General features: G+C 29.4%; 3 protein-coding genes across 5 annotated transcripts; 1 reads left to right on the top strand and 2 right to left on the bottom strand.

Moving 5' to 3' along the window:
• The first annotated feature begins 6,902 nt into the window (after positions 1-6,902).
• On the top strand, positions 6,903-48,860 carry LOC112694533 (ryanodine receptor). Its single transcript, XM_025570036.1, has 98 exons — positions 6,903-6,988; positions 9,311-9,415; positions 9,485-9,583; positions 9,648-9,728; positions 10,251-10,439; positions 10,597-10,796; positions 11,403-11,585; positions 11,672-11,843; positions 12,323-12,492; positions 12,589-12,713; positions 12,805-13,005; positions 13,112-13,281; positions 13,370-13,560; positions 13,647-13,787; positions 13,906-14,003; positions 14,057-14,252; positions 14,968-15,178; positions 15,253-15,461; positions 15,531-15,771; positions 16,041-16,114; positions 16,179-16,258; positions 16,340-16,430; positions 16,491-16,611; positions 16,694-16,992; positions 17,055-17,276; positions 17,506-17,639; positions 17,711-17,866; positions 17,938-18,055; positions 18,129-18,276; positions 18,346-18,647; positions 18,703-18,877; positions 18,941-19,087; positions 19,163-19,374; positions 19,457-19,654; positions 19,713-19,850; positions 19,923-20,075; positions 20,139-20,254; positions 20,311-20,474; positions 20,536-20,634; positions 20,704-20,853; positions 21,460-21,577; positions 21,720-21,810; positions 22,901-23,083; positions 23,712-23,889; positions 23,977-24,191; positions 24,529-24,683; positions 24,739-24,863; positions 24,929-25,126; positions 25,492-25,770; positions 25,835-26,055; positions 26,122-26,212; positions 26,306-26,446; positions 26,525-26,700; positions 26,786-26,954; positions 27,136-27,270; positions 27,332-27,482; positions 27,542-27,665; positions 27,741-27,948; positions 28,010-28,128; positions 28,190-28,300; positions 28,368-28,470; positions 28,568-28,703; positions 28,773-28,854; positions 28,934-29,097; positions 29,183-29,372; positions 30,055-30,170; positions 30,264-30,421; positions 30,486-30,793; positions 30,902-31,061; positions 31,131-31,343; positions 33,719-33,831; positions 35,258-35,351; positions 35,449-35,618; positions 36,384-36,471; positions 36,544-36,723; positions 36,824-36,900; positions 36,967-37,121; positions 37,189-37,277; positions 37,805-38,120; positions 38,502-38,572; positions 38,657-38,722; positions 38,947-39,026; positions 39,110-39,271; positions 39,374-39,530; positions 39,604-39,809; positions 39,873-40,076; positions 41,029-41,187; positions 41,265-41,426; positions 42,110-42,239; positions 42,722-42,841; positions 42,920-43,293; positions 43,383-43,541; positions 43,764-43,824; positions 43,904-44,050; positions 44,139-44,270; positions 45,123-45,279; positions 46,553-46,718; positions 48,600-48,860. The coding sequence occupies exons 1-98, from the start codon at positions 6,935-6,937 to the stop codon at positions 48,760-48,762; spliced, it is 15,309 nt and encodes a 5,102-aa protein (XP_025425821.1). The 5' UTR covers positions 6,903-6,934; the 3' UTR covers positions 48,763-48,860.
• A 3,321-nt stretch (positions 48,861-52,181) lies between these two features.
• On the bottom strand, positions 52,182-60,999 carry LOC112694514 (E3 ubiquitin-protein ligase CBL-B). Its single transcript, XM_025570008.1, has 6 exons — positions 59,839-60,999; positions 54,401-54,547; positions 54,173-54,304; positions 53,657-53,794; positions 52,762-52,981; positions 52,182-52,653 (listed from the first exon to the last, which is right to left on the bottom strand). The coding sequence occupies exons 1-6, from the start codon at positions 60,399-60,401 to the stop codon at positions 52,465-52,467; spliced, it is 1,389 nt and encodes a 462-aa protein (XP_025425793.1). The 5' UTR covers positions 60,402-60,999; the 3' UTR covers positions 52,182-52,464.
• An 8,356-nt stretch (positions 61,000-69,355) lies between these two features.
• LOC112694489 (rho guanine nucleotide exchange factor 7) lies at positions 69,356-75,566 on the bottom strand. 3 transcript variants are annotated; one of them, XM_025569976.1, is made up of 12 exons: positions 75,464-75,566; positions 74,689-74,782; positions 74,177-74,303; positions 73,942-74,113; positions 73,657-73,875; positions 73,395-73,593; positions 73,033-73,254; positions 72,766-72,844; positions 72,561-72,682; positions 70,730-70,838; positions 70,401-70,487; positions 69,356-69,467 (listed from the first exon to the last, which is right to left on the bottom strand). In XM_025569976.1, exons 2-12 carry the CDS (start codon positions 74,752-74,754, stop codon positions 69,460-69,462), a joined length of 1,410 nt encoding a protein of 469 aa, XP_025425761.1. In that variant the 5' UTR covers positions 74,755-74,782; positions 75,464-75,566; the 3' UTR covers positions 69,356-69,459. The 3 variants fall into 3 exon arrangements, with proteins under 3 accessions (XP_025425761.1, XP_025425752.1, XP_025425770.1); XM_025569967.1 differs by lacking the exon at positions 69,356-69,467 and having other exon boundaries at positions 70,254-70,487; XM_025569985.1 differs by lacking the exons at positions 69,356-69,467; positions 75,464-75,566 and adding an exon at positions 74,495-74,517 and having other exon boundaries at positions 70,254-70,487; positions 74,689-74,767.
• Between the last annotated feature and the right edge of the window lie 48,537 nt (positions 75,567-124,103).

The following is a 124,103-nucleotide window of genomic DNA, read 5'->3' on the forward strand; positions in this document are numbered from 1 at the left end:
TATTTATTTATTCATAACCTAATCAAATATTTTGTTTCAAATAATAATTAATAGGGTAATTTCAATTAATTCTAAAAAAAAAAAAAAAATACTCTAATTTAATGTTGACTTTGTTTAAACCTTTTAAATACAAATAATTGTTAATTAAACAACTTATTAGCGTATTGTTATTTATTTGAATGTATTTTTATATAATTTACTGTAAAGTAATAATGTAAAAAAGTGAGAAACAGAGAGTATGCATAAGACACCTCAATACAATATGCTATTACATCCAATTTAGACTAGAGAATTTCCTCCAAAGTGCTTTAAGAATGAATCACAGAACATAAGCTGTAAAGGTAGAGGACTTAAAATACGAATATCAACATTGATGTTTACTGCAAAGTTTTGTGTATGGAGTGAATAGTTTGATTTTTTTAATTGTATAATATGTTTTTTGTATAATTTCAATAGTTCTATTATTATAAATAAGTACTATGTAAACGAGACCAACGTTTATAAATGGAATCTTTGAGCGACCTATGCAAAATCGGATCTTTTTGGTTTTATCGGCTTAAATCACATTGCGTGATAATTTGTACAATTTATAGTACTTACAAGATTATTTTTATTTTTTTCTTGTTTGAATTATTGGGCGTTGTGGCCCGTTACCCGCATATTTGGTAGGAAGATTTCGGTTCTTGGTGCAGGACTCGGAGCTGTGCTGTTCTCTACAGCGTACGCATCAAAGCTGTTGCATTAATGTCGTGTATGACCGTAATTTTGACAATTCATACACTGTAGTAATAGATTGCGTGCTTTTGGTGCCTCAACTTTGATTTTGGTTTAGCAAATTGAGGTTAGCGTGAAAATGTCTTTATTATTTTAGAGCGGGTTCGAGGTCAATAAAAAATCGACTTTGTTTCCTTTTAAATATTTTATAACTGAGCGACAACAATTGATTGTTTCAGTTTGAAGTCTTAAGGCGTTTATTGTATTTTTGCATGTGGATCCGATTTGATTTTTTTATATCAGTGCAAAAAGAACTGTAATCATTTATTTTGGTTTTGATAAATATTGGAGGTAGTTTTTTTTTCTATGGCCGGGACGTTTTTGTACATTGTCTCGGTTTGGTAATTTTTGTCAACTATTGACAAAGAGGCATAACGATTTTCTGTGATAAATTTTAAATTTTGTTGATTTATAGTATTTTTAGATTTAGGAAAGTTCCCTGTGGAAGAATTTTTTGAGCGCTTGTGTTTATCAATGGAAGTTACTACAACCCAGTCGTAATTAAAGACGTCATCATCAGGTATGTTAGTTTTTGTGTTTGGTGATACATTGCGAGACAGTTCAGTAAAATAGGATTTTTGTATAATGTTTTGAATAATTATTTTTATTGGCGATAGGTATAGATTTGTTATTCATTACGGAGTTTTTGTTTTGTTGTTCAGTGCGAGACTAGTATGAGATTTAGATTGTGTGCGCACTTTAAAGTCCAAGTTATGTGATTAGCGATATTATGAGTAGGTAATAATTTGGTATTACGTTTAATATAACGATAAATACGCAGGTACGTTAAATCAGTTGTCGTTTTGCCTCCGTAAGGGGAAGACCCTTTACATTTTTTCGGATGCAAAATGCATAGGTGAAAAGATACGTATACAATTTAGTGCAAAAAAAAACTCACTATTCAAACTGGTTAAGATAAAAAAAGCAAGATCAGAAAATAAGCGTGACACATCGAGTGCTGGACTGCGAACAATTATTAGTTATAATTAGAGAGCGGATCTTTAGGTTTTTACATACTATTTATTTTTAATGGTATTTTTATTGGCTTTATGTAGATTTACGAGGATAAAAATTGTGGACAATTTATCCATCATAGAGTTCGTAGGAAAACATTTATTTTGCATATTTTAGCATATTTTGGACATTAGATAATATTTAGTCTATCTTTTATGTTTTTAAATATATTCAATTATTGTTCATAAAAAAGCATATATTATTAATTTCTCGAGTTATGATTTTTCTAGGAAAAAAAATTTGATTATTATATTTATATTCCTATGTATGGAACTTTTATCCATTTTTTCCATTTAAATAATTTATCTTTTACCAAGGAATGGTGCATACAAATTGTTCATTGTTGTCATTTAATTATTTTGTTTTTTATACATAATTGTATTATATTTATACTCCTATATATGAACTGTTTTAAATTTTTATATTTAAATAATTTGTCTGTTACCAAAAGAATGGCCCATAGCAGTAATTTAATGTTTTTATTGAACTATTTAAGAAAAAAAAAAAAAATCATATTATCGTATATTTACAAGTTTAAGGAATATTTGGAGATTATTTTTGGGGTTTTTTTTTTTCATATTAGCATCATATTTTAAGCTTTTAAGAACCTAAAAATCCGCTCTTTAGTTATAATACCTATACAAAACACTAAAAATATTTTTTACGTAACACGTTTAGGTGTAGGTATGTTTAATAAAATAATTAATTTCAAAATATGTATTATGGACTGACAGCTATCGAAGTATATTGAAATAAAGCCAAATTCATATAACTATATAGTTATGTGTTTATGTTGGCCAAATATGAACTGCGTTACTATCACTTCTGAAATTATTAAATATAAAATAAGCATCTGAATACCTCAAAGCCCTTGGGATCAAAAATAATATTTTGAATTAACAATAAACAATATTTTAATAGTTATATGAAAAAATAATTAATGCAATTATTTTATTATATTATCTACCTATTTACTTTAGGACTATCACTCGTTATTTCGTTTAGGTCTGTTGTAATGCCTATATTATCTACATGCATTTTCTACTTATGAATGTTTAAAAAATGTATAACTATAAACTATTATTCCATACGAGGTAGAAATAAACAAATGCTCAATTATTTAGATTTCAAAACCAATACAAGGCAATGGTGATTGATCAGTCGCGGAGTGTCGCGACTAACGACATGTTTTGATTAAGCATTTAATTTTAATATTTTTAATTTTTTGATTGAAGTTATTATAATCCATTTTTGTTTTAAACAATATATTTGTTTTTCATTTCTATTTTCTAATATTTTAGGAGGATCAAATATCTAGTGAGTGTATTGAGTGTATTGGCAAGAAAACACTTTTGTAAAGTAATAAGATGTTTCTGTACTTACTTTCTCGTCTAAAAACTCGTTATTATGCCAAGTTGATAAAAGAACGATTTGGTCTATGTTAAAGAGATCTCACCCTCGAACTTCACTTTGATGGTTTAAGACTCAATAACTGAAATATATCTGTTATATACGACAAGCTTTTGGCGGGGGATATACGACAGGTCCTAAATCGTTTTTGTTTCTTTTTATCGGCAATAGCGTTTGTACACATAAGTAGGTATCATAATTAATTAATAAATATCTTAATTTTAATGAAGAAAAAAATAAATTAGATGTTGTGTCTAGTGCGTAAATAGTTGACATAAAATATTAGTAATAGTGCAAAATGTTGAGTGATTTCAACCATATAAAAACCACATGGTATAGTAGAATCTTGGCTTAATTCTTAAAATTTCGTATTGTTACATAAAATTGAAGTTAATATAACTTTTATATCAAATAATTACTATTTTTAATTTTTATTAAAGTTATCTGTAACAATGAATTATAGTTAAGGGTTCTGTTAAATTATATAGTTTTATAATTAAAGCATTACAAAAAATGTAAACAATATAATAAGTTAGTCTAAATAAGTTTTTATAATTAGTTACAAAAATGAAAAAATATCGCTTTTATAGTGCATTATATTATTACCAATAATGAAATTCATAACCATTAACATCAGATTTCAATAATTACAAAAAATAACAAAATTAATTTAACCAATCAAACATTTTGACTTTACGTTACAGTTAGAATCCAAGCTAATACCTCAATATTTTCTAAAATAACAATACATTTTCATGTAGAAAAAATTTTAACAAACTCAATGGAACCATACTGCCGTATTGCATTTTGAATATTTATTTATGTTCTTGCATATTTTTCTAGAAAAATACAATTGTTTTAATAATTGAATTCGATAAGCATGTTTTCTTTTTAATTTTCATGGAATATGTGTTATTGTCATTATTGCCAAGAATTGGTTGGGGGTAAAAAAAAAAAAAAAAGGAAAATCGGCATTGATCCAAACTCGCCGTAAAATAAAATCCCGTTATACTGTGTACATGTGTTATTGGGCTATAATATAATTGTTATACATTTTTTGCGGATTATATCATCGCGACCCGTTTTCAATCGGATTTAAAAACACAGATATTAGCAGTAGTATTAAGATTTATGACGATATAATGATAAGGTAAACATGTCACGGTATTGCAACGCAATATTCCAGGCCCGCTTGCTCACGATGTTTGCTAATGATGTGTTTCGCAATATTGCAGCCGCCTGGGATTCGTCTGGTGATGTAGCTACCTACGTACTATTATAGGACCAAGCGTTACCGCCTCTTGTCAACGGTAATAATTATAATAATAATAATAATAATAATAATAATAATAATAATAATATTGATAGTTAAAATTAAAATAGTGAGTTTATAACAGTTTTAATGACTTTTATAACAATAATAGCTAAAATTATATTTCACGTCGATTTCGGTCTCCTACGCTTAGCGAAAAAGGCACCCCCCTTCGGGCCGGTCCACGAGCCGAACAATCTGCTGTCACCGTTGACGTAATCACGCTGTGCATTCGGAAAGTGTCCGGTTACCCATTGAACGTTGGCCAAAGGAAATGGACGTGTATACCTTGATATGAGTGCAACAATAAAACGTAATAATTCTTATGGAGATAATTTGTGATCACCGTGCACTAGAACGCGGCAAAACGTTGATATAGACCCCGAACGAAATAGCGACCGTTCAGATGCTCGTTGACTTCGGTTGCGGTAAGGATTGACATCGGGCCACAAGGCAGTCGTGAACAAGCGAAAGAAGCGTACCGTGTTCATTACAATGCCACGAATCAACTCTCGAATAGAAAACTATTAACATTAATGTAAAATATTTAACAATATTACAAAAAGTTTTGTCAAATTAAAATAAATCGTAATTTTTTTTTTTTAATTTTCATAATTAAATAAAATTTGAAAAGTAAGCATTTACAATAAAGGGGTCCCCGGACCAATTTAAGTTATGGTTAGGGGTCCGTGGCTTCGTACCAATTGGGAACCACTGCCCTAGGGTACATCGGTACTCCAGTTGAAGATTATCGGATCAGGTGGTAGATGTTGAAAACCAACGAGACCTCTGCACGTATTATGCATCATGACTCGCACGATGAAAACACCAGACGACCGGCTTGCCGTGTATCGCTCACGACGGGGCTTGGCCGGTATACGTACGACTGTCGCTGGTATCTTATATAGTATATATATATATATACATCGTATGTAGTCGATCTGATGTTATAACACACACACACACGCATAAATATCTCGAGTGCCCCTCGCCCACCCACGGAAGCTTTGGGTTAAAAATAGAACACGAGCCTCATCCGACAGCTTCCGCGCCGTAGCCTGTTGCCGCCGGAAGACCGGGCCCGGCGTGCACATCATTATTAATAAATATACGCGATATATGTGAGCTGCGTGTACCGTGTACAATTCTGTGCCGCGTACGGCAACAATTTCTGTCCCTTTTTTTTTTTTTTTTCTTTTCTTTTTCCTACTCGTTTTCTTCGTATTTTTATTTGTTTTATTTTTTCACTCGGTTCATTTCGTTTCGGACGTACCTTCGAGCGTGTCACGTATTCGTGCGCTCATCGTCCGCGAGCACTGCCAGTCGTCGAACGCGTTCATACCGGTGTACACTAGGGCACGTACACACGTAACGGCCGTCCCGCGTCTGGCTTTCGTACACGTAAAACCGTGCTCGTATTCGAGGTATTTATAACATTAACAATAATAACGATCGTAGTAATATATTGTAAAACGGCCGCGCGACCAGAGACCAATGGCACTCGTAACGGATCGTCCGGACCGATAGAATCCTATGGAGATTTTGCAACTTGTAGTTGAAACACGAAAAAGTCAACGTGAACGGTGCCGTCTTCGCGCGGATTAGCCGATAGTAAAATGCAATTGTTTTACTCGAAAAACCGTACTACAGTATAATCGTACTACTGCAAGAACGAGTTGCAAAATGTCTCAAGCAAATTATAATATTCTACTCCGAACGTAATACTTACGTCATTATTTCAAATGTATTAAGCATAATATTATAATATAGGAATCGTACGGCAAGCGCAATAAGTGCAGGAAATGTTCGACGTTTCTATCTTTATCCCCACATCTTCAACACCTACGTGTTTTAATAAATTCAAAACATTTTAAACATACTGTATACACTCGCACTCTCCGTCTCAAAAACACAAACACACACACATACTCGAACGTACACGCGCACGCACAAGCACTGCAGCGCGCGCGCGCGCACATATACATGTACAATAATAATAGGAAAATAAAAAAATAAACCGTCTGCGGCCGACGTATGTGATGTATTTTAAAAATAATTATAACCATATACCTAAGCTCCGCGTACGATGTATTTCTCGCGGCCGGTCGCCGGCGATCAAATATACAGCAAAACGCCACAGCAGTACTTTGTATAATAATAGAAATTCATTTCAATACGCGACACGTTGTTCAATGTTGCTGGTCTTGTGTTTCTGTTCGTGTAGGTCCGATTGGATTTGAACGTCTACGTTTGAATAAAAGTGAAAAAAAAAAATCGAACGGATGAAAAAGAAATGCTTCAAAATGTACCTTAGTAAAGTCGAGAGCTGCAGTGTTCGTTTGAAACATCGTTGTTGAAAAAAAAAAACAAATTAAGAACAACGAGCGAATAAACATTAGTCGGTAGACGTACTCACACATCGCAATGGCCGACAGCGAAGGAAGTTCAGAGCAGGATGACGTATCGTTCCTTCGGACCGTAAGTTTTGATACGCACACATACATACGTAATGTGCCCAATTCGAATAGCACAAAACGTGTTATGTTCCCATCAGTTGAACATTTATTATTTCTGTTATTGAATGTTTTACATATTTACCCTTAATATACCATTAATACTAACAATAAATTAGAATCGTAAAATAAAATAAGTGCTTCATTAATAATACATTCTAAAAATAAAACTATGGTAGTTATAACATAATTGTCAAAATTGATTACAAATAAGTTTGTTGTAACTAAATAAAAATATGATGGACTATAAACAATTTAGAGTAAATTAATGAACAATTGAAATTACCTAGGACATTGAATTTACGACAACATGAATAGTTGATAAGATAGCTTCCAACTCTATTTTTTTTTATAGATGTGTGATAAATATTTACAGATTTAACAATAGTTAAATAATCTTATGATAAGTTAAGTAATTTTTATGATTTAATATTATTTAATTTAATCAATTAAGTTTCATGAAAAAACATCGTTTTATTGAAGTTTATATTATATTTATAATATAAAATGTACAGTACCGTATATATACTACATAAGTATATTTTTACAGGGGCATATAAAAGAAGATAGAATAAGGTTAATAATTATATTGTTGATAAGCCGAAAATGTCATATGCATCAATAAATAAATAAATAAAATATATGATATCGTAGTATAATATTTAGGATTATGTAATTATTTTTTAATTTCAAATATTGAGGTCGGTAAAAATATGATATTTACTTAACAACGTTTTTTTTTTTTTTTGTTATTCGAACTATTTTTGAATAGTATATGGTACCTATATTTTAAAGTTCAAATTCAGTAATAAAATATTTTCTTATGCAATATTTAATTAAAAAAAAAAAGTTAAATTTTATAATCATTTAAAATATAAATAGAATTTGTTAGGACAATATCTATATGAACATAATTTTATTTAATTTATTCTATATTATAAATTGAAAATTATGTTCCAGTAAGAAAAAGAAACCAAAAAGGCATAATTAATCGAATATGATCAAATTTTATTATTTATCATAAACCTATTACGTTTTTTTAGAATTTAAAAATAGCGTAAAATAAATAATTTTATAGTTAACCAAACGTTTAATTAAAAAAAATTAAATGATTAAAATGGAATTTCAAGATGTTTTAAATATCGTTATGATTAACCTTGTATTAAACCGTGTTTACTATATTTCTATCATTATGATACATAAATATAACCAATTCATGCATAGTGTTTTAATTTTAAGAAATAAAATTAGTTATAAAATATATAATAATTTTAAAATAATAAATATTCTATACTTACGTATAAATAATAATAAATAATATAAATTATATAACATATTTTCACGAATGTAAATAAAAATCAGATGCATTTTTTTGTTACTTTTTAAAGAATCTTTAAAGTTGTAATTGTTTATTTTGAAGGTTTTTATTAAAGTTTTAAATACTTCAATAAATCATCCGTACTTTGTTAATTAGTAAAATTACATGATTTTATCAATTTTAATTATTTACAAAATATGTAAATCACCTTTGATCAAAATTGATCAACTTATATATATTGTTTTTCTATAATGTAGTCAATGTATTTATACTAGTACAACGGTTCTTAACCTTTTGTAAATCACAGACTCCTGATGAAAGATCTATAGAAATTGCGGACCCCCCTTATTAATTTTTTTTTTTGAGTACATTTTTTTTCACAAAACATCTCATGTTATTAAAACCAAAATTATAATAATAAATTACATTAATAGACATAAAAAAACATACATATTTATAATTATTTTTATTTGACTTAATTTTTTAGTTAACTTAAATTTAATTATTTTAGTTTTAATTTCTTTTTTTAATATTCTTAAAATTTAATTTTTATTAGCTTTATACGCTGGTTGAGACACAAGTTTTATAACATCGTATAATGATAAAATCTATTATAATAAAATATACAATAAAAAATATATGAAAAAAAAAAAAAAATAATAATATTAATCCAACAATATTATCATAATGCACTTATGTCATGTATTGATGTATGTTATGTGTTAAGGCTGCCGTGGACCCCCTACATGATTATTACGGACCCCTAGAGGGCCGCGGACCACAGGTTAAGAACCGCTGTACTAGTATATTATACTATAGTTTATACTCACTAGCTTACTTTCAAAATATAATGATTATGTTTTTGAGTAATACTTGAAGCCTACAATTATTTTTGATTTATTTTTGTACTCTAGGTGCCAAATTTTTATGAAAAATTTAATATTTGTAAGAATGAAATTTATTTTATAGGAAGACATGGTATGCCTATCATGCACGGCAACCGGAGAAAGAGTTTGTCTTGCAGCAGAAGGATTTGGAAATCGACATTGTTACTTGGAAAATATTGCAGACAAAGTAATAAAAAAAATTAAAAAACTAAAATAAACTCATTTAATTAATTATTAAACGATTAAATTATTGCAGAATATTCCACCAGATTTATCTCAATGCGTTTTTGTTATTGAACAAGCGTTGTCCGTTAGGGCATTACAAGAATTAGTAACAGCTGCAAGTTCACAAGAAGTAATTATTATTACTATTTTAAATCGCAGTAAATATTTTTTATGTCATCTATGTACTCTTTCAGGGTAAAGGCGGAACTGGATCGGGTCACCGAACATTGCTTTATGGAAATGCAATATTATTGCGTCATCAAAATAGCGATATGGTTTGATTATTAATAAATAAATAGCAATTATATCATTCATTAATTGTATTTGTTAATACATATATATATATATATATATATATATATTAATAGTATTTAGCTTGTTTATCGACAAGTTCATCAAATGATAAATTATCTTTTGTATTGGCGAATGTTACAATTGCCATATTCCCTCTAATGCTCAGTGAAAGTATTTGGATATTTATAAATTTCTAACTGCTATGATTCGTCGGGTGAAACTCGTTAACTTTTTGATCAATCATTGTTCTTGGTTCATAAATATCGTTTTAAAAGGTCGTCACTGGTTATTAAAATATTTAAAACGGTTTCTGCTAAAATCCAAAATAAACAGTGTCTACAATGCCATGCTAATTAATTGAATATAAATAATGAAACAATTTTGTGTACATGAAAAGAATACCTAATGAATTATCTAATTATAGTAGCCACTCAATAATTCAAAATTCAGACCGAATTGAAAATTCGATTTATAGATGTTAACGATTTTTTTTTTTTTTATAGTATTTAGCTTGTTTATCGACAAGTTCATCAAATGATAAATTATCCTTTGACGTGGGTCTGCAAGAGCATTCACAAGGTGAAGCTTGTTGGTGGACCGTACATCCAGCTTCAAAACAACGATCAGAAGGTGAAAAGGTTCGAGTTGGAGATGATTTAATTCTAGTCTCTGTGGCAACTGAACGATACTTGGTATGTTTAAATATAGTTGATCTTATAATTAATAGTACTTAGTAAAAGAGTTCGGTAGAATTTATGTCTATCGACCTATTGAATGAAATAAAAAATAAAATAATTACAAAGTAATAAAATTAACCTATATACGTGATGATATCATTTTGTTTTTTAGCATACCGCTAAAGAAAATGAATTGTCTGTAGTGAATGCTTCTTTTCACGTAACTCATTGGTCAGTTCAACCATATGGTACTGGTATCAGCAGAATGAAATATGTTGGTTATGTTTTTGGCGGGGATGTACTAAGGTTTTTTCACGGTGGAGATGAGTGTTTGACAATACCGTCTTCGTGGAGCGATGTTTCTGGACAAAAGTACGTACTCAAAGTTCAATGAGTTCTAGCAGTGAAATATATTTATACTTTTATAAAAATATATTTTATATTTAATCAATATTAAATAATATACCAATCTTGTCATTAAATAAATCACATTTATATTTAATAATACAAGTAATTATTATCGTTTATGTATAAATTATAAATATATTATGTAAGTAAAAGGAAAGAAACCCATATGAATTTGAAATGTTGAAAAATATAAACCTACCATATTTAAATGATGACAAAATCTCAAATAAAATAATTAATATTATTAATGACTTACGTTAGCAAACACTTGTTACTTTTATAAAAATTGGTTTTGAATTATTTTTTTAAAATGTATGCTAAAAATAATATTTTTTTGTTTCCAAAATATATTTAGAATTAATTTATGGATATTTAAATATAACGATACTAGATTATGTAGTCACTTAGTTTTGTTTTTGAATACAATAACTGACTTTGACAGTACAAGAAACAGTAGTATTTAGACAAACATATTTTCGATGGCTGAAAAATACATTTTAAGACGCATATCTATAGATAAATACTTTATTTTACATTGGTTTAATATTTTATTGATTTACTGTCATATAGTATTGTCATTTATGAGGGCGGCAGCGTAATGAGTCAAGCAAGGTCATTATGGCGTTTAGAATTAGCTAGAACTAAATGGGCAGGTGGGTTCATCAACTGGTATCATCCTATGAGAATTAGACATCTGACAACTGGGAGGTATTTAGGAGTTAATGAAAACAACGAGTTGCATTTAGTTTGCAGGTAAACCATGTGTTAAATGAATACTTTTTTATTATTTTAATACATGTTTAATACATTCCTTATAACACAACAATATTTGATTATAGAGAAGAGGCTACAACTGCTTCTTCTACATTCTTTCTACGTCAAGAGAAGGACGACCAAAAAATAATTTTAGAAGACAAAGATTTAGAAGTAATAGGAGCACCAATTATTAAATATGGTGACAGTACGGTATTGGTACAACATTCTGATACTGGCTTATGGCTAACATATAAGGTACATTATTAATATACTACTTCAAAAATTCTGTAAATTATATTTATAGTATATATATTTTATACCATATTTTTAATAATTTATACAGTTTTATTTTTAAATATACAATTAGTGAAATCTTTCAATTATTAAGATTTACTAATAGATAATTAAATATTTTACTTAATACAAATTTAACATCGTGTATGTAAATATTTCTAAAGTATGAAACATTTATTTTTTTAAGTTTTAGTGTTAAATTTATAGTACGTTATCAACTATAAATTTACAATATAATGACAAACTGATATTAATAAGAAAACAAAACATTTTAACTAATTAAATAACTTATTATTTTTAATCCCTGAGTATATTTTACTTGTGCTAATTATTAATATTTTTATTTATTTTTTATAAACATAAAAAATTGAATCAATATATTTAATATTTTCTGTCTAAAATTATAATAACTTAAATTTAAAATATATATTTTTACTTAGTCTTATGAAACAAAAAAGAAAGGTCTGGGTAAAGTAGAAGAAAAACAAGCAGTATTGCACGAAGAAGGAAAAATGGATGATGGATTAGATTTCAGTAGAAGTCAAGAAGAAGAATCTAGAACTGCAAGAGTTATACGAAAATGCTCATCATTATTTACACAATTCATTTCGTTAGTATAAATAAAATGTTTTTTAAATGTTGTTTATCTCTAGTGATATAAAGTTATTTCTGTTATTATCATGAATCAATAATTATGCACTTATAGAGGCTTAGAGAATTTACAAAATAATCGGCGTTCATCATTATTTTGTTCATTTGTGAATTTAAATGAAATGGTCATGTGCCTTGAAGATTTAATCAATTATTTTGCTCAACCAGAAGATGACATGGGTAAAAACAATTACTTATTCATTTTATATCAGCAACAATAAAATTAGTTTTCAATCATACAATTTGTTAACGATTGTTTTGTATAAAAAAGAACACGAAGAAAAACAAAATCGGTTTAGAGCATTAAGAAACCGACAAGACTTATTTCAAGAAGAAGGAATACTAAATTTGATTCTAGAGGCCATTGATAAAGTTAATATTATCACCTCACAAGGATTCATGGTCAGCTTAGCAGGTGACGAATCTGGACAAAGCTGGGATGTGATTTCTGGTTATTTGTATCAATTATTAGGTTTGTAATAAAATGGTAAAAGTAATTATTATAGTGATATAGTTATATTTTAAAGTTAATCAGTAAAAATATTTATTAAATATAATATTATAATAAAACATTATAGCTGCAATCATTAAGGGAAATCACACTAATTGTGCTCAGTTCGCTAACACAAATCGCTTAAATTGGCTATTCAGTCGATTAGGATCTCAAGCATCTAGTGAGGGAACTGGTATGTTGGATGTACTTCATTGCGTGCTAATTGATTCTCCAGAAGCTTTAAACATGATGAAAGTAAGCATATATACATTAAAATCTATAATATGTGATTTGATCATATTTAATTTAAAAAAAAAATGTATTTAATTATAATATATTTTAGGACGAACACATTAAAGTTATCATATCACTTTTGGAAAAACACGGTCGTGATCCTAAAGTTCTAGATGTTTTATGTTCTCTGTGTGTTGGTAATGGCGTGGCCGTGAGAAGTTCGCAAAACAATATATGTGACTTTTTATTACCAGGAAAGAATTTACTTCTTCAGACTCAACTCGTTGACCACGTAGCAAGGTACAGTATTTTCTAAAAAAAACAATTAGTAGTACCGAAAGTGTAAAATCGATTATAGAAAGTGATTTTTAAATTGTTTCATTTAGTGTACGCCCCAATATTTTTGTTGGTCACGTAAACGGATCTGCTGTTTATCGAAAATGGTACTATGAGGTAGCTATAGATCACATAGAACAAACCACTCATTTGACTCCCCATCTTCGCATTGGATGGGCGAACACTGAAGGGTAACTAAATTAATTAAATTATTGTATCACTAACGGATTTTTAAAATAACTCCATTGAGCTTAGGTATCATCTTATGAGTACTGTTGAGTAATAAAAACCGTGTGATATAATTTTTAGTTATGTTCCATATCCGGGTGGAGGAGAAAAATGGGGTGGAAATGGAGTTGGTGATGATTTATACTCTTTTGGATTCGATGGAAGTCATTTATGGACTGGTAATTTTACTTAAACTTATTTATTTCAACGATTAAAATGTTTTTGTGTATAGGAGGGCGTAAGTCGGAAGTAATGCCTGGTACACAAATACCCAATATAAGAAAATCCGACGTTATTGGATGCGCATTAGATTTAACTATTCCAATTATTACATTTACTCTTAATGGTCAATTAGTCCAAGGAGCTTTTAGAGACTTCAATTTAGATGGGATGTTTTTTCCGGTAATAAGTTGCTCTTCTAAAGTCAGGTAATATAAAAATTTACTATTACTCATGTTAAATTATTAACATATTAATAATCATATTTTCATACACCTTAATATTTATTTATATATTGATGTATTAGCTTAGTATTTTGTCTTAAAATTGACGAGTTACATTTGTTTTTATTAATAATTTTTTAAATGATAAACATAAATAATAATTAATTGATTTACATTTTATCTATATTAAACAAGAATCCCTTTAATTGTTTATAAGATTATTATACCTTAGGTGATCTTAAATTTAAAAAACTTACAACCCACATCAAGTCGATTGTAAAATGTATCTAACATATCTAACATATTTTTTAAACTGAATAAGAATTTTAGCATAACTATCCATTTAAATTTTATTTATATGATATATTTATTTCTTATGACTATATAATTAATTATTAGTTAAATAGAAATATCAAAATAGTTATACTAGATATCTAAGGTATCATTGTATACTGTATACAATGTGAAGTACCATTAATAACTGTTACTTGAGTGAATAGCTTAGTTTTTATTTTACGGTTAATATTTTTGCTTATAAGCTTTTTTTTTTAAACATTTAAGTAATTGCAGTTTAAGGTTATTATTAAATTTTAAAACATTTATAAATCACATCACAAAAAAAAATATTTTATGTGTTATATAAAAAAAAAATTATTCAATTACACTAGCTTTTAATACGACTGTTTTGGGTTTAATATAGTTGTCGGTTCCTATTGGGTGGAGATCATGGCCGATTGAAATTTACTCCACCAGACGAATTTTCTCCTTTATTTGAAAGTTTATTACCTCAACAAATTTTAACAATCGATCCCTGTTTTTATTTTGGAAATTTAAATAAATGCGTACTTACTGGACCTTGGTATGTTGAAGACGATACAGCATTTGTTCCAAATCCGGTTGATACATCAATGGTATCTATTGATATAAAAATATAGATAGATAATTAATGGAACAATTTACTTGAGGTTTTGTATTGACTTTATAGATCACTTTGCCAAGTTATATAGAAAATATTAAGGATAAATTAGCGGAAAATATCCATGAAATGTGGGCAATGAATAAAATTGAAGCTGGTTGGCAGTATGGTGAAAATAGAAACGATACGAGAAAATACCATCCTTGTTTAACACAGTTTGATAAATTGCCTCCTGCCGAGAAACGATATGATACTCAACTAGCCGTGCAAACACTCAAGTCAATTACAATAAAATATATATATAATTATATAAAAAATATCGATCTATATTTTTTAAAATTTTACAGGACCATAATTGCATTGGGATATCATATAACTATTGATAATCCACCGTCTCGCATTAAAACCGTTCGATTGCCCAACGAACCGTTCATGCAATCCAATGGTTACAAACCCGCACCTCTAGATTTATCTGCTATAAACTTATCAAGCAAAATGGAAGAATTAATTGATCAGCTAGCCGAAAATACACATAACTTGTGGGCAAAGGAAAGAATACAGCAAGGATGGACGTATGGTCTAAATGAAGTAATGTTTTCTTAAATAATTGTCAAAACTAAACTAACGTATTATGTACCCTATTTTTAATATAAACATAATTTACAAATTGTATTGTACAGAGTTATCTAATATTTACTATTTAAGTTTTTTCAGATTACTAACAAATGTTCAATAATAATTAAATCTATTCATAACTGGTATATCTTGTAATAATGTAAACCTATAATATTTTATTTTATGTATTTTTTTATTTTTGTTATCAAAATAAATTCTAATGATGGTTTATTTTTTTTTAGGAACTACAAATGTTACGTAGTCCTCATTTAGTTCCATACAGTAAAGTAGATGATGCCATTAAAAAAGCGAATAGGTACTATGAATGACAATATAGAATCAACAACATATAATAAAACATATTATAATATTATTTACAGAGACACAGCGAGTGAGACGGTTCGTACGTTATTAGTATATGGTTACAATTTAGATCCTCCGACGGGAGAAGCAAACGAAGGTACATCTATTACATTCATTTTATGTTATGTGTATTTACCACTATTTATTTATTTCGTACTTTTTTATATATTTCGTATAGCAACACCTTTAACAGACGATAGTACTAACAGATATTTAACGTTCCGAACGTATCGAGCTGAAAAAACATACGCTGTTTCAAGTGGAAAATGGTAGTAATAACATTATTATCTCTTTAAATATTTTGAAGTTTATAAATACATTTTTTTTAGGTATTTTGAGTTTGAGATTTTAACAAGTGGACCAATGCGAGTCGGTTGGGCCAGATTTAACTGTTCTCCGGGGTATCAAATCGGTAGTGATGAAAATTCTTGGGCGTTTGATGGTTACAATGTATGTTAGCGATTAAAAATAAAATATTTATGAATGGATACATTTTAAGAAAAAATACTTAAAATTAAATAATATTTTGAAGGAGGAAAAAATGTATATGGGAACATCGGAATCATTTGGAAGACAATGGCAAATTGGAGATATAGTAGGAGTGTTTTTAGACTTAATGGATCATACAATAAGCTTTTCACTAAACGGTGAACTATTGATGGATACACTGGGAGGGGAAACAACGTTTTCCGAAGTTCAAGGAGAGGGATTTGTACCAGCATTTACGCTAGGGCTAGGTCAAAAAGCAAAATTAACTTTTGGTCAAGATGTGAATTCGCTAAAATTTTTCACTACTTGTGGACTTCAGGAAGGATATGAACCATTTTGCATGTATGTATCAAATAAGTGGAATATGAATTAAATTACATCATTTGATTATGTTCTTATTTTAGAAATATGAAGAGACCTGTTACGTATTGGTACACCAAGGATCAACCAATATTTGAAAACACCGATGATTTTCCATCTGTTATTGATGTGACTAGAATTCCTGCTGGTTCAGATACTCCACCGTGTCTCAAAATTAGTCATAATACCTTTGAAACAATGGAAAAAGCCAATTGGGAATTTTTACGGCTATCTTTACCAGTCATATGTCTTCCTACTTTCATCGAGTACGTTATTCGATTTTATTTTTGTTTGATTATAAAATAGTTTAACATATAATTTTTTAAGACATGAGTATATTTGTTAGAAAGTTTCGTATTTGATAAGAAATTTAAATGATTTAAATGCTCAAAATGATACTATATTATATATAACAATGTGATTAAAGTTATTTACTACCATAATTATAATTCTTTATAGAAATTAAATTCAATACAAATATTTTTTTTTATGTAGTGAACAAGAAAAACAAAGAAGATGGCAAGAAATTAGAATTAGACAACATAGGTTATTGTCACAATCGGAACATGCTACTCCTGCACATATTGAACAAATAATGAAATCTGGATTTTCAATGAGTGATATAAAAGGTTTTTAATTTAATAATTAATTCAAAATGATAATCTAAAATACAGGTTTTTTGTTATTTTATTATCTAAAGGTCTTCATCAAGGGTATTCAGACGACGCAGTAGAAAATGATGAAATTATGCCGAATGCCACTCCATTGCCACCAAGAGGCAAAAAGCAACCACCACCTCCGAGACCACCACGAAAAGGATCATTGTCAAGACATGAAGATATGATGATCGAAAATGGTATTGTACTTTTAGTATAGATTTGAAAAATGTTAAATTGTGTGTTATAATATTTAATTTAATTAACATAGAAGGGAAGCTAAATCGTTCATCTAGTGAGCTTAATTTTAACATGTATAACCACCAAAATGGCGATGGTCAAGATATACACAAAGACGATAAGAAAAAGAGAGGTCGCTCTCCATTTCGGTAAGATATAATAATAAATGGTTGGTTATTAGTTACGCAAATTCATATTATATTTATTTAATATTTACTCTAGGTTTTTCTCGAGGAAAAAAGAAAGTCCAACAGATAATCCTAAAAGAGCGAAAACACCAGATCCAGCCAGAAATAGGGAAAGGTCACGTAATACTCACAAACCTAATCCATTAAATGAGAGAGTTACTCCTCAAATAAGAGTTTCACAAGTAAGAGTAAACATTTACAAAATAAAATCAACTATGAATCAAATTAAAAAAAATGTAATATTTTTAAAGATGGATTTGAAATTGGTTCCACCGGCTATACCAGATAGACCGGGTGGTCCAAAAGCTATGTCATTCACACCGACAACAGCGGGAGTTGAATTTGTTGGAAACGAAATATATGATTTAGAATGTTTAAAATTGATTAATGAATATTATTATGGTGTGAGAATATTTCCTGGTCAAGATCCTACCCACGTTTACGTGGGATGGGTTACTACTCAATATCATCTCCACAGTAAAGATTTCAGCCAAAATCACGTGAGAAAAAGTACTGTTACAATCGTCGATGAACATAACAGGATTTTGGAAAGGTGAGTTTAATTTTAAATAATTATTACATGCGATAATATATCAATTTTTGTATAGTATTGACAGGCAAAGTTGTTACATGGTTCGATCTGATGAACTGTACAATGAGGTAACCAATGATTCATCGGGGAAAGGAGCATCTCAAGGAATGGCTATAGGATGTTTTATTGATATAGTTACTGGAATCATGTCATTCACATGCGAAGGAAAAGAAACTAGTTTTAGATTTAAAGTAAAATTAGATTAAAATAATAGCTTAAGCGAAATTAATTCTAAACCATATATAAAATTGTAGATGGAGCCAGATATAAAACTATTCCCGGCAATATTCGTGGAAGCTAGTAGTAAAGAAATTTTACAAATCGAGTTGGGTAGAACTTCAACCACTCTGCCTTTATCTGCTGCTGTTTTACAAAATTCAGAACGTCATGTAGTTCCTCAGGTGATTTGAGTTGCAAGATTACTATACATATATTTTAATATAATCATTTTTTTTTTAAACAAAATGTGTTTTTAGTTTCCACCTAGGTTAAAAGTTCAATGTCTAAGACCTCATCAATGGGCTCGAGTTCCAAATGCTTCTTTACATATTCATACTTTGAAATTATCTGACATAAGAGGATGGAGTATTCTTTGTGAAGATCCAGTATCGATGATTGCACTACACATTCCCGAAGAAGATAGATGTATTGATATTTTAGAGTTGATCGAAATGGAAAAATTACTATCGTATGATATCTATGCTGTTATGATTTTTGTACTATGATAATAAGCGAGAATTTATACTATTAACATTAAAATTAATTTTTAGTTTCCATGCTCACACATTGACTTTGTATGCCGCTGTATGTTATCAAGCTAATTACCGAGCAGCTCACATATTATGCACACACGTAAATCAAAAGCAGTTGCTATATGCTATATGTTCAGAATATATGTCTGGTCCTTTGCGTCAAGGATTTTATGATCTCTTAATAGCTTTACATTTGGAATCACATGCTACTACCATGTAATTATCATTTATTTGTTTGTCAACGCAAAAACATATAAAAACCATTTGTTTGTAGGGAGGTTTGTAAAAACGAATACATCATACCTTTGGGACAAGAATTGACAGTTTTATACGAGGATCCACAAATGGGCCACAGTTTACGTTCTTTACAAACTGAATCTGTTCGTCCTCAAATGAAAATGACTGAAATCTCGTCAGTACATTTTAATTAGATATTAAAATGTTTATTATCGAATCATGTTTTTCATGTTTTATTTATTTTTAGAGATGTTATTGACAATGTCCGAAATTTATATAGTCCATACTTCCCGTTACAAGTAGTAAGAGAATATGTGATGGCTGCATTGGAAGAAGCCGTTTTAGTGAATCAGGTTCATAATAGAGATCCTATTGGTGGCTCTAATGAAAATTTATTTTTGTAAGTTAAAGAAAATGTTTGGATAATTATACGATTTTTAATATAATAATAATTTGTTATTAGACCCCTATTAAAATTAGTGGACCGTCTTTTGCTTGTTGGTATGTTACGTGATGAAGATGTAGTGAAATTGTTAATAATGATCAACCCAGAAACTTGGGATCCTGAATTTCAAAAAGGTTTGAGTTTGAAAATTACATAATATTTCTGTAATAATAAAATATTTAAATTTAAGATGGTCCGGATGAACATAGAAAAGGTTTACTACATATGAAAATGGCCGAAGGAGCCAAACTTCAAATGTGTTATTTATTACATCATTTATGTGATATTCAACTCCGGCATAGAGTCGAGTCTATAATCTCGTTTAGTTATCAATTTGTTAACGATATACAAACTGTAAGAAACTTATTGATATTAGAAAATAATAATTCCTTATAACTCTTACGTGTATTTTAAGGATCAATTAAGGAGATACAATGAAATAAAACAATCGGATTTACCATCCGCAGTAGCTGCCAAAAAAACTAGGGAGTTCAGGTGTCCACCACGAGAGCAAGTAAAAACCACACGAATTGTTGTTATACGTCTTATACCTATTATAACATGTATTATTTTTTTACCACAGATGAATGCAATATTAGGTTTTAAGAATTTAGTTAATGATGACAAAGAAAATTGCTTAATCGGTGATGATCTACGTGAGAGAATGAACGAATTTAATGAGAAACTGATGAAGCAAATATCATTAGTAGCTCTACAAGAGTCTGAAGATGACGTAATTTATTATTAATTAAATATATTATATATTTCTAGTATAATATTATGATATTACTACATGTGATAGAGAAAAATATAGAAATCGGACAAATGTTGTCAAATGTGATATGTAATAAAGTCACAAGACTACTGAATTAAACTGAATTAAACCGGAATTTTATTTTAAAATTTAAAAATACAAAACAATAATTTTTTTTTAAAAAATTAAAGCGTCTAACAATATAAATAAATGCAGTTAAAAATATTAATAGTTATTTTATTAAAACATATAATTATATCAAGAGTTAAAATTATTGTCTCTAAATAAGTATAACGAATGACTAATAAAGTTAAAATGTTTTTTTTTTTTTTTACAACAAAATTGTATTATCTTTTATTGCAATATTTACTGGGTATAGAGATAAAAAAAATAAAAAGTAAATGGTTAGAAAAAACATTTTGAAATTTATTAAACTAATATTTGATGAAAAAATAAATAAGTTCTGTTCATAGAAAAATAGTATTGTATTAACGACATTATACATAATATTATACGAATATTACCTTCAAATTTCTTTATAGCTCTACAACTATTATATTCAAAGTTGAATTTTAACTGTTGCAGAAATCAGAAAACATAAATAAAGAAGGTAAAATAAAACAATTTTACAATTTTATAAACGCAGTGAAAGACGAATCAAATGAAAATGGTCTGGATGAACAGGAAAAGAAAATACCAGAAGGTAAGAAGAAAATAATTGTTCTTAAATTAAAAACATAACTATCATGTGAATCATAGATTACTAATAATACAATTTTGTTCGGTCTTGTAAGGAAGATAAAAGATTTATCTAATACATAAATTATTATTATTTTTTTTTTTAGAAATATTTAGGAAAGTTTTAATATCTACTATCGTATCTTGGGCCGAAGAAACTCAAATTGAAACTCCAAAATTAGTTAGAGAAATGTTCAGGTATATATATATATATAGTTCTTATATTATTTAATCCAAACATAAGATCGTATACAGTGGCATGGCAGATTTAACGGTCGTTTGGTTGGCGAATGCTGACGGGGCCCCTTCTAAATTGTTTACCGAGGCCCAGAAAAATAATAGTTAATTTTTCTTAAATTTACCATAAAAAAAAAAAAAAATTATAATACAAACTGTAATATTGTTTATAATTACCATTTTTATTTATAGCAAAATAATTTAAATGTACAGGAAATACTCAGGAACACTCCGAATACTTCAAAAATAGAACATTTTATTTACGAACAAAGTAGAAAAGATCGAATATAGGTTATATCTAATAGATATAATTAGAAATACTGTTGCTTATAGAATTCTATATAATTTCCGAGTATGAACACTATACGAGTTTATGAACAATGATTTATTATCGGTTTAGCTGCATCACGTCATTTCTAATGTACTATTTTCCATTTTCGTATGGCGAAATGCGAGTGTAGCGAGCAGCTTTGTAAAACGGGACTAAGAAATTTAGCGATACATATATTTCGAGGGCCCTCTTTTGGATTCGCCGACTTCATTTGAACCTTAAAATCTGCCACTGATCGTATATTGTTGCACAGGGGAAACTCGAACTGCCTGCTATAATTTTTTTTAAAAAAAAGTTACTCGAATTGCTTCTTATTTAAAAATGTTCCATTAATCGAATCAATAAATCGGTAGAAACCATAAATTTATACAATAACGTTACCTTAACACTAACAACAAGTATCTATAATTATGTTTATTTTAAGGAAAATAATAGGTACGAAAATTCGGTAATTTTTCTCTTTTATACTAAAGTTTATGTACGTATTATTGTTTTCGTATAGGTTTCTAAAATTATTTTTATTCTTGGAACAGCCAAACATTTAATTAGTATTGTAACATAGGGGCACTTGAAAAACCTTCGAAATAACTAGAGGCAATTCGAGTGACAAAAATAACCTTACCCGATTTGGAAAGCAATTCGTGTGTAGCACCGGTTGTACTATATATACAAGTATACAATACGTACTGTTAAATGTTATTAATTAATTTTATTTCATAGTTTATTAGTTAGACAGTACGACAGTGTCGGAGAATTGATTCGTGCTCTCGAGAAAACTTATGTAATTAATTTTAAAACAAAAGAAGATGTCGCCCAAATGTGGGTTGGCCTTAGTCAAATTCGTTCTTTATTACCTGTCCAAATGTCACAAGAAGAAGAAGAATTGATGCGTGAAAGATTATGGTTTGTATTTTTTTTTTTTTTAACAAATTATATACTACATCAATGCATACTAGGTATTTGGATATTTATTAATTCATATGATTTTCCCCTCTTATGAAAATGTATTAATAAAAAACAATGAACTTTTCTTTAAAACTTTGACAATTGTAACACTTGGATAGTTATACACTAATAAAATTAAATAGAAAGTAAAAAATATTTTTTCCATTTTTATTCTATACCAGTTATCTATTATTTTTAATCTATAAACAAAATGAAGAATAATTTTTACAAACAATTCTTATTTTAAACTTATTGATTTAATTTATTATCTGTAAACATTTTAGAGTAGAATAGCCAATGTTTTATAAAAAATGTTATGTGATTGGAAGTGTACACATCTATGATACTTAAAATATAAGGTGTAAACACTGATAAAACGGTGGATTCTATTAACTATATATTTTTTTTTAATATCCACACATTTATTTAAGATTATGTCGTAGTTAATAAACCAATATATCATTTATCGATACAGTTATGCATTGCTATTACCTATATCTTACGCCGTTTTAGTATTTTTTTGAAACAAATTGTAACTGTCGAATAAATGTTGTTTCTATTCGTAAACTAAATTATTTAATTTTAGGAAACTTGTGAATAATCACACGTTTTTCCAACATCCGGATTTAATAAGAGTTCTTCGAATGCACGAGAACGTAATGGCAGTTATGATGAACACGTTGGGAAGAAGAGCTCAGGCTCAATCTCAACCTGGTGGGACTCCTGTAACGGGACAAGATGGAGAAATAATTCCAAAAGAAAAAGTAAACTTTTAATAATATTAATTTTAGCATAATATTTATGTAGTTCTGAAAACCTAAAAACTTAACATTAATTTTATTATATATTAGGATACATCACATGAAATGGTTGTAGCGTGTTGCCGATTCTTATGTTACTTTTGTCGTACATCGAGACAAAATCAGAAAGCCATGTTTGATCATTTCTCATTTTTACTAGAAAACAGTAATATATTACTCTCGAGACCATCATTAAGAGGAAGCACACCACTCGATGTTGCTTATTCTTCTCTAATGGAGAATACAGAACTCGCTTTAGCATTGAGGTATTTACGGATGGATTCATTATTCCATAGAAAATATAAATATTTATTCATTAAATATAAATATTTTAAGCTATTATATTGTACAATATTGTCACAAAATATTTAAATCTCAAAAAATTATAGTCCCTTTGATGTTTCAGATGTTTATTTTTCAATAAATAACCATTATGTATATATAACTTATTAATACATATACACTTAAAGTATTTAAAATTATAAGAATAAATAAATATTTTTATTTGGCTTAAAACTCATACCTTATGATATCTCAGGATTTTTGTTATTAGATTTTATGTTATTAATTAATAACAATAATGTGTTTCTTAAATATTTATAGAGAACATTATTTGGAAAAAATTGCAATATATTTGTCTCGATGTGGTTTGCAATCTAATTCTGAATTGATTGAAAAGGGATATCCTGATTTAGGATGGGATCCAGTAGAAGGAGAACGATATTTAGATTTCCTACGGTTTTGTGTTTGGGTTAATGGTTTGTAATATCATTTTGAAGTAGTTTAGTCTCTTATTTAATAATTATGTACCAGGTGAAAGCGTGGAAGAAAATGCTAACTTGGTTATCCGATTACTTATACGTCGACCTGAATGTTTGGGTCCTGCATTAAGAGGAGAAGGAGAAGGCCTTTTACGTGCCATAATTGATGCTAATAAAGTACCACATTTTCTTCAACCTATTTATTTCTATAACTACGTAAGCGAATTATAAAAATATTTTAGATGTCAGAAAGAATAGCAGAACGGAAAAAATTCTTAGAAGAATCAGGGAACCAAGAAAATATTCAACTTGATCATCCACTTCCAGAATCCGAAGACGATGAAGATTATATTGATACAGGAGCTGCTATTTTAAACTTTTACTGTACCCTTGTAGACTTACTTGGGAGATGTGCACCAGATAGTTCGGTGATTTCACTGGTAAGACTCGTCTATGTTTACAACGGTTGTTTCGTTAAATTTTGTTTTAATTACATTTATATTTTTTATTTAAAATATTAAATAAATGTGGAAATCGAAAAAACTTTGCAAAATGAATAAATATTTCAAATTATTTATATTACTTTACAATATATATTGATAAGAATCATATAAATTAATAATTCTCAATGAACAATACGTTTAATAATTTTTATTTGTGTAATAGAATGCATAGTAGAATATTGCTTTATTTTGGAGACAATGTAACAATACGGTATTAGATCTTTTCAGTGAAGTTAATTAGTTAGATATTACCTTTTCATGTAATTATTATTATAATTATTGATATATAAATTGTTTTAAAGGGGAAAAATGAATCTTTACGAGCCAGAGCTATTCTTCGTTCATTGGTGCCTCTTGAAGATCTACATGGAGTTTTAAGTCTTAGATTTACACTTCAAAATCCTGCCGCAGGCCAAGATCGTCCTAAAAGTGACATGCCTTCAGGGTTGATACCCGGACACAAACAAAGCATCGTACTCTTCTTAGAACGAGTGTACGGAATCGAAACTCAAGAGCTATTTTTCACGCTGCTAGAGGAGGCGTTCTTACCAGACCTACGTACCGCAACAATGCTCGACAGAGTAATTATTAACTAATGCCTAAATCAAATCCTAATTATATGCTTATGACCGTTTTGTTTTTCAGAATGATGGGCTCGAATCAGATATGGCGTTGGCTATGAACAGATACATCGGAAATTCAGTACTGCCATTACTTATAGGTCATTCGAAGTTCTATAGCGAGTCCGATAATTATGCTAATCTGTTAGATGCTACGTTACATACGGTATACAGATTATCCAAAAATAGAATGTTAACAAAAGGACAACGTGAAGCTGTTTCAGACTTTTTGGTAGCTTTAACTAGGTATTTATTGAATATAATATATTGATTAATATAGCAATTATAAAAATCTATTACGATTAATTACAGCCAAATGCAACCGAGTATGTTATTGAAATTACTTCGAAAACTAACGGTCGATGTATCAAATTTATCGGAGTATACTACTGTGGCACTGAGAGTATGTATTTAATATTTGCTACTTGAATTTAGTGATCACGAAAATATTTATCTGTTATTGCAATTAATTATCACATTAAAACATGTATTATAGCTGTTGACGTTGCATTACGACCGGTGTGCAAAATACTATGGGTCTACAGGTGGTCAAGGAATATATGGAGCTTCTAGTGACGAAGAAAAAAGATTAACCATGATGTTGTTCAGTAACATATTTGACTCTTTGTCAAAAATGGTACACTTGATAGTTATATTTTTGATTGAAATCAATTAATTAATTTCTATGTAATTTTATTTTATTTCCACTACACAGGACTATGATCCTGAGCTCTTTGGAAAGGCATTACCTTGTTTGTCAGCAATCGGTTGTGCTTTACCTCCAGATTATTCTTTATCGAAAAATTATGATGATGAATGGTATGGTTCAAAACAAAATATTCAAGGACCTTCAGATGGACCTTACAATCCACAACCAATTAATACAAATAGGTAAATTTTTATTTGTATTGTGTACGACTTATAATGCATATATGTAAATAGTAACTATATTAATTAATTTCATTATTTTATATAGCGTTAATCTTGATAACGACTTAAACTCTATCGTACAAAAATTCTCAGAACATTATCATGATGCATGGGCAAGTCGTAAACTGGAAAACGGATGGGTTTACGGTGAGCAATTTAACGATGTTAACAAAGCTCATCCTCGTCTTAAACCATATATGATGTTAAGTGAATATGTAAGTTTCAATGTAGTATTACAAATTTTAGTTACGTCGAATTATATACTAATATAACACTATGTGTATATACAAATATATTTATACAATATTATTTATATTATTTATATAATTCACAATTAAGATGTTACAACAGTTTAAGGAAATCATAGTATTATATGGTACACTATTATTGTATTAGGAAAAAGAACTATATAAAGAACCTGTTAGAGAGTCACTTAAAGCATTACTCGCAATAGGATGGACTATTGAACAATCAGAAAACGATGCACCATTAAACAACAGAGGATCTGTCCGACGGCAATCAAAATCGAATGTATGTACTTTTTCACTGAACGTATTTTGGATTATATTTGCAACACGATAATCGCTTACAGGAAAATGTTACACCATTTGATTATCACCCAAATCCTATTGATATGACAAATTTGACACTCACTAGAGAAATGCAAAATATGGCAGAACGATTAGCAGAAAACTCTCATGATATCTGGGCCAAGAAGAAAAAAGAAGAACTCATGATATGTGGTAAATTTTTAATATTTTGACAATGTAATGTTCCAAGTAATATGGAATTTTAAACGCAGGAGGAGGTATTCACAACCAATTGGTTCCGTACGATTTGTTGACTGACAAAGAAAAGAAAAAAGACAGAGAAAGGTCACAAGAATTTTTGAAATACTTACAATACCAAGGCTATAAATTACATAGGTACACACGTGTTCATTTTTCTATTATGTATTTTATTATAGAACTCAATTAATATTTTTCATCATTTTTATTCAGACCAAATCGTAACGGTGGACCTACAGAAGCTGAACAATTGGCTGCTGCGTCAACAGGAGAGCTAAGGTTTTCTTATAGTTTACTAGAAAAATTGATTCATTACATCGACAGAGCCTCGATAAATATGAAACTTTTAAGGCCTTCGAGTACATTTAGCAGACGTTCGAGTTTTAAAATCTGTACGAGGGATATCAAATTTTTTTCCAAAGTACGTTTAAATATCTAACTTTATATTTTATTCTAAGGCTATTACACAGATCTTATTTTAGGTTGTGTTGCCATTAGTAGAGAAATACTTCAGCACCCACAGAAATTACTTCATAACCATAGCAACGGCTTCTAGTGTCTTAGGCGCAGCTTCGTTAAAAGAAAAAGAAATGGTGGCAAGGTAAAGTAAACATTTCTACCAATTCTTAAATGTAAAATTTTACAATAATTTTTTGTTCTAGCTTATTTTGTAAGTTAGCAAACTTGTTGAGATCTAAATTAATGGCCTTCGGAGCTGACGTCCGTATAACGGTCCGATGTCTGCAAGTTCTCGTCAAAGCGATTGATGCCAAGTAAATTTAAAATGTCATTATTAATTATGTAAATGTATGTTTTAATTTTCGATTTAAATTTGTACAGATCTCTTGTGAAAAACTGTCCAGAATTTATAAGAACTTCAATGCTCACGTTTTTCCATAACATCGCAGATGATTTGGAACATACAATTCAAAATTTGCACGATGTACATATATTTAAATTTTTTATCTAACATATAATTATTTGTTTCAGTTAATATGATAAAGATAAAAAGCTAATATGAAATGAATGTATGTTTTTAGAGTCGTTACTGCTATTTACGTGGAACACATTTGAAAACATCGACGTCATTATTTTACGTCAACGACGTCATTCTTCCAGTTTTGTCATCGCTTTTCGATCACCTAGCAGCATGTGAATACGGAAACGATTTATTATGTGAGTCATAAATTACATATACATTTAAACTGCTTAAATTAATTCTTATACGTTTTTTGTTTGAAACAGTGGACGAAATTCAAGTTGCAGCTTATAAAATATTGAGTAGTTTGTATACACTTGGTACAGATACTTCATTAACACATGATCGGTAAATAGTTAAATATTGAAAAATCATAAATAACATTAATTTTTATTTTTTACATATTGGTATTTTTATTTAAATTCAGAAAGTATTTAAAAGTACAATTGGAACGACATCGACCGGCATTTGGTAGTTGTTTAGGCGCTTTTAGTTCAACATTTCCAGTGGCTTTCCTCGAACCTCATCTAAATAAACATAATCCGTATTCACTTCACAATCGAATCGCTGATCATTCTTTGGAAGCTCAAGGTATATTTCAAAACAATAAATAAACACATTGTGATTAAGTTAATTTACCCACTATTTACTACGTTATTATCTTATTTTAACATAGATATAATGTCAAGAATGGAAGGTACTATGCCCACTTTAGAAGCTGTGTTAAATGAAGTTGATCAGTTTATTGAATCAGAAAAAACATATGCTGATGCTCCTCACATCATTGATGTAATTTTACCATTGTTGTGTTCATATTTGCCATATTGGTGGGCACAAGGACCAGATAATGTTGCTTTGACTACAGGGTAAATATAACTTAATTTATCATGTTTTTACTGAAGGTAAAAAATGATAGTGAATAATTGGATTAGATACATACAAATATTATTACAAAAATAATAAAAACTCACATACAAATAAATTTCATTATTTTCGACTTTTTGTGAATTAATAAGACTTAATTAAAAAAAAATATATATCTTGGTGTAATGTGTTATCCTACAAAGACATTAGTGATGGCTCTTTGAAGGCAGTTTTAAAGTTTATGATCAACCATTTTTTTGAAGTTAAGGCGATGCACTAATGTGTTACTTATTTAATATGTTTTTATTTTTTATATTATTTTTTGGTTACTATAAAACGTATAAATTGTATTTCAACACCTATCTGAATAATTTTACATATCTTAAAATTTTTGATTTTTGTGAGAGTAAATGATCGGCAAAAAATAATAAGTATGGAAATTTATCAGCTAATTATTATAGTACACGAAGAACTATTAGAATATGTATCCTTCGATAAATTTACGATTATTAAAATATAAAGTATAATTTATCATTTGACAAAATATCTCAGAATTCGATTTAACGTATTAATTATATTTTGAATATACTAAATATATATTTTATTTTATAGAACATTTTTTACTATTATAACTATAATGTAATAATATATACTTTTTGTCTAACATTATTGAATTTATTTCAGAAATCATGTTACAATGGTGACCAGTGAACACATGAACTGTCTTTTGAAAAATGTATTAAAATTGATAAAAAAAAATATAGGAAACGATAACGCACCATGGATGACACAAATTGCAAGTTAGTGTTATTAATTACTATCGTATAATATGACAATGTGTTGAACGAATAATGAAATATTTCATAACATTTTTTTTCGATTTACCGCAACAGCTTATACACAACAAATTATTATCAACTCTTCGGAAGAATTGTTAAAAGATTCGTTCTTGCCACTAGCTGAACGAGTAAAAAAACGTACCGAATCATTATACCATAAGGAAGAATCATTAAGAGGATTTATAAAATCATCTACTGATGATACATCTCAAGTAATATATTTTAATAATTAAGTCATAGTGACAATCTATTACCGTTGGATTTGAATGCTTGTAGATCGAAGCGCAAATACAAGAAGACTGGCAACTAGTTGTCAGAGATATTTACGCGTTCTACCCACTTCTCATAAAATACGTCGATCTTCAGCGTAACCATTGGTTACGCAATAATATTTCAAACGCTGAAGATTTATACAACCACGTTTCCGAAATATTTAACATTTGGTCCAAATCGCAGTACTTTTTACGAGAAGAACAAAACTTCATTTCCGCAAATGAAATCGACAATATGATTCTTATTATGCCCACAGCTACACGACGATCAGCCGTTATATCAGAAACGTCTTTGGGAGGGTCGACTGGAAAGGTAAGACGCAAACTCGTGAATGTATACTTCATACGTATAAATATTAATCAACAGTATAATGGGCGTATAATTTTACACTTATTTCTTTATACCCTCACGTCTTATAGAAAAAGGAAAAAACACAGAGATAAGAAACGTGATAAGGAAAAAGAAATTCAAGCTTCATTGATGGTCGCTTGTCTCAAGCGATTACTGCCAGTTGGTTTGAATTTGTTCGCAGGAAGAGAACAAGAATTAGTTCAACACTGCAAGGATAGATTCTTAAAAGTAAAAAACTTTGTAACATCAATAAAAAAGAACAATACTCCTTATATATGTGTATTAATAATGTAATAGAAAATGCTGGACTACGACATCATTCAATTTGTCAAAATTCAATTGACATTGCCTGATAAGCTAGACCCAGCTGATGAAATGTCCTGGCAACACTATTTATACTCAAAGCTGGGCAGCAAAAAAGGAACCACCGAAATGATTAAGCCTCAGCAAGTCGACGAGGTTGCAGATAGGATTTTGGCTATGGCTAAGGTTCTTTATGGATTGCACATGGTAAATAATTTAATAATTCGTTCAGTTATAGATTATAATATACTTAAATATAATAACATAATACGAAAAATTGTCATTTCAAGATTATGTCTTTTAATGAGGCAAATCTGAAGTTTCGTATTTGATACGCACGCTCGTGTATATTATTATATTATATCCATATTAACTTATTGTAAAGCTATTATGTGATGATCAATAGACGAAGAAACTATGCATCTGAAAGTAGAAAGATTATCTTAAATTTTTTAGGTTTATTTCAGAAACACATATTTTACAGAACGTATTTACGATAAAATATGTTTAATAACAACAAAAATCATAAATACTCGTATTTTTCACATAATATTAATTATATGGTTCTATATACAGTGGTACTGAGAACACGTTTTTTAATCAATTCAATTGAACTAACTTGTATAATGGGTGAACGGGTTTATCAATGTAAGAATTTAAAAAAATATGATACTTTTAATCCTGAAGTGAATTTAATTTAACATCAACTATGATTAGAATGGTAAGAAACAAATTAAGCAATATATTATTAAGTTTCCAGAAAATGTAATCTGTTCATGTCTTTGATGGGTGAATGGATCATCTTGTTAGTCATTGAGCTGTTAATTTAAAAAATACTTCGGCGTCGCTGTTTATACATGCAATGGCTTAACTACATAGTACATATAATCAGTTGAAAGTATTTTGGTACATTCGATAAGATAAAAAAAAGTAAACATGAATTATCGATAAAAAAATTATTCATTAAATTTGTTGGTACACTTCATATAATAATTGCAATTCAACAAATTTAAAATTCAGGTGAATTAATTCTGGAAATAAATCGATTAAAAAACCGAATGAAATTAATTAAAATAAAGTAACAATAATAACTTGTTAATTTATATTCTTAGATTAAGTAAGATTTCACAATACTTTTTTAGTTTTATTGTTAATTTAAATTAATAAATAATGTTTACCAGTTCTTATTTATCTATAGTGTAGTAAGATATATAACAAAATAACCCGTGTTATAAGATTTTAATTTGAATTAATTTTAAACACAATTCAAATTAAATTAAAATAAAAAAATAATAAATATCTTACTACAATTTTTATAACACTTGTTAAAAAATTTAATATTTTAACATACAAAAATGTATAGTAATTAGTATATAATTTCGTCATTGTTAAATTTAAAAATTTAATCAATGTTATGATTTATTCCAACAGATGTTTATAAATTATCTGTCCAGACAAAAAACGCTATCAGGTTATTAAAGATTAATAAGACAGTGTCTAGCGCACCCCAAGCATACACATGATGAGTACTTATATGAAATAATTTAGATTTCTCTTGTTGTCCAAGGATTATACAAATAATCATAAAACAGTAATCGATTTGGGATTTTTATATAGTATGAAATAATTATTCTTTAATGCAAATAATAATAATAATAAATATATAAGAAAAGTAAGAAAATTGCATAATTATTATTATTATTTAATTTTATTATAATATTGCGATTCGCGTATTAAATAAGTAATTTATCAAAAAATAAACAATAAGAAAAAGTGGATTAGTGGTTTCACGTATTCGTTGCTATTTACATTGTTTTTATTGGTTTTAATACTAAATCACTGTTAGGCGGACCATATGCTCTTTATTCATGTATGGTTTCAAAACTTACACACACTTTGCCTACCATAAAATGAATACATATTATACAACAAGCAAATATGCATAATTAAATATTTTATTTGAATTCACGAACTAGAAAGAAAAACTTTTATAGTATACCTTCTCGTGGCCATAAACTATTTTCAGGCCTAAAAATTCGAAAACGAAACTGAGGAAATAATGACGTACGATGCGAATAATCAGTTTGTATATCATGATGAATATTGAAGGTTAATATTATGGTGTTTAAGTAGTTTTTATTAAACTATAATATTAATATTAAATTAACCACGCGTTTATTTTATTTATAGTACTGACAAATTTAGCCATATTCTATGATATAATTTAACATAGTTATATAATACCTATTTTAAACTTAATTAAATATTAATTGCAGAACAATAACATTACATAACTCTATAATAATATTATGTCCATTGACGTATTTTTGCTCATTGGTTAAAATAAAAATATGATTTTCAGCAATTGTTCTCTTCGTAATAATATTTTAAATCAAATAAATTGTTTACGTAGAATCTATAATAATAAGTAAAACACGCATGTATCCATTTATAATTCGTTACATTTAATTGCAAATTAAAGTTTACAATGAAATGTACACCGATGTTTAGGTAGATTCAAAGTGAAGTAGCTCAACACAATAACCTATAGTTAGTATGTTTTTTTTTTTTTGTTTTGCTAGATTGATCATCCTCAGCTTCAAAGTAAGGCGACTTATCGATCAGTTGTATCGACGCAACGTAAGAGAGCCGTAATTGCTTGTTTCCGACAACTCTCGCTCCACGCTTTGACCAGGTCTTTTAGATGCTTATATTATATTATTCATCCGTTGTATTGTACAATGCACTTTGTTTTATTTTTTACAGCTTTTCTAATAAATAGTAATAGTTTTATTTTGTTTTTCACGCTTAAAAAACAATACGTTTGTTTGTCGTAGTTCGTGAAACCGACTAAACCACAATTCGATATCATGATATACGACAAACGAATATGTTATAATACAGCAGTAAGGTGTACATAGAAATATTAATTAATTCAACTGAAATGGTCATCAGTGTCGTATATATATATATACTAACAATTTATTATTAGTACAATATATAATATATTCATCATACTCGTGTAGATATTTTAAGATGCGTACTATATTAGTAATATGTTTAAATCAAGTTACGTCTATTTACCTCTTGTGAAGTCTTGTGATGTGTTGTTGAAGGTACCTAAACTTGTGATTATTGTCGATTTAATTTATGTGTCTGATGTCAAAAAAATATTGGTCAATGCAGTAGCCAGGGACACTGCACACTTATACGTAATAGTATTATAGATGTCCAAAGTAAACGTGTTAACCCATTACAAGAATACATTTATAATTGCATTATTTGTTATAATATTTGTACTTCAATAAAGCTGTATGAGTTGTGTATATCTATTCCTCCGCCACCGATATCTGAATAGAAACCTGGCTACCGTACTGCAATAAGCATTATTAAACCTCGTGACGTTATTTTAATTAAATACCTAATTGTGTGTACCTAACATTTTTTTTTTTTTTTTGAAATTGTATACAATATGTAGTTGTTCCACAATAATACCCAGTTGAAACGGCTGGGATGGAGAACGATATTATCGGTTGCCAGAAAAAGAGCCGCTATAGCCTGCCTTAGAATGACTCCATTATACTGCATAAAAAGGTACCTCTAACAATTGCTTGTCTTTTAATTATACATCCGATGTCTCTTACACGTGAGTTATTAATTTGCTTCGTTCCGCCAAAACCCTCTTGTACGTGTCTTTTGTTTAATATGTATTAATAGATTATTTTATTTTAAGTATTTAGTGTGATGCTATAGCGATGTACATAAAGTATACAGTAGATTATATCCACAGTCCAAACCTTTAGAGGGACAACAATTTGAGTTACTTATCAACGAATTCAGAATATCACATTGTGACAAGTTTATGCGTTTTCGTGTTATTAAATTAATTAAAATGGGCTATTCAACCAGGATGCACGAATAATTTGTAACATTATTAATAAGATTATATTATCAAGAATCTACTGTATATAATACTATAATAATATATGATTTAACGTAATAAATTATATTATTTTGGCTTTATATTTTACAAGTTATATTATCTATTAATATTTTTGTTAATCTGATCTTCTGGTATTGTTCGCTATAAACTGTATACAATTGATTATTTATAATTTTAGACATCGTGCAGTAAACATATTTGTTCGTTCATTTTACGAACTATGGCTTCAAGATGAGAATATTGGACAAGAAGTTATGATTGAAGATCTCACGGTAAGTTTATAATCAACTTCTTGGCTACCTATTAAGTTGAATGGAAAATACGCAATAATATAGTAAAATCATAACTAATTTTTTTGCTATTTTGTAGCAATCATTCGAAGAAGCGGAACTTAAAAAACGTGATAAAGAAGAAGAAGAAGGAAAAGCTGATCCACTTAATCAAATGGTCACGACTTTTTGTCGTGGTGCTATGACCGAGAGAAGTGGTGCGTTACAAGAAGATCCACTTTACATGTCATATGCAGATATTTTAGCTAAGTAAGTAGAGAAACAACTGAATAAACCTCTACTAGCAGGCGCTTACACAAAAAAATAGTTTGGAAGTAGTTTTAGGTTGTACATTTTGATAATTATATAATCTATATATCATTTTTACTATATAAAAACATATTTAATAATTTTTCTGAATTTCAGGAAGGGTTTGAGTCTTTAAGCCCCTCCCTTATGTACACGCCTGTCTACTAGACTTAAAAAATTAATAATAATTTACATTTTGTGATCTTGGGGGTCTAATCACAATTATAATGTAAAATAACAACTCTATTAAAACCAATTAAAATAATACATATAACATAAAATATCATATTAATTTATTCCAACATATAACATTATTGTTTCACGCTTTTGTATATAAAAATAAAATGTTCATACTTTATATATGACAACAAAAAAAAATGAATATATTTGTTTAACAACAAATTAAAAAAAAACTGTAAATATCATAACTAACCTATAACTATTTAATCACAATACTTAATTCATTAAATAACATTATTATACGAGGACAAAAAAATATTTCTCTGAGGTCGTGGACTGGATCACTTTATACTTGGAATTTAAATATTTGTCAAATAGTATAATATAAGGATTAACTTCTACCGAAACAAAAATAGTATTTACACACCGATTTATTCATCATTTTCATGCTACTCTGTACTTTTTCGAATAAAATATTCAGTAAAAAAAAACTCAAATATTATTCTTACATATTCTTTTTTATATACTGTTAATTTTACTTATTAGGTCATGCGGTGAAGAAGAAGAAGAAGGAAATGATGAAGAAGAAAGTTCAAGTGGTAACGGAGAAGAAGAAGGCGGTGCTTCAATACACGTAATACATTTGTTTTTGTTTTAAAAATTACGATGATATTTATACATTTTTTATAAATAAATATATCATTAGGAACAAGAAATGGAAAAACAAAAACTTTTGTTCCATCAAGCTCGATTGGCTAATCGTGGTGTCGCAGAAATGGTTTTGTTACACATATCAGCTTGTAAAGGTATACCTAGTGAGATGGTTATGAAAACGCTTCAATTAGGTATTGCAGTTCTTCGAGGCGGTAATTTAGAAATTCAAATGGTAATTGTAAAATTATATTATTATTATTTAATATTATTTAATTTCTAATAACTGTTTTCGTGAAATACTATTGACGATAAATTAATATTGTTTACCATAGGGTATGTTAAATCATTTAAAAGAAAAGAAAGATGTTGGATTTTTTACTTCGGTTGCTGGTCTTATGAATTCTTGCAGGTAACAATTGGCTAAAAAAAGATGAAAATTATGAAATTTAACTCTCTGTTTTTGTAATTTTCCAAGTGTACTCGATTTAGACGCTTTTGAAAGAAATACTAAAGCCGAGGGGCTAGGAGTTGGATCGGAAGGCGCTGCTGGTGAAAAAAATATGCACGATGCCGAGTTTACATGTACTTTATTCAGATTCATTCAATTAACATGCGAAGGACATAATTTGGGTACGTAATCGCTGAGTTATTATTTTCACTGTGATGTAAATATTTTTACTTACATTATCTTTTTCAGAATGGCAAAATTATTTAAGAACGCAAGCCGGAAATACCACGACTGTCAATGTGGTCATTTGTACAGTAGATTATTTACTAAGACTTCAAGTATGTACCGAAGTATTCAATAATAAATATAGATGTATTATTGTATTTCAGTAAGAATATTTAATTATTTATATTGGTATCTTAAGACAAAACTAATGAAAAACAAAGAAAATAGTTTTTAGTTTAACGATTCGAAAATCAGAAATGAATATATTTTTTTTTTTTATTAAACAATTTTTGTATTGATATCTGATGTAAATTTAAAATAGTAGTCTTTATTTGTACAAATGTAATTCATTGTAATGGGTTTATCAAGTATAAAAATTATTGCACAAATTTAAACTAATTAGATTATAATATTATAACATATATTTTTTTTATCACTTAACTTTAAATATATAGTGGCTATACAATAAAACATATAAATATATTGGCTATACAATGGATATATACATGTATATTTATAGCCATTGTATTAAGCCGAGAAGGCAGTAAGAAAAATGTTATGAATATTAATTTGAATTTTTCTTCGGTGTAATCTTTTAAAATTAAATATAACTCATGTACTTAACGAAAAATTATTTCAGGAATCTATAATGGACTTTTATTGGCACTATTCAAGCAAAGAGCTTATTGACCCGGCGGGAAAGGCAAATTTCTTTAAAGCAATTGGTGTTGCTAGTCAAGTTTTTAATACACTATCTGAAGTCATTCAAGGTCCGTGTACTCAAAACCAACAGGCTCTAGCTCATTCAAGGTTATGGGATGCCGTCGGAGGATTTTTGTTTTTGTTTTCACACATGCAAGATAAATTATCAAAACATTCGAGTCAAGTAGATTTACTGAAAGAGCTGTTGAATTTACAAAAAGATATGATCACAATGATGCTATCTATGTTAGAAGGTAATTACTAAAAAATCTGCCCTAACAGAAGTTCTAACTGATGTGTAGTAGGAAACGCCTTATCAGAAAAGAGATAACTTTTATTGTATCATGATCTCATTCACCTCGTTGATATTTCGCGTTTACATTATAAATTTGAACATTTCAAATACATAATGATAAACCTCTTTATCAAAATCAAATAAAATGTATACACTTTAGGAGTATGTAACTTAAATGTAATCTAAATATATTATAAGACTTATAATCTCATTAATACATCATACATTTTATACTCCAATTATTTGCTACTACACAGTTACAGTCAATAATTACCTTATATTTCCGATTAAACAATAAAAACAACATAAATGTAAAGTTTTTCATGTAATCTGTACGTAGGAAATGTTGTTAACGGAACTATTGGTAAACAAATGGTTGATACTTTGGTTGAATCTGCTTCTAATGTTGAGGTAAGTTATAATTAATTTTGTAAAAAATAATAATATACAAAACCATGAAAAATAACTAATCATACGTTCATTTCTTGATTTTAGTTGATATTGAAATACTTTGACATGTTTCTGAAACTCAAAGATTTAACAAGTTCAGCAAGTTTTACGGTAAATTGTACTTGTGATAATTTTATTATAGTACTATCGTAACATATACGAGTATTTATAAAATTATCAATTGTATTGCATTTAGAAATTAAATAAGCTTAATTTTCCGAATATGATTTACTTAATTTATTTCAGAGTAAAAAATTATATTTTAAACTATACTAAGATGGTTAAAAATTTAACACGTATTTTTTTTTTTAATCCAACGTATTTTAAACTTGTAGGAAATCGACCCAAACAATGATGGTTGGGTACAACCAAAAGATTTCAAAGAAAAAATGGAACAACAAAAAAGTTATACTGCGTGAGTTTTTTTTAGAAAATTCTTTAATTTACTTCTGCTATTATTTTTATGTATGAAAATGTTTTTTATTCTATACGTTCTAGTGAGGAAATCGAGTTCATGTTGCAATGTTGTGAGTCTAACCATGATGGAAAAATCGATTACATCGGATTCACGGATCAATTCCACGAGCCCGCCAAAGAAATTGGATTCAACCTTGCCGTACTGTTGACTAACTTGTCGGAACACATGCCTAATGAACCGAGGTGAATTTTTAAAAATATTTTTAAAAACTGCTTTCAATAATTTCAATATTCACAAATATTCCGTGTCATGTTTAGAATTAATATTTTTCTCATTGTATTCAGGTTGACAAGGTTCCTCGAAACTGCCAGCAGTGTCTTGAACTATTTCCAACCGTTCCTCGGCAGGATAGAAATTCTCGGTGGCAGTAAACGCATCGAAAGAGTATACTTTGAAATCAAAGAATCGAACATCGAACAATGGCTGAAACCTCAGATCAGAGTACGTATAGTATAATATAATAAATGTTTAGCATGTACATGAATCAATATTGTTCGATGTATATTGTCTTCAGGAATCGAAACGAGCATTTTTCTACTCGATCGTCACTGAAGGCGGTGATAAAGAGAAATTGGAGGCATTCGTGAATTTCTGCGAAGACGCTATATTTGAAATGCAACATGCCAGTGGTCTCATGGCGGTTGATGATGGCTCAGGAATAGGCGGTGGAAAGTCTAGGAAAACCTCTTACACTTATCTCGCCGATGACGAAGAAAATAAGTAAAACAGCTTTATTTATAAATAAATAATATTCACTGTTTGTAATCAACACTGTGTATGCAGGACGGCTAAAGATCCTGTTCGTAGAGGCATACAGGCTATAAAATATGGATTCCATCTATTGTTCTTCGTTTTGTCGCCCACAAATATAAAAAACAAAATTAATGAGATTCAACAAATGACTACTGTTGAACTAATTAAGTCGTTTTTCAAATTGTGGTTTTACTTGATGTTCTACACTGGTTATAGTGGATTTTACGTTTTGAGGTTTGTTGGCTTTAATAATAAATTAAAAATACAACTGTTAAATATCATGTACCGGTTCAATAGCAGTTTGAATTTAGTATGGATTTCAATGCATACGATAAATTCGTTCATACATGTTTCGTTTCCACAACAGTTACAATAAGGTTCATCGACAGACAACATAATTAACATATTTTGAGCTTAACATTAGATTGTTCAAATCACAGTTGACATATTATCGCAGTTTACAAGTATACACGGAAATAAAATAATTGCATTATTTTATTTTCCTGTTAACTATTGTACACAGGGACGGACTGGGTAGGATCCGGCCCACTGTTCTCGAAATAATAGCGGCCCTAAATTAGCCCCGAAATATTAGGGAGTCTAAAGGGTTTAAGGCCCCACCCATAATCAGGTCTTAGTAAATAATAGACCGTGATCATGATTATTGATTATAGTGTTTTATCTGGTGGTTTCAATTTCTACTTAATTATTTTTGTTATTTAGTTAGGCCTGAGCGTAAACCGTAGGTAATAGCCATCGGACACAGGCCTTAACATATATGCGGGACATGGCCCACTGTCCTATAGGACAGTAAACCACCAGCCTAGTCCACCTCTGTTTGTACAAATACAATAACACGAGGAGCAAAACATAGTTAATATAATACGAAAAAAAAATAGATCTCGTAATAAAACTTTTTATTTGTTTATTTTTTCCATGTATAATCAGATTTATTCTAATAGCAATAATTACTATTGAATTTGATTCCAAGAAAAAAAAAAAACAACAAATTCAACAAAAATAAAATAAAATTACTATTAAAAAAATAGTCTATAATGAGAGCAGCTTTATAAAGAGTGATAATCAATAACGATAATCATTTTCATCGTTTCTTCAAATACAACACCATAAAATCCGTTGTACCATATGTAATTTAAACATCAATAACGATGAAATTATCGTGCAGGTATATATCTCGTATTCTCATGCAACTAATGAGCGGCACTCAATCTGAAGAAACAGCTGTTGAAATCGTAGAAGAAAAAAGTGGATCGTTTAGAATGCTGCCTGCGTTGCCGTCATCTGGAATGGACGATATGTCAACTTCGGTCGACAATAACAACATGTGTGTATACTATAATTGAATATTTTTTTTATTTTTTTTTTATTATTATTCTTTTTGACAATGAGTTGTTTTGTAAGAAGGAAGAATTCCGATATGATCGACTCAAAGAATCTAAAATTGACTACGGATCGTAGTGATGACGAACATCACGCCGAAACATCAACGGAAAATAACGAAGACGCTGGCAAAACGGAAGACGGAAGTGCCGAATCACAAGCATCGTTTGTCGACTTACTAGTGTGAGTATTCGTAGTGAAACATTATAAATTATTTCCAAATAATATATGATTGAGTTTTTAAAAAAAAATATTTATTCCTATAATTTTTTTTCTTTCTGTATTTAACATACATTTAACATTTACAGCAGAGTATAGCGTATGACGTAGGTATGTGAAACAAAATAAACAAATTATTAATAAGATATGAAAATAATGAAATAAATTATTATTACACAATTTTATGTACGTTTTTCCTATTTTAAAACAATGCTAGTGTAAAAAACATCAAAGTAATCGAATTAAAGTGATTTATAAAAATGAATAAACAAATAATTAAAATATTATTAAATATTAAAAAATAATATTTATAAAAATAAGATATAATAGGTGTTATTTCGATGTGTAAATATTTACAACCAGTTACGATTTAAAATATCATTGTTAAGTACACTTTAGTGTGTAATTAATTATTTTTAATAAATTATTTATAAATTGAATAATTTTATAGTATTATATTAAAAACATTAACTACGAAATATTTAATAATAATTTTATTATTATTATTTTTTTTTATAAATAAAAACAATATAATAGGTATTAATATTTTAGGTGTTTAATAAATACATTTTGAAAATGTTTTACTTTATTAAGCGATTTTTATCAATAACAGTATGATTTATCATGTTGTTTATTTAATAATTTAGAGGTGAATCAGCTAGAAAAGATTCGATTGCTGGTCCTGAAGTTTTGGCTCAACAACAGGCTGTTATGGCAGCCGTGGAAGCAGAAACTAAACAAAAGAACTCTGTCACCAATCATAGTGCATTTTCTACGGTATAACTTCTTATAATACATAAAAAATCTATAGATGTAGATGATCTATTAAGAAATAATGATAGTCTAAAAATTTTATTTTATTCACTTCATTATTTTAATATTTATCTAATCAACAGAAAATAATGTAATCGAATTAATATTTGTTTTTTAATCGGACAAGTGCTTGTTGTCGAAATTATTTCTCTGTAATATCCCATCTAATTTTTAAGACATTTTTATGAAAATCATGAAGTTTAAGAATCCAAGATACTAGACCATAAAATTATTCATAAAAATAATCACTTATTCTAATTTACGAAATTGTGAATTATTAAAAAAAGAATAACCTTATTATCTTAATTAACACAATTAGTAAGTCCTCATTGGACTTTCATTATCTTACAATTTTTTAAATGTACCAGTACTATGTGATATGTATTAAGTACATGTCTATAAAAATATTTTTCTTTACATATAATATGGCTGTTTGTCTCTTTCAGATCGATATCAACGCGTACACGCATCGAGCGTTGAGTTTCTTGGCCAGAAACTTTTACAATTTAAAATACGTTGCGCTAGTATTAGCGTTCTGCATCAATTTCATACTACTATTTTACAAAGTATTTAAAAAATACTATTCTACTTGAAAACCAAATTGGTTAAATATTACAAAATAAAATAATAAATATGATTCATAGGTGTCAACCCTTACTGAAGATTTATCAGAAGATGACGTCAAAGAGTTTGCACTGGGTTCGGCCGGCATCAGTAATGACGATCTCGATGATTCTAATAGTACAGACGTGGCCGATGATGACGGAGCTCTGGAACTCGTGCACGTCAATCAGGATTTCTATTACATGGAACACGTCATGCGGCTCGCGGCCTTACTCCACTCTTTGGCGTCGCTGGCCATGCTGATAGCGTACTATCACTTAAAAGTACCGTTGGCCATATTCAAACGCGAGAAGGAAATCGCCAGAAGATTGGAGTTCGACGGTTTGTACATTGTCGAACAGCCGGAGGACGATGACATTAAGTCCCATTGGGATAAACTAGTGATCTCTGCCAAGTGTGTACATTGCGGTCACGTTGCTCTATCGTTTAACAATAATCGTGACGGGTGAAAGATGATTATCCTGTATGATGATTTTTTTTCAGATCATTTCCGGTAAATTACTGGGACAAATTCGCGAAGAAAAAAGTTCGTCAAAAGTACAGTGAAACGTACGATTTCGATTCCATAAGTAATTTGTTGGGAATGGAAAAAACATCATTCACCACTCAAGAAAATGAAGAAGGGTCCGGTCTAATTAATTTGTAAGTACAGTGGGTGAAAAAATCTTTCAAATGGATTACCTGAATAAAAATATAAGATTATGGGTAATGATATTTTATTCACGATGTACTAAACATTATGCCTGTCACTTAACTCTTAATGTGCGGTTTATAGGATGACTGTAGAGACATATTATGTTATAAAAATATAACCTAATTTGAACACAAAATACGTGTGATTATAATTTTGTGATAACGTTTCAGTGTAATCAATATCGATTGGAGATACCAAGTGTGGAAAGCTGGAGTCACAATAACAGACAATGTGCGTTGTAATTATGAGTCAAATTGTAACGGTTACCACGTACCGTGTTCGACTAATATTCTCGAACTATTCATTGCAGGCATTCCTGTACAGTCTGTGGTATTTCACATTTTCGATTTTGGGTAACTTTAACAATTTCTTCTTTGCCGCTCATCTATTGGACGTAGCCGTCGGTTTCAAAACGCTAAGAACGATCTTACAGTCAGTCACTCACAACGGAAAACAGGTGAACATATACATACACACATATTGTTTTTGTACAATTTGTGAATTAAAGTATTAATTTTTATTTTTTACTCACCCTCGGCGTTTAGCTCGTATTGACCGTTATGCTTCTGACGATCATTGTGTACATATACACGGTTATTGCATTTAACTTCTTCAGGAAATTCTACGTCCAAGAAGAAGACGACGAAGTGGATAAAAAGTGTCACGACATGCTGACGGTACTTATTACGCTTATAATATATTAAACTGATCGCATGCGCCCAATGGCTGAACATTCAGGGTGTGTTACAATATTATGTTTAATACATGTCAATAAGTAGCATTCTTTGCTGGTTTCTGGTCAAATAAGAATTTTTATACAGTTTAATATATAAAGTTTACTTGTATTAATTATATTAGTAAAAATCATCAACAATAATGATAAATACTACATAAAACCATTTTTCGATAGAGAGGAAAAATAATTACAATTATCTTATATTGTACTGCACCGAAATTTAAATATTTATGAATGATATCTATAAAATTGAATAAGAAAAACGTATTAACTCCATTTCTTAACTAGAATCATAAATTAAACTTAACTCTCTTTTTCATAAATGTAATTATAGTTCATTTAAAATTTTAATTTTAAATGATTGCCTAATATTTATTATCATAGTAATGTATAGCTAATAAGTGTAATCATCAACTTTGTAGAAATAAGATTCTATTATTCGAAAGCAAATTGATTTCTGTATGATTAAATAGTTTATGCTTTTATGCGCACCTATATATTGTTCATATATATAATGATGAGAATTTATCGATTGCCTAAATTTGTTTGTAAAAATATTGAAGTTATTGTGATTTTCTTTTTATTAATTTGAAAAATCAAACAGGAACTTTTTCTCTGGATGATATTCCACTAAAGTGGTGTATCTGTATCTAATTTGAATTTGATGCGATGGAAATCGAACAATATTCTCGCGGACGCCCTGTGCTCTGCTGTGCACTCACTTTTTGTCGGTTCGACCGACTACCTATATTAAAACTGTAAGTCAGGTAAAATTGTTTTTCTCCGGTTGCAGTGCTTCGTGTTCCATTTGTACAAAGGTGTACGGGCCGGCGGTGGTATCGGAGACGAGATCGGTTCGCCCGACGGCGACGACTACGAAGTCTACAGAATAATGTTCGACATCACGTTTTTCTTCTTCGTCATCGTCATCCTGTTGGCCATCATTCAGGGTAAGCCCACACCTCCACATCCGGCCAATTCTTGTATCTATAACGTACGCATGCGATTAATAATATTAATCTGCTCCCGAGTTCTCTGGCCACATCGTTTTGCTTCGTATGCACGGTTCGAACGTAGACAAAGACCAGTGGGAAAGGCATTTGCGAGTTGTGATAATTACACCGGGCCGAAAAAAAATCGATACGGTTTGGATGCTTCGACTGTTGCTTGTATAACAATACGCGTATGGCTAACAATCAGTGGTCGAAGTGGGAAAAATCAAGTAGAGGAGCTCAGTGCAACGATTTAAAAACTGCATTCCACGTGTGCTATTGTTTAACATAGACTCGTGGAGGGGCTGTCCCCCCTCCCTCATCAACATTACATATATTTTAAATAACACTTTTTAACTAAACAAATATTTCAATTCCAAATATTAATATCGATAATATTATTAACAAACCGTACAACGAATAAAGTATGTACAGAATTATAACTTTAATACCAGACATTAATATTTATATTTTTCCTGAAATGATGACGCCTTCGCTTATCATAACCACCGTATAATATTTTATTATGAAAATATATTTTCTCGTATACCAATATAGGTACTAAGCGTAAATAGAATTATATTTATCACATGAATTAATTTTCAACCAATTATATGTTTTGTATGTTTGTGTACATGTTTACATAGCATTGTTCCATCTGTAACCGCGCTGCGTAGTCACTAGTCGACCAAACGTAATTTCGGCTAACATAGGCTAGGCATTTTTAACGATAATACTAGCGGAGCTCAACGTGTTAATAGACGAATATCAAAAATAGTTTTGATATTATAAATCGTAATATTCTTTGTAAAATTGACGTAAATTGAAATCCACATTTTAATAAAAAATTATTTTGGACATTAGTTAGAGTGAACGTGGCGTCCCCTCGTCCCAGTGAAAAAATATAATTGGAGTATTCAAAAATCAAAAAAATAATAGAGGAGCTCCGTTCCCCTGCACAACCTCTCCCTATAAATTCGAGCCCTGCTAAAGATCGGACACAAAACATACCGTCTCAGTAGTGGTAATAATAATTAATAGTGCACGGCCTCGTAGAGCTCGGTAAACTAATTACTAATTACCTTACCATTATTTACGTACCGATGGAACATTGCATAATACCAAACGTACTTGTCTGACTTGAGCCATCTGTTTATAAGTTACGCTAATTATTATGGTTGCGATTTGTGTTGCGATTTTCGTCGTACGTTGACGTTTGTTTCGTTCAAAGGTTTGATCATCGACGCGTTCGGAGAGTTGCGTGACCAGTTGGAAAGCGTCAAAGAGGACATGGAGTCCAACTGTTTCATATGCGGCATCGGCAAAGACTATTTCGACAAGGTGCCGCACGGTTTCGACACGCACGTGCAACAAGAGCACAACCTCGCCAACTACATGTGAGTTAGTTCACGCAGCGCCATGGTACCCAGAGGTGGGACTAGGAATTTTTACGCCCGGGGAAAATATTAAAATTACGCCCTATCGTTGACCTATAATGCTCTTCTCGAGAATTTTTTTTTTTGTAGTAATAATTAATATACAATCATACTTAATGAGTTTTAACCTAATATCAGTGTATTTAACAGAGAAAAAATATCAAATTAGTCGTTAATAATTACAAAAATTACACCCTTTTAAAATGTTACACCCGTAGATGAATTCCCGGTCTTCCACCCCCGGTGGTCCCCGTATATGAACGACGCGTCGGCGGCAAAGCGATCGGGTTCGTCCGTCTAATGCCACCCGCCGTGAACATTTCCGCGCACCACCCTGCGGCAACCGTGAACGTGATCTCGCAGACCTGTTAAATAACTGGGGGAAAAAATACACCCCGTCGTTTTATCGGTTTCGACGAACAGGTGTCGTGCACGTAAACGTGTTTCGGTCAAGATTTCTCGGTAGGAATGAGAAAATGTCAATACTGTACTGACCGCTCGACACCAAGCAGAGGTATGCTGCGATTAAAATCTCCGAACTCGATTGACGAAACGAAATGTTGGCGCACTAAGAAAACGATTATTTTTTGGTTTAGTCGTCGGTTACGAAAATCGAAAACCGTCTGAATATCTCAGCAAAAAAACCTACTTGTTCGTCCCGCCGCTTACTCTCGACGACACCATTTACAACCCGCTTCCGCGCCGGTCGAACGCGATCGTTTCTCAATGGTCGCCAACGTAGTAATTATTTCGTGGCGGTGACCGGAGAGGAAAGAGGAAAAAAGTACGCTAGTACTCGTTCGACGTTTTTTTTTTTTTTTTTTTACTAAGGATCGATCAAGATTGATTTTTTTATTTTACACTCCCGTGGACTTTTACGGGGACGCACCGTAGCTCCGCACGAATACAATTATTTTGTAAATCCGCAACTCCGCATGCACCGTAATTCCGCACGGTCAAAAAAATTAACGTACAGTAGCTTCGCATTCTAAAAATATTTTTAACATCAAAAGTCCGCATGGCATAAGAGTGTGTTTTGAAAATTACTTTAAAAGTGGCCAATCCAAGGATTCACGAATTAAAAAAAATGATCACGTACTTAGACAAAACATACATAAAAAACGATGCAACATTTCCACCCAGTATTTAGGAACAAAAGAGAAGCAACACTGGAGATAACAACAAATAACTGTGAGTCTTTTCATGTCAAATTTGGTAATTTATTTACTCCAGAACATCCAAATACTGCAGTTTTCATTAAAAACGTATTAGCTATGCAGACTGATTCTCACGTCCGAATGAATTCTGCTAACAATAATGAAAGTAGGATAGTTAGAATTAAACAAAAAACCAATATGAAATTTATAAATAAAAACATATAACGACAGCCAAATTGATAGATATAATTTTGTAAAAAATTTGACACCATTTAATATTTAGTTTAATTTAAATTATAATCGTATTACATTTAATTTTATATGAACGACTACGATGTTTTGTTGTAAATTGTCTTTATTATTATAAATTTTTTTATTTTATTAGATTTTAGTTGTTACAACAAATAAAACCATAGAATTATATAACGACGGCCAATTGATAGAATACTGATTGTTTTTTTTTTTTTTTAAATTATGTACAAAAATGTATACAAAAATTATTTGCGGAGTTAGGGTGTTAAAAAAAAAAAAAAGTGCGGAGTTAAGGTGTTAAAAAAAAAAAAAACCTTGTATGCGGAGTTCAGGTGGTATATTACAAAATGGCCAAGCGATCCATGCGCAGTTACGGTGCACCGGTTTACGGTACCGAAACAAATGTTTGTTGTTCACGTGACGTTTTCCGCAGGTTTTTCCTGATGCATCTGATCAACAAACCGGACACGGAGTACACCGGCCAGGAGACGTACGTGTGGAACATGTACCAGCAACGGTGTTGGGACTTTTTCCCCGTGGGAGATTGTTTCCGCAAACAGTACGAGGAAGAGCTGGGCGGTGGCGGAGGAGTTTGATCACGGCACGTCGTATTTATTTTATATTCTATATCAGTGTTGTTGTTTCCCCCCCCCCCACGTTGCGTGTCGTAACCACTCGTCGCGATACGCCGAAAATATTATCATATTGTGTTGTGTTTTTAAGGACGCGCGTCCGTTCGCGTTACTTCTATCATCAGTTGTAACGTCTGTACACGTGTCCTACATCTCAACAATATCATGTACGTGCGTCGATCGATTTCTCGGTCGAGCTACGCCACCAATTTCACTGGAATAACGGTGTGTATACGAGTTGCGTATCGTTAATATTAATATCACTGTTGTTGCGGCTGTACAATTTTTCTCGATAGAAACGTCAATTATACACAATATAAATATAATAGATCAACGAACAAACGAGTTTTTATTCGGTCGGAACCTCAAATGACACGACGTCGTCGAGGGGTCTTCCTAATGAATTTTAATAAAAAAAATACCCAAACCGATTATTACGGTAATACGGTACCTATACCATTAGTACACACGATGAAAGTTTATGAATACGAAAATTAAAAAATAACAATGACTTAACTTGTAATCGTTTATTTTTCTTTTTTTCTGAATTACTATCCGTTCGTCTAGATCAGTGGTTCCCAACCGGGGGGGGGGGGGGGGGTAATTCAGATACTGAACGGGAGAATATATTTTTGATGGTATAACAAGAATTTTGTAGTTGAAATGATTATGTTATCTTACAATTAGTAAAATCGAAAACAAATTAATTTTCGGACTGTTGCCCATCGATTATTTATAAAATTGTATTTAAGAATGATAAATGTATTAATTATAAAGTTGATTTCTATTTTATTTTTAAAATGATGATAAAAAAAAATGTCATTAGAAGTATAATATAATATTATAATGTATATGTATAAATATAGTTCTTTTGCAAAATTTTCTTTCTACGGCTTACTAAAAAATGGTCATCTTATTTCTAATTTAAGGGAAAAGGGTATGAGATTTTTGAAAATGTACAAGGAGGGGAATGGAATAAAAAAGGTTGGGAACCACTGGTCTAGATAATGTGTACACTTGATTCATTTTTAATATAAACACAATAATAGTTGTATTTAGAAATTATTTTTGAGCAGAGTTTGTTGAAAACTAAAGGCAATTTTCTAAAATACTTCTTACGCTAGTATAAAATATGTACATATAGCAAGGATAGGTGTAGTCAATTTTCATTGAACGCCGAGTTTTTTCAAAAAAATAACTTCTTATAAAAACTAAATATTATTTAAAATTTTCTTAAAAACCAAGAGGCCATTTTTGCGATCCATTGAGAAATGTATATTGAGCACACTATTACCACCAATTCTTCTAGGGTCTTGATATTGGGGGCTTGGCCAGGGCTATGCGGAAACGTATATGGCCATGGCTTTATATTAACAAAAAAAAAAAGTTAATAATCATAAAAAATGTTTAAATTTAAATTAGCTAATCGATTTATTTACAAATAGAAAAATATGTATGTTACAAAAATTAGGATAGTAGTGGATACTAAAAATACTGTATATAATATATGTATAAATATTTAACATGTATTGCTATACTTTATGCTTACATGTACAAGTATTTATGTGTCGTATACCAATAATTTTTTTCTTCACTGAAGTTTCCTTTCAACTTATAAAATAAACATAAAATTACAATAATGGTCAATCGATCTTTGCGGGCCATAAAAAAATAGAATAATCAACAAATTGTTCTATGACTAATAATAATAAGAAATAATAATGACAATATCATTTTTACTTTTACATTTTCGCCCATAGAAATTAATTCTTACAAACTACTACATTACCCTGTATTAATAACATTACAATAATATTAAAGGCCCCTAAAATAATCGTTACTTTTGTTTACTTATAAATTAATAGAATAATAATTGTCGTACATATTATTGCCAAATGTTTTAAAGGTAGATATTATCAATAAATATACAATATTAATATTTACACATAGAATGTGGTTACAACTTAAAATTAAAATATAACATTTACATTATATTTAGGTACATATAGTTTAATTTATACTAAAGCATGTATGTTTGGTCGAAGTAAAAATATTCATATAAAAATCACATAGAACCTATACAATATAAAAGTTAATGTATAATAAGACTTTAAAAAAATTATGTTTACTATGTATAATAAGACTTAGTAAACGTAATTTTTAAAGTCAAATTTACGTTTACTATGTATAATAAGACTTAGTAAAAGTAAATTTGACTGAAACACGTTTGAAAAAACCCCTGAAACATTGGTTACCGTGTACAGTGTAGTGTAAAATACTTAATTGATAAAATAATGTTAAAAAAATACACAAAAACATTAACAAAATGATACATAAATAATGTTCTAGGCAATAATTTTGATTATTAAGTTTATAAAAATAATATACAAATAGATAAACATAAAAAAAAATAATATTCACTAAGCGATTTTTTCTAAAAATAAAAAACAAAACAATTAGTTACTACATAACGAGACATCATCTCGTACAAGATTCCCACTCATTCAAATCAAACAGTGGTAGACAAGGTCAATGAAATATATAACATTCAATCTATCAATGGGATAGAAAATATAACTACATAAAGCGGGTAAAAAAAAAAAAAATATATAAAATATCACTCAACAAGAAATATTTTAAAGATATGCACATATAAATAGGAGAAATGAGAAATACAAATTCTTAACTAGACTAGATTGCTTTGAGACTAGAAATCAACTTTTAAACACATAAGAGTATTGATAAATAATAATATTAATAATAATAAAAATAATAATAATAAATACAATTATTATATCATTTTACCATGAACCCTAAGACTAAAAGAAACTAATCGAGCAAGAGTCTAAAATCTTTTCTGTAAACTAGATTTTATACAATAATAATTTTCATTGTAAATGGACAAAAAATAAGTGATTTGTCTACATAAAACTATCGATTGTCTTAGTATATTATATTACGAAAAGAATTATACTTTAATAATACCGTATACATTAAAAACTTAGATGAAAAACAAACACGAATTTAATTCCTAAATGAGGAAGTTTATTAAACTTCCTCATTAGGATTAAGTATTAATTATTAATTAAGATTATTCCTTTTAATTGATAATATAGATAAACACACATTATATTACATAAATTATTATGATAAACACTTTAGATATACAATAGGTTGTCATAATAAGTAAAAAAAATTGTAATTAAATTTTAAAGATCAATTTTCTTAAGGTTCTACAAATATAATGAAAGGATAGAAGAAATATTAAAACGTTATAAGAAATGTAAAATAAATACAATTATTATAGCTACCTTATCAATTAATCACTATTGTGAATTAAATTTAAGTTACTGTCACTGCATTAATAAAAAATATAATAAATATTTTATATATTTATTTAGAACACTTCCTTTTTTTTTGCTATCACATCTTATTCAAACTATAAATATTGATATTATCACATACAGAGAAAAAATACCACATAGACAAAAAAAAACTGTCAATGAGAATTTTATTCCATTATTTAATCGAAATTAACAATGCAGACACATATTGAAACATACCTACGTTATATCACAGTAAAATGGTCTCAAGCGACGAAAAAACCTATTTATTGTATTCCTTTTTTTGGAAAAATGTCGTCGCCGATGACGACGACGTTGTATGTTATTTAAATATCGTCATAACTTTTTCATCGTCTTCTTCGTCTTCTTCGTCATCAGAGTGTTGCACTACGATCGGCATGATGGGAACGGTTTTGTATTTGACTCTCTTTGGGTCGAAAGGATCAACTACGACGTGTTCCGTGCCTTTGATCTCGGCCCGACAATACGGACAACCCTGTCCATCGGACTCCTGGAAAAAAAACCCAAAGTGTGCTTTGTTATAGTAAATTGTTCCCATGTAAAACCGATAAAATCGAACGCGATATCAACAAGTTCCTATTGATAAATAACGACTTACCATCCAAGAATTCAGACATGGAGTACATAAAAGATGACCACACGGTTCGATTCTTACGTCCTTGTCATTTTCCGTACATATTTTGCATATTTGAAAAGTTGACCCCATTTCGCAATACATTTCGTATTGTTCGTGAGTAACTCTGATATGGTTTTCTGGACTTTGTTCCACCGCGTTCGATAGATCTGGATTTCCTTTTTGTCCATCCGGATATAGATAACTGAAAATTAATATTTGTCTAAATAAATTATTACAGAACAAACGCGAATATCGATAAAACAAAAAAAATGTTTAACACGAAAAATAATAACCCTGAAATCAAATGCCACAGTATGAAAGAATATCAAACATTGAAAATGTATAACAACCCATTTAAGTTTTAAGCACTTTTTTATATACATATACAGAACCATACTCAGGAGGGGACGATGAGACAGTCCCCTCATAATCTTTTTATTCTTCATATATTTGTTATTTATTATTTATACCATACTAAAAAAATATATATGTTACGGCTAAAGTCCGAAACATGGCACATAATCCATACAAGTTGGATAAAGTAAACACTTAACATTTAGAATCATCGTTTCGTATATTAACTATTTTATACATTAGCCATTGCTTGATGTACAAAATGTACAAAATAGTCGGTTAATATACGAAACTATGATTCTAAATATTAAGCGTTTACTTTATCCAACTAGTATGGATAATGTACACATTATCCGGATAGTGTCCACTTGAGCCATGTTTTGGACTTTATACGTAAAATATATATATATGTGAATACATGTATGAAGTTCGTCCCCTTTTATAAAAGGGTCTAGGATCGCCATTATACTTATAAAGGAATAAAAAATTATGACATATATTTGTTCTCAAGTTATCTACTTACAATCCTTCGCGGGCGCCATCCAACAACGCTTGGCATAGAGATTTGTTTTGAGGAATGGTCTGTAATATTTCGCCTTCTGTTGTCACGTAACCAATAGCCCATTGTCCTAATCGTGTGCAGCTTAGGCGGAAAACATAACTAAATAAAACCAATAGGGTTAATAATTAGTTATATAAATATATACATTTTAAACAAAGGAAAAAATTGATTTGTGTTCATTTTTATTAAGCTCAAAACAATGCTTAGAATAATTTTTTTAATTCAGATATTTATTTTACTCAGCATTTATCATTCAATGGTCTTTTATTGCTTTTAAACCTCAGGAAAATCACCTTCAATAAAATTCTATATCTCACCAACTCAGAAATTTTTCCTTATACTGATCTCATTTATAATTTTTCATTTCCAAAAACTATCAGTCTAATTTAATTATAACTATAATTAAAATAAATATATATATATATATATATATACAAATAAATATAATACAAAAAGTTCTAAATCTATATTACAAACCTTCCTGGTCTAGTGATGAATTTTTCTAAACGAGCTTTTACTTCATCGTATGTTAAAAACGCAACGTATCCCGGATGAGTTACAGCTAATATCTTCCAATTTCTTAGTAAAGTCGGCCAAGGTTGAAATAATCTAAACAATATTTGTATATATTTTTTAAATATATTAGATATAGATTAAATATATTATTATTACAATAACTATTGGTAAACTAAAAAATTATTTTACCTAGTAAAAACATCGAATTCAAAATTGGATATGTAATCATTGCATGTTAAGTCTATTGTTGATTTGAGAGCCATCGCTTCAAGTCCACTTACAATTGGATGGACATCATGAAGAGCACTTCGAAATAATTTCCAAGGAACTACAGTGCTACATATAAAAATAATAATAAAAAACGCTTAATTACTTATACGTGTTAACTTCATTGGTGAAAATATCTACACTAAAAAAAGTCATATTTCAACTATATAAAATATATATAAAACAATAAAAACTAGGAAAAAATATATTAAAATTATTAATTAATGTTATTTTTTAAACCACTTATTGAACAAAAGACGACGATTTGCCTAATTTATACTTTTCTCTGAAAATATAATTATCATGTAAAAAATTATTTAATTTAAAATTAAACTATTATTGTAGTTTACTATTTTTTTTATGGGGAGTTTCACAAGGTGGTCAGGGTATGAAGTATTTTAAAAGTGAGTTGTGCCAATATAAATATTAGGAAACACTCAAAACAGTGGCGCAATTATTGGGACTGTTGGGTGTACAATTTACCCCAAAACCGAGAGCCCCGAAATCTCTTCTGATATTACCTTTATCTCTAACGATATTTTTACTATATTATGTAATATACATATAGTATATTATTTATTTTAACATAATAATAATAATAAATATTAATAAACTAGGGCCTTTAGTAAAGGCCCTAGTCTGGACATTTTCGCATAGGCCCCTTATTATCAAATTGAGTTAATGACTCATACACAAAAAGTATACATAAATGTATTATTTAGTCATTAATCAACCATACAAATATTATCTTATAGTTTTTAATTCATGGTGTTACATTTGTTATGGTACTGTGAATGTAATTCAACAGATTTAAAAAAAAATAAATGTTAGTGTTTTCTATTATTATGTTTATTCCCGATAATTTATTATAGTGCTACGAAAATATTAAATAATATCAATAGAAATAGTAACATATTTTACTAAAACAGTTACATTGTCAATATGTAAACATCAATTATATTGTTTACTTTTTATGCACTTGATGAATCATACGTCTATAATGAGTGCAGTTATGTTTCAATAGCAGTAATCGGTAATTATATTATATATTGATTTTTAAGTTGGTCTATTATTTAATTACACAAAAAATATTTATACAATAATATAAAAGATGTATTAAAAAAAAAAAAATCATGTCAAATATTCAAATTAAAAATTCTAAACTAAATGCATGGGTCATATAGTTGTATCACATTATAATTTTGTTATTTTTCAATTTTTTTCAAACGTATAATTAATTATAAATGCAAAGTAAATTCAACACAGAAAAATATTTAATAAATATATTTCAATATTTTGAAAATTTAAGAGAAAATATATCTGTTTTTATACCTAATATATATATATCAAACACTAACTGTTCTCTCCTAATACAATTTAGGTTTAATAAATAAATGTTCAATACGTGTTAAAATTGATTTATTTAAATGTAATATATGTTAAATTTAACGGTGGTAAGGAGCTTTGATTCAATAACATTCTAATATTAGAAATACTTAAGTGAAACATTTTTACTGTTGATTTGATTGGTATATTATAACTGTTATTTATTAAAACGCTAAGCCTATATTTTAAATTAATTCATTGTATGGTTTTTTAATCGTTTACTATATAGAGATAAAAAACTGTTTTAAAACACTTAGTAATATGGTACCTGTATTTTATTCTTGGCACTCTTTATATAATATCAGTAATACAATAACAATAAATAACTAAAATACCCGAAATTTTAATTTTTCTCAACGATCTGCATGTACTGATATCGTTATAAGCTTTTGTAATTACTATGATAGATAACTCAATGAACACGTAATGTAACAATAGTTAATATATATGAAAATTTAACACGAATTCAAGAATAGCCACACGAACACATCAACCATCTAGATTTATATATTACTTATAATATATAAATTACTATATTAATTGTAAAAACTCAAAATTACTCCCGATAAAGTTATTTTTGATAACTCAAAAGCTATACAACTTGAAGAAGAAAAATTGTAGTTTAATAAAAATGATAGGTCGTACTATAAAGTTTACGAACAATAGTAAAAAAAGATTATTAAGACATTAATATAATTCTGTCCGTCTGTAATCCATAAAAAATTAATAAACACATATGCATAGTTATATTTGTCCTCATTAAACATAATATTAAACAAATAAACATGCAACAATAAATTATTAATACATAAGTAATAATGTTTACCCGTTTAATATAAAGTAAATTAGTTGATAATTAAATTGTTTATCAATTTTAGCATAAAAACTTCAATCCGATTGAATAGAATTTTTATTATTAACTTTTATATTATAATAAATCGCAACAATTTAAATGTAAATTAAAAATTAAAAAGATATACTAGATATATTATTAAAGAATAATTGCCAAATAATTAATCAATTGTCGATGTTATTTTTTAATTATGTAATGTTATATGATTACGTGGTTATAATAATAGTTTAATATTCGTTACTAGTATTCAGTATTAATATTCAGCCTTGGGGAAATAATGATTTTTAAATTTTCAGGAAAAAAAATTTTATGTTAAAAAGCCCTTTTGTTGTTGATGAATTTTTTAAGTACTCTATTTTTATTTTCATTTGCATAATTTTACTATAATAGTAATCATCAGTTTTTCACTTTTAGCAGGGAAAATAATTACCTTTTTCTATGGAATAAAAAAAAAATGTCACTTAGTCCCTTGAGCTCAATTTTTACGAAATTAAAGTTAAAAAATATAAATCGATGTAGGAAGTGTATAAAAAAAATTAAAGGGACATAACCCCTCGCAAGTTTAAACTAAAATATAAATTAAATTTTAAGCACTGTCACTAATTTAAACCAATTTGCTTTTATGTTTATAGTGAGTTATGATTAAGCTTTAATCGAGGCTTTAACAATTATGTAGAAATATCGAGAGAAATATGATATACGATAAATTTATAAATACAAATATTGCAATATTATCAGTCATGCTACAATGCACGAAAGGGCGATATTTATTGATCTAAAAATGGCTCAGAATTACAAAATGTTTAAACAACGAACGTCTAGATTTTTTAGCACAAAATGTAAACATAATTCACTAATATATGCTATTAATTTTTTTAGAAATTAATAATAAAAATACATATTCAATAGTAAGAAGAGAAAGGTTTAATTATTATTAAATGGAATAATATAAAAATTACCCACAAAAATGAATTAATATACTAGAAGGATTTAATGTATTAAATAAAAATTACAAAATTTTTGTTTTAAACACAAAATTTAAAAAAATCAATATATTTTTCAATTAAATATCAAACTTTATGAAATCAATCAAATTTATAAATTCTTCGTTACAGTTAATTTATTAGTATTCAGATATTTTATATTAACAAATGTTTGTAATAATATGTGAGCTTTTGGTAATGACTCATGACTATTAACGTTCCGTAATACTAATTCGTATATAAAAATACAAACCATACATAATGCAATTAAGTTGTTTACTCTCGCATGCAAATAGGTTTTTAATACTAAAAACGCGGAAATATTTATAAAAACTGTTGCATGCAATTCGATTTATCTGTTTCCTTTTTTTTTTTTTTGCACGCAATACGGATGCAACCACTTATACATATTAAAGTAATATCTACGATGACCGGTTTTCATATTTTTATCTTTGTAGTAAATGTAATAATAGGTCGATGGATAAGGATTAGGTAGCTCGGTAAGGATAAATATCATGCACTTACGTCCGTTTATCTTATATATTATATACACAACCAATTTAGCAACCATTACTAGTCTACGTGCTATTTGAAAAATGTACTTATATTGAATTACTCAATAAATTGTAATAAATAATATTGTAGTTCATTGATAAGAATTGATGATTAATAAATGTGGGTATTATAATTTTTTAACAAAAACATTTTACAAGGGTAAATATAAATTAAAACTTATACGTAACTATTTTCTACTATATTGTTTTTATTTATAAAATAATGTATTATATTATAATGATTACATAACCTTCAAATTAATAATGTTATTATAAATTATAGTTAAGGTACTAATAAGAATTTATGAAAACTGAAAAACCACTAAAAATAATAAAGTGATGTAGATGTAGTGAAGTATGATTCAACCATCTGATAAGTATATAATTAAAAACAATTAAATTTTGTAAGTCTGCATAGTAATTTAGGGGAAATCAAATTTAAAAAGAAACGAGACTTTATCGACCAATATTTTATAGAATATAAGCCATATTACGACTGTTTAACTCAGCGTAATTATTTAATTTGTATACATTAAATTTATTTATAATTTTATGAAAAAACAAAATGATTTTAATTTCAAACCAATAGATAACTGAATGCTTAAATATTATAGGAATTATAACAACATATAATATTTTCTGTTATAAATTTAAATTTAAAAACATCATATTTAAATTAAAAGCAACCTTCTTAACTGAATTGTTAAATTTGTTAAAAACTTAAAATAATAAATTGTTAATTAATAATTGATTGGAATATTTTATAGATTTTAAAGCAAATTAAAATAAAAAAATTGAAATCCTGGTAACTGAAAATATTCTATAGCTCGAATAAAATATTAAATCTTTTATAATAAATAATGTTAATACTGTGGTAATATTGTGTTTACATAATCCATTTTTTTTCTTTATCATATTTTGATAATATTGTTATAAAGCATGTGTACAAATTTCAATATTGAATGAGTTGATAATTATTTATCTTTACGCGTTTGTCCTAGTTTCCTATTTCTAACACTCATTTATACATTAAAAAAATATAAAAACACACAAAAATTGGTAAAATTTTTAATTAATTTTACTATCTAGGTCATAGTAAAATAATAATTATATTTCTAATATAATATAGATATAACCTATACAGGAAATATATATGTTGTTATAGATATAGGAGTCTTCCTAATGTAATAGAATAGTAATATAATAGAAACTATTTGACATCATGATTAGTTTACAATAATGTTAAGTACATATAACAGTTTTCATATTTAGAAAACTATGTCACAAGAAAACTATTTACTCGAAAAAACAATCAAAAAACCTTGAAAATAATAATTTTATGGATATTAAAATAATCAGTAAAATGTGAAATGTAAAAAATAAAATAAAAAATATACAAAAAAAATAAATAGTTTTATTAAGCATATGAAATAAATTTTGTTGGATATAAAATATATATTATTCGGTGTTCAAAGATTAATACACTGTTTTTTACTGTTACTCTAGGGTTAAAATTACCTTATTATTAATATGAGGTAAATATTTTTTTAAAACCCACATTTCAAACAATATAAATTAGCTTACCTCATTCCAAAGTTTGACCTCCAGAATTCTGCAGCATCACTTTTAGTTATCCTAAATTTATCACCTGCAAATCGATGGTTTGGAAATAATGCTTTGAGTTCACTGAGCATATGGCTGAACACTAAACTCAATTTAGTCAAATTTCTCCTATAATGAGAATTCTCATCATACATTTTCTCCTTGCCCTCCTTGAATAGTTTAATGGCCTGTTTGCACTTTCGTATCACATTCAATATGAATACATTGAAATGTTCATTGTTATACAGTTCGGAGAGATCATTCTCATACTGTGTGTAAATGAATCTGAGCCGCTGATAAGTGTCAGGCAATATGTCGAGTATGAACGGTGGAGAATTCTTCAGGTTCATCTTGGAATGTTGACATAATTTGACCACCTTGTCCATCAGTTTCCAAGTCTTCTCAAGGGTACGCTTGTCAATGGACGCCTTGGGTGACGTTATAGCTTCCGCGAATGCGCCATGCAGTTTCATCAATATCGAAGCCAGGTTCCTCGGTTGTATCATTCGGTTCGTACTCGATGACATCATGACGTGAAAACACATCAAACGGCCCGAGCACCGAACGGGCGGATGTTGCCACGGAGAACACTGGAAGGGCTTCACCGACCGTTCATATCGTCGTCGTCGAATAGGTACGGCTGCGGCCAAATGTAACAACGTCGTCGCACGTCCCGGGTAGTAACGACGGCGAAACACTTTCTACGCGGAATCACTTGTACGCCATGGTTGTCGACGGGTGTTGACGCGCGCGAGTGCGCCGCTCGAACGGAGAACTGATATTTCGATTTAACTGCACGGGATCCGGACGCTCGACACCGAGATTGAAACGGTATTAATCATCGTTGCGATTATTATTATTACTATTATTATTAGGTAGATAGAGACGGGTCGCAGGTATTTATTATTATTATTATTATTATTATTATTATTATTGTTCCGTCTACGGCTACGGAGAAACGCGTATCGTTATCAGAGAAACACTGAGCAATTATTATCACGTGCGGGGGTAGTGGGAGACGGTTAGCGGACGGGTTTTCGACTGGTCCGCGGTGCGGTGCGCAACGTTTCGTCCGCGTTCGTTCCGGTGTGAACTCTCGCCTCGGTCCGCGTGTGCAACAACGACGACTACGACGCGACCGACACACTGCCACGACCGGCGGCGGCCCACCGGCGGAGCGCAACATCCAGACGACGACGACGTTGCCCGGTGATGCGGCGAACATATTGTGTGACGTGTCTCCTCCCCTCCCGTCATCGTTGCCGCCGCCTCTTCACGGTAAACGTCCGTCGTCGGTCTTCTCTCTTTTTTTTTATTATTATTATTATTATTTTTTTCTTCGTACGACGTGACCCCGGTTCCGGCGGCGGCGGCGGCCGATAATGCGCACAACGTTATTACCGTACACGTCCGGTCGGGGGCCCCTGTACGAAAGATCTTCGACGAATCCGCACGGCGCAGCCATCCGCCTGCGGACTCGCTCCCGAAACGTATACACTCTGTATATTATCGTAACAGTCAGACGCGTATCACAGTTTTTTTTTTTTTTTTCAGGGGAGTTTGTAGAAAATTTAAAAATATAGCTAATATATAGGGCCCGGATTTAAATGCACTTAAACCCATATAAATGTGCTCTAAAAAGTAGCCAAAAATGTCCTTAAAAAATGCGTTTTACCTTAAAAATTACATATATTTTTTTTATTTTGGTCATTATTTAACACGCTATTAAATACATTAAAATATAAATATAAAATAATAATAATAAAAATATAAAATATAAATATTACGAGCAACGTCCGCGATGTTCAGGAACTGATTGATATTTGTTATTTGACCGAATACTGATGACGTTCCACAGTCAATAATAAATTATGACAAGATAAAAATTTAATTTAAAAATAAGCAATTGGCAATGTGTATGGAAAAAAACCCGATAAACCTATTAAAATATTAAGAATATAATTTATCTTTTGATTTTATTTTGTTTTTAAATTTGTTTAGTATACTGAACAAATATGCATTAAAAAACAACAAAATGACCCAATAATACAAAAATCAAAAAAACCGTCGAAATACGCAAAAAATGCAAAATAAAATTTGTAGCTTTGAAACCCTTGTTACATGAAATTAATTATGTTCTTAGAAAGCATTGTGTATGATCAACCAAAAAAAATATGCACTTTGCATTAAAATCCGGGCCCTACTAATATATACATAAATTATTCACTCAAATTATGTATATTGATATAAAAATTAATACAGTTAACAAAAAAAAAAAAATCAAATTATAAGTTGAAGTCGTCTGGCTCTCCCACTGTTGGCAAACTTGTTTGAAACATTTTCATTTGTTATTGAAATATCTCTATGAATTTAATGCTAAAAACCGACAAGACGATTTTCAGAAGTAGAATTTCTTAAATAAGTTTTTAGTCTTCTCGGTGTCGAAAAATTACGTTCCGCTGACGCTGTTGATACTGGAAGTATAGCAAGTATTTTTAGTACTTGACGTATATTCGGATACAACACTTTATCGCAAGAAATTAGAACATCTATGAAGTTTGTTGGTCGTAATGATTGATCTACTGATTTCCATTTAGTTATCCATAAGTCGTACTCAACCTCTATCGAGTCCATAAAACACGGTAAATCATCAATGTAAAAAGTTCTATGGATAAGATACAAATACTGTAATTTTCTACGTCTTACAAAAATTTCAGAAGACCCCCCCCCCATAAATACGCCCCTGGTAACACTTGTAACTCTGTTCACGAAGATCTTTACATTTACACTTGCTCTATTCGCGTACTAGGTACTTATTTTTTTTATTTTTTATAATTTTGACCGTCTATTTCTCGTACATTTCACGTTCAATTTTTACATTTAATGGTTTTTTATGTTTTACGTCGAAATCGTTAATTCGTTTAATTTAGGATATCGATTAGTGTGTTGCCCGACGAGTCCCGATGAATAAATGTTTAATTTTCTTTGGTTTTTCGTCGTGCTCTCGGTTTGGTCAATTAGTGTGCCGTGTGAAACGACCGTGTTCGCATTGTAGGGCGAATTCGGAGCGCGCCTAGAAAGTATAATCCACAGTGAGACTCGAGGAGAGACACCACAGTGATGAATCAATGGAGGAAAACGGGTTGCAGGAGGTATTGGGATATCTTAAATTGTCTAAATTAGTTCGAGATCCACCGTTACCGTACACTTTTTCCATTACTTTTATTTTTTTTCAATACTTATTCACCTGTTACGAGGGCTTTTTCTTCGCTAATCTGGTAGTCCCCTTCAGTGGCGTGGTAACGGGTTATTTTGCCTGATGTAATTGTGCTAGCTCTAGAAATGTATAGTAGGGGTTAGTACTCCTGAGTCGTAGTGTATCTACAATAAACAACCACCGAATAGTATTTATAATTATATGACAAAACTGTCGGTTTATATTCTATACCCTACAGAAATACGGTTAAGTAAAGCGCATTATCCTTGTAAGGTTGGATTAGAAGGCTGTTTTATATAACTGCACCAGGTTCTGAGATTTCGTCACCACGCCACTAGTCCCCTTTTATAAAAAAAAAAAAATCACGAATACAGCACTGACGAACTACACTGGTCTAAATCGTATTTCGAAAAATCGTACCGGACAATAAACTGGGCACTCGACTGTTATCGAATACATTTATACAACTCCGACTTTTGTGTTTTAAAAGTACTGAAAAATATGAAACCACGTATTTTCATAATGAACGCGTTTTTAATTTGGAAATACCGAAGAAATTAAAGACGATATATTGTATATTCATCTACGAGAGGTTACACCTGCAGGATGTAAATGATTTCAAGAATAACTCGTGTTCTGAAAAATATGCAATACATATAATTTGCATTTTAATGCTTCATCTAGATAACAACTTCATATGTTTATCTTATCGAGATAAAAATAAAAATTGGTATCAAGTTTGCATTTAAATGAAAATTATGGCCTACTAGATAAATTTATCTAGAGTTTTCACAAAAATTCTGCACTCGAACTCGATATACGATATATGTACTCGTATCCGATTATAATTTATAGTTTAAAACAGGATAATTTAATGAACTCACAAACATTGAAGTAATGGAATTAAAAAAAAAAAAAAGCTTGATTTATTAAACCAATATGCTGTTATAAAAAAAAATTTTTTATGTACAATATAATCCTTTCTTCATCAGCACATGTAGAAAGATTGTTAGTGGTGTTGTTTTAACATCGAGACGAAATCGTCTTGGTAATTTAACTATTGATAATCTTCTGTGTTATAAGTGTTAGACTTGAAAGTACTTATTATTTGTTATTTGATTTTTTTTATTAATAACTAATGAACTTTGATAAAAATAAATCTAACTTTTGTTTTTAGTAATACGAGTATATTGTTTAAGAAAACTTGTGCTTAAGTGTTGTTAATTATTATGTTTGTACTCTTGTATATTAATACACAGTACAAACATTACTCATTAGACAATAGTTTTCAGTCATTCATGGTCTCATGTCAACAGCAATACAAAGTCGTACGTGATTAATAATTAAAATATGTTTTTATGAATAAGAAATAAATAAACTTTATAAAAAATTCGTTCGTGTTATTAAACCATTCAACTTTAAATCTTGATCAAATTTAGGTTTTTGTAAATAAAATATGTAATGTCATTGAAACCACCTGTATTTCCTTCAGACTTAAAAATATTTATAGTACGTGTTAGTTAGATATCAGTTGTATTAATTTAAATTACCAAGGTATCAATAAAATTGAATTACTTTTATGATAATTAAAAACTTCTTAAAAGAAAAACCATGTTTTTAATATTTAGTTTCAATTTTTTGTTATTATATATAAAATGTAAAAAATGTTTATAATTTTTATCTAGATAAAAATTATTTTTATTTATCTATATCTAGATAATTTAAATTTCATTTATCTTACCTTTATCTAGATATTTTTTTTATTTGACTACAACACTGCTCGTATTACTCAGTTGGTAGTAATTATTGATGTTAAATATTGATATTTTATAACAGTTTTATAATTTATTTATCTTTAAGACTGAACGATGAGTTACTCGTTGGATAATATTCCTAAATGTCGTTTAAATATTTTAACAAAGCATAATAATATAACGATAAAATAATTAAGTTTATTCCTGTAAAAGTTGTTTTAGATATTTGTTTAAGGTTTAAACAAAATATTATGTCATGTATTGATTTAATAATATAAAGTCGACCATTTCTATTTATTATTTACATACGACTTGGTCCGTTTTCGTTTTTTGTTTTGATGTTTCCGGTGAAATAGTATATGTAGTGCAACGGAAATTTCACACGGTCCTGGCAGTCGCAATTGAAAAGTCAACTGTTTAAATAATGTAGTCCTAATAGTATATAGATATAGCGGTGGACAATGGTGGTCAAATAGTCGAATGCGGACGATTTGAAAGTCGGTTTACGGTTGTTTATAAAATAACATAACTAACATTTTTAGTTTATTTGAAATCGCCAAATATAAATTGTAATCTAAATTAACACACTAGTCAACATTTTCTTTAACGTCGATTTTTTGAAAAAAAATGGTTTTTCGATCAATCTATTATATAAAAATGTTTGTTCTAATCTTGTATCGCTATGTATACCCTACTATATTATACTATAGTAAGTTAATTTTTCTGTGATCGTTTTAAAATTTTTGTGATGGTAGTGAAAATTAATCAGAAAATAATAGTAGATATAATATAATTCTTGTAGAGTAGGTACGGTATATAGTCACATACAAACATTTTTCTAGGAAGGAAAAGTTTCAATATTTATACCTGATGTACAAGTGTAATATAAAATATTTTAGTATACCGGAATACAGCATATACTTTTTCATACAAGTAAAACAACTACCTTATTTTTGAAGAAAAAAAAAACAATGGTTTTCTAACTTTATAAAAGTATTGAAGAGATTTAATTAATTTAAATTATGACAAATGTGTGCATGTATATAAATGTAGCCAGCGGAATCAATATAAACCTTTTTCCTAAGCAGATAGTTTCAGTGAAATTAATAAACTCCTTACTATGTACCTATATCTGTAGTTAATTTTTGTTCTTTAGACTTACATATGATATGCATCAGACATACAAATATTACCTTCTTATATGTTATGTGGTATATATTATACATGATAAATATAATTTTTAAAATCATATTTTTACATAACTATTTTAAGTTATTGAAATACTACACAAGAAAAAATATGTAGTTAATTTCATTGTAATTAAATATACAAAATATATATGTGCTAATAGAAACCGAGTGCAGTGAGAAAATGCTATATATTACTCTCCTCCCGGTTGCCTATGAATTGGAACGGGTTTAAAAATTAGATTTTCAACGGTTCTTATTTTTACTTTGACAATTTGACTATTTTATGTACCTAATTATTACAGCCTTAATTATAATTAATGTATTTTGTAGTTTATGAAGTACTATTAAAAAAAAAAAAAAATGATTTTAATATGTTGACAGATGGTGTTCGTAATACGCTGTTTTATAAATATTCATAGTACACAAATACCAGTGGCACACACAGGGAGGGTCAGCGGTGTCAACTGACATTCCTCAGAGAATTGGTGAATGATTAGTTCTGTATGAACTTGTATGCATAATTGTTTAATTTAATACTAACCAATTTTTCAGCTATCCAAATTAACATACTAATTATATTTACCCTATAACTAAAACGTCACATGAGAATAAGTAGTAGGGCCCAATCCCAAAAATTATGCTATACAAACTTATAAACTAATACCCAGACAATTGAAAAATAATTAGTATTGGGTTTATTTAAAAAAAAATAAAAACCAAAAAACACTTAAAAATAAGAGTTATACTAAGCCTAAACTGAGATTTTACTGGTGAGGGTACCTCGAAATATATATTTTCGACACCCTTGTTAAAAATCTACTGTGTCCCATTGAGAAGTACATACAACTAACATTTACATTTTCTATTAAAAGTTAAGTAGGTATATGTACTAATGAGTTACACTATAATGTACTAAAATAAATTAATAAGTAACTAATAATAATTTATTAATTACTATACCTACAATTTTTATTTTTAATATGTAATCAACATGTACGAGTACATTTATATTTAAAATTAAATATTTTTTCGTTTAGAATTCTTTTTTTTTTTAACTATAGGTTTTCTTCAAAAGTATCCTAAGTCGTCAATATAAGTTCTTACATGAAAAGTATAAGCTAAAATATTCTGATACTTATATGGTTTGTATTGTGGATATCAATAAAAAACAATTCTAAATTTATTTAAGTGCAATAAATGAATCTGTAAATAATTTCAAACTCCGAACCGAAGAAATGTACTTAATTAAAACTATAATATTTGCTAGACAGCCAAAAATTATAAATAAATATATGATCAATTATAATAATGATGTGTTTTAGATAAGGTTTTTACCGGCTTGACTAATCAATTACTTCCACTGAAAAAAAAAATCTATGATAATTTTTACAGTTATTGATAACATTCATAAAGTCATGAATTAATGATGTGTTTACAATTTAGAATACTATTATTAATATTATTACATGTTTATACTCAGACCAGTATAATATCTATACAGATGTAATAATTGAATTTCCTGGTGACAAGCGGAGTGAAGTCCAGGCGCAAATACAAGGAGGAGCATGGGAGCGATACCCCCCTCCCCAAATGTCATGCAACAAAACTAAAAAAAATTATAATATTATATGCCAATTAATGATAAAAATTATATTTTTCTATAGCGATTATGTATAAACATATTTTTAATAACCAAAAGAAAATCAGATTTCGCTATATAATTTTTAAATTATATTAATAAATTTCATAGAATTAAATAATCTATATATATATGACATTTGTGGTTTGAGGAATCGTTTATGTTTATGAATGGTTAGGAAGATCTACAAGATTCCGCAAAATTTGAGGAGTCGTAATGTAGCCGTACGTATAGAGTAAGAAAATATCAAATAAAATAAGCTACGAAAAAGTACAAACTGATCCTAAAGGTTATGTAATAGCAGTGAAAATATATCATATCGAAAACAATTGTTTTTTATGTGTTTTTTTTAAACATTTTTTTAATCAATCCATTTTAAAATAATTCAAATTTCATAATTAACAATGGTTTTATAACTTGTGTTAAATTCCTGATAATTTAAGGAACTGTAAGGTTCTATACAGTATAATACGATATAATATAAAAAATACTGTGTTTTAACATTTCTACCTATACCATCTTATTGATAATATTGGTACATACCGGCTACGTGAAACCAGACATTAGACATCGCTATAATAGTTTCAAATGAGATAATAAAATGTTAACTGTATATTTAAGAGTTGCAAATGAAACGATAGCATCTTATAGTAAGTAAAAAAAAAAAATTTACTTCAAAAGTGTATTTTTTCTTTCTATATTTAGAAATCGTGTAGGTAACAAATGCATGAATTGATGGTTAGTTAAAAATGTTATTTTAAAATGTTTTAGTAAAATATACTAGGTTTTGGTAAAATATGTTTCGTATTCCATAGCATTGAAATTCTACCTTGATCATAAAGTCAAGTACCAATTAATTCATATTTCCAAGAAATTATTAGATTATATCAATAACTAAATATACAAAATTATAAATATTTTTATAACTTCTTAAGTAAGCAGAGAAATTATATTATGTAATAGATGCATAAATAAGTACTTGGACGTATAAAAATTAAAAATGATCAATGATACAAATGTGTCATATAAATAAAATAATAATAATATGGAATTAAAAAAAAAATAAAGTCTTGGATTATGATTAATTCTAGGATTAATGTGAGCTAGAAATAAATATATTCTTCTTTTTTTTTAAATGTTGATAGATTTCATATGAAATAAACTTGTAAATTTTAATGTTAAAACGTGTTAAGAGAGTCTAATCATCATTATAATTAAAAGATATGTAAGCGACACTTTAAAGAACATTTTGATGATTTCTTATTCTAATAACAGCAAAGGATATAAAATACTGGAAAATATTAAAGGAAATGGGGATTTTTTTTTATATTGCATATTATTTAACAAATAAATATATCAAGTTCAATATTTCAGAATAATTTATATTCATAGAATATGTCTTCTTCATAATGATGTATAAGTTTTCAATTTGAAGCCGCAGTTTTTATAATGATAATTAAATATTTAGCTTGACTCACAATAATCATAATTTTTATATTTATAAATGCACTTGACTTTGATATTGTTCAAATTTAAAAATATTGAAATACTTACATAAATGATAAACAATAGTACATCATAGATTATTTATATAATTATGTTGTGATAATAGTTATAATAAATAAATAATTAAAACAATTATATATTTGATTATTTTAACAATTTATAAAAATATATAATATGGTAATATAAAATATGATGGTTAAAAAACAATAATTAACATAGTCATAAACAATCAACTTTTATTCAAGTCCATTTTGAATTTTCTAATGATATGGTGATAATATTTTATAGATGTTGACATTATATTCCTGTAATACATTTTTGTTATAAATGTGATTTTTTTATAGAGTCAATTTAAAAGTGCATTGCATGGCCAAGTGTAGAAAATATTGTTTAAATATACTATAGGTACAACATTAAAATAATGCTAACAATACATAAATGCTTAGTTAAAATTAAACAAGTGCTTATGGGTTTGAAAACCAACAGGACAATAGAATAAGTATAACTACATAATCCAATACAAGTTAAATTACACATGCATCAATATAAATAAGCTTTAATTATTACTTGCAAACAATAAGTAACTACCAAAAACTTTACAACAAGATTATTAGTATTATTTTAATAAAATTCTGAATTTAAATTTTATCTATTAAATAAATAATGATACCCAATTATTTAGTTACAAAGATTCATTATGAATAACAGTTGTTCATAATGAATCAATAGAATTCAAAATAAAAATAATTTCAATCTTTTAACAATTATTGTTAACATTTTTTAATTATTTTTACTATCTTTAGCGATTTTCTGAACTAATAATAAATTAAATATGTGCATTTTGAATCACTTAATAAATTCTTCAAAAAAATGTAATTTAAAATAACAATATGTGATAATATTTATTATTTAATATAAGTGCATAAACACATATTTGTATTAACTGTAAAATATATTACTATTAATATTTTGCAAAGTTTTTTAAAAAGTATATAGTTTTAAAAATATAATATACAGAAATAAAATTATTGGTAATTATTATAACACCTATAACATTATTAGACTAAATAATAATATAACAATTATTGACTATAAATATTATTCACAGCCTTATAAAATACATTCTAAGTATAAAAATCATAATATATTCATAATTAGCTATTATTTTAACTTCTTTGATCTATTTATAACACAATATAAAATAACATTTTACTATCATAAAATCATAGTATGATCACCTGAACTGGCATGTCGGGATTTTGTATTTGAACAAAAAGCTTCAAATACTTTCAAGACTTTTCCATCATCTTCAAATGTTCTTTCAGCTAAAAACAAAAATTGTTGATTTATAATTTACATAATATAATAATTATTATGATAAGAGAATAGGTAAATTAACTAAATTTAGGATATAAGAATATATTATCAAATAAAATTAAATTTATACATTAAAATATAGCGATTATAATATGTTCTATTTATATTTATTCAAATTAAAAGTTGAAATAATTAAGTTATTGAATACCCTTTACTATTAATTATATTTTTACGAGAAAAACGAACTTACGTTTTTTTGCAACGCAAATCATTTTTTCATTAATGCTGTGATAAAATTGGAGGGGTGGAACTGATCTAAGTCTTGTCACGTCCCAAGGTATTCTATTACCTTTTTCCATCTAAAATTATAAATAATTAAAAATTAAAAATGTGCAACTAGATGAATAGGCTAACATTTTAATTTAGATTCTTAAATATAAAATTACTTTAGTATTTATTTACACATATTTTATTTTATATTAAAACTAAACAAAATATTAAATAGTGAAAATTAACATGCCAAAATGTTAATAATGTAAGGTTAATCATTTTTTATATATTATATTTACAATAAATGATAAATTAACTGTTCAGTACAACATTTTTCAAACGTTCATACTATTTATTTTATATTATATGTTTAATTACATGAATAAAAGATAATATTAGTAAAATGTAAATATATAATTTGTGGAATCAAATGTATTTTAATAGGAAATGAAATTTTATATTATTGGAAGGTACCATAATATTAGCTATGTTAGTCAGTTATTACTTTTTGTAGTATAAGTCAAGTCAATATTAAGTTATATGTCAGAATAAATATTGGCATATAAGTTAAATCACTATAGCCAAATAATTTAATACACATTGGTGGACAAGTTAAATGTGAAATACACCATTTTTTTGGCTATGTGATTCTAGGCATTTGTATATACTTCCACTTTTTTTAAACTAAATTACTAAACACAACCAAAAACAAAAACAAAACTATGATATATTGAATATTATAATATAATCTATTTATGAATTTTATTTTACACTGGAAAATAGTAAAAGGATGTTTTTAAAGAATTAAATTAATTTAGCAACCATCAGATGTTAGTTTCAAACTGTACAATTTGTATGAGACAATTAGCAACTCAATCACACAGCCAAATATAAATTAATATCTTGCCTGAATCACAACTGCCAGGAAGCCCCAGTAACTTTTTTTTAAGCCACCAATGTGCGTAAAGTTCAGAACGATATGTAACACCCGTTGAAAGTGGTACAGATGGTTTATTCAATAACAAAGAGTCATCTTCAAAGATACAAGAGTTAATATGGAACGATGAAGTACATTTACATAAATTTTCAGAATTGCTACTAGGTGTTTCTGTGGGTGGAAATGGTGACTGTTGGGTAACTGGAATCGTTATATCAGCTAGGCCAGAATCAGATGATCGCAAACTATTGTGATCTTTAAATTTATAAAATAAAAAATCTTGACTTATTTCTGTATCTTTTTCATTTTCACAGTCATTATTATAATGATTTGACATTTTAAAGTCACACAAGGAAAATGTACTATCTTGGTTATCAGATAAATACATTTCATCTTTATTATCTATATTTAACAATGGAACAGTTAAATGTTTAGATCTTATAAGTTCACAATTGGTTTCATAGTTCAAAAAGTTTTGATTATAATTATCAATTGTATCATCTTTGTATAGCGTTGACATGGTTAAGTCTTGACAGGCTTTAGTTTGAATAGGAGTGAATAACAGTTTTTTTCCATATACTATTTTTCCATCTTCTTTAAGAACCATTGACGAACAATGTCTTGGAGATGTCATATTATAATTATTAGATACATTATTTTGGTCCTCATATTGTGTTCCTTCTGAACAGTATTGTTTTATTTTACAAGAATATAATTGATTAGGTTCATTAGCATAGCGCCTAACAACTTTTGATGTATCAATATTATTAATATATTGAGTATAAAGGATTAATTTTAAAAGTGACCGAGTTATCACACCTTTGCATACTAAATGAGCAAAATAATCACTAAGAAGACCAAGACTCGGACTTACTGATTTGTTAGATGTTGTACTAATAATACGGTTATTTCCTAATTGCTTGTTAATTTTTTGTATCCAATCTAATTGTTCTTCCTTGGATTGACAAATAGCAACTATATGATCGATTAAAGAACCTGAAAAAAAGTAGAAGAAAATATAGGTTTGTTAATTGATATTTGAAGAATATAATATATTTTTATATTTTATGATTTCTCACCACATATTTCAAAAGCATTTTTAATGGCACCATTATTATCTAATTTCTTAACACTGATTCCACTTAACGGAAGTTTTCCCTAAAGAATAAGTGTAATTTAATTATAAATATATAAAATTTAAAATATTAAAGAATTTAAATAATTTGAAACAAAATAAATAATTTATTATTTAAGTAAATACAATTTAAAAGAAATAATTATAAGTAAATAATTAAATATAAATCTATGAATACAAGTATATTATAAGTAAAAAGTTAAGAACTTACTTCGTATATAAATGAACTAAGCCTTTGGGAAACAGATAGAATAACAAGATGTGTAGAAAACAACATGAGATATCTATCTTTATGTTCTGGACCAAAGGCAACAGAACCAATTTTTATTACATCACCTAAGCTACATGCATCTGCACCTTCCCAACCTTGTACAACTCCACTTAATATTGATAATTCCAATTCTTTTTGTTTTCTGGTTGATAAACATATAGCCTGTAAGATCATAGATTTTTTATTATCTTGAACTGAAACTTATGCAAATTACACGTACAAAACAATAGTAATAAAAAAAAAGAACAAATTATATCTGTAGTTATATTCCAAGCTATTTAAGTATAATAAAATGAACAAACCGCAATCTCTTTATAAATGCTAACTGATCGTTGTGTGTCTCCTCTGTCAATATGATTTTCTTCTAAGTGTCTTTCAAGTTCTTGTAACATCCCACTATATTTGTCTAATCTTCGGAATGGTTTACTTAATGATACAGTTAATACTAAAATACCTGGACTAACGGCACCTTGTGTTTCCATGATTTGATTTAATTCATCTCTAAAATGTTACATAATAGTTTATAATTTATTTAAACAAAAATAAAATATTTATGGTTCTTACTTATATTTTTCAATTATATTAACGGCACGTGGATGCGAAGAGCAATATTGTAAATGTACAGATCGAATAAAAGATGCTTTGTTAAGAAACAATTTGCCTATTCGTTGATCAGATTGTGGTAGTTCAGACACTTGTTCTAATGATTCTAGAAGCTCTTCGTGAATTTTTGACACCTCTTCAATATTATTTACTAATTGATTATACTCATCAACAGTCATTCTATAGAAACATAAAAAATTATAGTTAAATTATATATAAGTGTAATAATTCTAATAAATATATTACATGTTTGAGTTTTTCAAAGGCATTAAAAAACTTTGAATAAGTGTTTTCAATTCAGTAACATGTGCTCGTTCAGATTCTACAATATCCATGACTACCACTGCACGATTAACTCTTAGTTGCTCAGTCAAATCCACAGGTATGTTTGACATTTTATTATTTGTAACATTTTCTCCTAAAATAAAATAAAATATTAATCATTTTGAATAATTAAAAATTTAATTTCAGTAATTATTACCTTGAGATTTATATTCTCGTACATAATTCGATGGAAACCACCCAGTCTTATCTTTAAGTGTTCCTTCCCACCAGCCACCATCTTCTTTTTGTGTCACTACCACAATATCGCCCTTTTTCAAACACAACTAAAAAGTGTATAGACAAATTAGATTACGAAATACTATAATGATCTGTAAAATTATTTTCAAATGTATGAAACTATAAATACATCCATATTTCAGGATTTTCGTGCACTTCTATACATTTTCAGGCACACAACATACTTAAGATATGGCACTTAGTGAGAATAAAATATAAAAACAAAAATAAGTCATACCACAATGTTGTTCAAGGTCTCCTCTAAGGGAAATAAAATGATTTAAGACATGAAAATATAATATTACAGTCAAATAAATACATAAGCAAATTAATATTATTATAAAAACAGATATAAAATATTATTAAATAAGCAAACATTTATAAATTTAAATGTAATCAAAGCGCAAGCTCAAAGATTATAAATAATTTTACCTCATCATTATTTTTTCCTTTAAAAGAATATACAGCTTGTACAAGTAGTGGTTCATTTGAAGTCATTTCGTATTCACAATGAAAACAACATCAACTGCGACAAATAACAAAATTATTAATTCGCACAAACTTTATGATCTAAGACAACAAGAAAATAAAACTAATATAGCCTCACTTTACACAGAAATGAAAAAAATATGATTGATAAAAATTATTGTGAACTTCATGGTGTTTGTTATAAATAAGCATACCTAGGAATATATATTTTGGCAAAGTTACAGGAGTGACAAAAAAAAATTTTAAATATGGTATGAGCGTGTTAGGAATGTTGGACTGAAGCCAATTTATGGTTGAAAGTGTAGTGTTAAGGTTCAATATTTATGGTAGGTATCAAGTATTATACATAATAAGTTTATCAGAGTAGATATGTAAATTTAGACTTAATACCTACTCGTAATACATTGATTAACTCAAACTAAAATTAAACTTTGTCAAATATTTCAGTCATTGAAATTTTGTTACATCATACTTGTTAATTTCCAACGTAATTTAGATTTTTAAGATCTCTAATGTTATTGTTATTACAAAATAAACAGCCTAAATACTAAATACTTAAACAAAAAAAAAAAAATTCCAATAGATATAACAATTTTATTTTAGACTCGGAACATAGATATATATTTAATTTAAAAGCAGTATATTTATCATCAAACCAATATATTACAGTAGATACTGTGTTGGTTGTTAAATGAAATAAGTTTGTAAATGGACTTACCCATTAAGATGAACTTAAACCTACAGCGTTATAAATATGTATTTGTTAAAACTTTTAAATATATATATTAATCGTATATGTTACTTTATTAATAAAGGAAATGTAATTGTATTTTATTTTGTATAAATGTAATGTTTATTCGAATCCTTGTAGAACTCTTAAAACAAATAAATTAAACTCGTACTCAAAATACGTGTAACTAATTGCAATTATTTTTGGAAAAAATCACTAGCATAGAATAGTGATCATACTTAATACCGGTATTAGAATAATTTAATAATTTAAAATTAATTTTGCCTAGATTTACGAACAATAACAATATTTAAAGTATATTGTAAAGATAAGAGCTTATCAACACTCAAATATGGGAAGGCGATTTGAAATTCCAAAGACTTTGTAAACTAGTAGAGGATTTTGAGATTCGCGGTTCAAACGAAAAACCAAATAATTAATGAAAACATGAAACAAAATTAATTGTACATAGAATATTTTTATGTAGGTACCTATCATATTAAGATTTTAACGATATTGTGTTGAATTATTTGATGATAAAAATGTTAGACATTGATCGTACGCCGAATTGACTGTAATTATATCTAATTTCTGCACAATTATAATAATCAAAATAATGTTCCATTATCATTGCAGTGGTTTTATAGAATATGTATAATTTAAATTTAAAACGTACATACGGTAATACTAAGTCAGCGTTTCCCAAAGTGTATTCCGCGGAACCCAGGGGCGGATACAGAAGCCCTAAACGGGGGGGGGGAGCAATTTATTAGTTATAGGCTAAAAAAATATCATCTAATAAAAAATAAAACGTGTTTATTTTTTAAATAATGAAGAACTTTATGTATTTATTTAAAAAAAAACTTATTAATCTTTATAAATTACCGCTAATTATTATATGATAAATATTATATATAAATAAATTAATAAAATATTTTAAATTATAAAATCTTTTTCTCTATTATTTTTTGAAAATATTTCTATCGCTTCATCTATGTCAATATGTTGATCTCGATGAAAATGTATAATCGCCAATCCAGGAAGTCTTTCTTGTTCATGTTATTCTCTTAAGTACAGAAAAACAAATATGCGATTACTTAATTTATTCGATAAAATATCAATGTTATATTATATTTTTAACAAAATATTATCAAAACAAGATGATTGTAATCTGAACGATACGACAGCGACAGCAAGCCGCAAGTAGCGGTAAAACCATGATTGTATATGGCATGCATAATTAATTTAAAAATAGATTTATTGATTACTGTTATCGTAAAAGCTGCAGTAGTAAATAGTAATAGTGAAAGGGGATTAGAATAATAGGTACCTGTATATATTTTGATGGCCCAAATTCTAAAAATGAAATATTAATTACAAAAGTCAAATTTGATACTTTTTTTGTTGAACAGGGAAGGGCAACTGCCTTCATTAACCCCCCCCTTGTATCCGCCCCTGGCGAAACCTTAGGGTTCCGTGAGACAATGCTAAGTGTTCCGCTAGATATATGTGATTATTGAGAAACTTATTTTATATTATATTTGAAAAAATATTAGGTATTTCATATTATTTTAAAAAAAATGTGTTTTAAACTAATTTTAATAAAGATTAATCATTAATAATATTAACAGTATCATTAAAAACATTTTTAGAGTATTGATTTTCCAACAGTTTTTGTTTTTTAAAAAATTAGAGTTGATTTGGAATTAAAGACATTAGGGTTCCGCGAAACACAAACTATTTTTTAAGGGTTCCGTGGTTATAAAAGTTTGGGAATCACTGTACTAAGTGTTGATTATTCCTCGTTTCACTTCTCACAAAAAAAAAAAATCTTTTTAAAAATTATCTAGATAATTTATTTTAGATAACCATATTATTTAAAAAGATGGAAAAAAAAGATACTTCTAATTATTATTATCTAGATAAGATAAAAAGATTAATGTTTTTATCTAAATAAATCATCTATATAATGCATAACACTGGTTATTTATTTTTTTCTTATCAAATAAACCATATTAATTCTCTTTTAACCATTTTATACAGTATATTATATTACGTTTCAAATAAAAATCAATGAAAATCCATTGTGTTAAATGTTGACGATTATTGGAAAGTAAATTTTTGCACATGAAAAAGCACTAATAATAAACTTAAGTCTTACTTTCAATAAAAATTATTATACTCAAAATAACTTAAGTAGGTACCTATATTAATAACGATGACACTAGATCGATTTATTTGTTTTCGTGAAGGTATGTTATTATGTTGACGGTACATGGTACTCGTCTAATATGCTTTTTTAAAGTGGAAAAAAGAGATAAGGCAACTTTATTACCAATAATACAAAATGAAATAGAACTAGGATCAATTATTTATTCAGGTCAATGGCGAGCATATAGTACCTTAAAAGATATAGGTTATCATCACGAAACCGTCAATCATTCCGAGTTTTTTGTTGATCCTACAACGGGCGCCCAAACACAAACAATCGAGTGTATATGGAGACATGTTAAAACTAAATACGGAATTAAAACCCGAGGAGCGACAGATTTGTTAGACCGACAATTAATAGAAGAATTGTGGCGGTCCGTTAATACCCAACACAATTTATTAGAAGTTTTCTGGAATGATATAAAAATAGTATATGATGTATAATAATGTATAATGACGAATTGAAATATTATAAAAAAATAGTATATAATGTATAATAATATATAATTACGTATTGAAATATTATGAAGTACTTGACAATAGTAAATTAATAAATTATTTAGTAATAAATTGTTGTTAATTTGTTATTATTTTATGGTAGGTAGCTTATTTTACGGTAGGTAGCATACTACACCAACGAAGTAGCGGTAGGTAGCAAATTAGACGAGTACCCGGTACATAATTGTTATTTTAAAAGAGAACGGAAATGTTTGACGAGATCGGAAGAATCTTTCAAGACTATTATTTCAATATATATCATTATCTTCCTGTTTTTGTGTATTGTTATTAGGCGTTGAAAAAGTTTGCCGAGCATTCAATCTTCCACGAAATTCTTGAAAAATTCCAAAACCTGCTCCCTTACTTATAGAATTGTCCGACGTTGAATTATTTTCATCCCTAAAGATAATGTCATCAGTCATTCAATGTTCTCGTTACACTAGTAAGTGCTATACAATAAAGAAATCGAAATGATAAACACAAAGGTAAACGGTAATCGAAATTAAAACATGACTCTTTAGGTATAACATTTGTGTCACACCTGTACCGAAAGTTTGGTTTTCGACCACGGTCGAAGCGTTGGATTGTTTCATTTATCCGTCCAGCGAACGGTAAGACGGGAATCCCACAGTGGCTGGCGGTAAAATGGAAATCCCAAAAAGAGCGGGGGGGGGAGAGGAAAAATGGAAATCTACAACAACGTGTAGTAAAGTGAACATTTCCAAGAGCGCTGGCCACGTATTCCCAGCACAACCAGAAACTTAAATGCATACCACGGTCCGTACAAAACATAAATTTTCGGTTAAATCTTATACACGTATCACAACCTCCTTGAACGACGCATGAACATTTAAACATGTTTCGTTTTCATTGTTCCCACACGAGTGCGTTGGACGTTACGGATAAATTTGTTTTGCGCGATTTACATAATAATTCGAATTAGAAAATGAGATCGTTCGCGCAAGGGTCACGTCGCCGTTCAAATTATCCCATTTCGTGTTAACCGGAGCACCCGATAACGGTGTCGGCGTGCGATGTTCGAGAATTTTCGATCGGCGCGTTATCGCGGTACGATTTTCACCGGTCCCCGTGGACGCCATTTTACTGCCGCGATTTTTTTCCGCCGACACTATTTCTGCGGACGTCCGACTCGTCGTTTTTCCCGCGCCACCGGCCGTGTGTTTTCGTGGTTGCGGCATAGCACGGTGGAGTCGCCATCTCTGCGGACAACTTCGTGTATGTGATGACTGTTCGAACCGTAGCTGACCCGTGTCCGCGAAATTTTCTTTCGGTTATCGTTGTGCGCGGAGAAGCCAATTATAGTAAATCGAGATCGACGGCGCTGATCAACCGATTCATCTGCCGGTTGTGGCGTTCGTCGCACGTGTGAACACGGTCGCGTGGGCATAACCACTCGAACGCCAAACCGTCCAAGGTATTTCTCGTTATATTTGTTAAAAATAATATATTTATTTTTATACGATCTGTCTTGTTATATTGTTACAATGCGTTCGGGGCATATGTGATTTTATTGTTATTCTTAGATTTATCATATTTATTATTACTTTTTTTGTTAATATTACTGTGACGCTTTTGGCCCGTTTATCCCGGCATTTGTTATAATTTTATTAATTAACCTTGTTAAGCGTTCTTTTTTATTGCAAACGACGCGAGCACGTCATACAATCGAACCAGTTATGGTTTGACTGCGAAGCGCGCAAACAAGCATAAATACGAAATATGACAATCAGTACAGTAGTTGTAGTCAGTGGCGTATACAGAAAATATTTTTGGTAGGGGCTACTGTGGACAGAGTTAAATACCACTGCTATCTAAGAATTACTAACAAGACACAGTTAGGTAGGTACTTATCTACATTTCATTTACAGAATGTCCCAAAATGATTTGGCGTTGGACCCAAATTCTAAATAAGCATAAAGCACTATTAAAATATAACAAATGTTTAAAATAATTTTTAAGTTTTTTAAAACATTTTGAGGGGGGAGGGCTGTATTCCACTAGAAACCCCCCCCCCTATATACGCCACTGGTTGTAGTGAACCGTTAACTTCACCATACATGGTTAAAACGGCAAATACTGTGTTTCACTAAATCTATTACCTGAAAAATCAATAGATAGATATATACCTAATGGCTTATGAAAAACTTTTAAAATTGAGAAAAATAAATAAACCAAATCGTTTTCGGAAAATGTGTTTCTTACATATTTTAACAACTGATCTATAGAAATTAAACTGTCAACTTTATGGTCTATTTATTCAATGCTTAAAAGCATAAAAAGTATGAAAAATAATATTAACGTTGGAACTTATTTAAAATTACAAGTATTTTTAAAGAGAAAATCGAGTAGATTAAAAGTTAAAATTCAAAAGTTTTGACTTTAACCGATATAAAAAATTCATTGACGAAGCTCCTGATATTCAATATTTAGTAAATAGGTAAGTGAGATAAAATTGTTTCGTATATGTTGGCTATTAATTCTCCGTTCATTTATCACAATATATGTAATATTCATTAGTGAAATATGTATTACACATTAAACTTCTTTACTCATAACAAATTGTTCACAATAATTTACTGTTAAAGTGGAGTTATACGATATTTTTAAGAAATACATGGATTTATGACCCACAAATGTAACGTCAGATTTTTTTAGTTATAAAAACGGTTAATGCATCAAGCAGGTTATTGGAAAAAACAAAATTGGTAAAAATATGCCTAAAGAAATTGCAATATATTTAAATTTACTGTATTCCCGAGCTGATAGAGGTCACTTTTTCCGCCGAACTTCAGCAACATTACTTACCGATTCTGTTGGTGATGTTACAACTAGTGATGGGAATAATCAAATGTTATAATCGAATCATTCAATTATTATTTTTGGATTATCAAAATAATCGAATGATTTTAATGATAACAGACATATTTATCAATAGCAAATCAATTAAATTATTCGAGAAATTGCGTGTTTTACTCATTTTCCATTGGGTACTAAATTAAGAAATTGACTGTCCATCAGTATTGTAATTGTTAAAAATAATAAAATTACTGAATTTAACTGAAACTACAGGTACCTATTTGGTAATGGGCCCAGGTCTTATAATTTTTGAGAGGGCCTACCGGGATTTTCCCGATATCCCGGTGGGCCAGTACGCGCCAGGGGAGAACATGAATTCAAAAAATAACTAGAGTTTCTATTTTTATGTGTAGTTAAATTCACGGTTACACGTGAAATTAAAAGTCACGTATGCATTCACGTGAATTTGTGAATTTAATTGTACGTGAATCCGTGAACCTTACTTCACGCGACTCAGTGGATTTTGTTATTAAATCACGTGTTTATTAGGTATTACATATGAAATTGTTATCGGTTCGTAGTACGAACTTCGTACTGTTCGCAGAAATGTCCACATCGCTGTTGTGTACGTAATATACCATATGCAATAATCCACCCGTCCCGTACGATAATACTGTTTATAAAACATTTATTTTTAAAATATTTGGTATAAATATTTTTAGTTTTTGGTTTTAGTTTTACCAAACGTTAAGTCAATATCCGTAATTTATTAATTAATTATACGTGAATTAAATTCACGGATTTTTAAGTTCAAGTACACGTGAATCTTAATTCTCGTTCAAATTCGATAATTCTAATTATTACATACGCTATAATAAAACCGATAGTTGGTATCTATTAAAAAAGTATTACACATTATTTTTCAGTTTTTGTTGAATAAATACAGTATGGTTTAATATTTAATCGTTTTCATGCTTTATACGCAGTGACACAACTGAACCTTGACCGTATGTCTACGCTAGTTACACGTATCATTACAACATTATAGATGATCCCAGTGCAGTGTTTTTATTACAAACAAATTGTTTGGTAAACCTTCAAGTAAATGCTACTGATTGCATTTATATTTTTTAGTTAATATATTTGTTCATTAATTTATAATATATTAAAAATATATTTAACGAGACCCTATGTAACGGACACATTTTAAGATTGAACATTTACATACACTTCAACTTAAAAATATGGTGTAATTCATTTTTGAGAAAGTATTTTAGTAATCGAGTATTCCAATATGCTACAGGACATTTCTTTGGTTTCTTCGATTTCTTCGAAGACGTTTCTTACATATGAAGTATTTTTGAATCGATAAAAAAAAATATCTTTTAATTATTTTTAAGCTTAGTATTAGTTAAAAAAGTTACATATACTTTTCATTTTTATTATTATTATTATATGTCTATTTATTAAATAATTTACTTAACCTTGTAATTTTCAAAAATAATTTTAACAAGTCAAGAAGATTTTAAAAAAAAATTTCAACCTCAATTAAATATTAAATTTGAATATTGATGATTGTGAGTATTTTTAATATAGTTGACGCTCTTGATCTAATAAAATAAGTCATCAAATACCTACTAATTCATCAAAATTACTAATGAGAGTGGTGAGTACCTGCCGCGTACAGCTAAATTTGAATGTATGTGTATTTTTAGATTTTTAAGTAAATTTTCTTAAATCTATCTCTGTAGTACTCGATTAACGAATACAAAATAGAAAATAAACAACACGAATTACAATTATACAAGAACTATTCTTAAATTAAACAAACGAAAAGTAAACATTTTGTACGTTTTATAACGACGCATCGACAAGGACATAATTATATTTGTACACCCGAGTCGTTAAATAAACCCTCACATACAAGTATAAAAGGATCCCCTACGAGTGTGTATGTATACACACTCACAAACATACACACACACACACACACACACACATCTAAATAGATGACAGAGGTAGCACCACTACACGTTAGCCCATAACAATTATGTACTGCAATGTTGTATTTATTTGTTTGACAGCGCATGAGTCATTGCTCCCGCGAAATATTATAAAACACATAACAACAAATGTTATACATTATTTGTATAAATATACATAGTCCTACAAAATATACATGAAACGATTTTAATTTTTCACACGATCGCCGTTGTTCGTGTGTCGCGTCTATCATATCGTATACTTGTATATTTATCACGCATATATGATACACATTAATCATAACATTAAACGTATATAATAATAGTGCGTTGGGCGGAGGTCAGTCGAGTTGTAATATCGCATGTATCGAAAAAATAAAAATAAGACAGCCGAACAGAAATCGATTATATTTCCTTTTCACGTACGTTTGTTGTGAGCACACTCGAAAGGACGGAGGGCCGGGGAAAAAAGAGGACTCCTTTCCAGATTTCGTCCTTCGTGCCTACCCGTCGGTCGCCCGCTACGCCACCCTTTAACTGTACTGCTGCCGCTGTGCTCAGCCGAAAACCGTTGTCGTTTGTGTGTATCTTCTCGTGTGTATATATAAAATATATAATACTCGTGTGTACATATATAGCACTTTGCAGGAAAACTACGCTGCTGTTGCTGCTGCAGAGACTGTCGCCTCTTCTCAGTGGACCGTGTCATCTATAAAGCTTTGGTGCGTCCACCGCAAGTCATTACATCCGCCAGACCGGAACTGGGATTTTTACCCGCCCAGCATCATGCGACCGGAACTTCCGGGATTTCGTTCATCGGATCCTTTTTATTGACCTTTTTTGTTGACCCGATCCATAAAAACGTCCACGTCATTTTCGACCGATTTCACACAAAATATGTGTGCGAGATTGTGTGTGTGTGTGTGTATGTATGTGTGTGTGTGTGTGTGTCGTGTCCGTGTGCGTGTGTGTGTGTTGTACACACTATGTATGTGTATATGTAACGAGTTCCACGTGTACATAGAGAACGTTGGACAAATAGAAAAATCGCCTCGCCAATATATTATACGGTGTATACAATACAGTTGTATTACAAATATTATTTACACTTTTTAATTGTTTTATTCCAAACCAATACGGTTATAAAATATTATTATTATTTTATTTTCTGTTCATATATACTATATTTATAAAACGAATAGATACAGAGTTAGTGTAATTTTGTAAACAGTTTTTTTTTTTAAATACACACCACTTTATTTTAGCATACACAGGCTTTAAATATGTTAATAAAAAATTAAGTAATTATTTTGTACATGGTAAGCATAAACAGTGCTGTAGTATCCAAATATTGTGTTCGGGGTGAAATTTCAAAATGCCTTTTATGTATTTTTAATTTAAAAATTTAAATTTAGAATTATTAGATATTATTTTCAACAATTGCTTCAATTAAAGGTCATTAAAGTTTTTGTAAATAAAATATACAACATTGACCGTTTTCATTTTTAATATAAAATGCAAAGTTTTTATCTTTGTGCTCTCTTAGGAATTGCGCCACACCTGAAAATTGAATTTAACTTAAAAAAAAGTACTCATTATATAGCTTTAATTAATCATTATAATATCAAAATACTAACTCGTTACACAAAACACAATTTACAATGATATTATATAGAAAAAAAATCATATAATTTATCATTTTATGGTTGCTTTGTTATTTTTCCTGTACACTCGATGAATAAAAAAATATGTACACACACTTGTATACTTTTTTTATTCCGGGAAAAATATCTACCAAGTCGTTATATGCCACTAAATTCATTTGGATAATACATTTATGAAGTTGTAGGTTATAATATAATAAAATAAAGTACACTTTATGTTGTGATACGATAAACGAAACCGTAATGTCATAAGAATCCATTCATTTAGCTATGTAATTGTTCCAACACGCCCCACTGTTTATTTTTATAAATCTGTATATATATTTGTTATGTACTTTGAAAATTCGTATAATCGAGAACATTTTACACAGTTAAAACATTTTATAACAAAACTTATTTCCTTAGTTATTTTAATAAAAACTCGTAGATTTAATTTATAAAAGTACACACACATGCACGTATAATTGTATAATAATTATAATGTAAAACTTTAGCGTTAAAACATTTTATATAAATTGACGACAGGTGGAGATATTAAAATTATGTTTTTCGTGAGTATGCATACCTGAAAGATTTGTCTTCGTTTACTTCTCTGAGTGCCGTGTTTTTTCCATTAAATATTATGGCGAATGTTATTCAAGTTTTTCATAGTAATTTATAATGAAATTAATATGATGTAAATGATGATCTCCACTATCATTTTTTTTTTTTAATAAAAATATGAACGTCATTTAAGTATACTTTTCACTAGAAAACATTGTAAACATCGTATTTTATAGAATATGCACTACAGCATTCAGTGACAGAATAATACACTCATTTTGAACAATTTTTTTTCACGTAACTATACTGTTCTGTACTGTACTTCTGTTGCGTTTTAGTTCAATAAAATTATTTTTGATGACGGCCAACGCGGTCAAGTGGAAGTAAAACAATTATTATATGCAGTAGGTTTGCAAAAAATAATTTGTAATTAAATAGTAATGTAAATTATCATTATACGTAATACCTTTACTTTTTATAGTGTACTATAGTAAACGTCATTAATCAAGTAATTTACATATTAATTTAAATAAAAAATGTAGAATATGGAACTAAAAATAGGAAGGAATAAAAATATGAATGAAAATATTGGTTCAAAATGGTTTATATTTTTATCTTACTTATAAAAAAAAGGTCCAAACATCTTTTAAAATTTAGTCCAATCGTATTTTTACTATCTCTAAAGTAATCAAAATGATATAATAATATGATTGTGGTATAAAAGTTATGTTTTTTTCTGATTGTAAAATATATAATCATATTTGTGTTTTCTTTTTGACAATAGTGACTAATCGTTGAAATGTATTACATATAAGATATAATACATACATATATATATATATAACTAAATAGAAAATATATTATAGAAATTATATAATATTAAATATTTTGAAAACAAGTTATGTTTTATTTTTACTTTGTTAAAATAAAACTTTATCAAGATATTTTCATATGATCTTAGGTTGAATGACTTTGGTTTAATTTTGCATACATTTACATAAAATATTTTTTACTCAAAACATCGCATATTCCGATCAACTATTTATACAAAAAAATATTTATTTTTTATTTTAAACGGGAATGGTGTCTTTTAAATGGTAATATTTTTAGTGTACATACTATTTTGTTAGAATACTAAGCTATTCGTAATATATGTGTGAACATCTTGTGTAGTAAATATTTTTTATTTTTAAGAAATAGTAGGATCAATAGATAAATATACGAAATTTAGAAGTGTTACTGCAAACTATTGGATATAAAATACAAACACACACACACTTTGGTAGCAGAATATGTGTATACAGATACACTCAATACTCGTAGATTTATACACATTGTCAGCGTATACTGCGGCTAGGGGATTTCACTAGATGAACCGGATATCCGGCATTTGCTGCTTATATAGGATATGACACTTCCTGTCTCCTCTAGCGCCTTGCCTGTAATTAATTCTGTGCCTACTGCTGGCATGGACCATGTTAACCATAGCTGTAAAAAAAAAAACACACGCATATTACGCATCGTAGAACATAATAAATATACATATAGGTTAGGTAACTACCAGCATAGTACGGTTTGAACTATATTAGGTTAAAAACATTTTGGCCGAAGCGATAAACAAACGGTAATTACAGAAAATTATTCGTGTGTATAATATTATTCAAGCCGTTGACGATTTAACCAATTTCAAACCACAAAATATATTTATTTAATAGATTTAGTTATACCGATAATGTATATTTTTATTATTGATTTTGCTTACTGTTATGACAACTATATTATATTTATCAGTTATTATTGTTATAAAAAAATTGATATTCATTATCATTTTTATTACACAAAATTCGATTCATAAATACAATAAACATATTCAAGGAATATTATTTAAAAGTTTATAACTTATGTATAATCATTTTCAAGTTCCATTTAATCGAGGAATGGTTTATAATAATTCAGTGGAGAACTTTTTGCAAAATGGTGTTTGAATACAAAAGTACCTATTATATTATCTTGGATAACTTAAAACAATATATTTATTTTATGCACCTACCTATTAGTTTTTTATTTTCCATAATTCATTGAAGTATTTTATTAAAATCACTAGCGTGTGATGGACGTCCATTGTTCTAGTTTACTGTACGATTGTCAACAAGACGAATTAAACAAAAATACACGCAGTCTGTCAAAATACTGAAGCGATTGCCATATCATAAGCGCACATAATAATTTTTGCAGTGAAATCTTTCGTAATTAAATTCCTGGGAAAGCTTAAAACTATAAATTTGCCGTGCGGCCATCCTTGATATTTATTAAGGAGAGGAGGGTCTTATTACCGGCATTTCGCGCTATGTATTTCGGTTCCACCCTTGTTCGAGTCGGAGAATGCAGGACTGTGCGCGGGGGTGGAGAGGGGAAGAGAAAATGTTTCCCGTTATAAATTTATCGTGGCTCGGAACAAATGGGGAAATAAGTTTCCGGACACTGACACCGGATGGCGGGACTTTCGCTAAATCGTCCGGCCATTATTATTCTCCGTTTCGATTAACTTCAGAGGAACAAAAAAAAAAAATAAATAAAAGTGGGTCATACACATTTTAATGATTTATTATACTACACGCGTATTTATAAATATATCGTCAAATGTTCGTTTATTGTCGATGAATAAATGTATACTCTGTCTATACTTGATTCAATACATGCATATTTAATTGAGTATAGCCATTTTAGAGTATGTAAAGACCCAGGGCCTTATATGTATCGGGATCTTTTAAATACATTAATTGTGATAAATGTATTTGTTTAAAAAATAAATCATTATTTTTAGCTATTAATAAACTTAATTTTTAAAGAAAAAATTTAAAATTGTGATATTTTGTTGATATAATATAATTTTTGTAAATTTGGTGCTCTATGAATCCCGGGGCCCTAGATTTTAGGTCCATGCTTTGATACGACACTGAGTATGGAGATAATAGTAATAAAATTAATACGTGTGTGGTTTCTTCGTGCTCGAAATACCTTTAGATTTACGCATAAAGTTATCTGCGATTACCTTATATTTGTAAGTCAATACATGCAATGCATGTCGAATTGAAATGTTTACAAAAACTATAACGTGATAATTGATTTAAGTGATGTGTTAAAATACAAACAAATAGAATCCCTGCGGGTGGTATACACATCGGGTAATAGGCATTACCATAATTCACAAACAATATATACAGTAAATGGGATGAAAGGACTTTGGTTTTTCGCCCTCTCATATTTTTTATTCATGTTGAATGATAAAGGGGGGAAAAACCGAGGCGATTATGTTAATTTTTGTTTTGGCTACACGGTTAGTGAAAATTATATTATGTATATTTATACCGGTGCTGCAGTGTCCAAGTGAAAGTGTTTCAACAAAAGCTTTCGGAACAATCGTCGAAAACATTTTGGCGGATTTAATTTTATCGCAAATTCCATTACAATATTTTTATCAGCATTATACGTGCCTTCCGTTTTTATTAGTTTCCCAAAATATGTGAGAATGAATATGTGGTTTTAGCCATCGCAGATCAGATATAGGCACAGATCGAGGCGCAAAACTTAATTTGGCTAAAATATCGGTAAGTTGCATCGTAAAAGTACTAGTAGTTTATCATAATGCGATGTTTTGATTAATCATCGATTGAGATGGAAAACACCTATAGGTATTCGTAATTATGGTACTCAGTTACAATCAGTGGCGCATTTATAATATGCGCGCCCCCGCCCTTCTCCCTTACCAAAAAAATAAATATATATGTATATATATATAAATAAATTCAAAGTTAAGCAATAAAAAAATTAATATTATAAAACAAATTATAAATCAGTTGTTTTACGATATTGTATTTGATAATTTTATAGTAATACATATCCTAACGTTAACCTAATTTTTTTTTTCTAAGTGAATATTCCTTTCTTAAAAATATATATATGTATATATTAAATATAGAAAACGGAATTAACACTTATTAAATGCACAATGATTAACAACACATGATTTTTTTATTAGATTAAATATATTATATTTATTATTAATTATATATAATAAAATAATCGATAGCTTATAATTTTTTTCTTAACTTTTGAGAAGAAAAATGTTCAATAATATTATTAAAATTAATAGTTTTCGTTAAGTCAGCTTCAATGTTGAAGCTTGTTAATTAATTAAGACGATTTTCTCCCGTTGTTGATCCTTAATAAGTTTCGGCACTTTTTAATGCGGAAAATGATTTTTCCGTTGAACAATTACTTGAAGGTGTACATGTATAGTAGCATCCTTAGACCAATATCAATATAAGGATATACTTCAACTAAACTATTCTCTTTTATAAATGCTAACATACATTGAACACTTTTAGGTAAAATTTTATTCCTTTTGTAAACTTTTTAAAAGTGCCTTAAAGTAAATACCGCGTTCTGTGTACCCGAGTCTTTTTATAAACATTGAACGAAAATATAATATCTTATCTAATAATAAATGTAATATACCTATTTTGCTATTTCACTATTACCTAGGTGACTAGGTATAGTATAATTTTTTCAATGTCATATTAGATGCTCAACAATATTTTTTAAAATACTAAACAATACTGAAAAAGGTGTGAAAATTAAAAAAAATCATGAACACATCAATAATAAAAGTTAGAATATTTTGCCACTCCCAAAAATTTGCCACCCGGGGCATTTGCCCCTTTCGCCTCCCCCCCCCTTAAATGCGCCACTGATTACAATTACCCAAGACGCGTATTCATTGGTTTGAACGCACTATATAATCTCACGAATTTCGTATATTATACGAGGTATTTGATATGAAATGCGAAAAATAAATTGAAACAAATCGAATCGGTACATACGTCTGCTTGTAAGCATTTGACTTGAAAAGCATATAGTACCATTATAATTATACCTACAGTTGTACTAACTGCAGATTATTTTCAATCAGTTATGCAGATATTGTGTCGAAGTTTGATTTTAACGTAGATTATAAATATCATTAAGTACAACGATGTTACTTAGAACGTATTGTATTGTATCGGTTTTAAGAGGAGTAATTTGAAAACTTGGACGGTTCAACTATATTTCAATGTAAAATATGTTCTTAATAGTTTTCAAAATGTACGCATTTGGTTTTCGGTCTACGTACCGTCCCAAAACGTGGGTACTATATATATTTTTCGATTTTAGTGGTTTAGTTTTAATTCGTGGTGAATACTCTACATGGTAACGATGTGGATTTTAACGTCCGACTGTGCATCATGTAAACGTTGAACAGCTCGACACTACTTGTATTGTCATGTGCGCGCATACACTGCTCAGTCGTTATTCGGATCATGTGTGTCGCGTATAATATGTATATCATATCTGTATGAATTATAAACAATAAGGCGCGTGCGCGTAATAATACACAAAGTTCATTCATTCGGTACATTTTACACGTCGTGTCGTTTGGCGCCGTATCGTTGTCGCGAATATATATTGATTTATACAATTATTATGCGTGATATGCTATTCATGATGAATCCGACAAAACGCGAGACGAAAAATGATATTATCTGCGGTCAGTGATACCGCGTCACCAACATAATACCGGTATAGCAACCGCTCAACAGGTCCTATCCTATCCTATTCATATATCACTCACCTATACATAATTTGTTCTTCGCTCCTTAATAATTATAATAATATTAAGAACAATATAGTTATGCTCGTTCCGATCGTTCATGCGTCCGTACTAGTAATAATGATAATAATAATTCAACTAATACAATTGTTTTTGTGATGAACAGTCATAGGGACCGCGATCCAGACGTTTATTTCTATGGATAAGATACGATATGTATGTATTATGTTCATTGATCACAACCGCAGACGTCCGGCAACTATATCTAAGCACGTATAATATACGTTTAAAACATCTAGTCTGCTATTGTAAGTGCGCTTGCATACACGTATAAAAAAATTAAACAGTTGAGGTATACTATTTTAATATATATATATATATATATATATATATGGAACGCCGAATCAGCTGTTTGTGTACCGTTTAAATGATAATAATAATGATTGGGCAAAACACACACGGCCATTTATGTTATAAAAAAAATACATACGAGGTATATGTATATTATTATAATATTATGTTTTCCGTATGTGTATGTGTGTATTTTCATAATAATACATATATAATATACAAGCGGTGTGTGTGTGTGTGTGTGTGTGACGGTGGTTCATTAGACGATATAAACATGTGACTAATGGCTATGTTATTACCGACGCGAGTGTGTGCGTGCGTGGAAGTATAGAAGTATATTTAAGTGCGCGAGTGCGTAAATGAAAGTGTGTGTTTTAACGCCACCATTACCGCAGCAGGGCGTTCCCTCAGAAGGGTTTTCCACGTTTCCGCCGTCTTTTACGCATGTATATGTATATATGTATTAAAGTGTATGTGTACGAAACGTGTACTACTGCTACTACTGTTTCTATCTTTTCTCTCGTCTCCGTTCGACTCGCAGAGAGCGCGCGCGCGCGCCTTATGCCTTCGACATCTGTTAACCGATGGCATCGATACGCTGCTGGTGTACACACATACGCGTACGATGTACATGTGTGTGTTTAATTTACACCTAAATATATCTACCCGTGTACGTGTGTACCTATATTTACACGACGTTTGCGTGTGTACGCCGGTCGCACACACAATGTACTGCACGACGGACACAATGGCTTCCGTTTCAGAAGTGTTTATAGAAGGTAGTGGTAGGTGTGCATGTGTGCATGTACGCATACAGGTCGTGTTTATGTGTGTGTGTAGATATCTCACGAGAAAACGAACACAGGTCCGTCCGTACGCGAGTATACGTGGTGTCTATATAGTATCTCATGAGTTTTTCACGGAACCAGCACATGACAGTTCCGAGGAGGCAACAGGTGCTATGTGAGAATAATACACGGTTTGCCGTGTTTATCGTTTTTTTCTTTTTTTTTTTTACCCCCCTCACCGCGACATGTATACTTACGCGCACGGTAATAATTACGTACGCACACGCACACACAAACACATTAATCACACGTGAAACGGCCGTAATAACACGGAACGTGTAACGTAATACATGCGATGCGATGGGAAACCGCATTTGCCCGGAAGGGGTTAACACACGGTAAAAACCGAAAAAGAAGCTGCGCCAAGACGTCAACCAACTGCGACCGACACTCGTCCGTCCTTTTCGGTGGCGGCTTATGCTGCGGTGCTCTGGAGCACGTGAACCATCCATAAAAATTTTATACAAAATTATTAAATTCTTGTGGTAAATCATAATCGGTTATTAGGCAAATGGTCTGTGATTAACAAAAATATTTACTATGAAAAAAAAAAAAAAAATAGTTTTTACAGCTTTTCGTGTGTTCATTAACGATTTAGTAATTAGCGGAGTCCATATTCGATGTGCTTCGAGCGGCCGTACAAAAATTAGCAACAGTAGACACGTCGGTTACATGGTGGTTTGGAGCACAAGACTTCTTTTTATCGTTCCGCGGATCGCGTCGTTCGTAAAAACAAGATTTTGTATTTATGTTTCATACATTATGAGTTATAATTTATACATATTTTACCGTGACTAAGAGCTTAGAGAGCTTGAGAAAAGCTTGAGAATCCGTTGTATGTTACTATACTTATTATAAAATTAATATTATTTTACCCGTCCACAAAGGTATTTTAGAAATTATTTGTGTAGGTACTATCTTATGTGATACATTTTTGGATCCACGACCCTCTAATGAATTATATTAGACGAGGCGACGACCCTTTATACCAAAATTATGTAAGTGTATAATATATACTTAATGTTTACAACAATTTTATTCATATAAATTAAATCGTTAATTTTAGGCAATTTTAATATTTCTTTAATTTAATTAATCTAAAAGCGCGTCCAGACGAAGTAGCTTTTGCCGCGCGGCATGAGTGTGAATACATGAATACATTTTCCGCGGCTTTTTTTGATGCCGCTTGGCATAATTTTTGATGGGCCTAACATCAAGGGAAAGCCGTGCGATTTGTGCCGCTCGCCTATGCCGCGTGTGTGTGGTCGTATTTTCGGCAAAGCCACGCGGCATTAGTACTTATTTTTTAAGTAGGTATTTAAATTGTTTTTTAAGTAATTAGTATCAGAACAAACTTTTTTCACTGAGGTAAAACTGATTTTTGTAGTAATCTCCAGAAGGCGACAATTTTTATTCTATCAAAATGTCGATACTGAAGATTCTCTGTTTTTAAAAATACATAGATCAATGATTTTTCAAATATCTTTTATTTCATGTTTTTTAAGATTCAAAAATATAAATTACTTGCTGATCTCGTGTACTTCGTTGATCATTAAAATACACAATTTTATAGTATTTATGATACTATATATTATTATAGCTAAATAAGTGCGGAAATAAACACCGCACCGTGTGAACGCGTATTTGCCGCGCGGCAAAAGCTGCTCCGTCTGGACGCGCCTTAAGACATAAAAAAGAAATACAAAATTAGAGTTTTATGAATTATAAAATTATAAATATAAAGTTATGTACATAATATAAATTTTTTTAATTTGATATTCAGTTATTGGCGACCATGTTAGGGGTCGTAACCCTCAGGTTGTGCACTACTGATGTACAGGTTTGTTTACTGTACTGTTCTAATCGTTTATGATCTTTAATGTTTATTATTTCATAAAAATTTACAATATTTTAAAAATTATACATGTATATGTAGAATAAATGAAAAATAACCTTCGTCCATTGAGTCAAAAAAATGTAGAAATCGAAGTTAGAAATTGAGTAAATATCGAACGCTTCACTATTCAGTTACATAATATTATAGATATATTGATAGGTATATAATATAGTATAATATAGTATATAGTATAATTATATAATATAGGTATATAATATAATATATAATATAGTATATAATATCATAATATATTATACACTCTTTAAAATTTTTGAATACAATTGTTCGACAGAGCTAGACTCAATTTTTTTAAACTTTTGTTGAAACAAAAAAGACCATGTCTTTAACATTATATTCGGAATTTTGCCTCGGGAAAGAACACTGTTGTATATTATTCCCAATAAAATAATATATTGCTGTGGATGCTATATCGAGGATCAATCGGTCTAGGCAGAGCTTATTCTAAGGATTTTTACCTATTGCCCAAACATACTGAAAAGTTTTGGGTGTAGGCATTTATACAAATAAATAATAGAACAATAAAAAATTAAAAATTAAAAAAATTAAAAAATTAATCAAATTTTAATCAAAGTTTTTTTTTAAATATAACTGATCAACATGTGACAACTAGAGATAAAATGTAGAAACGTTTAAGTATTTTTTCTTTTAAATTTTGAAAAAAAATTATATTCACTGTATAGAAGATCGGAAGCCGGAACTACAATCATGCAAAATTGATAAGCATAGTGCAGCTTGCACAGTGTGCAATCATCATTAGGAAGTATCTGCATATTACGTATGCAATTTACTCGTAATTGCTATGAAAATGAAAAAATAAAATAAAAATAGTGTCGCGTGCCTATCTAGTTTTTCAAACAAACAATAATATGGTACCTACTGATGATATATCAATAACCAAATAGATTATAATAACATAGTGATGTGGACTGCGGAAAGAGCCGAACCATTCTATTCTACTTGAATAAAAATTGTTTTGTTCTATTTCACAACTTTGCTCATTCGGTAATAGATATCAATGAATACATACAGTAAAATTAATGATACAATACAATAAATTCTCATGGCTATAGATAGCTAAATTAATCAATATACTAATATGTTTGCGTGTAAATAAATATACAGGATAAATGATAATCATACATTATATACAATATATAAGTACCAACGATATACACACGACACGGAACTACAGATATATTCAGATTTTCATTGTAAAATAGAGAAAAAATGTTAACACGTTATTTCTGAATACACATATGTTTTGACCTTCCGGAGAAAAAAAAATGTTTTAATTTCTGTAACCACTGAATTTTATAAATTAAAAAGGCGTCCTTATCAACGAGAAACATAATAAATCAAATAGGTACTTATTTAGATATTTTTTTCGTGCTAAAGAATTTGTTTAAATTACAAGACATGAATTGTTCATAATACATCTAAATTACAATTTTTAATTGGTTTTTTCTATGAAACCAAGAAACAAGATTGCAAAAATATGAATTTTTTTTAAAATGCAGAACGTCCGAGTTCCTTTCGTATACATGAAATAAATATATTCCACCGTGATATGATATACAAATAACTATAGTACTATTTATTATAAAAATATCATTATCATAACTGTTTTCTGTCTCTGACTACTTTATGTGAACTGTAATAAATCAGTATGCAGTTCCGTAAAATATCTATGGCGTCTATGTGTCGGCAATGAAATAGGTATCTGATCAAACATATTTTACTAAATTTATAGAAAGAAATACTTTCTAGGGCTTCCCGCAGTTTATTTGTAAATTATATCATAAGAAAGTTATGTTTATTGATATAGGCAAAATACATATAAACACATTTTAACTCCTTTGTCAGATAAAATAGTTTACAGAAAGGCACCATGAGCTGCCATCAGAAAAAAGGATTTTCCAAAAATGGTATCGTAATTGTGTGGCTGTTTGTACAACACTACCTAATCTGAACTAATGCGTTTTTATACACTCTCAATTATTCGCACCACTATTAGATGCACACCTGTCGTCTATGTATACGTATACAACACACGGGGGGGTACCTAGTAAAACGACAAATTTACAACTTTAGAAATTCGTAAAAATATTCATTGATAAACCGATTAATTTTATTTATCTTGTGGTTGGGTGTGTCAAAGCGGCAAGCTTGTGAAATAAGATACCGTCAAAAATACAACAATTTAATTTCAATATCGATGCGTTGAATATCAACATGCGGTATCTGTATGTAACTGTAAAATGCTCAGAAACGTTGAATTGTGTTCGATAATCTTCATCAGGATTCTGTCCACCTGGTAGTGGTGGCCAATATATTATAATAATTATATTGTATCGGCGCGTATAATATGGGAACAGATTGCATTGAAATCAACACCTAATACGCGTATTGTAAGGAAAACTTGTTTGAGATGCGTATTAAATCTGACAAGCGTTGTCACTACTGTTGTCACCCGTTTACTTATGATACGTTTTTTTTGCTACCATTAAGCTAATATTACAAAGGTGGTAGATCTTTCAATATAAATATAAAATATGCACTAGTACCCATGCGTATTTATATCATTATACCATGGGATTTCAACAAACAATGAGTATTACTCGCATGTACTGCAATGTGCGCAAAACACAATCGATTTTTCTGTCTTGCCGGTTTTGTAGGTTGAAGGTCCGCGTTTACAAGTAATCTGTACAATTAGTAATCTAATCTGATTAGCATATATTATAGACAGTTAAAATTGCAATAATTAAGTTGCTGTATTACTATATGGTTCTAGGCATTTCAGGATTTTGATAAAATGTACCCAATACTATAGATTAAATTCTGAAGACAATATACTAATCAAGAATACTTAATTAGTAGTACGAAATATGTTTTAATCGGTTTCAGGTAAATTCGCTGTTTATGCGTTAATTATAATTATACACCAGCAGTACGGTTTTATATAAATCTTAATTAATATAATTTCAATGTTGTTGATTAACGAACAGAGCGACTTTTCAATTATAGTTAAATGTTAGTTATTCCGTAATTTCAAAATTGTTAAACGATATTTTTATGTCTTATGCAATTATAAAAGTTTAAAATTACATTTATTTATTTGTAATTTTTTCTGAACTTAATAATAACAAATCATGATTAAAGAGATAAATATTATTTAATAGGTAATACATTTTAAATTATTAATTATTTGGGTATCATCACACGTTTACATCATAATGTTATGATTATTTAAAATTCATGGATATTTTAATAAGCTAATTCACAAAAAATTAAAACATTTAATTATATTATTTCTACCGTGTTAATAATAAATTATTAGCTTAATTTCGATCACAATTAAAATGGATTTGTGAAATATAATAATTATATTGTATTCTTAGAAAAATTAAAAAACAATCTTACTTAAGTGGATTAGAATTTTTTTTTTTTTAAGTATATTATACTATACATATAAGAATAATTTAAAGTTATATTAATAAGTTCTTTTTTTTTTTACCATAGTTTAAATTGATCGATTAAAATGTTTGATATTTCCAGTTCAATTACATTTTTTATTACATTTATCGATTTGTGAAAAAATACCTATTTATAGTAAATGTTGATTTTCTCAGTATTTTAATACCTGATCCGTTCTTAATAAAAAAATGGATAAAACATAATACCACTGAAGAATTTAATTTAAGTGTTACAAAATATTATAAATAATCTATGTATATTCAGGTATGATCATAATAACTTAAATATTTTTTCTATGTATTGTACTACACTATTTTAGACAAATACATTTAGGTACTTTGAATGATTATGTTAATGTATTCAATATAAATCATAATTGTATGTAATTATAAATATTTGCTTTTAATATTGGTGACCCTAGAAAATTTTCAAAATTCTCAATATGACCCTCTAAAAATACTAATTGGTGATCCCTGTCTAAATGCGTTATTGATAGAACGGCACTGATTGTTGTTGAATGGGAATACGTATATTTATCATTAACTGCTATATTATATGGTTATGTAATTCTATATAAGAGGTTTATGAATAACTTGATATTTATCAACGTATTTATATGTGTATAAAAAAAAAAAATTGTTAGATGGATTATTTTGAGATTATGATAATAATATTAATAAATATACATGCATAAATAAATGTATGTAAATAATTGCGTAATGTTACTTTTGTATGTAATACAATTCATTAGTAATAAGTTCATCAAATCACATTTGTTTGTGGTTTTTCTTATTTTTTGTTACTTATAGAAATCGTACTGTTATATAGACGCTTCGTCTGTAACTAAGTAATGTATTGTAACTTGTATAATGTAATTTTTTCACGTATGTATTATACATGTACTTATCGTGACAGAACAATATTTAGTGAAGTATTATTAAAAAACAAAATAAATAAGTAAACAATATTTAAATAAATTTTAATAATAATAATTTATTGACACGATTACAATATATAATATAATGTATTACGATTACGGCTGACCCGATACGATTGATTTCGGACTACTACGATGAACATGGTTTATTACGACAGTACTTTCCTTATCTAGTAAATTGTAATAATTGTCGATCGCGATTAGTGATGATTAAAACAAAATCAAGACCATGATTTTCAAAATCTTAGTCTTGGTCTTGGTCTTGCAGACCTGGTCTTGATCTTGGGTATACGCCTCAATCTTGGTCTTGGTCTTGGTCTTGCGCAAGAATCTTGCAAGACTTGCTATTTTCACAAAAAAAAAAAAATTAAATATCTACCTGTTATAGCTGTGTAGGTTTTTTGCTATGGCTTCTAAGATGAAACTTAAGTCCAATATATTATATAGTATATTAATAATGTAAAACAATCAAACAATTTAATTTTTATTATAGGTACTCGTTAAGACTTTGCATTTTAAAATATTATGTTTATATTATTTTACTTGTATTTATATTTGATGAATCAATTTACAAGCATAATCAACTTTGTAAGTTCCTATTACATTTATAATAAATATCGATATTATAGACTACAAGTTTACGACAGTAATGAAATGATATGCTGACACTAGTTTAAGTACACAATATCTAGTATGAAAAAATCACACAAACTACAAACGAAAATAAAAACGTACTTCCAATCAAAATGATATCTATCGTAGTCCGTAATGACTTCTAGCAATTATTAGTACTTGTATATTCGATTCAAAGTAGAGATGTGTTATGGACATAAATAATAAATTATTCTATGAGCTAGACAGCTTTCGACGTTTTCATCGATTTTGGGAAAAAAATATAATTTTTCAGTAACTGCTAAGTATGAAACAACTATACTATGTTATTTTGTAATATTAATTCCAATTATTTCTAATCATTTTTTCAATAATTCTTCATTTTCTCGAATACTGATCAAATTTAATAACAATACAAATAATTTCTTATTATTTTCATTAAAAATTATTAGATAATGAAATCTAGATAACTAATGTGTTTTCGGGGAAAAAAAAAACTTTGCAAGACTGTAAGAGTCTTGCTGTGATGGTCTTGTTTTGGTCTTGATCTTGCTAGACCAGTACCATCTTGATCTTGGTCTTGCAGCAAAAGTCTTCTGAGAGTGCAAGACCAAGACCAATTTTGATCATCACTAATCGCGATCAATTATTCGTGTTGACGAATATCACGACATTTTCGAAAAAAAATTAAGGAAGGATGAAGGTTTCAATCACCTATAAAAAGCTATAAAAAAAAATCTTTGGTACTCAGTATGTTTCATGTCATAAAATGCTATTAAAAAAATACATGCAGTATACTACACACTGTAATTGTTTTTATTTAATTTAATTTTATAGCGGAAAAGTACATTTAAGTCGTTCAGATAAATAACATACCTATAATAATTGTACGAGTACATAATTGTAGCTAAATAGCCATTATGATAACTGATAAATATCCATCAAGACCAACGATTACTCACTTTTAGATATGTTTGTGAGTTTTACTTTATATTATTTTATTTTAAAATAATATATTTAATGCGCTTTTTGTACGGGTATTTGATATCTTACGATGAAAAATGTGTTAATTATCTTCAAGACGGACGATTGCTGTCAGAACTTGATAGTTTTTCCAATGGACACATATAGAGAAGTGTCAAAACTGAGTATGAAATTAAAACGTGAGAAGCCTAACCTATTTGTTAGACTGAAAATTAAAAGATGAACGGTGGCGGTCCATTAAAACATAACTTGATTTATTAGAAGCTATCTGGGATGATGTAAAATTAATTATGTATTGACGTATAACAATATTATTGTTACCTATAGATATCAATATTCAATATTGTCAAATCATATTATATTTATATATATTATATTATATCGATTATATTCATGTATATGAATATAATTATCGTTATCGTTATCGGCTTAACCAGTCTAGTGTACCGATGGGCTTTTGATTTTATTATATTCAGTCGGGAAAAGTACTTTAAACTGTAAAGGTGCCGACTCTACTCTTGAAATAAAAGGCTTTTTAATAAACTTTAAATTAGCTATATTATTTCATAACACAACAAAATTAGTTATTTATTTTATACAGTCCATTAATATCAAATTTTATAACTGTTGTAATTTTTTCAAGTCAAAAATTATAAAATACTCGATAGTGATAATCATCACTAATCAGCAATACATTAAGAAAATGTTAGTTCGATACATTTTAATTAATTATATTCGCTAAAGTTTATTCGTAGTATTTTGGTTGGGAGCATACTGCAGGAGTACCAAATATTTTGAAAATTATACCATTTATAGTGAACTGTGATATAAGCATTCAATGAAAATGTCAAGTATTAACGATTATTATTTTATAATTTTTTGAGTTAAAATGAAAACATAAATCCAATTTTATCGAAAACCGCTATGTTTTACGTTTTATAGTTGTTTTATAAATTTTCAATAATTTTTCTATGTAGCTTTTAAATCATAATCAAACAGTAATATTATATAAACGTATAGAACAATTATAATAAGTCTGAGGAATAATCTAACTCTAAAATCTTTCGAATTATTGAGAGTAATAAACTAATAACTAATATGACTTAAAGTTTTTATTTTTCATCATTATTTAGAGTTTATTGTTTGAAAATATGATTGTGTAAATACGGATTAATTTAATATACTTAACTATAAAACTAACTATAAAAATAAAAAATAAATGATAAATATGGTCGAATGCGCCTTTATAGCTTATAGCAAATTAATATCCTTAAAATAATGTAATTATTTAATACATTTTGATATGAATTAACAATATAATTATTCAATTATTATTATAAATACAAATTGAAAGTTATTTACAACCAAATTATATATTTTAATGTTCTCTCTCTATGTACCTTTGTGACAAGTTATTTAATATTTTTGAACCTTTTATATCTTCTGGGGACGGAGGTCGAATCTTGAGAACCCTCTCACCTACACCCACCGAAAATATGCCACTGTTTGTATAAACATCTTAACATGTATAAGATAGTTTTTGAATTTAATAAATAATATAATTTTTTAAATTTTATTTTTTCTTAATTATATAATTTTTTTAATCAATAAAATCATATATAGTTTGAAATTTAGTTAAATATATCTATAAGATTAAATCATTAGAGTTAAAGTTTATAATGTATTAAATTAATTGTAAACAAACCATAATACCTATATCGATTAATTTAATTAATGTCAATTATAATGAAACTCCTTAAAAAAATTTGAAATATATTTTTCGTTTTGATAGTTTGTATATCATTTCAATCAACCGCAGATTATAATTGAATGTTTCAAATCGTATTGTTTTATTGTCAACTGTATAATTCTAAACGCATTATATGATGACCTAATCTTAAGAATAATACCTAATAGTAATAATAATTAACAAGGTATATAAATTAAAAATATATCGCAGTTCAAGTATAGTAAATATACTTATATTCATTACAAAATATCTTGTGACATACCTGTACAATAACAGCTACGGTCCAACAATACAAATCGATATTATTTATTGTTTATTAATTTGTCCACGGATTCAGTTCTCTGCAGTGGTACAAAAATAGAAATAATAATACAGATATCTGAGGATTGCATGGTTATAAAAGCAATAAAGTATTTTCGAAAAGTTAATTTCACGCACACCCAGCGTTAACGTCGTTTGTGTATGATGTTTAAAACACAACAGTAATGTCCTGTCACTATCTCATATATAGCGTACCATGCATAATATGTTATTTTTTGTTATAGTTTTACCGTGTAAAATAATTACAATAAAATTATTTCCGTGGTAAACTGTATTCAATATTAAAAATATTAATAATATTTTTTTCAAATCTGAACTTTTCTCCTTGAAAAACGTTATTCCCTTTTTCCGCGACGATTTATTCATTATATTATAAGGATATCCTGTTACTATAGCCATAAGCTGCAATGGTAATAATACGGTTAGAAATATTATTATTATTCTACGCTAACAAACGCGGCTGTTCATAACAATAGTCCAGTATATTAGACGACGACAATAACAGAACATTATATAGTTTGTGTATTGCAACTAGTGCATTCCGCAATAGGGTTTGTACACAGTAAGCTCGGTGGCAGTGATATAATTCGACGACATTGCCCTTAACGCTTTATCAAATACTTTAAATTGAGTTCCCATTTTTTAAAATATGGTATTTTTGTTTTATCGTGCATATTGATGGATTAGTGTTAAAATGTACAAGAGTTCTGGATCGAGAATTCTCAGGAATCCACAAACAAGGAAACTTTATTCGCCCCCATTTCTATTATATTTTGCTTTTTAAAACGAAAATTAGGGGATCGTTTAATTGAGGTTGCCAAAAATCTCTTCCAAGCGTTCAAGGTTTCCTGCCAACCATATATCATCTCCCAGAATAGAGTTAGCGATAGAGACGAGTCTAGGATCAAAATGTAAGACAGGCCCAGTTAAAACTATTTTAATTTACATTAAAGGTAAGTACACATCATTTTTTTTTTTCTATCGTCAAATTTTAATAAAATTTTTAAATTTAATTAGAAAAAATTATCATATAATATAATTTAACACAATTCCTCCTGTTTGACTTGTAAATAATATTAAAGGATATTGAAAAGTAAATAATGATGAATAATAATTATTTGAAAACAGGCTAAGTTCGGGCCTACCAGACTTACCCTTTGCGTATGCCACTGTTTAGTGACCATTAATGTAGTCAATTCAGCACATTAGTGTTTTCCCACGACTCCGTTTTTGATCATCATCTCTGGTGCATTTCTTCTTATTTTGACCAAAAAACTTTAGGATTCTTCTTTAATATACTATTGCCTGTCTTATATCCACATAAAGCATGTTCAGGATTGAGATTTTTGTCCTATTTTCTTTTTATTCTATTATATATACATTTATATACAAAACCTTAGACCGTATAGTAAAAATTATCAAATTTAAAGCTTCTGAAACAACTATTTTGAATCATTACTCCCATTACTCATTAGTCAACATTTTACACCCTATGATGACAAAATGAAGCTATTCTCTCTTTATTTAATATACATAGGTGTAGTGCTGCAGCAGGTTTACCCTCGTCGATTTTAAAGATACACACATTCGAACGACGAGAAAAAAAATACATAATATATACACATATACACAAATACATATGACACGTATATATTTGCGCCGACTGAACGACAGGATAGGCATGGCCTGGTGGCTGGGTTCACCCTAACAATTGCCACCACACGACGTGATTCGTCCGTTATTATTGTAATTAGCTCGCCCGCCCGCCGGAATTCGGATTGTTTTACGGCCGTCGACTGAAAGAGGGGATCGACCCTTTATAAAAGGTCCCCCGGACATACATTGCCTGTACATGAACGTGTGCGTGAGAGAGAGAGCCAATGTTTTATACTTATATTTACGACATCATGGTTGTATGTATATACATGTAACTACCCCTTAATCTCGAATTTTATATATATATGCGTTTCAAATCTCCCGAATCGTACAGGAAATCTATTCACATATTACATGTATATTAGTTCATACATTCAGGCATAATCGTGTTGATATTTTACGAGTAACAGTTTTGCTGCAAATCGATCAAATCTGATATCGGTACTACTCGTATGCGGTATGGACTTACGTGGTCGATATATGTATCTACAAGAGTTGTACAGTTCATATTTTTATACGTACATTATATAAGAGTCACTATAATGTTATGTTTTGATTTTCATAGTTTTATTATATACTAATATTTCCTTAACATCAGTTTTTTGTTTTTAGATTTATTTGATTTTTAGTTCTATATATGTATATATATTTTTTATATAGTTATGCGTGTATAATTATTAAAAATAATGACATTTTATACGAAATTTAACTTTTTATAATTTACATAAAAAGCCCTTTTAAAAACCAATGACTAAAATTACCTAAGTTAAAATATATCAAAAGTGATTTATTATTTATATAATCTCTTGAACATTTATTATGTTACATTTCTATCAGTAGTGGTCAAAAAACAGTAATAAAAGAAATAAATCCCCATTTCATGACGTTTTTTCAATATTTATAAACATACATTTACATAAAAAAAAAAATTTTAATTTCCTTCTGATAGTTAAAAAAATAATAAATTATACGTAGTACTAAATTTCAAAATGTTTTGTTTATAATAATGATGTTTATACAAAATGTACGAGGATTACCCAGATTGGTAATGTGAATATCTGTCACCCTTTTATTGATATTTTATAAGTCAATTAAAACTATTAAAATAAAGATATTTAACTCATCAAAATATTTTTTCAAGATTGGTTTAAAATTTAAATTAATAAATATTGCTGCTGTACAAACCAGATTATCAATATAATTATGCCATTCGATTTTTAGTTTTATATTTATATCTGAGATTATGATAATGATTCATTCGTATAACATATTTTCCCACATACAACGGTTATAAACATAACGGTTATAAAATGGGAGTCACTTTCGTATTAAAATTATGCTAATACCTTTGTATATATATAAATCAATTATCAATATATCAATTATTAAGTTGATATATTTTTATGGATAAGTGTCTACACATGATTGGCACAAGTAAATATAAATTATGAGATTATTCACCCTTTTAGATATCGTTGAATATTTAAGTGCAATATAATAAATTGTATAATAAATAACGACGATTTATGAAAGTGATGCAGAGTGTTCTTGTTAAGTACATATCCTTTTCCCGTTTTGAATTGTATATAAATATAATATACATGCTATTTTTTTTTTAATAAAAATTAACAATATGTACAATATTCTAAATGTTGAATATTATTTGCCATAGTTTTTAACTGCATTTATAATAATTACGTTTAATTTTTAAGACACGTATGTATGTCCATCAATACGAAATTTATAAAAGTATAATGTTTTTAAATAATAATTATTATGTTTTTCTTGGCACATAAAATAAATGAGTAATTTATATACTAAAACTTGCAGTAATATCTATAGCATTGTTATATGTAATTATTTTTTTGGTTCATTGTTTGTCGTAATTAAAATTTATAACGATATTCCAGAAATAATTGAGCTAAACTCGAAAAGAAAAAGAAAAATACTCGAGCTCCATTAAAACATACTAAGACATAAATGTGTATTATATTATTATTCTATACTCATGAATATATATACATATATAATAATAATAAAAATCAAGGGGGGATACAATTTTTACTTTATAACATTAACTATTGTCACGTTTCTGTGAGTAAATTCTCCACCGAAGGGATATATAATATATATAAACGACAAAAGCATGACCACGAAATATTTATCTAATGGACCTATTTAAGTATAATAAACTTACATTGATCTACCTATATAATATGGAGAAAGTAATACGATTTAAACATTTGTCTCAATCGATTTGAAAGCGATCGTTAATGGATACTTAATGTTTATCTCCCCGGATGTTTTCAAATACTACATTCGTTGCGTATGCAATGTAATAGGTATATATACTGCACGAGTATAAATATATATTTATTATGGTTTACGACACCGTTGTGACATATACTTACACCGGGCTTAATGATCTACGACATCGAAGGTCCCTGCTAAACTTCCATGTTGCGTGTGCTGCAGCAACTATTTTATATCGGATAACTACAATATAACGTTTGTTTAATGACCAAACGGGTGTGTACTGGTAAAAAAAAACCGTAGTTCTAACTATAAACGATCTCGCGTTAAAAAATGGACTAATCGTCCGTACGGAAAAATTTAGCTAGTTAAATACTACTATAGTTTTGTGATTCACCGCTAATGGAACACGACCAACGAGTATTCAAATATAATTATTAAATTATAAAAAAAAAACAGGAATGTGACAGTATTACTATTTAGGAAAATTACTACTAACCTAATAGAAATTCTAAGTAATTGAAAAATAAAAATCGATAAGAACACCATCTTTTGAAAAAGGTGAAGAATCCTGATGATCAATTGTGGTATTATAGTGAGTATAAATTTCATATTTGAAAAATACGAAGAAACATATTTCAGGAAGCCATACAGAATACATTTGGCTTCGGTAGCGGTGCCAGGACATTTTACTAGGTAGGTCCAAAAATGTATTAACTTTAAACAAAAATAATTTAAAACATGTATTTAGGGTGTGAATAGTATTATTTTATAATACTACAATACCTAATATTTCAATCATGCCTAATCACGTATAACCGTATTTCTACGGTAAACTATCATAGTTTTTTCCTGCTTAAACAAAATGACAGTATTAATTTGTTAGGATGCCTAGTACATCGGTAATGGTAATCTACAATGGCCAGGCATTTTCAGGTAGACTTATGATTTTTCGTTTTGTATTAATTGGTTCATCGAAACTCAAGGTATGAAATATTCATATAATAAACGAGGGATTGACATATTGACCATATTATACATTGTCTTCGATCGAATTGACATCGTTGTTTTCCGTTCGTGGACTTGCGCAGGTTTTCCGTTACACTTGTACGCGATCGTACATTTTTATCACACCTAGTATTTTGAAATAATTATTGAATAGTCAAGTTTTCTCGGTTTCTCACCGGTATCAACACGCATTCAGATCATGTATCATATTAACTTGTAAAACGATATGCGAATAAAAAAAACTTACCTTTGCGCAGTACCCCGTTCGGTTGTACACGGCAGCTGCAGAGGGAAGCGCGTGCACGAGAGACCAAAGGAACGTAGCAAAATACACTATATACAGGGCGCGGCGCAGCCGACTGACGAGTTTAATAGGGCATTAGCGTGAGATAAGATAAGTGCAGACTTTTATCAGTGGTCTATTTTGAATTCTATGGTTATGCCGTTTTTAGTCATAATCATGGTTTGGACGGGTGTACATCGAAGTTTCGTCGTGCGCGTATATTACGAAAATAATCATTCTGTAATCGCTACATTAAGAACTTTTCGTCTACACTTCAGCATTTCACGTGCCGAATCTGTTCCTTCTGCTAACACTATTAAGTTTTGGATACGGTCTTTGGAAGAAACTGGAAGTACCCTAAATGGACATGGAAACGGACCACCCAGAACGGTAAGAACCCCCGAAAATGTGCAGTGGTTAAAGAGGCAGTTGAACGGTCACCAAGACGCTCTTCCCGAAAACACGCGGTTGCTTTGGGAATCTCGGACTATTCTTTGAGGAGAATTCTTCACGAAGATTTATCAGTCCATCTCTATAAATTAATGCTTATCTAAGAGCTAAATGCTACTGACTATGGCAACCACAAAAATCTTTGTTAGCAAATTCTTTTGCAAATCCCTCTGACAGCAACTTTTTCTGAAGTGACGAGGCCCATTTTCATCATCTTTTTGGACTGTTAATAAGCAAAATTTTTGATATTGGGCTTAAAATTACCCACAACATCTCCATGAAGACTACTACATTCTCCTAAAGTGACATTGACTTTTCAAGTTATATTATTTTTTTTTATTTTATTATAAAAACATTTTTGAAAATCCTTATTTTACTTAATGAAATGATGAAAAGTTTTAGGTAATTATAATAATAATTATTTAATTAATAATATCATTGTGAAATTAATAAAATTGATTACGAGTAGGAAGCCATGTTTAAAAAAGTTAATTAAAAATTATAATTTGTTACATTTGTAAAAAAATTCGTATGATATACCATTTATAAACAATTATTATAAAACGAGTTAATTGTTTTGTGATATTTAGTATATATTGTAATAAACCAAATATTGTTATTTGATATAAAGTACCTATTATAAATGATTACTTTATCAGAAAAATATTATTTTTGTAATACAAATTCCAAAAAAATTTTAAAATGCAATATTATATTAGAAATCAACCTATTTAATTTAGAAATTATAATTTTTTTTATTTGTCATACTTAAAACACTACAGTTGCATTTAAGTTTAATAATTAATAATATACATATTATCATTGATTTTAAAATACCTATACTATAAATATATTCTAAAATCAATGAAATTATTTACCATCTTCATGTGGATTGTTTTCTTCGGTCATTAAATTGTTTTTGTTATCGTTCTGACTAGAAAAGAGACCTAATTTTTCTTTAATACCATGAGCATCTCGATACACAAATGTATGTAATGCTGTGCCATTCATACGTCCATTCAAGTAACAGCTAATCTCGTACCATACAGGATTAATTGCAACAACTATACCGACAATTGAAAATTAAATAAACTATAAAATATATTTGTAGCATTATATTTATTATTTTTATAATTATAGACTATGTATATAGATAAACTTATATAGAAGCTTATATTTTAGGACGGGATTGATTGTAAAAATACTTACTATTGTTTGCCATTCATCACTACCCTCTCTCTAAAGTGCATTACAGCTGCAATAACTTTACTCGGCTCAATTAAAGGTTTTCTTCCAACCATTTTGAAAATGCACTTAATATAATCGTATGCACAAATATCTCAAACAGAAAAATACTAAAATAGTATAACCTGCAATCTACAGTTGTTATACAAATGACTGGTACCAACAGCATGAATTAAACCGATACAAAATTACAATTATTTGGTATAAAAATAGATACAATTTTATAAATCAAGAATCTCAAAATATCATTTATAATAGAAATTAATATATTACATAGTAAAATGTATAAATAATAGAAACTATTAATAATCTAATAAACACATAATTTTCTAACATAAATCTCACAGACATATTATATTACTAATACAGATATTGTTGTATTTTAAGTAAGTAGGTTATATATGTTATATTGTACCGTTAAAAACAACATATAAAAAACAAAAAATAAATACTTACCTAAATCTAATAATCTGATACTATTATATAATTTAGTAAGTTTTAATTTATAATTTACCAATTACCTGAATATAGGTTATTTATTTTAATGTAATTATAACAGAAGATATTCACAATCCACAACAAACTATGTTTACAACAAAACAACAATATTATAAGTACTCGTATAGGTAATACAAATTCATACAAATTGTGTTTAATATTTTCGCGAAAGAAAAAGTTGACATTTCCGAATGGGGGGGGGGGGGGCACGGCAAAACTGATATTTTGATTATTACGTGGAAGGGGGTTGCATACAAATTCCGAAAATGGTCATAAAATATCCTTACAAATTGTGTTTAATATGGTCGTGTGCGATGGTCGTCAGGAGCATCTGCGGACCAGTATTTCTATAATTTTTATGTTTGCTTTCAATTTTTCCTATTCAAGCTCGACTTTCATCGTGTCCAGCTCAATTTTCTTCGAACTTTCCATAGAGCTTGATATTGTATTAGCTTTTCCTACCTATCAGATGTTGACGGCAAAGCAAATAAATCTTGAGAATTGGGTGTTTTATTGATTTTTGGAATTTTTGGTTTAATACTACTACCACTAATACCAGCTGGTTTGGGTTATTGACTTATTTTGACTCAGCTATTTTTACGCAGAGACACAGAATACTACAGCGTATTCAATACAACTGTTACAACGGCAAAATCAAACGGCCTAAATTGTCCAAACGATATTTTCTTGTCACAGATAGTCAAAAGTCGTAATTATTATTATTTATTGGTCAGTCACTACCAATAATTCTTTACATTAGATAAACACAGTGCAGAAAACCATATGAAATTTAATAAAATGTATTTTAAAAGAATTTAATTTAGATTTGAATAAATTTCGAGATCAAGGCTATGATGGGGCAGCTGTCATGAGTGGAATTTCTTAGGGCGTTCAAAAAAAAATCAGTGACATAATTCCAAGTGCTTCTTATGTTCACTGTTGAGCACATAATTTAAATTTAGTGTTGTCTGATTTATCGAAAAACACTCCTCAAATGTCTCAGTTTTTTAATATTGTTCAAGACATATTCTTATTTTTTAGTAAGTCAGGCCCTAGATCAGTGTTTCCCAAACTTCTTATCTTTACCGCCCACTAACAAAAAAAAAAAAAAATCCGACAGACGCCCCCTTAAAAAAAATATTGTTACAAAAGTATGCAATAAAAAAATTAAATTTATTGTTTATAAATATAAATATATATATAGGTATATAATGTATAGGTACATATGAAAAAAAATATCTCAATGAAATGGAAAATAGTTGGTGTTTTGCTAGAAGTTCATTGATATTAGGTTCGATTTTCGTAAGCAGCATTCTTAAGTCCTTACGATTAGTTATTTGTAACCGTTGTCTTTTTTTAGTTAGTAGATTAGTTACTGCACTAAATCCACGTTTAACCAAGTAGGATGGAAATGCGATCAAAAATGTACAACAGCTCATAATCCAGGATAAAGTATAGGTATCTGCTTTTGTAGCCAGAATACTTGGTAACCTTCCTTGAACTTTAATTTTAATTCCTCATTTGTAGTTATTTCTATAAATTATTCTTCTTATTTTGCAGAATCTATAGTTTCTATATTTGAAAATAGATCTAAAACATATTTGGGTATGTCCATTTTAAAAATACCACCCCCTTTTTGTAACGAAATGCCCCTCAATTAAGCTTGCAACTTTCATTGCCCCCCAGGATAGCTCTAACGCCTCCTAGGGGGTGATATCGCTTACTTTGGGAAACACTGTCCTAGATGGGCATCATTAGCCTTTGGAAATTACACAGCTAAAATAGTTTTAAAAATATTATGTGATACAAGATGGGAAGCTAAACACAATGCTATATATGGATTAAAAATTAAGTTTATAGTTGTACTAAAAACCATTAAAAAATATATCACTGAATATTTATAAATCTGATCAAAAATTAATGGTCACTGGACTAAAAAAAAAATTGAATCATTTGAATTTATTTTGTTCTTAACAATATGGGAAACATATTTTAAAGTATTTCCATCTTGTGTCTAAAAAATTGCAAGGAACAGATACTTCATGACGCATGTGCATTTTTAAATCAAGCTACAATTTCCATGATAAATTTAAGAAACCAATATGAAGAAATAGTTTCATCTACAACTGACCAATGCAATATATGGGGTATACCAATCCAACCAACTATTCCCCGTCGTGTTTATTCTAAAAGTATTTTTACCACTTATTGATACAGTCATCTTTCAACTCAAAGAAAGATTCAAAAATCTATATGAAGTTAAACAATGAATTTGAAACCAATGAATTTGATTTTCTTGTGCCTCAAAATATTTTTAAGTATAAAGAAAATTATATTATTAAGGCAACTTTTGATTTTCAAATGTTTTATAAATATGACATTAGTACAGATATAACTAGGCAAATTTATTAAAGTTGTATTAAAAGATTCCCTAAAAACAATTCACAGCATAAAAAATGTCCTGTAGTATTTATTAGATAATGCTATGGCTTGTATGTACAACGATATTTTCAGTGCATATATTATTTTCTTAACATTACCAGTTGCAGCAGCAAATGCAGAACGCTCATTTTCTAAATTAAAAATTATTTAAAATTATCTTAGGAAGTCCATACTACAAGTTCACCTGACAAATATAAGCCTCTTCAACATTGAGCGAACCCGTACAAATGAATTGGATATAAATAAGATAGTAAATTATTTTGCTAATGATAAGGCAAGAAAAAAGAATTTTCTTAAATATTTTTTTTGCTGTTCAAACATATTTTTTTATTTATGTTATTGATTATTACTTATCGTTATTTTGCATTAATTTTTTTTTCTTTTATTATTTGTCATTTAGCCAATAAATAACACGCATTATAACTAAATATGTATATCGGCAAAATATACTACTAAGATAAATTATTTTTATAAAAGCCAAAATATTTATGTATAAATATTTATTACTTAATCAAATATTATTCTCAATTAGATAAAAAATATAATACTTAAAATTGTTAATTGAAAAATGTTAATTCATTATAGTTGTCAAGTATTTGAGTTGTATGGTTATTAGAGAGGATTGAGAGGAATGAAGTGCGTCTATTGATTTATTTTTTATTAATGTATTCCTAGGTTTGTTTGAATAACAATGCATTTCTTAATATACAAAAAAATACGACCTATCATTGTTTCAAATTTAGTTGTTCAATTGGTTTCAAAATTTTTTGATAACGAGGAGTGGGGTAGTATAAACATTTTAAAATTTAAGTATTGTAAACATATATTTTTTAAAAGAAACAAACTTTTGACGGATACCTAAAATTGAAATACCGTCTTTAACCGGGACTGGGAAGGATTGATGAGCTTAGATAAATGGGGGAGGGCATCTATCGAAACTCATCAATTCATCAATGACAAACATTTTAACATCACTGATGAATAGCTATTCCCCCCTAGGGGTCTCTAAAATTAGTTTGCACCTGGGTCTCAAAATCTTAATTACGGCACTGTTTACGGATTCACCGACGAAGTCGGATCCAGTAACATATACCTACACGTTAACTTACCATAATGATATGGTACACACACTCGCGGATGGGCATGGTGGCGTGAGTGCATTCCACGCGATAGCGATTAAACGCGCACGTGTTGTGTAGTCACTGCATACGAGTGTAGGCATAATACGCGACGACGTTCAGCCGCAGACAATTTCATTACGCGTTCGAATAACCTCGCGATTTCGCGCCCACACAATACGTAAATGATGCACGACCGCGTGTGGAATATTGTTCGTACATAATATATCTTACGGGTACTTCGTCGCCCTATACGAATATATTATTATTATACGTTATGTGCACGTGAATTCCGAACCCTTGACGCGTTTTATACGATTATTTTAAATTCCCTGTCGAGCATATACGTCGTGTACATATTAAACACACACACACACACACACACACACACGTATATCTGAAAGTCCGCGCACGCCTACGTTTTATACAAACACGTAACGTGTGTATACCGTGTACACAGTAACCGATGATTAAACGCATGAAACAACAATATGTTCATTTTTAACGCATTCGTCGGTCTTCGGGGAGACGAAAATCAATTTCGGCCCCCAGAGATTGTTTGGTTATGACTTCCCGCCACGTCCCCGTGTGCAGCAGCTTCCAGGCCGCGCCGAAGGGTCCAAATCTGTTTTCAGCGTCTGTTTGTACACATTAATACATACGGACCAACAACGCCGAATATTCATAAAGAATTAAATCGAATGTTTACTCCACAATCATTTCTTGGCCCATTACACCGAGTAAACTGTTTATTCTTTTGCGAGTGGTAATTTATTAATTTTTATTCCCGCGATGACTTTCGACCGTGTACATTGTACACGCATGCATAGGCGAGGGGGGGGGTTGGAATTTCAACTCTCCCCTCCATTGACTCTTAAAATGTTTATTGATCTTACATTTTTATATCAAATTACTATATGACTATATGACTATAACTATATGACAGACACTAAATAATTTTCTAAACACTTTTTTTTTATTAGTTTTGTTATTATCAAGATTATATACCTAGGTTTACTTAGGTATGTAGAATGGTATTATTTGATTCTTATTGTGACAACACGCCTAACTGCCACTTAACAACGGATACCACGTCCAGAGCTGGGTCTAAGTCTTACAAGGCTGAGGTGCAAACAACAATTAGAAGCCCCTTAAAATAAATGTTGCTCAACATTACACTTATATTTTAATTAAATACGTGTTGGTTTATTAAATAACTAAAACAATACAATTTAAGTATCTTTATTAATAGATAAATTAAAAAAAGCAAAAAAAAATTACAAATCAGATGATTTTCAATTTTGGCTTTAAAAGTTTAAGATTCCCATGAATTGCACTTTTTGGATACCCGCTAATCACTAAACAGCAATATAGTTCTTAAGATACAATATCCCTGATCTCATATCAAGTTTATACCATAATATTTATATCATATAAATTTATTTTTATTTTTGATGCAGATTAAGTATCCTATTTCTATTATATTAGGTACATACGAGTATACGAGTATATAAACATTTTTTTTCTTTAGTGCCAATAATTTTATATTTATTAATTGTTTTTGTTAAAAGGCTTTACCTATTGATAAAAAAATATCAAATAAAAAAGTGATAAGTATATAAAATTTAAAATTCTATAGTTACAAATTAGTAATTGCAATATTCTGAAATTGGAATCTGTAAATATTAAATATTATAATCATACATTTGCGTTACATATACATATATATATATCATACATACATTTTCTAATTTTATTATTATTTAGTTATAAAACTAAAATTAAAATTATTCCTTTTTCATTAGTTATTATTTTCATAGAGTTCATCTTTATAAAAAATTTTGCGAAAATAACCTTAAATTTAAAAAAAGCAGTGAATCATGTTGAAACTACTGATTATATTGTTCAAAAACTACGTTAAAATATAATAAGATTCAAAAATTGTTTAAAGAAGCTGAGGTATGATAACACATCACTTATGATTAGCTAAAAAACCTTCAAATTTAATTTGTGAAAATAATTTTAACTTAGAAAATGACTAAGAAAAAGCCTCGTAAGTTTTATTTTGTTCTTTGATTTATAATAATGTAAGAAAAAATTAACAAATATTTTGTATTAAAAAAATTTGACATTACTTATTTATATTTTGTAAAAATATCTCATTTTTATATTGATTCCTATAGAAATAATAAAAACATTTCACCCACCATTCAAAATTCCTGAGCACGCCTAAATTATAAATTCTACATTTGAACGCATATGTATGACCAGTTCAGCGGCAATCAGCATAAATATGTAAATCGTTTATTTTTACAGACTTATCACCGTCATAGTATTACACAATCACGCCACGCATCATAATACAATAAACATACATACGTACATTATATAAGTAATGGAAACGGTTCGTTCACGATTTAGTGTTTTACAACGTTCGGCAAACCGTAGCGGTATGTATTTATGAATGTTAACGGTGGCGTGTTAACCACTCAGCACCAGGGTTCGATATAGCACGAAAACCAATTGACAATATGCGATATCTGTACATCTACTTGGCCGCGAACCTTTAGCAAAAAACGCAAAGCACTGCCGTATACTTACGAACATTACGGTAAATATATATTTGAGTTAATGTCAGAACTTTACAGCACTGGATCTTTAGTAGCTTTCAGGACGCGTATTGGCTTACACCGTGTCCGCATATATGTATATACACTTGTACATACACCCCGATTGTACACGTTATATCAACGCGGCGTGCAGAACCACAGGGTAACGAAATGTATACCAAATATGATGGCGTATAGTAGGTAATACGATATGATGGGCGCGAGGGATTACATTATTATGACTATCCGCGTGATTTAATATAAATCTTGCGGAAGAGAGGGTATATTAAATGTGTACATATGTGCCGTGTGCGTGTGTGCGCGCGCTCGACCGCGCATAGGTCAATTTTGATATTATTACGCACGCACCCTTTCCAATGTGTAGTAATAATAACATCGTCAAGACTTTTAAAAGGCCATTGTATAAGGGTTTCGATAAGCCAATTACTATTGCGCCCCTTCGGATGATTTCGCACCGTGGGACGCGTTTTGCCGAAAACGCGATCGTGAAATGCGTGTTATACTGCATCGGTTATTATATTTATGTATACTGAACTCGTTATATGCCTATATACGCATAAATATATACCGCAGTTGTGTTAACCGTCACAGAGACAAAACTGAAGAAAAATTAAATCCCTGCCGAGAAGTTTTCCCGACAGGATTTCCTGAAACATCACCCCTCAGGAGTACTCTTCTATTTCTTTTTTTTTTATTCCATTTGCAGCCCATTCAGTCCCCTCTACTTGTATATTTACATAAAGCCAAATCCACCTGGCATTAAGTAATTCCCACAAAATGTTGGAAATGCTGAATGTTATTATTTTCCGGCCCCTTTTTTCCTACATTTTCTAGTACATAAACCTACCTATATATATATATATATATATATATATGTTTTTAATATATTGCAGTAGTTTTTACTGTTGACACTTCCCCCAAAAAGCATTTGTTTATTTTACATTTTACGTGGTGCAACAAGAATGATAAATGATTAAATAAAAGTTGCCGGTAAAATGTATTATGTTATTTAAAATCAACATGATATCGAGCACTAATATTGCACAGTGTGCTGAATAATATCTAAAACAGAAAGAAAAAATGTTTATTTTTAATTATTGTATAAATTAAAAAATTGCGTGCAATTTAAAAACTTTGAAATTATTTTGGAAACAATATACGATACATATTATACGAGTATAGCCTATGGTCATATGTATACATATATTAAAATATTAGTGTGGATTGAATAATTGATTTTTGTAACATTGTAAACTTACGTACAATACAAACATTTATTTCACATAAATGTATAATATAATATCAACTATTACAGCCTACTGTTTGTTGATTGTAAAATAATAGTTACAACTTTTTTTTATATCTATATAAACCTATATCGTACTGTTTATAAATGCTGATTCATCTTAGTGATAATATTATAAATAAATTCGGCTAATCTTTCCGTTGTTTCGAATAGAATTACTTTACATTAAATTTAAGAACTAAGTTCATATAAAAAAATTAAAAAAAACAATATAATATGATAACATGTACTTACCCTACAGAAAACTGGAGTGTAGAAGGCTCAAAATTAGTGTCCAATTGCCTGGTCGATTTTCGTACGTCAGTGATTAATTTATCCGAATCAGTGATGTTTTTATAAATAATATCTTACCGAATAAATTATTGAACCAATTAACATGTATTATACGAGTATACCGGTATAATAGTAATTATATTATAGTAAACAGACAACTATGTACATATTTACCACCAACATAAAATATTTATAATTTTAGAGCATAAGGTTTTTTTTATGGTATTTACACGGTATTGACACAACATATACTCCCGGAGAGATGTATGAATAAGTCGTTAAAATACATCGATAATATCTTGAAGTATTATTGAAGATATTTTGGTTAGGAAATAAAAAAATGTTTTTAAAATAATTTAATCCAAATAGTTGATGATTAAACTGTACGGATCATTACTCGAATTATAAAGTCATTATTAATATGATTTTATTTCTTTTATTTCTCTTTTTTTTTTCTCATTTCAAGTTATCCAAAAAAGGCGGGCACGAACCGTTGCAGTAATTCCGTCATAAATAATTACCAATAAGTGATTTCTCAATATCACACTGGAATAGAGATATTTTGAACCACACTGATTTATATACCTATATATATATATATATATATATATATATAGACACCGTAGTATCCCATTAATCTTTGTATTTAATTGACAGTACCACATCCGCCCAATGTCTATGTATATAATATACAAATACATACCTATAATTTTGATTTACCGTTTTGTGTTTGCGGGTGAATGAAAAAAAGGATATAATATTTATTGTGTAGAACCCTAAAAACGCGGTCTATCGGGAAACGAAAAAAAAACCGAACAGCGTTCCGTCGATTAATAATTTGTAGATCATTGAACGTGTATGTTTATATACGAGTGTAATATTTATATTATAAGTATATGGAGATTAACCGAGTTTTTTTGGTTGAGTTTTCTCATTTTGGTATTTTATTTTATTTTTACAGGGTTGCATCTAAAATACAATTTGAAATGTTGCTAACTACATTGGTATGCGTGTACTTAACTACACAAGCATATACGCTATATAAATTGCTAAAATAAATATATATACTTGTTTTAACAATTTATATAAATGAATACCTATACACTTTTTTTTTCACATACGAAACCAAACAGGAAAAATAATTATCTACGTCGTATCATACAGTTGATGATCATAAAACTATGCGAATGTAACTATTTGAAAAGCACCAGTATATTTTAAAAACAATAAACGACTATCGAGTTCGGGGTCGTCAAACCCCGACGAGAAAGTGCATGGATTCCACGTGCATAGACTTACAAAATATTGCTACGTGTTGTGAAGAACAAAAGTATGTGGCGGCGCGAACAGGTGACGTAACAGGCAGTTTGAAAGATATAAAATAACGCGTTGAACACAAGCTCGTCGCGTCACGTCTGCGTTACGGCTCCTTTATCCTGTCCATTGTGTATAAAAGGTCCGCGAAACCGTCCTTTGTTCTCCTGCGGGTCTCGCGGAGACCATTGACCTTGACGATCGATTCGTCTCGCGGAAAGTGCCATTTTTGAATTCAACACTGAGAATTCAATACTAACTCCGGACGCAATCGTTGAGAACTGTATTCGTTCGATTTCGATGTGATGAAATCGATAAACGGTGATTCAAAGTCGCGGTCGATCGTGATAATACAGAAATAGCCATGACGGTTTAGTACGGTCCGAAAATTGTGCGTCTTCTCGGTAGCCGGTATACGTCACAGAAACCGATTGGCGGCCGAGTATCTTTTCCGAGTCTTTGTGCTATTTTTATACGCGCCGAAACGTCGCAGGAATGATGCACCAAAATGTTGTTTCCGTAAGGGTGTGAAACGATTGTTGGAAAGATTTGAAAACTATCGAAACGCCACACACATAAGGTATATTGTACCGCAATGCTCGTGTAAACTGGAAATAAGTATGTTACAACGCGTTGGCTCGACGTTTTACATTATTTTTGTGTTCGGTGCGTATTATATTTATACATTGTAACCGCTCGCTGGAGTAGACGGCATGGATTTTACATAATTACTAATTAGACGCGTCGGTCGTTTACAGCAAGCTGTTAACGCTACATGTATAAAAACGTACATACGTATACAGTTTTAGTAATATGTACATATATTACACATTTGTATAGATGGATAGTGTAATTATTACTTACCTACACGCGGCTACATGATATTTTCTTCCATATTAATATTTTACCGTTCGGCCTGTATACAACCGTTTCCAAAAAGTGCTTACCTCATATAAATATTGTAAATCAGCTATAGTCATAAATCATAAAATATATTTAATAAATATGATTACAGTCGAAACTTCGACCCGGACAAACTAGGCCACGACCTAATCTGATACCAAATTTAAAATCCAGAGTTGAATAATATTTTATTGTTTACCGTTTATAGTATTAAAATGTGGACGAGGAACTTCGTTCTGCGCGTTACAAAAAAACTTATTTTATACTAATATCTGCAAAATAATGAATTTTTTTCGTTTTTATTTATGAAAGTGTGACGGTATAAAAATATTATACAGGTGTTGACGTTGACTTTCGCTACTACGTACGATATTTTATAATATATTAGGTTAATGCTATAAATATACTTTTACCAACTTGCCATGTCAGATCGCAAACGGAGTCACACAAATCAGATGGCTTGTCGCATTGGTCATATAGTACATCTCGTTGTCTAAGGCGTAAATCAAATCCTGGATAGGTGTAACAAATGTTGAGACAAAATAGAGACTAAGGTCTGATTGTGATCACAACGGTGTTTATGGGTTTAATTTGGCCATTACATAGATATAAGCGAATGAACATGTTAACAAACACGGGCGTGCCCAGGGTTTTGTATGGGGGGGGGGGATGTTAATTTTTTAACGTTAATATAAATATCTTTGTGATTTACGAAATGGCCAGTTAGATGAGTTAATATAATATAATAATATACATGTATGATCAGGAAAATGATAAGATTATATATATTTTATAATATTTTTAAGGGGAAGTTGATGATACACTACTCCGATTATTTTGTTTTTTGTTACGTGTCATTTTAATATTACGTAGCTGATTAAGTTAGACGAAATTCCCTCTAATATTATTTTAAATTCTTACTTTGATGAGAATTAAACTTTGGTTTAGCATTCTTCCACCAATTAAAAATCTTGGAAACCAAAAACCCCTTATGTTCTAGGTTTAAGTGACCAAATTGATTATTTCAAAATAAACGCAATATTTGCATAAAAGTTTAGTCAAATTTTATGGATATATTTAGGTATATTTCATGGTGACTATGTAACATTATATAATAAATGTTTTTTATTTTATAAATAAAATAATTTAAAAAAATGAAAGAAATTAATTTAGGAGTGGTTTGAACTCCCAAAACCACTCCTGACCATGCTCCTGTCACCGAAATTCGAGCACGAAGTCGTAGGAGTACTATCATTTATAAGTTAAGAAACAATGAGAAATGTACATTAGTAAATATTATGATTTTCATATATTTAATAGTTAAAAATGAACGTTAACAATATTTTTCCTATGTTAAATTCAGCATTATTAAAACTAAAAATAATGGAATTTGTGTTACTGTAGGTATTAATCCACGTGATATGCTAAATATTTATGTACAATCATATTAGGTATGGGTCCACATTCAAGAAAATATATGTATAATTATATATTTTATAAAGTTCTTACAGTCCGGTATAATTGATAGATATTGTTTTTCCTTGAGTAACCTACAGCGGAGGAGGATTTGTGTGGACAATACTACTCCTCCGCTAATTGAGATATCTAGTCTTGTCTACGTGGACCTTTAAAAATCACTCGGATAAATCTTCAACATTAAATATGAATTATGGTTAAGATTTTGATTTAAACACGATTTCACATTTTTTCTTATTGTACTACTTTAAATCCACACTGATGTACTTAGTGATTATTATCGAACACCTATACGCGTTTTATTTTTTTATCTAGATAAAATGTAACTAATTGCGTAAGATAAGTTAAAGTATACCTTATGTCTAAACAACCTTCAGTCATCTCTATTCCGTAAATCCATAAGAGCGTTTGGAATATTTTTGAAGTTGTTTTCATATTTTTGCACATTATTTTCAATCAGCGAGCGACCGAACGACCGTTACTACGGTCGAGGTTATGGTATACGCACGAGAGTATATGTGTTAAACCTCTATTAATGTACGTAGACATCCGTTGTGCACGCGGATTTCGGCGATTATTCCGCTGCATATATTCGCGGTACCAAACGGGGCGAAATAGGTACGCCAAGAGAGAGGGCGATTGAGGGTAACCCGCCCTAAAGTGCATATATGTACGTGGTGCGCGTAGACGTATAAAATAAAAATAAATATATATATATATATATATGTTTAGAGGACCGTTTCCGCGGGGGGTTGCAGGGAGGTTATACACGCGTGAAGTGTGACGGGGTAGGTAAGGGAAGGAAAGGTGCGCGCGCCGCGTCTATAGGTACAAACGCGGGCCGCCACCGAGGGGTTCTAACGATCGTTTGTGTATACGTTTATATTTGTGTGTATATATATATATATATATATATATAGTACATACATGTGTGTGTGTGCGCGCGCGCGCGCGCGTTATACGAATGACGAAAAAAAATAATAATATATTAGAAATAGAACCCGTTCACTGGTAGTGGTGACGGCGGCGGTGGTGGTAGCGGCAACGGTGAAACGGATAAAAGGGGACGCGTCGCGGGACTAGTTTTTATATTTTGGGGTGCTCGCCGCTACCCGTCTCCGTCACCCCCCGCGAACGACGATCGAGAGACCATGGTGCAATCTCCCGCCGCGCGCGCACGTCTGTGTTTACTCGCGCGTTCGTACTTGCAGGGGCGAACACCGCGCTGTGGGAGAACGCTCGCAGGGGGAAAACATTCGTTAACGGACGCGACGCGATCGCGGCGCAGTTCTGGTCATACGATTTTAATATTCATCGTATTAGTCTCATGGCCTTCGGCATCGTTCTACACTAAAACATTGCATTACGATTCATAGTAACGAACTAGTACGACAAAGAATATACAATGCAATGCACGCATTGGCCGACCGTAGAAATAGAAAAAGACACTCTTTGGGAGACCTACAACGTCGTCGAGCGTATACTATTTCTACGCGTAATAATGTAGTCGATACGAACAAGTATATATATATATAAAGGTATGCGCGTACACAGGGGGGGTTAGGGGTTTTATCCCCTCCCCCTCCGAAATTCATGAGAATTAATAAAAATCGATTAATAGAATTAAAATGGCCTATAGATTATTCAAGGATGAAAATGTATAACTAAACCTAGCCTAAAATATTTTCTTGTGTACGCGCATTGAATAGCCGTCGTACAGATGTGACAAAGCTGAGCGCTGTTTCCGGACGGTTCAAAAGACCTTTGGCCGGGAGAAAAGCTACCGGAAAGAAGTAGACCGTTTCGGTGCTGGTCGAGATCCGCGGACGTAACGATTATTTTTATTGCATAATAACCAACGAATTCACCGTCTTCAAAACGTATATGGCATGCGTACCTGTTTTGATCGAGTTGCACGTTAATCGTATCGTTGATGTTAAACGCAATAACACTTAGACATCCTGTTTTGTTACATTACATTACGTTACACGCGGTACGATAGAAGCGATGAACAATAATTTCGACGACGGACGCTAAAGGCCAAACGCACTGCTTGTCATCGGTACGTACTGGTGGGTATTAAAATTACAGTAACGCAACAGATTGCGACGCGAACTAGTGTAAAATTAAAGAGGTTCTAAATACTTTTCGTTCGGCCTTTTTTTTTTTATAAAATTAACTACATATCCGAATTTCAATAACGTAATGTGTATATACACGTTTTAGGAATCAGGTTTCACACGGTAAATCATCGTTAGTATCAGCCAATCGCATTAGAACACGGCGTATTAAACTTTAGTCTCCCTGTGCCGCCCCGTTCGTACTAATCGCCGAGCGGGCGTAACGACGGCAAACACTCGACGATTGGCCGTGGTCGTCAGGAATCGTTCACGTCGGTCGTGTCCTTGCAAGTACACGACGGGCAAAACGCGCTCGTTGTTGTTGGGTAAAATATAAAAATAACGAAAACGACATGCGATAAAATAAACGTTGATTGTAAAAGCGACGGTTTTAGATATTTCTGGTATACTGTTCGCAATGATAACGGACAACATTTATCGAACACCCAATACGTTTGAAACCTAGGCGCGCACTACACGATGTACCATCTTCGATATTGAACACGAACACTGATAGTAGCGCCGGGAAACGATAGTTTGTGTGTATGCAGTTAAAAAACCGTTTACCGGTCGGATCCACGCGAGACAAGACAAGGGGCTGTCGTCGGTTTATCCGTCCTGGTAGTATAGCAAATAACGTTTCGTACAGTTACCACCCCCCCCCCCCCCCCCAAAGTAACACTGTTGCAGACCCGAGGATTTATAATTTACGCGTATTGTTTTCGCGAAGAAACGTTATACCGGAATAATACGGTTGTAAAAATCCGTCGAGCGGACGTACGAGAGGGGGGGGGGGGGGAAAAAAAAAACAACCGCACGGTTTTCGCGAGAACGACCGTCACGCGTGACTAATACGCGTACCTATTACGCGTGTACGAGATACACATGACGCGCGCACACCACGGTGGGACACGCTACCGGTGCGCTGTATTCGCGCGAACGATAACGTAACAACGAAAAATAGTCGCGAGAGGCGTAAAACGTACGCCGCACACGTATGAGAACACTGATACGTGTGCGTAACTCGGTCGTTTCTCTTTTTTTCTCTTATATTTTTTTTTTTTTGTTCCACTCCCGTTTGTTGGGCGAC

Source organism: Sipha flava, unplaced genomic scaffold, assembly GCF_003268045.1.
Source record: "Sipha flava isolate LNK unplaced genomic scaffold, YSA_version1 0_pilon_pilon, whole genome shotgun sequence".
Lineage (NCBI taxonomy): Eukaryota > Metazoa > Arthropoda > Insecta > Hemiptera > Aphididae > Sipha > Sipha flava.

Excerpts from the sequence above, each read along its gene's own strand:
- LOC112694533 (XM_025570036.1), top strand. The coding sequence starts at position 6,935 with ATGGCCGACAGCGAAGGAAGTTCAGAGCAGGATGACGTATCGTTCCTT. Across the intron at positions 11,844-12,322 it reads GCTTATGGCTAACATATAAG|TCTTATGAAACAAAAAAGAA; the intron begins GTACATTATTAA and ends ATTTTTACTTAG. Across the intron at positions 27,271-27,331 it reads GACGGCAATCAAAATCGAAT|GAAAATGTTACACCATTTGA; the intron begins GTATGTACTTTT and ends AATCGCTTACAG.
- LOC112694514 (XM_025570008.1), bottom strand. The coding sequence starts at position 60,401 with ATGTGTTTTCACGTCATGATGTCATCGAGTACGAACCGAATGATACAA. Across the intron at positions 54,305-54,400 it reads GAATTCGATGTTTTTACTAG|ATTATTTCAACCTTGGCCGA; the intron begins GTAAAATAATTT and ends AATATTGTTTAG. Across the intron at positions 52,982-53,656 it reads GATGGCGCCCGCGAAGGATT|TTATCTATATCCGGATGGAC; the intron begins GTAAGTAGATAA and ends ATTAATTTTCAG.
- LOC112694489 (XM_025569967.1), bottom strand. The coding sequence starts at position 74,754 with ATGACTTCAAATGAACCACTACTTGTACAAGCTGTATATTCTTTTAAA. Across the intron at positions 74,114-74,176 it reads ACGAGAATATAAATCTCAAG|GAGAAAATGTTACAAATAAT; the intron begins GTAATAATTACT and ends ATTTTATTTTAG. Across the intron at positions 72,845-73,032 it reads TTAGTTCATTTATATACGAA|GGAAAACTTCCGTTAAGTGG; the intron begins GTAAGTTCTTAA and ends CTTATTCTTTAG.